General features: G+C 38.0%; 2 protein-coding genes and 2 pseudogenes across 2 annotated transcripts; 2 read left to right on the top strand and 2 right to left on the bottom strand.

Moving 5' to 3' along the window:
- The first annotated feature begins 39,652 nt into the window (after positions 1-39,652).
- Positions 39,653-43,769, top strand: LOC114091277 (YTH domain-containing family protein 1 pseudogene; annotated as a pseudogene).
- Positions 43,770-70,811: 27,042 nt separating this feature from the next.
- Positions 70,812-103,072, bottom strand: Gprasp3 (G protein-coupled receptor associated sorting protein family member 3). Its single transcript, XM_071606608.1, is given in 8 exon segments — positions 70,812-73,308; positions 73,310-74,521; positions 75,055-75,133; positions 75,936-76,030; positions 97,399-97,469; positions 97,754-97,872; positions 98,818-98,917; positions 102,988-103,072. Coding segments are annotated over 2 exon segments (1,623 nt in total). The 5' UTR covers positions 74,227-74,521; positions 75,055-75,133; positions 75,936-76,030; positions 97,399-97,469; positions 97,754-97,872; positions 98,818-98,917; positions 102,988-103,072; the 3' UTR covers positions 70,812-72,602.
- LOC114091268 (glyceraldehyde-3-phosphate dehydrogenase-like) lies at positions 76,081-80,618 on the top strand (annotated as a pseudogene).
- On the bottom strand, positions 99,974-102,989 carry Gprasp2 (G protein-coupled receptor associated sorting protein 2). Its single transcript, XM_027934460.2, has one exon. The coding sequence runs from the start codon at positions 102,810-102,812 to the stop codon at positions 100,284-100,286; it is 2,529 nt and encodes an 842-aa protein (XP_027790261.2). The 5' UTR covers positions 102,813-102,989; the 3' UTR covers positions 99,974-100,283.
- Positions 103,073-144,179: the final 41,107 nt, after the last annotated feature.

The following is a 144,179-nucleotide window of genomic DNA, read 5'->3' as shown; positions in this document are numbered from 1 at the left end:
GCAAACCTCAATAAATATAATTCATTGCAGGAAGCCACCCATGATTTACATGAGGGTCTTCTCAGTATGGAAGCCAGGAAGATTTAGGTTTGTTATTGTGAACTACCCGGGGCTCTCCTGCACAATTGATTGCCCAATGCATGCGACCTTTATCTCTGCTCTGCTAGGAAGATCCCTCATAGTAGTTCTGGAGATGGGCATAACCCCTTGGGAACTGGACAGCCCACCTTTAACCTATTTTGGTGAAGAACATTCTATGGAAGGCCTTTGATGTTTCCCGATATAAATAAACTTGGCATGGGCTCCATTTTGCCATAGTATAGAAGCTTGATCCATATGATCAGCTTGCCTGTCCTGCCCCCGCTTTTGAAATTACTATCTGTGTTTGTTGTCTTTTGTCTTTTTATTTCTCTTAGCTTTTATTTCTCAGCCAGGCCATTCCACCAAGGGGAACCCTATTTCCACTACATGCTTCAGGTCACAGGTGAGAATTCATTGCACAAATAGAATCAAGGACAAAAACTACATGATCATCTAGGGATAGTACTACCATTTGACCCATCTATCCCACTCCTCAGTATATATCCAAAAGATTTAAAATCATCATACTACAGTGATGCTGCCACATCAGTGTTTATAGAAGCACAATTCATAATAGCCAAACTATATAACCAACCTAGGTACCCTTCAACAGATGAATGGATAAAGAAAATGTGGTATATATACAAAATGGAGCATTACTCAGCCATTAGGAAAAATGAAATTGTGGTATTTGCTGGATGGATAGAACTAGAGACTATCAAGCTAAGTGAAATAAGCTAGTACCCAAAGTCAAAGGTCAAATGTTTTCTCTGCTACGTAGAAACTAATCCAAAATAAGTGGAAGATAAGAAAGAGAGAAAGAAAGGGAGAGGGAATTTCATCAAAAGAGGGAAGATCAGTAGAATAGACAAAGGAGACTGAGGAGGAGGAAGGAGGGATGGGAAAAGGGAAGAACAATGGAATGAATCTGAGCTGACTATTGTATGTACATACACAAACATAGCACAGTGAATCCCAACATCAAGTATATCCACAAGACACTAATTTAAAAAAAAAACTGTGAATTTGCAGAAAGATCAAGAGTAGAATGAGGGAAGCAAGGGGAGTGAGTAGGTGGGAGGGAGAAGTGCTGGGGACTGAATTAGAAAAAAATTATATCCCATTTTTTTATTATATCAAAATGCATCCTGGGCTGGGGATGTGGCTCAAGCGGTAGCGTGCTTGCCTGGCATGCATGCGGCCCGGGTTCGATCCTCAGCACCACATACAAACAAAGATGTTGTGTCTGCCGAAAACTAAAAAAAATAAATAAATATATTTTTTAAAAAATGCATCCTAATGTTATATTTAACTAAAAAGAATCAATACAATTATAAAATATAATAATTGTTATATAAAAATAAAGGAAATAGGAAGGGCTAGAGAAACATAATAAACAACATGATATTGATAAGATTAGCAATATCCAGGGTAACTTCCAATGGACAAAATGGCTAGTTTCTTAAGGAAATGTTATAGTTTAGATGTGAGTTGTCCACTGAAAGCTCATGTGTGAGATAATGCAAGATGGTTTAGAGGCAAGAAGATTGGATTATGAGCGCATTAACCTAATCAGTGTATTAATCCCCAATAGGGATTAACTGGGTGTTAACTATTAGCAGGTAAAGTATAGCTGGAGATTTGTCATTGGGACATGCCTTTGGGATATATATTTTGGCACAGAGAGTGGAGTGCGCTCTCTCTCTCTCTCTCTCTCTCTCTCTCTCTCTCTCTCTCTCTCTCTCCTTCCTAGTCATCATGCCCTGAGCCACTTTCTTCCATCACACACTTCCACCAGGACATTCTGCTTCACCTTGAGGCGCAAAAAATGGAGTCCGCCTTCTATCAATAAAGACCTCCAAAACTTTGAGCCTCCAAATAAAGTTTTCCTCCTCTAATTTTTTTGTCAGGTCTTTCAGTAACAGAGGTGAAAAATCTGACTAAAACAGCAAATACATAGGATTTTTTTTTAAGTTGGGGGGCCTTCTTTAGATTAAAATATCCCAAAACTTCAAATAGAGTTATATATTAAGTCAGAGAAATGACAATTAAATCCACAAGGAGATACCATCATATAGCCACCAGAATGATAATAAATATTGGCAAGGATGTAGAACAAGATCTCTTATACAATGCTAAAAACAAATTAGAAGAACTTCAAAAACTGTTGAACAATATCCACTGAGCTGGGCTAGGGTTATAGTTCATTGGTAGAATGCTTATGTGAGGCACTGGGTTTGATCCTCAGCACCATATAAAAATAAACACAATAAATAAAGATATTGTGTCCATCTTTAAAAAAATCTTTAAAAAAACATCTACTGAGCTGAACATACATACACCCTTTGACTCAGAAATGCCATGCTTTGTTACATTCCTATAGTAGTCAGTTTTTTAAAATATTTTTTGGATGTTGATGGACCTTTATTGTATTCATTTATTTATATATGGTGCTGAGAATTGATCCCAGTGCCTCTCACATGCCAGGCAAGTGCTCTACCACTGAGCCACAACTCCAGCCCCAACATCTTTTTCGTCCTCCTAAGTATACTGGTTGGTTGGTAGCATAGGCTCTGGAGAAAGACTAGGGACAGACCCTAGTTCTTACAAATTGTGTGACATTGAATAATTTTATTTCATCTTACAGTCATTCAAATGTCTCATCTGTAAAACCAGGATTATGCAGTACTTTCCATAGGAGATAAAACATTTTTTTTCTCGTGCTGGGGATTGAACCCAGGGACATTTGACCACTGAGCTATATCCCTAGCCCTTTTCATTTTTTTATTTTAAGACAGGGTCTCACTAGGTTGCTTAGGGCCTCACTAAATTGCTGAGTGTGGCCTCAAACTTGCAATTATCCTGTCTCGGCCTCCCAGGCCCCTGGGATTGTAGGTGTGTTCCACCGTGCCCAGCTCAAAATATTTTATAAAGATATTTTAAAAAATGTTTTGGTTGTAGGTGGACACAGTACCTTTATTTTATTTTTATGTGGTCTAAGGATGGAACCCAGTGCCTCACACATGCTAGACGAGCATTCTACCACTGAGCCACAACCCAGCCCACAAACATTTTTAAATGACTATTTCCTTGTGTTTAATTTTACAAGAATAAATAATTAGGAATCTCATTATTTTAAAAATTGTAAGGTGGAGACATTGACCTGGCTCTCTGTGACCTTTAGAGAATTAAAGAACTCTCTGTGTTTCAGTTGTCTCCTCTTTTCAAAAGGAAAAAAAAAAAAAAACACACAACAATCGTCCATACCTAAGGGGTTGTTGGTTTGAGAATGACTTGAGTTAATACAAGAAAACCTGTAAAACAGTGGTAGGTACACAGTAACTGCTTGCATGTTGAGATTTTGACAGTTTTGACAGTTTTACAGTTTGCATCTATCTTCAAAATAACCAATAGTCTTACAACTGAATTCTATTGAAAAACTGATATATCTTCAGAATTACAAAATTTTGGTACAACTACTGCTGGACGATGTAACCATTCTGAGAAGGTATCAAAACGACAAAAACAATACCACCATGTCTCCACATGGCTGAACAAAAAGTCCATGTCCTGGCCTTCTACAATAGTCCCTTATTGGTTGTCCCACATGCTCTCTTGTCTCTCTCCAGACCATTTTCCACACAGTGGCCAGAGTCACCTTCTAATACCAAATGTCAGATTATGTCACTACTAAACTCTATCCCTTTAACAAAACTCAGAATAAAATACAAACTTCTTACATTGCCCAAACCCTAGGGCTTCTGTTTGCCCTCTGCACTTCAACTCCCACAAGCCTACACATTGTCTGCCAGGCTCAAACCACTGGAGGTTTTACTCTGGTCCTTGATCAACTGGTACAGAAACATGCCACAGGGACTCTGTAGGGCCTCTCCGTTGTTGGATTCTTTTTGGATTCAGGATTCAGCTCAAATGCCACTTCCAAAGAAAGTGCTTCACTGATATACCATACATCATAATCCTTGTTCCCTGATTTTCTACTTTCTATGGTTATTCTCTTCAAACAACAAATCACCATATCAAACTTCTCTGTCTGATGATTTGTTTGTCTCCTCATTGCCAGTTTTTCCAAACTAAGATGACAGTTCTGGGGAGCCTGCATGCCTTGTTCTCTGTGCTATTTCTCCAGAGCATATACCATAGGGTTGTACATAAATCACTGAATAAATATTACTTAATTGAATGATGCTACCTATCTGAGGCAAAAGACATGACACAGATACTTAGAGCCAAGTAGCAGGAGAAACCGACAGTGAAATTGGATATCAGAGGATTCAAAAATTTAGACCTTGATGCTAATCTATAGAAGTGTTTTTGAAATTTGGATGAGTAGCAGAATGAAATGGAGAAATTACTAACAATGTAGATACCTCACATGCCACTCCCTGATTTTGATTCATCTTTCTTAGGGCAGACTCAGATATCTGCAAATTTAACCACCACCTCCTTGCAATTTTGAAGTAGTTCACAGATCATATTTGGAAAAATTCTGACCTCAACAGCTCTCACTGGAGTATTATTAATTTAACACTTACCATGTAGATTATGGGACCCCTGAAGGATCTTAATGTAATTACTCCAAAGTACATTGGTCCTTCCCTCCTACCTGACACCACGGTTCCCTTCCCATGTGATATCATATTCAAATTCCAGAGTATTAATTACTTATCATCAGAACTTGCTTTTGCTATCCTGTTGTATAGGGGAGGCTGGTGGAAGAGTAGTTTTTGTTTTGTTTTTTTACCGGTAGTGTCCCAACGATGGGACTCTGATATCTTTACTTGCTCTGGTAGCCTATCTAATAGAGTCCACATCTCATTTGTTTTTGTCTATGAGCTCCTGGTTATGGGGTACAGATAACATCCTTTTCCCTGATGTTACACTGGAGGGCACAGTAATGGAATAGAAAGCACATGCAGTAGAGAGAGAAGTAAGAGGATGGGAAATACGTGAAACATAGAGGCTAGGGTGATTGTGTCTTACCTATCCTTACCCAGCTAACTAGAAGCTGTATGATGAAAGTTTTCCTCTTCCAAGCTCCATACCACAACTCTCACACATACACACTCAATGGAAATGTAAGTTTTTACATGCTTGCTATTACTTGTCCAGATAATCTTTCTGTAATCATGCTATTATTAATGTTAGTAGTATGGAACTGACAGAATGAAGGAAGCAAACTAGGAATTGGAAATTTATATATGCTGAGGGGCCTACTATATGCCACACTGTTCATTATTATTTTCAGGCATTTTCTTTTCAAATACCCAAAGTGATGCTCTGAGGTAGACATCATTACTTCCTTTATACAGATGGGGAGATTCTCAGGCTCAGAGAACAAAGTACAAGCTCCAGGAATTCTAGGGAAGTATCCAGTTGACACTGAGGTCATTGTGAAGGGGCTTCCACTGTTTAATTTGAGGAAAATTTGAGGACCAAAATATAAAATGAGAATAATAGAAAATTATTAAAAATTTGATAAAAATGGAAATCTGAATCATACTCATACAAATGAATATTCTTGTAAATGCATTAATAAACAAGGGAGAAGAGAAGTGTTTCCCTAAAGCACTAACTAATGATTCTAGAAGAAATATCAAAATTGGAAAAGCAATACCTGATAACTCTCATAGTAATACATGATTCAGGAAAGAATCCTAACTGGAAGCTCTGTCTGCATCAAATCACACAGCTTTCACTGAATCACCATGGTAACCATACTGACCAAGGAAAGCTGGGAAAGCAAAAACAATCACCATTCTTATCTTGCTGTTAATATTTGCTAAGAACCAATTACAACTGACATAATACACAGTAATTAAGCACAAATATTATGGTTTAGATCTGGAATTTTTCCCCAAAGCTCAGGTGTTGAAGACTTGGTCCCCAATGCAGCAATGTCTAGAAGTGGGGCTTCTGGGAAGTGATTGGATCATGAGAATTGTAATCTCATCAGCAGATTAATCAATTTTACATGTTAATCCATGTTCCTCCTACTAGGAGGAAATGGAAGCTTGTAGGCAGGGAAAGCAGAATTGCAGGAAGTAGGTTACTAGAGGTCATGCCCTTGGGGACTATATCTTATCTCTGGCCTCTTCCTCCCCCCACTCATTGTTTCCTGGCTGTTAACAGCTGAGCATTTTCCACTACCACACACTTCTACCAGGATGTTCTGCCTCTCCTTAGGCCCAAAGCAATGGAATGAGTCCATCAAGGACTGAAACCTCTGGAACAGGGAGCCAAAATAAAATAAATCCTTTATCCTTTGAGTTGCTCTTCTAAGGCATTTTCATTACTGCAATGAAAAGTTAACACAGCAATTAACCCAAACTATAAACATTGTTGACAGCTTCAGTGACATACGTATACATACAAAGGTACATGCATACATATATACCCTCTCCCATTCTCTCTCTTACCACCAAAAATCCCAGAAATTCACTGAAATTTATTTACTGTAGTGCAGTGGTAAAGAAGTAAACACACATACATCAAGAAGTTCAATTCTACCACATATAAAGTTGAAAACTAACAAACTATGTTTTTGGGGGGGCAGGGGGTAACTGGGGATTGAACACAGGACACTTAACCACTTAGCTACATCCCCAGACCTTTTTTTTGCATTTTATTAAGAGACAGGGTCTCACTGAGTTGCTTAGGGCTGAGCTAAGTTGCTGAGGCTAGCTTTGAACTTTTGATCCTCCTGCCTCAGCCACCTGAGATGATGGAATTACAGGCATGCACCACAATGCCCAGCCCAAATTATGTCCTTTAGTTTGAGTTTTCAGGAACTTATCTGTAGAATTATCTCTGGGGCATTTTTCTTCTGAATTTCATACCATATATTGATAATGACTCCAAATAGATGATAAGAAAATACAGATAAATATGTACTAAGCATCAAACACTTTTTTTCATATGATAGCCTGTGCTTTCAAACAAAAAGCTTCCTCAGCAGTTATTGTAAAGCATTTGTTACTAACATCTTAGTGAGGATACAATAACTAGTAATGTGCTTTTAAAATAATATGATTTATAATAGCATCAAATGTATGAAATTATTTATGGATAATTATTTACCTGTACACTAAGCACCAAAAAACATTGATCAGAGAATTAAAGAAAGATACATCATGTTCATGGACCAGAAGAGTCAGAACTGTTAATGATAATTTCCCAATCTAATCTATAGTTTCAATGAAAACTTTACTAAACTTCTTTTAAAATTAGTTAACAGGCTGATTCTGAAATTCACATGGAATTTCAAAGGTCTTAGACTGTGAAAAACATGTTCAAAGAAGAACAAACACATAAGCTGGGTACGGTGGCACATGCCTGTAATCCCAGCAGCTTGGGAGGCTGAAGCAGGAAGATTGTGAGTTCAAAGCCAGCCTCAGCAACTTAGCGAGGCCCTAAGGAACTCAGGTAGCCCTGTCTCTAAATAAATACAAAAAAGGGCTGGGGAGGTGGCTCAGTGGTTAAGTGCCCCTGAGTTCAATCCCTAGTACCAGAGAGAGAGAGAGAGAGAGAGAGAGAGAATCTAATATATATATATCTAATATATATATCTAATATATATCTAATATATATATATATATATATATATATATATATATATATATATGGACAACTGATTTTCTGCAAAGTTATAAATGTAGTTCAGTAGGAAAAAGGATGACATTTTCAATAAATTGCACTGGAACAAGTGGAAATCTATATGCACAAATATAAACTTGTACATCCATTGTCCTCCAAATGACATAATTTCATTTTTCTGTGTGACTGAATAAAACTCCACTGTGTATATATAGCATATTTTCTTTATCCATTCATCTGTTTATGGACATTCAGGCTAATTCCATAACTTGGCTATTATGAATTGTGCTATGATAAACATGACAATGCACATATCACTTTGCATATGTTCCTGTCATTGGTATGGTCAATTGTTGCTCGGCTACCTCAGTCGCAGCAGGTAGAGACACAAAATCAACACACAGACTCTGGGAGCTGGTGAGAGAACTGGCAGAAGATAAACCTCAAGTTTTTGTCCAGGAGCTCAGTTTCTTTTTGGAATGCACACAACTGTTATAGGCTTGGAGTGGGGCGTGCCTGTCAATCATACATAAGCAAGACAATATCCATAAGCCAATCATTTTCTGCCTAACCTAACGTAACTGCACTGTGAGGAAACTCTAAATATCGCTGTCATGGCAGAAAATAATCTGGAAGGGTCTTTAGCCCTTACTGAGTCAGGGGTTTCATGCCCTGAAGCCCCTGACTCTCGGTTTCCTGGCCGGGCAGTTTGGCAATGCTAACCACAAGTGCTGAGGATGTGGTTTCACCCCATCCTGCAGGCGCTCCTGTCAGGCCTGAAGGAAGGTGGATATTTCAGGCACTTCCGAGCTGCTTGTAGCTGCTAGCTGAGACTGAAAGTTATTCCAACAATCACTAAAGCATAATGACTTTAATTCTTTGGGGCAGATACCAAGGAGTGGTATAGTTAGATCATATGGTAGATATATATATATATATATATATATATATATATATATATATATATATATATATATATATATATTAGTATTTTTTTGAGGAAACTACATACTGTTTTCCACATGACTGTACTAATTTACATTCCCAGAAACAGTGTATAAGATATAAGAGTTCCTTTTCTCTCACATCCTTGCCAGCATTTGTTGTTATTTGTGTTCTTGATTGCCATTCTAGTAGGAGTGAGATGGAATCTCAGTGTAGTTTCAATTTGCATTTCTCTTATAGCTAAATTTGTTGAACTTTTTTTGGGGGGAGAGGGGATAAAAGGCATTGAACCAAGGTAACTTAACCACTGAGCCACATTCCCAGCCCACTTTTTATGTTTTATTTTGAGATAGAGTCTTACTAAGTCCTTAGGACCTTGCTAAGTTTCTGAGGCTGGCTTTGAATTAGTGATCCTCCTGCTTCAACCTCCTGAGTCTCTGGAATTACAGGTGTGAACTTTATTTTTTTACTATAATTATTAGGTATTTGTACTTCTTTCAAGAATTGTCTGTTCATTTCATTTTCCCATTTATTAAATGAGAGAACATCATGTTAAGCAAAAGCAAAATAGATCAGACTCAGAAACACAAGTATTGTATATTTTCTCTCATATGTGGAAGCTAGAGGAAGTGATAAAAAGGGAGGTCATAAATGAAAAAGTGAGACTATTAGTAGAGAGGAAGGGGTCCATAAGAGGACAATAGGCAAGGTAATTGGAGACAAAATGGAAATGGATTTGATCTAAGTATATTATAAGCATGTATGAATATGCCACAATGAACCCATCATTGTGTATAATTAATACACATCAATAAAAGTAAATAAAATACATTCATCCATATCTTGCACCATACAGAAAAATCAACACAAAATGAATCTTTTATCTAAATATAAAGCCTAAATCCATAAAACTTCTGTAAGAAAGCATAGGAGAAAACCCTTGTGACCTTGGGTTAAGAAATCATTTCTTATATAGGACACCAAAAGCAATATCCAAAGTACAAATGAACAAATTTATAAATTAGACTGCCTCAAAATTTAAAAAAGTCTATTCATTCAATGGCACTGTTGTGAGAATAAAATGTTTGGTCAATGATTGGGAAAATATTTTAAAATAAAATCTATTTTCAAATAAAATCTGTCAGGTGCAGTGGCACTTGCCTGTAAGCCCAGCAACTCTGGAGGCTGAGGTAGGAGGATCGAAAGTTCAAGGCCAGCCTCAGCAACAACTTAGCAAGGCCCTAAGCAAGTTAGTAAGACTCTGTCTCAAAACAAAAGTAAATAAATTAATTAAAAGGGTTGGGGATGTGGATCTGTGGTTAAATGCCCCTGGATTCAAGTCTCAGATCAATAATAATATAAGTAGTAGTAGTAGTAGTAGTAGTAGTAGTAGTAGTAGTAGTATCTGGCAAAGAACATCTAGAATACAATATAGAAAACATGTTAATACAGTAAGAAACAAATAGGAACTCCAGTACATAATTGGGCTAACACTTTGAACAGAGTTTATCTAATTATATGGACACATACCAATTAATTATATGGAAAATATGTCAAATATCATTAGTCATTAGGGAAATGTAAATTAAAACTCCAATGAAATATCACTATACCCAATGAAAACAGCTAAAATTTTAAAAAATGGCCATAACTTGTATTCAAAAGGACTGTGAAGTATTACCAGTAGAAATTAAAAATGCTACAATCACTTTGGAAAACAGTTTATCAATTTTTTAAAATGTTAACCTCACATCTACCATTCAATTCAGCTAGTACACTCCTAATAGTTGCCATAGGGGAACAAAAACATATGTGTATGTAAAGCCTTTTACACAAACGTTTATACCATCTTTATCTAAAAGAACTCTAAGCCGTAACAATATAGAAAGGATAATAACCTGATTATCAAATAAGAATCTATATTACCTTATCACAATACCTTCTCACCAACTTTCAACACACATGTGACAGTGTTGATGGGAATCACTTACTTTTTTTTTCAATTCATTCAGGAAATTACATATAAATTTATCACAAATGCATGTTAAACATCGTGTTTCTTCCTCAAACCAACAATTCTGTGGGTGAGCATTCTTGCTCCCATTTTACAGAGGAGTAGCTGGGTCACAGAGGGCTGTTCCCTTTCTTATCCTCCCTCCCGCACCCCGCATTTATAAGGAAAGTAGGTCCAGGACACCCTGGAGCACGTTATCAAGCTGCTAGGGCCAGAAGGATCCCACATCTCTCTCCCTCTCCAGTCAGCAAAACACCAAGTGCCAGATCAAGAATGAGGTGATTGGGTTTGGTATCACTTCATTTCTCCACACCCTAGGGAGGTTCATCCCCCACCTCGGAGCACCACACCCTCCCCAGAGTCCATACACTTGGAGTAGGGACACTGCTCTCAAACCAGAGCAAGTTGGTCTCCAATAAAGTCATTATTGTCACCAAAAACGACATGAGGTTTCTATGGCAATGGTGTTGCATGGTATTTGCTTACACAGGAAATGCTTTCTACAGTCTTCTGTCCCTAATTTTTTTCCTTAAAGCAAAATACCTTCAACTTTCAGGCCACCTGAAAGCATACTAATCAGAGAAACTAGGTGGGTATGCAGACAACTGACAGTCCTCTGCCCAATTGTTAAAACAAAGCATATCGAGATTCCATCTCTTGGGTCCCCTTCTTCCTCTGAGAGAAGTCTTTTCTGCTGTCCTTTAATAAACTTCTATTTTCCACTCTGAAAAAAAAAAACAAAACAAAACAAAGCATATCCAAAGAGGAATACTAATCAGTAAACAGAATCAGAGAGATATTCCAGGGTCCTGGAGATGAATTATCCCTCTTCAGCGAAACATGTAAAACTTACACTAAGCTGTCTGCCGTCTGTGGCAAAAATCTGAGACTGTCCATAATTATGTGACTGAATGATCTAGTAACATCACAAAATATATTTAAAGGAATTTTTCAGAAGAAAGCCTATAATTAATGTTGTTTTCTAGGCAGAAACTTGGTTAATTGAAACAAATATTAGGATATCATGAGGAATTTTTATCCTCAGTTCCTCACAATTTCTTCCATGTGAGGGGCTATACATGACCAAAATAATTCTATCCTTTCTATATCCACTCCTCTATTGTGGGAATTGTTTGCTGATCGGTGAGTTAGAAATAGAAAGAGCACCCCATGTGGTGGTTCATTCCTGAATCCCAGCTCTCAGGCAAGAGGATCACAAGTTTGAGGCCAGCCTAAGCAACTCAGTGAATCTCAAAATAAAATAAAAAGGGATGGGGATGTAGCTCAGTGGTTCAATTCCCAAATTGGTGTGGGGTAAGGGGAGGAGAATGGGTCACATAATCAAGCCCAAGCCCTCTCCCTTTAAAATGCTTGATAGTAATCCATGCTCAGGGAGTCTATGTTTCACTTTGCCCCTCAAGGGTAGTTCTTACAATGGGTCCACAGCTCTTCCTCTTTTTTTTTTTTTTTTTAGTTTCAATGGCTCCCTTACTATTCCTACAGTCTGGTAAAAGGGTTGTGTTATTAAAGGGCCCCCAAACATATATCCCTTCTCTACATTTGAACCCTAAGCCAACTAAAAAACATGACAAAAGAATAAGAATACAATTCAATACTTTATAAAAGGAATAAATATTTAAGAAAGCAGCTTTGATCTGCAGGCAAGATGCTTCTTAATGAAGCTCAAAATTGGAGAGTCTTATCCAGCTATTGGTACTGGTTTGAGACAGTCAAAATGGTATACCCATCTGCTGTCTGCTGAAGGAATCCTACCTACTTGTTCTTAAGGAAAGATACTTCCAGACAAAGGCTATCTCTGTAACAGGAGAAAGTATTTCAGGAAAACTTCTATAACAAAGACTTCTCGAAGGGAAAAAATATCCATTGTTCTAATTGTATACTCACCTAGAAATGTTCTGAGGATATGAATTTTCACACAGCTCACAGAGTCATTTGTAGCAACAGCCTGAATTTCTTAAAATGTGTGACTGCAGTGGAGTGGAACTGGAATTAGGTGCTAAATTCCAAAAGTAGGTTGTAAATCATGTATCATGAAAATTTCCTTGAAAATTCCTTCAAGAAGTAATTGAGGAAATGTTCAGAAATTGATACTCACCTGTAAACCCACATGCAGACTATAGCCAAAATTGTAACAGTTTTCCAATGCTTTAAGGATAAAAGATTCCCTGTATTGTCTAATGTAACAAGCTCCAGGGGAAAAAAATTCAGAGTACAGGTTTGGGATTTCCATTTTTGCTTAATAAAACACTTTCAAGCAACAGTGATTTATTAACTCTCAGAATTCTTTACTGGGCTCAGGAGGATGTCTTTCTGCTTCATGTGGTTGTCTTCCTAGGCTGTCTGGTGATATCTTTCACATATACTTCCTTTTCATGTGATGTTGTCACCTCAGTAATATTGAGGATCCACTCAGCTAGGATATGCAAGAAGACTCTCACACATAGATAAAAACTGGTACATCCATTAAGTGGAAGCCTTGGTGGGATTGTTGATGTGAGTACCTTGGTTCTACCCCCATATGGCCTTCCATGTATAGTCTTATAAATAAAAAGCATCACTTAAATTTGAATTTCATATAATGAATTAATTTTTAGTATAAGGGCATGACATACAATATAATTTTGCTTATCTAAAATTCAAATCCAACTGAGCATCTTGTATTTCTACTTGCTGAATCAGGCAACCTTAAGGGATGAGCCTCTGAAAATGAAAGGTTAATAGCTAAGACACTTCTAGTGGCACAGGTCTGGGGAAATTAGGAAAATACTATGAAGTCTAGGTCCCTATCTCCCTCCCATCTGAGAATCATAAAATCTGATTAAAAATAAAGACCAAATTTGGTAATAAGAAAGATGGAAATAAAGACAGAAGCTGGTTGGTGGGATAAAGAAGAGGTACTCACATACACTGTTGTTTCTGAATGAACATACCTGATTCTGAGGCCCATATTATTTTAAAGTAATTACTTGAATAGCTTTTGAATCACAAGCCCTATTTCCCCCAACAAAGGATTATCAGGGTAGAATTTAGAAAAGGCCCATCAAGGTGATTCTTATGTGCATCCCCTAGATAAGGGGCCCTGACTGAGGAGGCAGCTCAAGCAAGTTGCCATGTGACTTCTCTTTTGCAGGGAGAAAAATAGCTACTCTTTATGGAGCCAGTTCTTTATAAGGAATCAACTACAGGTCCCTCATGTTAGTAGCTAGATTTAATGTAATGACAACACTGTTAGTGAAATATCAATATCCTCGCTTTATGGACGTGTTACTACAAAGTACATGCTTTTAACCACAGGCATAGATGGCAAAGAGGTTGCTTACCAAGCCTACTGCTAGAGCCAGGGAGAGAACTCAACAGCCTGGGTACCTTGAGTTGCCTCTGGCTGTTCTATAGCAAATATTCCAGGACATATACTGTGGAGATGGTTAATCTTTCCCCTGCCTATGTTTACCCTCCCTGTAGTAGGGAGCCACGACTGGTGCCCCCTTCTCCCTTGCCTCAGGGGAGGTTTAAAGCAGGGAGTGATGTAGAAATTGTCTGAATCCAGGGTTTCTTCTGTACTTTGAAAAAAATTAAACTTAAGAAAAGCATGGGGCTGCTTATACCTGGTAAGGAACAAATGGCCTCTGAGTACTCAGATTGGGGATAGGAAGGCGGATTTCTCAAAACAGAGATGAGGCACTTTCTACAAATCCTGGTATGTTTCACACTTTTCTGGGCATGCCAAATGCAGGTAGTGGACTTTCACACAAGATCTTGTCAGGATGAAACAGTACATAAAGTGTTTCATACCTCTTATATCCAGCTAGAATCTTGAATTAGCTTCTCCTTCTTCTCTTCCCCTGGCTAGTGCCTGCTTACCTCAGGTCTCAACTTAAACATCACTTCCTGTGATATATCTCCATAGATATACCATAATGGTTATTAGCACCAGTCCTCTAGTTACTCCACCAGCTTTACCATTTCCAGATACACTTTTTAAAAAATAATTTTTATACCTTTATTTTATTTATTGTTTTTATGTGTTTCCGAGGATCAAAACCAGTGCCTAGCACATGCTAGGCAAACACTCTACTGCTGAGCCACAACCCCCGCCACAGATACACTTTTTCATTTGAAAAGGGTAAATACAAATTCATAATTTCTCATGGTTGTATATTTTCACATTAGCTTGAAGACTTTTGGGCTTTCAAATATCTTGTCTAAGATTTGCCCTAAGATTCATCTCTTCTATTTTAAGGAGGATGCCTAGGGCACAGGTCAGATCAACAATGGAACTCCTGGGTCATTCCATAGAGAATTGGGAAATGTATTTCAGAGAAGCTGTTAAAGACAAGGGCTAAGGTTGTAGCTCAGTGGTAGAGTGCTTTCCTAGAAAATGTGAGGCACTGGGTTTGATCCTCATTGCCACATAAAAATAAATAAATCAAATAAAAGTATTGTATCTATATACAACTAAAAAAATTTAAAAACTAAAAACAATTGTGGAGTTATGTTTCTTCTTCTAAAAGATCTCATAAGACTAATGAAATTACTTTTTCTTCTTGACAGACATAGTATAGCATGATAAAGTCTATATGAAACTTCCAGAAGTAGAAAGCTATAACCAATTTTACTGAAGATTCTTTCAAATAGACTATTTCAAAGATATTTAGATGAAATTAAAAAAATAATTAAGGGAGCAAGGCAAAAATCTTCTTTAACTCTTACTTAGATAACATTTTTAATTATCTTTAACTGACTTATCTTTGGAACTACATAACTTTTATTTCCTTTGACATACTTTCATGGTCAAGAAGGTGTTTCTTGGTTCACAAACAAGAAAAGTGAATCTTACATCCCAGGTATAATGGTAAAGAACCTGTGTGACCTTTGACATTTTTTTCATCAAATATCAATAAGGACCTTGTGGGGGAGGAAAGTCTTGCCTCCTGAAAGAACAGGGGTCCAGGGAGTTTAAATGTCTCATACTGTTACACATCATGCTTCTAGTCATTGGAAGCTTGCAGACTGGAATTCATATCTTTCTGACCCAAAAGCCCTTACTCTACCCATTGTTTCAATTGGCTTTGCTTTGGTTATTGAGTATATTTTTATGGGCTTTATTTCTGAATATATTTTGGTTATTGAGTATATTTTTATGGGCTTTATTTCTGAATATTCAGTTCAAATAATGTGAAAAATACATTCACAGATGAAGTAATTAAGAAATAGAAACAACCAACTATTGCACAACTCACTAACAGTCCTTTCTGATTCTTAATAACTACTTAAAATCTAATTTCAATTTACTGAGAAAATTTGAGACAACACTTTGTTTTCTTTTCTATATTTTCAATCCATATCACCTATCTATTGCTTTTAACAAAAAGAGTTATGTATCATTTAATCATTGACAATGGATTAACTTTGCAAGAATACCATTGGCAAAACCTAGCAAAATCATTTGTTTCTCAAAAATATTTTTTATTAATGCTCAATAAATTAATTTTAAGTATTATAATTAAATCTATATTACAACATATTTGCTTATAGTTAATGTAAACTACAGAAATTGAGGCCAAAATAAAGATGCATTCTGGCATCTGATATTTTATTCCATTACCTTCAAGTACAGTAGCATCCATGCTTTCTTGCCCTTTACTAGGATGAGCAAAAACATGTAGGGCCTTTAGCTCTATAAATCGTCTGGTTGTTTTCATTGGTTCCATCTACACCTGGCTTTGCCTACTCCAGCAGTCTGGTGGCCCTGTTGAGAATACTCATGTCTCTCAGTTTGTCCTTGCTCTGCACCTAACCATTCTCCATCATGAGAAAAGCTGGCATTCACAGCTGAATATTGTTCAAAATAGACCATTTCAGAGAACACCAATGTCAAAGTCATTCTGTGACCATGATGAAGTAAAACAAAGAACAAGACAAGCACACAGACCACAAAAATAACCAAACACTTTTTTCTTGACTAATGTGACTAATGCTTTATTACTAATTGCAGCTTTAGCTTTGGTCTGTTCTTCTCTCCTAAATTTCATTAAGACACACACCCAATTATAGAATTATTCCCATTTAATTACAGCACCCAATCTTGACCAATACTCTACTTCCTTGATCCCTTTCCAGAATTGCCTGACACAAGTCCAGATCTTATAAGTCATTCATTCTATTGAAATGCCCCATTATTTTACATGGTGTCCATTCTTACTCACTTTGGCTACAGATGTGGTCTTTTAATTGGAGAATTCAGACAATGAAACAATACTCAATTGAATGGCCACCAATTCAAGGTGGCAATGCAAGGTTTCCAAGTCCCTGTCATTTTTTTATTTCTACAATATTGGGACTCCATGTGGATCAAAGGTCTGCAAGGAACAGAGTCTACCATAGATGCCTATACCAATGTGCAATTAGATTGTCTGTGGCATGGTATGGAGTACTAGGTGAGAATATTGATTATGTCAGAAGGAAACAAATGGCAGACAGAGACAGGAAGGTCTATCCAGAGCTGCTCTGTTCATTTCCCTGGGCCTTCGTATACTCTACTTAGGGTTAGAGTGGGAGGTAGCCTAGGACTGTGGAACTCCAAGGGCTTAATTACAAGAAGAGGCATTATTTCCCAAATGTCACTTCCCTTATTGTCCATCAGATACAAAGATATCAAATTTGTGGGCACCTCCAATGAAGTGTACTCATTAGAAGGGTCTTAGCTGAGGGTGGCTAGGAAATTCTTTGCCATGTTCCAGCAGAGCCCATAAACCTCTATGGGCAAGGAGCCCCAGAAGGATCTGAAAGAACTCCAGGGGGAGTGTTATTGATAATGCCATTTTCCAGCCTCATGTCTAACTGTGTGCCTTTCCTCAAAGTATCTCTGGTTCCTGTGTGTTAGTCTCCCCTCCCAACAATTTGCCTCAGAATTTAGCTCTGTACTTATCAGATATCCATAAACCTGGGATCCCTGCCTACAATTCCTGCCCTGGGCCCTAATAAATAACTTCTGCTTACCTTTATAAATAACTAGTGCTCTTCTTCCATTGAGCCTATTTGGCTACTCATGAGGCTTAAATGGTTTCATTCCCTTAATGATCACAGAATTCCCCCCATGTGCTGTCCCTTGGGATATCATTCTCCTATAACCTCTGAGTAGAAGCTAATGATTAGATGTAAACCATTCACTCCTCAGTGACCATATCCAAGCAAAGAAATTTTGAACCTAGATCATTCAAGGTTTGACTCCATCCCCTTCCCCCACCAAAATAAAATAAAAGTGGTGAAAACTGGTGTTCAGGTTCTTAGACTTTAACCTACATCAAAATAGCTGAAAATTGTGATGGTAGGAGGACTCAACTATAACCAAGCATATTCTAGGTCAGGGAAGGCTTTGATCTCACACTGACTTCTTAGAAGCTTCTGAAGCATCACAAAAAAAAATAATAATAATCCTTCAGTAAGACCCAGAGATCAATGTCCACAGAACCTGAAGTGCTCAGTCTATTATTTCAGAGCACTTTTGCCCCTCTGAGAGCCCCTGCTTTTCATTCTAGTCATACTGGACTCTCCATTCCCTCTGTTCCACCCACTCCATAACTGCTGCCTATGCTATCAGGTACAACTCTTCTTTCAAGAATCTCTGATGACTCCAATGAAGCCTTCATCCTCTCCTACGTTAATATAGCCCTACAAAGAGCTAGGTCAATAGAACTTTCACAAGGACATGATCCTGGCCTATTATTTACTGTGACCTCTCCACCCTGAACTACTTGTGGTGTGAAGAGGGATAGCTGCTCAGAGAACACCTGTGTGAAAGTGCACATCAAGGCATAAAGAGGAACTCACCCAGAGTTGCTCAGGCACTGGGTCTCAAAAAGAGCTCCTGAATCAGTCCAGTGTTCCTCCTATAGACCCACTCTCTTCTCATCTTCTGGAGTTCAGAAGGTCTTGAAGCTCCAGGTCACGTGTACATTTCCCTTACTCCAACTCCATTATACTGTACAGCAGAGATGGCATTCAATTTATTTTGGAGGGGGTATGAGGAATTGAACTCGGGGGCACTTGACCACTGAGCAACATCCCCAGCCCTATTTTGCATTTTATTTAGAGACAGGGTCTCACTGAGTTGCTTAGTGCCTCACTTTTGCTAAGGCTGGCTTTGAACTCATGATCCTCCTGCCTCAGCCTCCTGAGACAATGGGATTACAGGTGGGTGCCACTGAGCCTGGCTTGGATTTCTTATATAATATATATGAACATGTGTGGTTCCTTTCTACTTACATTCCTAAATACTCAATAAAATATACTGATGCTTCCAGTTAAAGAAGCATTTTCTCTATTGAGGATCACAGCAGTTAGGTCAGGAGGGAAGCATATATTGTCCTTGTAGATAATGGACCTAATATCATCCTGGGATCTTGACCAAGGTTTCTGCTTGAACTCTCACAAAGCTCACCTCAGACAGGGTCAGGATTTCCTTTTACACATCAGGAAGTTTAGAAGGGAGAACTAGTATCACATCCCTGAAAATCTGACTCCAGCACCTATGTCTGTGATGGTATCTCAAGGGAACTTTAAATTACATCATACCACCCCCCAAAAAGTCAAAGTGAATTAAAGACTTCAACTTAAAACCTGAAACTATAAAACTCCTGGAAAATCACAAAAGACAAGTTCCTTGCCACTGCCCAGCAGTGATTTTTTTTTAAATTTTGTTTTTGGAAATGAACCAGAAGCCCAGACAATAAAAACAAAATTAAAAGTAGGACTACACCAAACTAAAACACTTCTGAACAAAAAAGGCAACATTCTATAAAATGAAAGGGGGCCTTTGAAATGGGAGAAAATGTTTGCAAACTATATACCTGATAAAGATTTAATGTGTGTGTGTGTGTGTGTGTGTGTGTGTGTGTGTGTGTATGTGTATGGAACTACACCACACAAAAAATATAAAAGCCAAACATAGGTAAAAGACCTAAACAGACATTTTTTTCCAAAGAGGATATACAAGTGAACAACAGGTATATGAAAAAAAATGTTTAACATCAGGAAGCCCCAGGGAAGTGCAAATCCAAATCAAAATAAGATATTATCTCATACTTGTTAGGATGGCTATTATCAAAAGACAAAAGATAACCAACCTAGGTGCCCTTCAACAGCTGAATGGATAAAGAAAATGTGGCATATATACACAATGGAATATTACTCACCCATAAAGAAAAATGAGATTATGGCATGTACCAGTAAATGGATAGAACTGGAGACTATCATGCTAAGTGAAATAAGCCAATCTCAAAAAAAAACCCACAGGGGCTGGGGATGTGGCTCAAGCGGTAGCGCGCTCGCCTGGCATGCGTGCGGCCCGGGTTGGATCCTCAGCACCACATACAAAGATGTTGTGTCTGCCAAAAACTAAAAAATAAATATTAAAATTCTCTCTGTCTCCCCCCCTCTATCTCTCACTCTCTCTTTAAAAAAAAAAAAAAACCCACAGGCTGAATGTTCTCTCTGATATGCAAATGCTAACACACAATGGGGGGTGAGAACAGAAATTAATTGGATTAGACAAAGGATAATGAAGGGAAGAGAGGGGATCAGAATAAGAAATAGAGTAGAATGAATCGGACATAATTTTCCTATGTTCAAATATGAATACACCACAGTGAAACTCCACATCATGTACACCAGAGGAATGGGAAGTTATACTCCATGTGTATATAATATGTCAAAATATACTCTACTGTCATGTATATATAAAGAGAACAAGTTAAAAAAAGACAAAAGATAACAAGTGTTGGCAAGAATGTGGAGAAAATGAACCCTGATACACTGTTGATGAAAATGTATACTGGTACAGAAATTATACAAAATAATAGGAAGTTCTCTCAAAAAATTAAAAATAGAACTACCATATGAGTCAGGAATCCAATTCCTCTTCTGGGTATATACCCAAAGGATATGACATCATTATGTCATAGAGATATCTATTCACTCATGTTTATTACAGCGCTATTCACATAGCCAAGACAGGGAAATAATTTAAGTGTCTGTTGACAGAAGTAATTGTGGAATATGTGCAGTGGAATATTATTCATATTTAAAGAAGGAGATCTGCTGTTTGTGATAAGATGGAGGAACATGGAACACATCATGTTAAGTGAAATAAGTCAGACACAGAAACACAAATAATGCATGATTTCTCTTCCACATGGAATCTACAATAGTCATATGCAAAAACAGATTGTAGAGAAGATGTTGCCAGGAGTGGGGGAAGTGGGTAATGGTTAGATATTGTTCAAAGGGTACAAAATTACAATTATCCAAGAGGAATAAGTCTAAAGGTATAATGTATAGCATGATGACTATAGGTAATAAAGTAATGCAGGTTAGATATTTGGCCAGAGTAGAAATTTAATAATCTCACACACACCAAAAGTGGTATTTATGTGAGGAGATGAATATGTTACTTTGCTTCATTGTAGCAATCATTTCCCTCTCTGTGTATATATGTATGTGTTCATATATATGTGTATATACTCCTATATATATTTCATTTCATTTTATTAAAATATATTCCTAACTGGGTGCAGTGGCACATACCTATGATAACAGTGACACAGGAGGCTGATACAGGAGGATTGTAAGCTCAAAGCCAGTTTCAGTAACTTAGTGAGGCTCTAAACAACTTAAGGAGACCATGTCTCAAAATTAAAAATAAAAAGGGCTGGTGATGTGGCTCAGTGGTTAAGCATCTCTGGATTCCATCCCCAGTACTAAAACATAAATAAATGCATACTTACATAATATTCCCTTATTGTTTGAAATGTTATAATCAGGAAAATGCTTATCATAATCTAAATATTGAATTTGTACATGGAGTATCAAAGATATGTACATATATACTCCCTATTTTTTAAATACCTATAAAACACATTTCTCATGGGAGAAATAGATTAAAATTATTGCTTATGGCTAAGGTTGTATCTCAGTGGTAGAACACTTGCTTAGAATGCATGAGGTCCTAGGGCTGGGGATGTGGCTCAAGCGGTAGCGCGCTCGCCTGGCATGCATGCGGCCTGGGTTGGATCCTTAGCACCACATACAAACAAAGATGTTGTGTCCGCTGAAAACTAAAAAATAAATATTAAAATTCTCTCTCTCTCTCTCTCAAAAAAAAAAGATTAAAAAAAAAAGAATGCATGAGGTCCTAAGTTTGAACTCCTGCACCACAAAAAGAGCAATGATTGTTTAGACATACTTGATGTGTCTGTATAAGCCTATGTGCAGGTATGGATTTCTATGGCTGAAACATAATGAGACTCTTGGTTTCTAGATCTTAAATTCTACTACCCCATATATACACATTTAGTAGGTAAGGCTTCTCATCTCAGAGAAGTTGAGCCTATTGTCTTTTGGTTTAGAGATTCCAAAAAGTAATGGATACAGAAGGATTGCTGCCAATGAGGGAAAACTCCATCAATTTGTTTTGCTATCTCCCACCCACCATTCTTTCTTGAGTCCTTGCCTGAGATTACAGATAGCTAAAATTATGAATGGTTTTGCCCTTTTGTGCTTAACTATTAAAGCTTCTAATTTTTTAAATAAGAAAAGAGATGCTACTCTTTAGAATTCATGAAAAAGTATGGAGAGTATACAGCCAACCCTGCTTCAAACATTCCTGTGTATATTAAAAGATTAAAAAGAAGTTTCACTTAATGTTGACCCCATATATCTTGTTCATCAACCATCTCCTTTACTTACACTCTTCCCTTATCAGTGTTGGCAGACCTGTCCATACTGCAGAGATGGACTCTCCCAGAAAGCAGGCCATCAGGAATCCAAGACCCCACCCCTGTAATGGCTACCCACACTTTCTCCCCACACCCTCACTGTCTTTCCCTCTCCAGGACTCCATGGACATAGCTGCCCAGACCAATTTCCCTGAATCATGTTCTGAGCTCAGAGGCAGGCTGTTGCATAGCAACAGAGGCTCAGAGCCAAATATAACCCCTAGAAGGAAGAGTGGCCCCAGATAATGTTGGTGCTATGAGGAAAACAGATAAAGATCATATCTCCAAAACATTTTTAAAAGCAGCCCACATTTATTCCCACCAAGACTCCCCACCCCACCCCATGGTTCTAGCCTGTATGCCAAGCACTGGGTGCTCTGGACAAATTGCTCCATTGGTGGTTGACCCTTCCATTTTCCAAGCACCCCAGCACCCCATTAACATGAAGGAGTTCTACTTGCATGGGGCCTGTTTTCCACACACACAGGATACTGGTGAATTTTCAGGACCACCCTTGTAAAGGGCTTCTCTCTCTCTCAGGGAAATTGTCTCCAAAATGGCAAGAATCAGGTTTGCCTTTCTTCAATAGGCAGCTTGGAGTAGGACGTTCATGAGGAGAGTACAGAGCTAGGATTCAGCAGGCTAGGTTCTAGTTCCAGTTCATTGGAAGCATGTAAAGTCCTCTAAAATCCCAGGCCAGCATCACACTTAGGCAAAGTTGATGGTATTCATTTACCAGTGTGGAGCTCTTGCTTTAAGAGACACCTGCTGCCCCTTAAAGTAACTCTGAGCACCTGTGCCAATCAAAGGACCCTCATGACCTCCAGTGATTCAGCCATGTGAAGGTAACAATAATGCTGTCATTGCTCACAATATCAGGAACTAGTTTCCAAGGCACACAGACATAGGATTCCAGATGGATTCCATGAGGACAGAAAATGTGGCACTTTGGTCATCATATCTATGACTGATTAATATAATTTAGGGCCATGATTTTTATTTTTGTTGTATCAGGGATTAAACCCAGAGGCACTTAGCCACTGAGCTACACCCGCAGTCCTTTTTATTTTTTGAGACATGGTCTCATTAAGTTTCTTAGGGACTCACTAAGCTACTGAGGCTGACTTTGAACTTGTAATCCTCCTGCATCAGCCTCCTGAGTTGCTGGGATTATAGGCTGTACCACTTTGCCCGGAATTTTCACTCATTTTTCACATCATGTTCCTCTCCTCTCATGGCTTCTGCATAGGCTAACACTTTCCTAGAATTCCTCTCCATAACTAATTCCCAGAAGTTACACATCCTCAGAGCCACAGATGGAACATATCTTAGTCCACAGAAAATGATTCAAGGAGTGAAGTAGAGGTATCTCCAGGAGCCCACACTGGGGCTGCCAGATCCAGTTGGATTGTGTTTGTTAAGAATAAGGCATGGGCTGGGTGTGGTGGTGTATGCCTGTAATCCCAGTGGCTTGGGAGGCTGAGGCAGGAAGATGGTGACGTCAAAGCCAGCGTCAGCAATGGTGAGGCATTAAGCAACTCAGTGAGACCCTGTCAGTGGGACTCAGTGGTTAAGTGCCTCCAAATTCAATTCCCAGTACCAAAAAAGAAAGAAAATTTTAAAAAAGAATAAGGCATCATCCATCATTTTCCATCTCATCACTTGATTTATAAGATTTTGCATCTGGAACAAACAAAAAAATCAACAGACCAATTTCGTCTAATATGTTATTTTGTATGCTTTCAATTTTTCTTCTAATTAATGATAGAAGTAGTTTTCCATTTTGAGCTGTTAAAATGCTTGATATTATAGAGCAACAAGATCTGTGAATCTGTAAGATTAAGGACCATCTAAGCACAATGTTTCAATCGGGACAGTCTACAGAAAATAAACAAGCAGATTGTCAATAAAAGCAAAAGCTGGTAATATTCACTGCTGGTGTATGAGGCTGTGTGTGTTTGTGTGTGTGTGTGTGTGTGTGTGTGTGTGTGTGTGTGTGAGAGAGAGAGAGAGAGAGAGAGAGAGAGAGAGAGAGAGAGAGATAGATACTGGAGATTAAACTAAGGTGCCCAACCACCAAACTACATCCCCAACCCTTTCCTTTTTTTTTTTGTTTTAATTTTGAGACAGGGTCTCACTAAATTGCAGAGGCTGACCTCAAACTTGTGATCTTCTTGCTTCAGGCTCCCAATTAGCTGGGATTACAGGCATGTGCCACCACACTCAGCAAAACAGGCTTTTGTATATACTGTAAGTGCCAAACTTGCCTAATTTTTAGGCCCATTTTATTGGGACAAAATAACATGAATGACCTTCAATAAAGAAGTTCCATTTCTGGGGCTGGGGTTGTGGCTCAGTGGTAGAGGGCTTGCCTTGCATGCGTGGGGCACTGGGTTTGATCCTCAGCACCACATAAAAATAAATAAATAAATAAAATAAAGGTATTGTATCCATGTACAACTAAAAAAGATATTTTTTTTTTAAAAAAAGAAGTTCTATTTCTAACAACAAGTAAGTTTCGGCTCAGGGTTTAGAAAGGATCCCCATGTTGAATCTGACCTGCATTCAGGTAAGAGAACTCTCAATGAGAGGTAAGGTCAAGGATCCAAATGAGTTCCTGGTCTGTGGAGGAAAAGAAATTAATTTTTATGCAACAGTTTGTTTAGAGGGTCCAGCTCCACTTTTGTTACTTTAATGGCTTAATTAACTACCATAAAAACACTGTTAGTAAGATATTGCTATGGACTCTTGGTCAGCATGTGTCACTGCTCCTAGCCACAGAGCTGAATGGCAAAGTATTCGCTCACCCCAGCCCACCACCAGAGGCAAGGAGAAAGACTAGGCACCTTGATCTGCTGGTGGCAAGTCTGTTGCAACAGTATGTGTCAGGACACATGCTGTGATGGTTAATTTCTCCTTTTAAAATATTTCTTAAGTTGTCTATGGATTTTTATTTTTTATTTATTTATATGTGGTGCTGAGAATAGAACCCCATGCCTCACACATGCTAGGCAAGTGCTCTACCACTGAGCTACAACCCCAGGCCATGATGGTTAATTTCTGTTCTCCATGTTTATCCTCCCTGAAACAAGGAGTGAGGCTCGAGGTATACTTTCCCCTTCCTTTCTTTTGCCTCAAGGGAACTTTTTGGTAGGGGTGGAAGTGGAAACTGCCTAAAGCCAGTATTCTTCCATGTTTTAATACAACTTAAACATATCAAAATTATTGGGCTACCTGTACTTGGTAAGAAGGGTAGAGCCTCTGAGGACACAGAAAGGAGAAAAGGAAGGAAATTTCCCCAAGACAGGTATGAATTTGTGTGGTGTGTGTGTGTGTGTGTGTGTGTGTGTGTGTGTGTTGCTAGGAATTGAACCCATGACCTCATGCATGCTTTTTCACTCTACCACTGAATTAGTAAGTCTACAGGTCGTTCTAGGAGGAGGAATATTAGCACTGCTCTATGTCAATGTTTGGGGAGGATCCTAGATGGTCCTTCTAAGGTAGTCACCCAGCCATGAGCCAGAATTTCTTTTTCTAAACTTTTTTTTTTTTTAGTTTTAGATGTACAGAATATATTTATTTAATTTATTTTTATGTGGTGCTGAGAATCGAACCCAATGCCTCACACATGCTAGGCAAGTGCTCTACCACTGAGCCACAGGCACAGCCCAGAGACAGAATTTCTTGATTTGATTATGGATTGAGCAGGATCGAGCACCCTGAAGGAACTGAAATAGTTAGAGAAATGGTCAGCTCAATTCTAAGCAGTGTGAACACATGAATGATGGTGTCAGGGGCTTCCCCACACTGAATGTTGAGGTATAAATTCCTATAAGTGGGACTATCAAAGAGCATGATATCAAACACTTTTCTAACAAAATTTAAAATCTCTTCACCAATATGTCCCAATAAAATATGAGATAAGAGCACTTTGTTTTCATGAGTTAAACAATATTATGTAAGTTAAAATGAAAAGTTGGGCATGATGGCATGTGCCTATAATGCCAGTTGTTCAAGTGGCTGAGGCATGAAGGTCACAAGTTTGAGGCCAGACTGGGAAACATATTGAGAACTGGTATAAAAAAATTTAATAATTAATAATGATAATAATATGATAACAATGATGTAGTACTGGGGATTGAACTCGGGATGCTCTATCACTGAGATACACTCCCAGCCTGCCCCCTTTTATTTTCAGACAGGGTCTTGCTGAGTTGCCCAGGCTGGACAATAACTTGTGATACTCCTACCTCAGCCTTTGAGTTACTGAATTAAAGATGTGCACCACCACACGCAGCAATAATATTGTTAATATTTGCTAATATAATATACCTAGATTGGAATGACAGATTATTTTTAATTTATCTTATTTCCCTTAGTATAAATGGCATATTTCAAATGTACATTTCTAAATGTGAAGATAACAGTTCCATGAGATGCTTGATAATATGTCCTAAAACAATTTTAGTGTTTGAAAAGAAACTTAAATTAATGAATTTGGGTTTATGCTCCATCCTCTTCAAATAGAAAAAATGGAGCTAAAGGAACTCCATACATTTTTGGGGGAGGACAAATTGACAAACCTGTTTGTAGAGACATTTAACAACAACCTATCAAAGAAGAAAATGATATACCTATTACCTAGTGTACTCTTGGGTCTGGACTGCATACATTCCTTGGCATATGCGCAAGCATGTTTACAATGACATGCCTAAAAATATCAAAACAACCCTACATAACCTTATTAGGTATATCTTAGAAACACTATTTTTGGAGAATAAAAAGCCTCAAAATGGCACTTCCTTTATGGTCTCACTTATACATTTACAGCTAAAAGCATACAATAATGTATTTTGTATGACTCTCACAACTGTGTGAGAATTCTGTCATTATTCCCAATTTACAGATGACAAGATTAAATTCATTGATGTAAAATCAATCTTTTAGAGTTAGTAGTAAGGAACAGTAATAGGAATTCTAACTCTCACCCTTCCCACAAAACATGTAGAATTCTCCTTTATAGATGATGAGCTTCTAGGATTTAAAAACTTTTATTTTACGTTTCTACTATTGTGCCCACATATATACTCACTCAACATTTCTCTCACTGAAGAAGCTGATGGTGTAGATCAAACCCCAATTTAAGGTTCTGTAAGAGGTAATAAGTATAATATCAGGCTGAAGGGCTTGTGATTCTTACCTTATTTTCCTCTCTTTTCATTTGGAAGTTCAATGGAAACCTTATTTTCCAATATAATTTTTAAATATTTATTTTTAGTTGTAGTTGGACACAATACCTTTATTTTATTTATTTTTATGTGGTGCTGAGGATCGAACCCAGGGAGGGCCTCATGCTAAGTGACTGTTCTACTGCTGAGCCACAACCCAGGCCCTTCTAATATAATTTTAGAAGATCAAATAAGGGAACAAAAATGATGAGGGATTAAATAAATGGTTCAACAATCTTTTTTCTCTTGAAATGTTTCAGCAAAGTCATCCCACTACACAAAAATGACCCCAAACTTTCATTCATAACATAAGTTTAAGTATGTGTTCATTCCTACTGCTACATTTCTAGGTGGCCTGTATGGCACTTGCCCTGTTCAGTTTAGGTAACTGTCACCACTTCTCTGGAATGGAAGAGAAACTACATTCCATCTACTCTGTATAGGATTTCTCATTTGTCATTCACAACAGAAAGCACTGTGGTTCCCCTGTTACATACGACAAAAGGCAGGCTGACAGAGGTTGAAAAATTATTCCAGCATCACAGTAGAAATAAGGAGTAGAAATGAGATTCTAGTGTTTTACTCTCATGACATTATTTCATACATTCTCAACAGGGGCCACATTTCCTCCATGGACTAAAAATTTGTTCTTGAATGTAGAAGGTTGGTAGAAATTAGAATAATTTTTAACACTACAAAGGACTAAACTACATAAACTTTAACATTTTATCTGTGTTATTAAATTTTAATATTATAGGAATAAAGGAAGTGTGAGAAAGTAAATGTACAAAAGTCCTCTACAAGTGGTATAATGATGAAAGAAAAGTTGAAAAATATTGTACATACCCTGTGATCTCTTACATGGGTAATAGGTCACCCAAGCCTTGGAACTGGATATTTTGCATTCCCCCATGGATACTCACCCACTCAACAATCCTTATTGGTAATGGTGGTGGTTGAAATAAAATTCTCTCTCTTAGGCCAAGATACCTTCATATGGCAACCATGTAAAATGACTGGATTTTAAGGTGAAATGTAGGTGATTAGTAAGAAAATCAGACATTATCTCTGAGACATATGAACTAGAGGGTAGGAAATTAATGTTGCTAGAAATAATGTAATGAAGAAGTATTTTAATTTGCATTTCCTTTAGTCTTTACATTTATTCAAATAACATTGTCAAGTATATAGTTTATATCTGGATATAGGAATTTAAGAAAAGTTAGAAAATCTGGGAAATAACTTCTTTAAGGCCTGCATAGTAGTAGAAATTAGAATTTCCCCAAATTGTCCTATCCTGAAGTCACCAGGAATTGTATGCTCTGATTTCCCTGGGTGCTCAGAAGCAATGCTGCCCAGGGTATGGTTTAATTTATTTATATGAGGAGTCCCAAGATGGCCGCGAATAGAGTGCATCACACCCCGTGTACCGCGCCAATGCGCGGGTGAATAACGAATTAGAACGACAAAAAACTATCTTGTTAGGAACTTACAGCAAAATGGGGGTGCACTGAAACCTAGAGGAAGGATTTCCAGCACTGAGGTCCGGTAATTGAGTCTCATACACGAGCCAACTGTGCGAACGGAGATCCGGGCTGACTGATCCGCGCGGCCCGCCCTGCGGCTACAGACGGCGCGGAGCCGCCGAGAAGCGACCAGCGAGCAGGGAGATTCCTGCAGATTCTGTGGAATCCTGCCGCCTGAGCACTCACAGAGCCCCGGGCTGAGTTCGGGATTTCAGACGGGGAAGGAAGTGGGACAGCTCTATCCCCCACAACGGAAACTCCACCAGGGAAACCAGTGGCCACCATCTTGGAGAGCTGAAATAACCACCGCCACTCTCCGACAGATTGCAACAATAAAACAGGTGTGTGTTACTCAGCTCTTCTCCCATAAAGCGGGGAATTCGCATAAAATCTCTCCTAGGCTCTCTGGGGGAGGGATTATCAGAGCAAGCCTGCATAAAGACGCAGGGAGAACTAGAGACACCCGACCTTCAACTCCCCCTCCCATCAGCGGGGAAAATGAAACCTGTATTGCCAGCGCGGGGGGAGGGGCAAGAGGAAAAAATCAAAACAATAGAGTGCCGGGGTTCCCAATAGCCACCCTCCACGCCCAACAAACGGCAGGCCCAGAGTACAGTTTGAACTGCTGAGAGGCATCACTCAGGGGAAATCTGGTCTAGCAGGAGAAACCAGGACTAGCAGGAGAAATCAGGGGACTAGAGGCCAGGCCCTCGCGACTGGGCGGCTGGAGAACGCACGCCCGCCGGCGAAACTCCACCCGCTGCCCGCGCGACTGGGTGGCTGGAGTCCGCCCCCCGCCGGCGACCGACCACGCAACTGGGCAGCTAGAGATTGCCTGCCCACCAGCAACAGCCGGCCCATTGCCCCTGCGACTGGGTGGCTGGAGACTGCATGCCCACCTGCGACAGCCAGCCCATTGCCCCTGCGACTGAGCAGCTGGAAACCGCACGCCCGCTGGCGACCAATCACCCACCAGCTGCCCGCGCGACTGGGCAGCTGGGGACCGCCCGCCCGCCTGCGACAGCCGGCCCATTGCCCCTGCGACTGGGCAGCTAGAGATCGCCCGCCCACCAGCGACAGCCGGCCCATTGCCCCTGTGACTGAGCAGCTGGAAACCGCACGACTGCCGGCGACCAATTGCCCGCCGGCTGCCCGCGTGACTGGGCAGCTGGGGACCGCCCGCCCGCCTGCGACAGCCAGCCCATTGCCCCTGCGACTGGGTGGCTAGAGATCGCCTGCCCGCCGGTGACAGCCAGCCCGCTGCCCCGTGCAACTAGGCGGCTGAGGACCGCACGCCCACTGGCGACCGATCATCTGCCCGCTGCCTGCGCGACTGGGCGGCTGGAAACCGCCCGCCCGCTGGCGACCGACCCCGCGACTGGGCAGCTAGAGATCACCTGCCCGCCAGGGACGGCGCACCCCCTGTCCGCGCGACTGGGCGGCTGGAGATCGCCTGCCAGCCGGCGACCAATCGCCTGCTGGCTGCCCGCGCAACTGGGAGGCTGGAGTCCGCCCGCCCGCCGGCGTCCGGGAGCTGAAACCAACCAGAGACAGTCCAGTCCCACCCCTCCATTCGGACACCCCAGTAAGGAGCCTGGGGCCCGCCATAGCAGGGAGGTGACATCACTGGAGCTCGGCCGTTGGAACTCCTTCTCAGCGGAATCCACTTTAGCAAGCATAGTCTACCAACACAAAAGAGAGATAACATAGATATAAAAAACCAAAACAAATTTATAGAAGAGAGCAGAAACACAGCAATCAAATAGAACTGGAAAGTAGCGTGAACATCATGAAAAAACAAGGGAAAAAAGGAGTACAAACAATGCAGGACAACTTAAATCTACAGGAGGACCTAGAAGCATCGGAAACAGGGATAGGGAAAGAACTCAAGGCATACCTAACTCAGATGGAAAGGAATATTAGAGAAGACATGAGACAGCAAGTCCAAGCAATAAAAGTATATTTTGAAAATGAATTAAACAAACAAATTCAAATGGCAAAGAACGAGCTTTACCAGGAGATAGAGATCTTAAAAAAAAAATCAAACAGTAATCCTAGAAATGCAGGAAACTATAAACCAAATTAAAAACTCAAACGAGAATATTACAAATAGACTAGATCAAGTAGAAGTCAGAACATCAGATAATGAAGACAAAGTTTATCAACTTGAAAAGAATATAGTCAACACAGTAAAGATGCTTAAATCCCACGAGCAATCTATTCAAGAGATATGGGATGTCATAAAAAAACCAAATCTGAGAGTCATCGGGATAGAAGAAGGCACAGAGAATCAAACCAAAGGAATGGACAACCTATTAAATGAAATAATTCTAGAAAACTTCCCAGAGATGAAAGATGGAATGGATTGCCAAATCCTGGAAGCCTACAGGACCCCAAACATTCAAAACCGTAATAGACCAACTCCAAGACATATAATTATGAAGATAGCCAACATACAGAACAAGGAGAGAATATTAAAAGCTACGAGAGAAAGGAGGCAGATTACATTCAGGGGTAAACCAATTAGGTTAATGACTGATTTTTCATCACAGACTCTGAAAGCGAGAAGATCCTGGAACAATGTATTTCAAACGCTGAAAAATAATGGATTCCAACCAAGAATACTGTATCCAGCAAAATTAAGCTTCAGATTTGACAAGGAAATTAAAATCTTTCACGATAAACAAAAGCTAAAAGAATTCGCAGCCAGAAAACCAGCACTGCAAAGCATTTTGAGCAAAATACTACAAGAAGAGGAATTGAAAAATAGTGCCCAAAACTAATAGCAGGAGGTATCTCACTAAAGGGGGAGGAAAATAACCAAAAAGTAAAAACTAGCCAAACTAAAATAAATAAATAAATAAACATGACTGGAAGTACAAATCATATTTCAATTGTAACCTTAAATGTTAATGGCCTAAACTCACCAATCAAGAGACATAGGCTAGTAACCTGTATCAAAAAAAAAAAAAACAAATCCAACAATATGCTGCCTTCAGGAGACTCATATGCTAGGAAAAGACATACACAGGCTGAAGGTAAAAGGTTGGGAAAAATCATATCACTCACATGGCCCCGGAAGCAAGCAGGAGTGGCCATACTCATATCGAATAAAATCAACTTCAAACCTAAGTTAATCAAAAGGGATGAAGAAGGACACTATATACTGTTAAAAGGAACCATCCACCAACAAGACATAACAATTATCAATTTGTACGCACCAAACAATGGAGCTGCAACGTTCATAAAACAAACTCTCCTCAAGTTCAAGAGTCAAATAGACTACAACACAATAATTATGGGTGACTTCAACACACCGCTCTCACCATTAGACAGATCCTCTAGACAAAAGCTGAATAAAGAAACTATTGAACTCAATAGCACAATCAATAACCTAGACTTAACCGACATATATAGAATATATCAACCATCATCAAGTGGATACATGCTCTTCTCAGCAGCACATGGATCCTACTCAAAGATAGACCATATACAATGCCATAGGGCAACTCTTAGTAAATATAAAGGCGTGGAGATAATACCATGCACCATATCTGATCATAATGGAATGAAACTGGAAATCAATGATAAAAGAAGGAAGGAAAAATCCTACATCACATGGAAAATGAACAATATGTTACTGAATGATCAATGGGTTACAGAAGACATAAAGGAGGAGATAAAAAAATTCATAGAGAAAAATGACAATACAGACACAACATACCGGAATCTATGGGACACAATGAAAGCAGTTTTAAGAGGGAAATTCATTTCTTGGAGTTCTTTCCTCAAAAAAAGAAAAAACCAACAAATAAATGAACTCACACTACACCTCAAAAACCTAGAAAAGGAAGAGCAAAATAACAGCAAATATAGTAGAAGACAAGAAATAATTAAAATTAGAGCAGAAATCAACGAAATTGAAACAAAAAAAAACCATTGAAAAAACTAAAAGTTGGTTCTTTGAAAAAATAAATAAGATCGACAGGCCCTTAGCCATGCTAACGAAGAGAAGAAGAGAGAGAACTCAAATTACTAACATACGGGATGAAAAAGGCAATATCACAACAGACACTACAGAAATACAGAAGATAATTAGAAAGTATTTTGAAACCCTATATTCAAATAAAATAGAAGATAGTGAAGATATCGATAAATTTCTTAAGTCATACGATCTGCCCAGATTGAGTCAGGAAGACACACACAATTTAAACAGACTAATAACAAAGGAAGAAATTGAAGAAGCCATCAAAAGACTACCAACCAAAAAAAGCCCTGGACCTGATAGGTATACAGCGGAGTTTTACAAAACCTTCAAAGAAGAATTAATACCAATACTTTTCAAGCTATTTCAAGAAATAGAAAAAGAAGGAGCTCTTCCAAATTCATTCTATGAGGCCAACATCACCCTGATCCCGAAACCAGACAAAGACACTTCAAAGAAAGAAAACTACAGACCAATATCTCTAATGAACTTGGATAGAAAAATTCTCAATAAAATCCTGGCAAATCGAATACAAAAACATATCAAAAAAATTGTGCACCATGATCAAGTAGGATTCATCCCTGGGATGCAAGGCTGGTTCAATATATGGAAATCAATAAATACTATTCACCACATCAATAGACTTAAAGACAAGAACCATATGATCATCTCGATAGATGCAGAAAAAGCATTTGACAAAGTACAGCATCCCTTTATGTTCAAAACACTAGAAAAACTAGGGATAACAGGAACTTACCTCAACATTGTAAAAGCTATATATGCTAAACCTCAGGCTAGCATCATCCTAAATGGAGAAAAACTGAAGGCATTCCCTCTAAAATCTGGAACAAGACAGGGATACCCTCTATCACCACTTCTGTTCAACATAGTTCTCGAAACACTGGCCAGAGCAATTAGACAGACGAAAGAAATTAAAGGCATAAAAATAGGAAAAGAAGAACTTAAATTATCACTATTTGCAGTTGACATGATTCTATACCTAGCAGACCCAAAAGGGTCTACAAAGAAACTATTAGAGCTAATAAATGAATTCATCAAAGTGGCAGGATATAAAATCAACATGCATAAATCAAAGGCATTCCTGTATATCAGCGACAAATCTTCTGAAATGGAAATGAGGAAAACCACTCCATTCACAATATCCTCAAAGAAAATAAAATACTTGGGAATCAACCTAACAAAAGAGGTGAAAGATTTATACAATGAAAACTACAGAATCCTAAAGAGAGAGATAGAAGAAGATCTTAGAAGATGGAAAAATGTACCCTGTTCATGGATAGGCAGAACTAACATCATCAAAATGGCGATATTACCCAAAGTTGTTTACAGGGTCAATGCGATGCCAATTAAAATCCCAATGGCATTTCTTGTAGAAATAGATAAAGCAATCATGAAATTCATATAGAAAAACAAAAGACCCAGAATAGCAAAAGCAATTCTAAGCAGGAAGTGTGAATCTGGAGGTATAGCGATACCAGAGTTCAAACTGTACTACAAAGCAATAGTAACAAAAACAGCGTGGTACTGGTACCAAAACAGGCAGGTGGACCAATGGTACAGAATAGAGGACACAGAAACCAATCCACAAAATTACAACTTTCTTATATTTGATAAAGGGGCTAAAAGCATGCAATGGAGGAAGGATAGCATCTTCAACAAATGGTGCTGGGAAAATTGGAAATCCATATGCAACAAAATGAAACTGAATCCCTTTCTCTCACCATGCACAAAAATTAACTCAAAATGGATCAAGGAGCTAGATATCAAATCAGAGACACTGCGTCTGATAGAAGAAAAAGTTGGCTACGATCTACATACTGTGGGGTCGGGCTCCAAATTCCTTAATAGGACGCCCATAGCCCAAGAGTTAATAACAAGAATAAATAAATGGGACTTACTTAAACTAAAAAGTTTTTTCTCAGCAAGAGAAACAATAAGAGAGGTAAATAGAGAGCCTACATCCTGGGAACAAATTTTTACCCCTCACATTTCAGATAGAGCCCTAATATCCAGAGTATACAAAGAACTCAAAAAATTAGACAATAAGATAACAAATAACCCAATCAACAAATGGGCCAAGGACCTGAACAGACACTTCTCAGAGGAGGACATACAATCAATCAACAAGTACATGAAAAAATGCTCACCATCTCTAGCAGTCAGAGAAATGCAAATCAAAACCACCCTAAGATACCATCTCACTCCAGTAAGATTGGCAGCCATTATGAAGTCAAACAACAATAAGTGTTGGCAAGGATGTGGGGCAAAGGGTACACTTGTACACTGCTGGTGGGACTGCAAATTGGTAAGGCCAATTTGGAAAGCAGTATGGAGATACCTGGGAAAGCTGGGAATGGATCCACCGTTTGACCCAGCTATCGCCCTCCTTGGACTATTCCCTGAAGATCTTAAAAGAGCGTACTATAGGGATACTGCCACATCAATGATCATAGCGGCACAATTCACAATAGCTAGACTGTGGAACCAACCTAGATGCCCTTCAATAGATGAATGGATAAAAAAAAAATGTGGCATCTATACACAATGGAGTACTACGCAGCAATAAAAAATGACAAAATCATAGAATTTGTAGGGAAATGGATGGCATTAGAGCAGATTATGCTAAGTGAAGCTAGCCAATCCTTAAAAAACAAATGCCAAATGTCTTCTTTGATATAAAGACAGCAACTAAGAACAGAACAGGGAGGAAGAGCATGAGGAAAAGATTAACATTAAACAAAGATGAGTGTGGGGAGAGAAAGGGAGAGAGAAGGGAAAGCATATGGAAATGGTAGGAGACCCTCAATGTTACACAAAATTACATAGAAGAGGATGTGAAGGGAAAGGGGGGGGGAAACAAGGGAGAGAATTGAACAACAGCAGATGAGGTAGAGAGGGATGATGGGAGGGGAGGGGAGGGGGGATAGTAGGGGAAAGGAAAGGTAGCAGAATACAACAGTCACTAATATGCCATTATGTAAAAATGTGAGTGTGTAACCGATGTGATTCTGCAATTTGTATTTGGGGTAAAAATGGGAGTTCATAACCCAATTGACTCAAATGTATGAAAGATGATGTATCATGAGCTTTGTAATGTTTTGAACAACCAATAAAAAAATATAAAAAAATTTATATAATGAGATGTATTACTTTAAATTATAACATTGAAAATTTAAAAACACTGTATAAGGAAGTAAATCATTAGTTTGTCTGAGGAGGGCAGAATATATACTTGAAAATTATATAGGTCTAGTTATCCTGGTATATGAAACATTCCCAATAACCAATATGGATAATTAGTCTAATGATGCTGTGGTAGACAGGCTCTAATTATGACCCCAATGATCTTTGCCTCCTCATATTCTGTCATATAATCTGTCCCACTGCATAAAAACTCTGAGGGGAAAATAAGACAGTCAGCCCCACTCAAAAGGTGAAAATGTACTCCAAGGACCTTGATCCATAGCATGTTAGCTATTAATAACATGCTATTTGACTATGTATACAACCAGAGATATGAAAAAATAAGCTCTATACATGTAATAAGAATTGTAATGCATTCTGCTGTTATATATAAATTAAAAAATAAAAAAAGAACTTGATATTTGGGCTGGGGTTGTGGCTCAGTGGTAGAGTGCTCACCTAGCATGTGCAAGGCCCTGGGTTCAATCCTCAGCACTACATAAAAATAAATAAATAAAATAAAGATATTGTGTCCAACTACAACTAAAAAGTAAATATTAAAAAAAAAAGAACATGAGGCAGGCTGAGGTTGTGGCTCAGTGGTAGAGTGCTCGTCTAGCACGTGCAAGACCCTGGGTTCGATCCTCAGTACCACATACAATAAATAAAATAAAAGTATTGTGTCCAACTACATCTAAAAAAATAAATATTAAAAAAAAAGAACATGAGGGTCTGGGGAATGTGGCTCAGCAGTAGAGCATTTGACTCACACATGTGAGGCACTGAGTTCAATCCTCAGCACCACATAAAAATAAATAAACAAAATAAAGGTAAAAAATCCATGATATCTGCCTTTCTCTACCTTCTCACTTAATAACACTTAGTCTTATCAGCCTAAAACAAACAAACAAAGAAACAGGTGTATCAGCCAGGTGTGGCAGTGCATACCTGTAATCCCAACATCTTGGGAGGCTGAGGCAGGAGTATTGTGAATTCAAGGACAGCCTCAACAATTTAGCAAGGCCCTAAGCAGCTCAGAGAGATACTGTCCCTAAATAATATATAAACAGGGCTGTGGCTCAGTGGTTAAGAATCCCTGGGTTCAATTCCTGGTACAAAAAAAAAAAAACCTGGTACATCATTCAAGCCAGGATAGTCATGCCATGACTCTCCAGGAATGAATAACATAAAAGATAAAATTGTTGAGGAATCACCAAACAGCAGGATCCTTGTTACTTGCATGATTTGTGCCTTCTTCCTCCCCCAATCTATGTGTTCTCTTAACAGCTGCAGTAACTCATCTCTATCACAGGCAAATATGATTATACAGTATGCAGCATAATAGGAGATATGTAATATTTGGCTCCAGACTGACCTACTGACCAAATGACTGCCATTTCCACAAGGCTGAAGTGCTCACAAAGGAAAGGAAAAGCACCTTTTAAATGTACCTAAAGCTAATCAAAATTCTTAAACACTAGTCTGCCTCTACTGTCATTATACAGAAGTAAAAACTAGCTCTTTTCTTTGTTTGGTTAGCAAGCTTAACACTCTATGGTCAATGCTGTGTCTCCATTCTGCTCAAGAAGTCCTAATAAAGAGTTTCATTTCCATCACAGTTGTATCTTTTTGTGATTTTTCTGGTGAAGAACATGAAAAAGCCATTGAGATTATAACAGAATATGCTATTTGGCTATGAAGAAAAATCTAATACACATAAAGATATACAATCATTAAACTGGTAGGTTAAAACTAAGTCTGATAAAAATAAATATTTATATAGAGACAGAGAAGTTGCATATATTGAGGTTGATGATGTATATTCTCTAAAAATATAATACATATTTATTGGCTTCATGCACTGACAAAGTCAAGAATCAATGACCAACCCAGGAACAATAAGCAACTTACATATGAAGATTGAGTCTCCTATACTCATTTCTTACTTAAAAAAGGAAGAAGAAAGCAAGTCTATATGACTAAACCCAGGTCTGAGATTGGGATTTTACCAGATGAATCAGAATAAACAATCACACCAGATGGTATGCAAAAAAAGGACAGTCAAAGAAAACAATTTGAACAATAAATATTAGTGACTGTAATGGATTAAAACATTAAATATAGAAAAATCTCTATGTCATGATGACACTCTAAAAAGGAAAACAAAACACAAAAAATACCAACTTTTTGCTCACCTTTGGAAGCTTCTAGGGAAATATCTCATTATTTTGAAAAAGTGGAAATACTATAAAAGATGCAAGTATTCATCATACTATTCCTCTGTGTACTATAACTGTGAATCCTAATAATCAGTGGGGTAGTAGTTTCTGTTTTAGAAATCATCCAGCTAATAAATGAAGAAATTACAGAATTAGAACATGACCACTGTATAATTTTTAATGAAATGCGTATCTAGATATAAATCTTAAGAGACATTAAAAATCATGAGGTTAAAAAAAAAACTAATGGGAAATTTTATAATGGATGCATTACCTGAGCCCAGTGTTCAATTTTAAAGTCACAATAGCAGTGACAATCAACATGATAAGGTTCCTAGTTTATTATGCTATGGAGTGAATACTTGTTTTCCCCCAAATTCATATATTGAAATCATAATACCCAATATGAAAGTACGAGGAAATAGGGCCTTTGGGAGATCATTAGGTCATGAGGGTTGAACTCTCATGATGGGATTAGTTCACTTATAATTAGAGACACCAATGAGCTTGCTTCCTCTCTGCAAGTACACAAAAAGGAAAGGTCATATGAGGACATAATCAGGAAGAGGACCCTCACCAAGAACCAAACAATGCTGGAGCTAGCACTCTGAACTCAGATATCGAGCTTCTAGACCTGTGGGAAATAAAGGTTGTTTAACACATCCACTCTATGGTTATTTCTTACAGCAGTCTGAACTAACATATGGTGTGAGACTATAGGAGGTACCTAACACCATATCTGAGGTACATTTACCAAAAGAAATCTGAATTGGATAAAGACTCTAATTACCAATTTATAGGAAATATGAGAGATCAGAACAGTAATAAATAATACAATATACAATGAGCAAAATTGAGAATACAAATTACATAGGCCAAAGACCAAGTACAATAATCAAATTAGAAAGTAAAGAGGGGAAGAGGGAGAGAGATGACCTTCTTCATATTAAAGGAGAGCTAAAACTTCAGAGAAAGTTGAATTAACAAAAAAATACAACTATAATGAGATACTATTACACATAGAGAACAAGAGAATAAAAGATGGAAAATGCCAAGTATTGGTAAGGATGTAAAAAGGCCAGAACTCTCACACTGCTGTGGAGAATATAAATTAGAATAACCACTTTGAAAAACTGCTTGGCAGTGACTGCTGAGCTGAACATACATATATCCTATAACTTTGAAGTTCCACTCTTAGGTCTGAGGTAGATAGAGGCCCAAGAGAAATGGAAATAGTTATCCATCCAAATATATGTATAAGACATTCATAATACATAAGTCAAGAACTAAAACAATTCAAATACTCATAATAAATACACTTATTGTGAAATATATTAATTCAATGTAATACTATCACCAATAAGAATGAACAATCGACATCTATAGACAATAAGTGTAAATCTCACACATAGCATGTTAATTAACTGAAAGAAATTGGACAGAAAATTGAATCTCCCAACATAGTATTGTGCTGGATAAGAAAAGTCAACACCTTGGAGGCTGGGGTTGTGGGGTTCTATCCCCAGCACCACATAAAAATAAACACATAAAATAAAGATATTGTGTCCATCTACAACAAAAAAGAAAGAAAGAAAGAAAAAGTCAACACCTCATTTCCTCTTATTCAAAGGTACTCAATGTCCTCTCCTATTTATCTATATCCCAAGCTCATGAAAAGTGACTTACTACATATAAATATGTGGCAAATGCCTTATCTGATGGACAGACACATTAGTGAATGACAAGATATACCTTACCCTCAGTTCCAGATCTAACCCACATATTCTAGGTGATGTTGGGTAAGTCACCACACCTCATTTGACTCACCCATCAGTGGGGGTCTAATTAGCCACGCCTCCCAACCAATGAAGTCTAGAGCACAGAACAATGTGATTTCCATCTGGAAAAGCACTATGAGTTTCTAAAGGAAAAAATTCACCATGGAGGTTCAAGGAATTATCTTAAGAGTCCAGCTATCTAATGCATAGTAATTGTGGTGATTGTCAACATTTTTGCTTTGATAATTATTACATTTTTGTTTTTCTAAAATAAATTTCATTTGATACAATGTGGGGTGATTCTACAAGCATAGATTCCCCTAAAAGAACTATGGTCACAATGTAACATTAAACGTCATGGGCTGATAGAGTTCAATAAATGTCTGTTTCTTCTAAAGTATACTGGTGAGGAGTGTGGGCTCTGGAGGCAGACTAGGGACAAGCCCTAGTTACATCACTTGAAAACTCTTTGAATACATTTATGTCAGCATACTATCACTTATTGGCCTCATTGGTAAAACTGACATTAGATAGTACTTCTCACAGAAGAGAAAACAATTTTTAAATATTTCTTTGTGCTTTGGTTATTAAAAATATAGTGTTGGGGTTATAGCTCAGTGGTTGAGCATTTGCATTGCATGCATGAGGCACTGGTTTGATCCTCAGCAACACACAAAAAATAAATAAAATAAATATATTGTGTCCATTTACAACTAAAAAAATTTTTAAATATATAAATTTTCAGGAATAACATTTTAAAAATTCATGACATAGGAAAAAGAAAATTCTAAAGTCTTAAAACTGAATATTAACTATCAATTCATTTTATTGAATATTATTTCTAATTGACAGGGGGAAATTACACACATTAGTGGGATATTCTGTGATGCTTTTGTATATGTTAATATTAGTGAATGATAAGTTTTATTCCATGATCAGAAAGCTCCATTGCTTTGGGCCTCAGATAAGGCAAAACATCTTGGCGAAAGGGCATAGCAGAGGAAAGCTACTCATGTCATGGCTACCAGGAAGGAAATAGAGGGGGGTGGAGGGGAGAGGAAGGGAGGAAGGGAGGGAGAGAGAGAGAGAAGGAGAGGCCAGGAAAAGAAATATCCTTCCAGGGCATGTTCCCAGTGACCTACTTCTTCCAACTAGGCCCCATCTCCTAAAATTTCTACCACCTCCCCATAATGCCATCAAATTATTAATCAATCAGTGAATTAATCCATTGATAAGGTCAAAGCTATCATGATCCAATCACTTTCCAAAAGTTCCACCTTTAAATATTGCTGTACTGGGGAGCAAGCTTTCAACACATTAATCTTTGCGGGAGAGTTCATATCCAAACCATACCAGACAGTCATGCAGAATTCCAGGATACCTGGCATGCCTGTTATTGTAATTAACCCAAATTGCACTGATCCTTCTCTCCATTTGAGAATGAAGATTGCTTTCTTACATGGGATCACAATTAAAACCTAAAGCATGCCTGCTCATCAGGAGGTTGTAGGTGTTATTATCCTGTTTCATAGATAAGACTGGTGGAAAGTTAGTCACCTTCTTAGTGTCCCAGTGATGAGGTTATGATCATTTCATTCTTGCTCCAGTAGCCTATGAGACTCTACATCTCACTTGGTTCTTATCTATGAGTTATTGGTTCTGTGGTGTACAGTCCACACCTTCCTCAGATGTACACTTGAAAGACAAAGACTATTTTTGAAACCACCATACAAAAAAAATGGGGCTGGGGTGATGCCTTGCCTACTCCTACCCAGTTAACTTGAAGTTGTGCAATGACACTTTTCCTCAGCTCCATCTCCTTACCCTCTTATACCCAGCAGTGACACTGATGCTCACAAATATTGGAAATGTGGACTTATCCCTGCTTGCTGTTATATTCCCAAGTATTCTCTCTACATTTATGCTATTATGTTAATGTCAAATGTATTGCACGGACAGAATGAAGGAGGCAAAGATGGAATTGGGAACTAATATTTGTTGAGGGCCTACTAGATGCCACACATTATAGGTAGGTATTTTCAGACTTTTTCTCTTCAAGTCCTCAAAGTGATACTTTGAGGTTCAGATCATTACCTCCTTCCTACAGCTGGGCTTAGAGAGCAAAGTACATGCTCTAGGAGCTCTAGAAAGATGTCAAATTGACATTGAAGCCAATTTGAAGGGCCTTCCACTGACCAATGCTTGGATAATTTTAACATCAGTATATATTATAGTAATAACAGAGGCTAACCCTTTGTTAAAAATGTTGTTCTTTGGGTCATACCAATATAAATAATACATTGAGAAATATATTTATAAATAAATAAAACAGGCCATTTGGGTCAGCACTCCTTCAGTGTGGCCACTCACAGCTGCACACCCAGTGCCTACTGCTACAACTAGCTGTACCAGGTGGAATTGGGATGAAGCCCAGGGAAGGGCTTGAGAGGCCCAACTTCCACACTGTTCATAAAACAGGTGGACCAGTAGTGTGGACCCCCAGAGAACAAAAAGGCAAGATAATAAATTACAGAATGGTTCTTTGCATCACAAGGATATAGTTCATGACAAAAACTTTGAGCCCTACCTTTCTGGACAGTCCAATTGGGGTAACAGTTACCCCTTGATGTGCAGGGGACCCTCCAATTCCATACCTCATCACCTGTGGGCAGCTCCATAATGGAGACAATCATTCCATGCATGATGCTGTTTTTAGGAAGCCAGGGGGCCTGGGGAACAACATGTATCAACATAGGTTTAGTTTCTTCCCTCAAAACCCTATATTCTCAGCAGGAGGGGCAAGTAGTTCTCAGAGCAGCAGACTCAGAGCTCCACATACAGAAGCAGCTATACTTATCTGCCAAGCTCCCTGAGTGGCATGGTTGTTGATGGACAGACAGGTTTTCACAGTGACATACTTACCAAGGCACCTGGGATGAACAGCCTGGAATGGGGCACAAGGATGTCACCACTTCTGAAGTCAAGATGGTGGGCTCTTTATCAATGATGTGGCACTGACAGGAATCCTTTCTAGCAGCAGTGGGACAAATGTAAACATGCTAGTTTCAAAGCCAACCTCTTGGGCTGCCATTGCTGACAAGCCTGCAAAACCATAGCCTAAAATGAAAAAGAAAAAAAGTGGGCCTGTAGTAGGGGTTGTGATGCCTCCTCCACCTATAAAGAACCACATGGACACTGGCACCCAGGATAATAAAGGGCCTGTGCTGAAGGTCCCAGCTCCTGGCAGTCACCTGCCCCTAGTTTACCCTGCAGCCCCAGCAGGTGGTCCATATTCTCCCAGCTCAGGACTCCCCCATTGGCCCAGTCACAGCATCAGAGCCCTCAGCAGCCACCCAAACCTGCTGGATCACCCCTTATAACAAAAACACTGCATTTAAGTAGAACAGGGAGGCTAGAAGTAGTAGTAACACTCTTGAAATCACTCAGATTAATTTTGTCCCATGTATAGACTTCCACCCTGTCCTTGAGAAATAGAAGGCCCTCTACAGCTACAACCTTAAATAGTTTGAGTGAGCCCTTAAAAATGGGCATGTTCATCATAAAGAGTTATTCAGAGGACAACATCCATCACTGCATCAAGTACTGCAACTGGTGCCACACTGAACATGGCAACAAGCTCCTGAATAACACCTTCCCTGCTTTTCAGCATCAGTGAGACTAGGCATTTCTGTGAGGTGGCCAAGATGAAGTTTCCTGTGGACTATGGCACCACAGCTGTGGTCTGGTCTCAGGATAAGTGGAAGGTCACGTTTGACATGAAGTGGATTTTTGTCAAAAATGTGCCCAATAACCAGCTCCAGCACATCAGACTATGGAACAACAACAAACCAGTCACAAACTCCTGAGAGACAAAGGAGGTGCCTCTAGTAAAAGCAAAACAAATGCTGAGAATTATTTCTTCCTTCAAGCACACCATCTGAAGCCTTGAAGACTTTTCTCACTATGAGAAATGTCAGGAGGACGGAGAGGTGGTGCACAATGAATGGCAAAATCGAGACAAACAATAAGGACAAACTAGTCTCTTATGTTAACAGTTGACTTTGAAAGCAAAGTATATTTGGTGCTATCTTCATGCTATGTTCATGTTCACCTACTTTGCAGTTAATTTTTGCCAGATGGATCTGCATTCATTTGTATTTTTCCTTGTGTTATAATGTTACAGAATTCACTAACAGAGAAGTGTTTTGTCAGCTTATCAGTCAGAACTAATGCAAAATATAAATATCCTTAAAAACAACAAAAACCTAATATATCTCAAAGATTTTTTTTTGGAATTTTCTTATTTTATATCCAGTCATTTATTATTTCCAAGATGACTTAATAGTTTTTACCACTCTACTTCTTTGTAGCAAACACAAGAACCCATGGGTTGTTGTGTCATGTAAAGAATGCTGTTAAAATCTCACAGTGCTGAAATAAAATGTTAGTGATGATCCTCTTCAATTGATTTGCCATTTTTACTATTTGTGTTATCTGTGTAAAAATGCTTATCTGTCCATTTGGATTTTCTACTGGATAGAAAGATAAGTTTTAGTTTTTCTAACATGATGACCACCTTTGTATCCTTGGAAAAGCCATCCTTCACTATGTCTTGCCCACACTGGGTGGTCTGCTTCACCCCACTGCTACTGTCTAATCTCTTAGGGAGGATTATTTAGTGTTTTAGGTCTGTGTCAGTGTTCAGTTGTTCTCAGTTGTTGGCAGAACATTTTTCATTTTCCCCTTTAATTCAACTGAGAATCCTGATGTCATCTTAAGTTTTATACCAATAATATTGAGCTTTAAAGTAGGATTTGATAGTACAGACAGTGTGATGGGTGATGCCACCTACTAAATTTCACTGTGTATCTACTTTTTGTTTCTGTTGAATGGGTTAAAAAAAAAAGCAAAACACACACACACACTTTTTAGAAAACAAATTTGCTGTCATGTTTTGTGGAGTGAGGGGCCTATTGAAGAGATCACTGCCTGGAGTTAGATTTCAGCATGTAGGTGGTACTCAGGCCCATCACCCTCATACCCCAATTCTGCACATACCTACCACAGAGGATCCTCCCTGTCTTAGAGAGTAGATACCTTCTGAAGTTATTTAATGCAAAAGAACCTCTAAGTTAATGTATAACCTATATTATTTTGACTTGTATCTAGAATGTGTCACTTGCTCTGAATTTTTTTATACTGCCTGTATGGAGTTATGGACAGCATTAGATCACTGTCCGTTAGGAGAATACAAGCCTTAATATACATACCTGTTTATTATAAATAAACAAATTATAAATAAAAACTATACATTCAAGTGTCAACTAATAATTTTGGAAGGCAAAGGAGAATTCAAAAAGAGGCACTGGACAACTATTATGGCAATACATTATTCAGACAAGAAAAAAAATGGATGCTCAGTCTGCACCAGATCTCACTGCAATCATTGAGTCACTATGGTAACCATGCTAGTGAAGGAAAACTAGGAAATGGATCCAGTGTCCAGAGCACCGACTTGCTCTCGGGCTGGCTAAGCTGGTATCTGCAGGATAGGCACATGTGGAGAGACTTTAGTTCCAAGGCCCAAGGTGTGAACTTACTTGCTTACTATGGTGTATGAAGCACACTGAAGACACAGAGCTGGGGTCTATAATGTGGGCACTCACAGAGCAGCCTGTCTTGGGGTTAAGTGAATATGTGTGGTTGGAAAAGGTGGAAGTTATTGTTCTGAGGCAGCACAGAGGATTTTCTCTTATTTTTTTAAGTTTTATACATTTAGGGTTTGATTAGATCTATGAGATTAATTTTGAGTTACCTTTTCAATGTGGCATGATCACAGTTTACATTTATGCAATATCCAGTTGATATGCCACAATGTATAGGAAATACTTTTTTTCACTGAATTGTCTTTGGATCTTTGTTCAAAAACAATGAAAATTGAAGTTAAGAAAAAATTTCCATCTGCAATAGCTACCAAAATAAGTGAAATATGTAGGGAATAATTTAATCAAGAAGATGAAAGTTGTACACCAGAAAACATACATTTAAATATTATAAATAGAAATAGTTAAATAGATGAAAATAGAGATATATCCTATGTTTAAGAACTTAAATGAATCAATATTGTCACTCTACCTGAAGCAGTCTTATTTATAGATCCAATGTAATTCCTATAAAAATTCCAATTGTTTTATACTTGAACAAAAAATATATCTAAAATTCATATGGTATCAGAAAACACCCCAAATAAACAAATCAACCTTGAGCAAAAAGAAGAAATCTAGAGGCATCACACTACCTGATTTAAAAACCTACGGGCAAAGCTATAGCAATCAAAACAGCATAGTATCAGCAGTAAAACATACACATGGGCTGGGGATGTGGCTGAAGCGGTAATGTGCTCGCCTTGCATGCGTGGGACGCTGAGTTCGATCCTCAACACCACATAAAATAAAATAAAGATGTTGTATCCACCGAAAACTGAAAAATAAATATTAAAAATTCTCTCTCTCTCTTAAAAAAAAAAACATACACATAAACCAATGAAGTAGAATAAACATCCCAGAAATAAATCCACACATAAAGACAACTGATTTTCAAAAAAGGTGTCAAAAACATATAATAGGAAAAGGGCAGTCTCTTTGTTATCAAAAGCTTGGTCCTTGTCCCTATGCCAATCCAATGATGAGGACAGATTTGGAAAAAAAGGAAAAAGAAGTTTTATTGCTTTGCTAGCAAAGGAGAAACACAGGGGACCCCTGTTCTACAAGCTGTGATTCTGCACATCAGGGGAAACAGAGGGTTTTTTAAAAAAATATTTATTCTTAAGTTTTAGATTTACACTTATGTGGTGCTGAGGATCAAACCCAGTGCCTCTACTTCATCTCAAAATCCTAGAAAAAGAAGAGCAAAACAACAGCAAAAGAAGTAGAAGGCAAGAAATAATTAAAATCAGAGCTGAAATTAATGAAATCGAAACAAAAGAAACAATTGAAAAAATTGACAAAACTAAAAGTTGGTTCTTTGAAAAAATAAATAAAATCGACAGACCCTTAGCCAAGCTAACGAAGAGAAGAAAAGAGAGAACTCAAATTACTAGCATATGGGATGAAAAAGGCAATATCACAACAGACACTTCAGAAATACAGAAGATAATCAAAAATTATTTTGAATCCTTATACTCCAATAAATTAGAAGATAGTGAAGGCATCGATAAATTTCTTAAGTCATATGATCTGCCCAGATTGAGTCAGGAGGATATAGACAACCTAAATAGACCAATATCAACTGAGGAAATAGAAGAAACCATCAAAAGACTACCAACTAAGAAAAGCCCAGGACCGGATGGGTATACAGCAGAGTTTTACAAAACCTTTAAAGAGGAACTAATACCAATACTTTTCAAGCTACTTCAGGAAATAGAAAAAGAGGGAGAACTTCCAAATTCATTCTACGAGGCCAACATCACCCTGATTTCTAAACCAGACAAAGACACTTCAAAGAAAGAAAACTACAGACCAATATCTCTAATGAACCTAGATGCAAAAATCCTCAATAAAATTCTGGCGAATCGGATACAAAAACATATCAAAAAAATTGTGCACCATGATCAAGTAGGATTCATCCCTGGGATGCAAGGCTGGTTCAATATATGGAAATCAATAAATGTTATTCACCACATCAATAGACTTAAAAATAAGAACCATATGATCATCTCGATAGATGCGGAAAAAGCATTCGACAAAGTACAGCATCCCTTTATGTTCAAAACTCTAGAAAAACTAGGGATAACAGGAAAATACCTCAATATTGGAAAAGCAATCTATGCTAAGCCTCAGGCTAGCATCATTCTGAATGGAGAAAAATTGAAGGCATTCCCTCTAAAATCTGGAACAAGACAGGGATGCCCTCTATCACCACTTCTGTTCAACATAGTTCTCGAAACACTGGCCAGAGCAATTAGACAGACGAAAGAAATTAAAGGCATAAAAATAGGAAAAGAAGAACTTAAATTATCACTATTTGCAGTTGACATGATTCTATACCTAGCAGACCCAAAAGGGTCTACAAAGAAACTATTAGAGCTAATAAATGAATTCAGCAAAGTGGCAGGATATAAAATCAACATGCATAAATCAAAGGCATTCCTGTATATCAGCGACAAATCCTCTGAAATGGAAATGAGGACAACCACTCCATTCACAATATCCTCAAAAAAAATAAAATACTTGGGAATCAACCTAACAAAAGAGGTGAAAGACTTATACAATGAAAACTACAGAACCCTAAAGAGAGAAATAGAAGATCTTAGAAGATGGAAAAATATACCCTGTTCATGGATAGGCAGAACTAACATCATCAAAATGGCGATATTACCAAAAGTTCTCTATAGGTTTAATGCAATGCCAATCAAAATCCCAATGGCATTTCTTGTAGAAATAGAGAAAGCAATCATGAAATTCATATGGAAAAATAAAAGACCCAGAATAGCAAAAACAATGCTAAGCAGGAAGTGTGAATCAGGCAGTATAGCGATACCAGACTTCAAACTATACTACAGAGCAATAGTAACAAAAACAGCATGGTACTGGTACCAAAACAGGCAGGTGGACCAATGGTACAGAATAGAGGACACAGAAACCAATCCACAAAACTACAACTATCTTATATTTGATAAAGGGGCTAAAAGCATGAAATGGAAGAAGGATAGCATCTTCAACAAATGGTGCTGGGAAAATTGGAAATCCATATGCAACAAAATGAAACTGAATCCCTTTCTCTCACCATGCACAAAAGTTAATTCAAAATGGATCAAGGAGCTTGATATCAAATCAGAGACACGGCGTCTGACAGAAGAAAAAGTTGGCTACGATCTACATACTGTGGGGTCGGGCTCCAAATTCCTCAATAGGACACCCATAGCACAAAAGTTAATAACTAGAATCAACAAATGGGACTTACTCAAACTAAAAAGGTTTTTCTCAGCAAAAGAAACAATAAGAGAGGTAAATAGGGAGCCTACATCCTGGGAACAAATCTTTACTCCTCACACTTCAGATAGAGCCCTAATATCCAGAGTATACAAAGAACTCAAAAAATTAGACAATAAGATAACAAATAACCCAATCAACAAATGGGCCAAGGACCTGAACAGACACTTCTCAGAGGAGGACATACAATCAATCAACAAGTACATGAAAAAATGCTCACCATCTCTAGCAGTCAGAGAAATGCAAATCAAAACCACCCTAAGATACCATCTCACTCCAGTAAGATTGGCAGCCATTATGAAGTCAAACAACAACAACTGCTGGCGAGGATGTGGGGAAAAGGGTACACTTGTACATTGCTGGTGGGACTGCAAATTGGTGCAGCCAATTTGGAAAGCAGTATGGAGATTTCTTGGAAAGCTGGGAATGGAACCACCATTTGACCCAGCTATTCCCCTTCTCGGTCTATTCCCTAAAGACCTAAAAAGAGCATGCTACAGGGACACTGCTACATCGATGTTCATAGCAGCACAATTCACAATAGCAAGACTGTGGAACCAACCTAGATGCCCTTCAATAGACGAATAGATTAAAAAAATGTGGCATTTATACACAATGGAGTATTACTCTGCATTAAAAAATGACAAAATCATAGAATTTGCAGGGAAATGGATGGCATTAGAGCAGATTATGCTAAGTGAAACTAGCCAATCCCTAAAAAACAAATGCCAAATGTCTTCTTTGATATAAGGAGAGTAACTAAGAACAGAGTAGGGACGAAGAGCATGAGAAGAAGATTAACATTAAACAGGGATGAGAGGTGGGAGGGAAAGGGAGAGAGAAGGGAAATTGCATGGAAATGGAAGGAGACTCTCAGGGTTTTACAAAATTTCATACAAGAGGAAGTGAGGGGAAAGGGGAAAATAATACAAGGGGGAGAAATGAATGACAGTAGAGGGGGTAGAGAGAGAAGAGGGGAGGGGAGGGGAGGGGGGATAGTAGAGGATAGGAAAGGCAGCAGAATACAACAGACACTAGTATGGCAATATGTAAATCAATGGATGTGTAACTGATGTGATTCTGCAATTTGTATATGGGGTAAAAATGGGAGTTCATAACCCACTTGAATCAAAGTGTGAAATATGATATATCAAGAACTATGTAATGTTTTGAACAACCAACAATAAAAAAATTAAACAAAAAAACCAGTGCCTCCTGTATAGTAGGTGAGCACTCTACCACTGAGCCACAACCCCAGCCCCAAAACAGAGGGGTTTTAAAGAGGTAATTCAAAGGCTGCTTTCCAGAATGCCCTAAGGGAGTTGAAAGTTACTTGTTAATTTGGGTGACAGTCCTTTCTTAGATCCTCTGGGCCATCCCATAATTCTGAACTACTTTATTCCTGTGGTAGTTGTGTGCTCCAGGACAATTATAGATGGGGAAGAAAGGTAATACAGCCCCGCACCCCTGCCATATCCAGAAGGTTAGTTATGGAGAGAGAGAAAGAGAGAGAGAGAGAGAGAGAGAGAGAGAAGAGAAAAAAAATGTCGGGTTTTAAAACAAGTCTCAGTGGCAGAGCAGCAAGGGATATATTCAAAGCATGGAGTGGACTTCTATTAAATTTCACCACTGTCAACTTCTACATTCCATTTCTAGGGAAAAATGGGTGATGATATCTTCAAGCTGTTTCCTGCTGAGAGAGGGAAAAGTTGGGGAAAGTGACCAAAAGTCCTAGTTCTCTATCAAGTGGGGAATGGACAGTTAAGGGTATTTAGCATCACAGCAGTCCAGAAGCCTACAGTGGCAGTTGGCGGGTAACTGGACAAGACATACAAAGTGTAGGGATCCTGCTAGGACAACGATAAAAGACAGTAAAGCATTACATATTTGTAAACAATTAGCACAAAAGCAATTTATATTTCATCCAGTCTCTGAAAACCATGAAGACAGTAACTCATTAAAGCTCAAGGTGGGATACCACATGCCATTGATTTTTGAGTGGAGGCCATTTAAAGCTTTCAAAACATTAGTAGAGTAGTTAGAAACATATACAACATTTAGTTTTTATAATGGCACAGTGAGCTACAGTAAAGATATCTAATGTCATCTGATTTCTGTAAAATAGCTTCTCATTAGCATCAGCTCTATGCTTTATAGAGGGATTCCTTTAACTGTGTAATTTAGGCTTTTCTTGGTAAAGTTAGTTAGAGCTCTTCTGTGCCACATTGTATGTTTTAGACCAATCTAAGGGATAAATATCAGCACTAGAAACTCATACCAGGATCAAGTTTATCTATGTAGGAGGTTAGGAAGATTTGTGGTTTATAAGATCAGGCTCAAGTTGACTCAGGACAAACACATGACTCTAGATACTTTTGTGATATTTATGCATTCCCACATAAGAAACCTTCCTTTATAGCTTCCAGCTTTACTTACTTTTGGTAGGGCTGACACAAATATATATCTTAAGTTATATTAAAAAATTCACTATCTTTCCTCTTAAATGTCCATATATGATTGTGCTTTAATTAAACTCTCCTTCCAGGTGTTTAAAACCAAATTGATCAAAACTGACCTTGTTCTTACCTATTCTTAGGGCCAGCTGAGATTTCTCAGCACTCTTGGGTTTGTCTGAGGAGCCTCATGGCTGTTTTTGCCTTCATCTCCCAGTCATTCCATCTGCCAGGATGGGTCTGGGACTTGCTGACCATATGTGGGCTTCCCTTGGAAGCATAGGGGACTTTGCCCTCTAATGACCTTTTTTTGCACAATGTGCACTGGTTGGCTTCCTATTCTCTAAGGTTATCTCGATCCCTCTGACTGGGAGTTTGGGTGACTCACCAAAATTACAGGGCCCTTAGGGGGTTCCATTGTTCCCTGGGTTCTAGCTGACTTTAGAGGGCAAGGGCCAAAATGTTGGCTGCTTTTTCCTTGGCGCTTTTACTTACTTGACTTTTTAAAAATATTTTTTTAACTGTAGATGGACCCAATACCTTTATTTTATTTATTTATTTTTATGTGGTGCTGAGGATTAAATCCAGTGTGTCACACACACTAGGCAAGTGCTCTACCACGGAGCTACAACCCCAGATTACTTACTTGACTTTCATCTCTTTGGTTTTAAACATAGAACAAGCCAGTTTTGCCAGTCTTAAAGTGGAAGTAATGGGTTATAACTCAATTGTCCATAATTTTGCAGTTAGTCTTTTCATTTAATTGTGGTCAATATTGATACTAGAAGTCAGCATTATATCCTATATGTCCTGTAGGTGATGACTTATTGTCTTAAATTAACTTAGGTTGTTTGTTAAAAGTAGTACTTCTTCAAAACACTAAATGCAACAGTTATAAAGTTTTACAAGGAAAATACAAAATGAAAACTATTGTATGTTTGGTATATATTTAGCCTCTACAATGACCCATATATTTATCAACTCAATTACATAGAAGTTTCACTCTTTTAAAAAACTCTTTTATAAACCTAAATACCTTTTACAATCCCCGACTTAAGTTTTCTACTATATCCCCAGTTTATTTTGAGACCATAGTAATTTTTAAAAAAATTATCTTTTGAAAACAACTTTAATTATTTTTTAAAATATTTTTTCCTTAGTTGTTGCTAGATATTTACTTTATTTAATTTATACATGGTGCTGAGAATCGAACCCAGCGCCTCACACATGCAAGGCAAGTGCGCTACCACTGAACCACAGTCCCAGCCCTTTTTTTTAATGAACACAACTTAAATAAGTTAATTCTATCCTACTTTGGAGCCATTCTAACATTAAGAAGGACAAGAGAAAAACCTTAATCAGGTAAGGTTGGCCTCTTGGAAAATCTTAAAGTGCTTTATTTCTTTAGCTGATCTTTGCCTCTTTTTTAAAGTATCATTCTACAAAGTTCTCATATATTATTTTCTGACTCTATCTGAATATCAATTAACATAATACAACATTACATCTGAAACATGAATCAAACTGAAAGTCTGAGAGTTCTTAAACTTCCTTTTTGTGGAAAAAGTGGCAAAAGGTTTTCACAGTCTACATTGGGAACATTTGAACAAACCAGGCTCTCCTTATTTTTTTGGTGGGGGTACCAGGGATTGAACTCAGGGGCACTCAGCCACTGAGCCACATCCCAAGCCCCATTTTGTATTTTATTTAGAGACAGGGTCTCACTGAGTTGCTTAGCACCTCACCATTGCTGAGGCTGGCTAAGCCACTGGGACTACAGTCGTGTGCCACTGGCCAGGCTCTCCTTATATCTACCATCCCAAAATACATTTAATTTCCCATCCCAGTGTAAAGAGTAACATAAAACTTTATATATAACTCACCAATAACAGGTTATCTTTATCCACTTATAAAACATTAAATGACATAAATAAATACTAACCACATGTGTTATTTCTATATAAATCTGAAGGAGGCTATTGGAGAATACCAACTTGGCAAAATACTGTCTTAAACTTTATATTTTAAAAGGCTTATATACTTGAAGAACATGAATACATCTAATATAGAAAGAAGCCAGTAATGGTTAGCATCACAATTACACTGAATTCCTTATATTAACCAAGTTTAACTTAAAGTCAAATTTAGAATCCATAGTGCATGGTAACTACAATCACATATCTCCATAGGTTAGCAGTACCAGCAAAATCAAAGGATAGCCTTAAATCTCTTATGCATTTAGGAAACACTGTTAATGATCAGAAATAGACTTAGTCAAAGCCAGGTTTTAAATGACAGTATGGCCCTTTCATATCAGATAAATATATAAAAGAGCACTTATTGTTACCTTGCCTGTAAACCTGCATAAACTTTCATTTTATAAACTTTTATATGATATCCAGACAAGGTTCAGACAAACATAGTTCTCAGATATATACATATCTCTAGCCATATATACTTGGAGTGTCAACTATATTGTAATAACCTAAAATAACAGTTGTTTATGTAACCAGTTATGCAGTAATCATTTAAAAGACTTTAAAGCAGTTACAAACCTGAATTCCTTTAAGACTTACTTTCCCTGAGTAATAAAACCTAACAGACACAATATTTTAGACTTCAATTCATATCAGCACATTAAAATCTGACTTTAAAAAAAAACCCTTAAATGACTGTGCTAATTATAGCCAACTTAATTAAGTCATTAAAAATACCTTTTGAAATTTACCTTCCACTCTGCAACTTTCTTAGACATTCTACAACTTGTTTACATCCATTTTGTCCTCTCTTTCATTTTGGACTATAGCACAAGAATATTACTTTACCATACAAAATATTTCTCACCCAGAAACATTTCTTTTTCTTTCTAATTTTCTGTACTAAAATACATTTCCATGACTATAACTTTCTTATATCTCTTTTCTAGTTTCAGACCCTTTCTTAAATTCGCATTCTAAAACAATCTTTATGAATGGTATCTGTGTATTTAATTTACACAACAAATTTTGTCCCAAGAGAAGAATCAGAAAACCTGGTATATTCAAAAATTGTGCCTTAATCTTTTCTTTTTCCAAGTTGCATTCAAGGGGTTGGAGCACAGGGTATTGTTAAGCCTGACTTGTCTCTCTTATCATTATCACAATGCCATCAACTTAAAGTGAGTTCCTCACTGTCAGCTGTACCAAGAGTCTCTTCTAAGGTCTTTTTCTTACAGTAAGCATATTGATATTCAACAGGCCCTTTCCATTCTTTAGGCTCCCCTGAAGAGCCCTTTGCAGAGGCTGAGAAAAAATATGGGTTGGCTTTAGTTTCTGTTCCTCCCAGGCATTATATACCATAAAGGCACTATCAATTAGCTGTGAGGGGTTTATGTCAATTTTCCCCCTCTGTCCAGTGAAGCTTTTATTTCTTATGTCTAGAGCACTCTGTCCAATGAAGGTTACATTGACCATACCGAGACTGCTAGTGACCTCTCCCTGCAGAAACCAGTTGGGCCAAGATACAGGTACCTGCATATATGGGGACTCCAAGAGACCCTTGTACTTCAACTCTGTGGACAACAGGCAGGGCTCCACACAGAAGTGACCCCTGACAGGTGAAAGAGTTCAACAATTGTTCAGAGAACACAAGCTGGGACAGCATACACAGGAGACCTTGTCTTTCCTTGGCAGCTTTGGCCTGGGATTACAATCAGGGCCTGAAGGGCTTTTTTCCTAATACTGAGGCTAAACAGGTGGCTCTTCTTTATCCCTACCCAAGCATGACCCCTGCTGCTTGTGGTGCAACTTCAGTATAGCCCCAGCAGTCCAGGGCCTTTAGTTATTTTTAGTTGGAGCTTAGGACCCTGAAGTTGCCCAGCTATTTTCATAGCTGCTGCTTTTTTCCAGTGCTTGAGTAGTTGCAGTTTTTTCTCTCCTCTAGGTATTGCTTTCGAGCCATAGCTTTTTTTTTTTCCTTTCCATGTACAGTTGTTAATCCTGCCATTCTCCCCATGCATTTAGGTTGATGGGAAACTGTCAAAGCAAAAACTACTCAGTCCCAGCAATAGGTATGCCCTGGCCAAATGGGGCATCCTGTCAGACCTTAAAAGGGGAGATCATTCCTCTCCCCATGTCATAATATAACATTGCCACATCATTTGTGATTGGCAGCCTCCACTTCCTGAATAAGATAGGATAGTTAATGAATGGTCAGGCACTCAGAGTAATGTGCCCCTATTAAGGGTTTTTCCAAATGTAAAGGTAACTCCATGATATTATCTTTCAGAAGTATGCCAAACACTCCAGTCAACTCCTCTGTCCTGGAGCAGGGTGGGAAAATGAAGTAGGGTGGACCTAAATGAAGGTTACAGAAAAGTTCCTATACAAAGACTAAAGGGCACAGCCAATTAGAAGGTCACAGGCCAATAGCCCTGGTACCCTGCCGATACTTGTTCAACACAAATTCCAAACAGCAACCCCAACACTTTTCCAATAACTGTTTAGCATGGACTCTGAAGCCATACAAGTCCCCAGACTAGTACACCCAAGTGGAAAAACCCACTGCCAGGTCCCCTTTCACATTGTGGGAGCTCCATTTCCCTTCTTCTCACTCACAGAAATCCCACTTCTTTAACTCTTGCTCTCCATCTCTATCTGTGTATTTCACTCCTTGAACCCATGAGACAATAACCAGAAAGAAACTGGGGAGAATTGCAGCCCATAGAGACTCCGCCAACCAGCAGAAGTGGCAAACCAAGCCCTGTTCTCATATTCTGGATTCATTCAAATGGACAAAAAGGGGTCGAAAGGCAGCGCAGAGACCAAGTCCTCTTTGCCCATTTTTTATAGCCCAAGAGGATTTCCTGGGACTTATCCCCCTAACCTAGGGTTAATGTCCATGACCCAGTGCAGGATGATCTATGACTGCCTGAGGCCAGGCAGAGAAGCAGTGCCTTTTTGCACCATCATCTCAGGTTCTAGCTGTTCAGACTCTTTATGATCAACTGCATGAATGTCTGCACATACAGAATTTCTTTCACTTATTTTCCCCCTGACAGACCAACTCCAAGATTGTATAATATTCAGAATGCCATTCAAAGGCCTGATTGTTACAGTAAAACATCATCTTTTTTAAGACAGGTTCATACCTACGGGTGACTCTTTTAGCCAATATCTTTCCCAAGAGACTATGTGTAGCATCAACAAAGCTTTGCCTATGTCTTAAAGGGCCAGTAACAGATACATACAAAAACACATACAACCAGAGGGGATAACTAAAACTATGGCTGACAGATAGGAACCTTTAAAATAGACATATCTCTACCCCCACTTATGTCTCTTCAAGGAAGGACCAGATGTTCCCACAGAAGGGAACCAGATGTGTAGAATCAAGGGTTTTAGCATGCACACTGGAGGAGCTTACCAAATGCCAAGGTGTTGAAAATTTACTGCATTCAGTTTCCTTTTTCTCACAGTGCTCCGTATTTCTCATCAATTAACTTGTGGTTAGTTATTCCCAGGCAAACACACACACACACACACACACACACATATATAAATTTTACACTTGGCAGATCATTCTTTTCTCTTATCTTCTTAAGACAGCAACAAGGACACAGTTCAAAGAGTTCATAGTTTCTCACAGAACTCCTTGTTTTGCTAAGCACACAAAACTTAACTGTTTGTGTGCGTGAGCTCACAGAAGGGGGTTTGCTGGGAGTGCCAGACCTGCCCAATAAAATGGGAGTCCTTGTCCCCATGCCAATCCCAAGCACAATGACATATTTTGTTTTGTTTTTGTTTGTTTTTTGGTACCAGGTATTGAAAAAACTGAGCCATATCCCAAGCCCTTTTTATTTTTATTTTTTTATTTTGAGACAGTGTCTTGCGGAGTTGCTGAGCCTGGCTTTGAACTTGAGATCCTCCTGCCTCAGCCTTCCAAGTTGCTGAGATTGCAGGTATGCCCCCACATCCAGCATGAGGACACAATTTTGAAAAAAAGAAAAAAGTTTTGTTGCTTTGCTAGCAAAGGAGAAACACAGAAGACTCCCATCCCAGAGGCTGTGATTCTACCCATCAGAGTGAACAGAGGGATTTTAAAGAGGTGATTCAAAGGCTACATTCCAGGTGTGCCCTAAGGGAGTCAAAATTCACTTCTTAATTTGGGTAAGAGTCATTTGTTAGATCTTCTGGGGACATCCTCTAAGTCTGAATTACTTTGTTCTTGCGGTGGATGTATGCTCCAGGACGGATAACTCCTAGAGTGGGAAAGAAAGGTAATATAGTCCCCACCTCTACCAGCTTAGTGAGGGGGAGAGGGAGAAGAGAAAAAAAATGTATTTTAAAATAAGCCTCAGTGGCAGAGCAACAGGGATATATTCAAAAAATTAGGTGGACTGCTGTTATAGAAATATCAGCAGAGTTGTTAAAACCATACACAGTATTTAGTTTTTATAATGGCACAGGTGTCACCTTCAGCTGTAGTTGAGATATCTAATGCAATCTGATTTCTGTAAAACAGCTTTCTCATTAACATTACCTCTATGTTTTTGTAGAAGGAGCCCTTCAACTGTATCAGTTAGGGCTTTTAGGGGCCACAATGCATCTTTTAGACCAATCTGAGGGATAAATATCAGGGCTAGATAATCATACCAGTGAAAAACAGATCAAGTTTGTCTACATAGGAGGTTTGGAAGATATGTAGGTCTATGACATCAGGCTAAACTGACTCAGGATAAACTTGTAACTCTAGAGTCCTTTGCGTTATTTATCATTAGGCACTCCCACACGAGAACCCTTCCTTTATAGCATCCATGTAAATGTATTATCTGCACTCCTTTGTTCATTGCAATGTTATTCACTATAGCCAAGACATGGAATAAACATAAGTATCCATCAACAGACAAAAAAGAGGGGTGGGCTGTAGATCAGTGGTAGAGCACTTGCCTAGCATGTGTGAGGCACTAGGTTCGATCCTCAGCACCACTTAAAATTAAAATAAAGATGTTGTGTCCACCGAAAACTGAAAAATAAAATATTAAAAAATTCTCTCTCTCTTTCTCTCTTCTCTGTCTAAAATTAAATAAATAGATAAAGATATTGTGTCCATCTACAACTAAAAAAATAGATAAAAAACAAAAGTATGGCATGAATACACAATGGAATATTACTCAGCAATAAAACAAGATGAAATCTTGCCATTTGTGGCCACCTGCATGAAACTGGAGGATATTTTGTGAAGTAAGCCGGGCACAGAAAGGCAAATACCTCATGGTCTCATTTACTTGTGGAATCTAAAAAGGTGATCACATAAAAGAGTAAAATATATAACAGTAGAAAATAAGAAGGGTAGAAGGGAGAAAGGATAGAGAGGGGACAGAGAGTGAGTACCAAAATACAGTTCTAATGTTCTGTAGCACACAGTAGGGTAACTATAGTCTACAACAATTAATTATCATCTTAAATAAATAGAGGAGAAATAGTTGAAGGCCCCAACACATAGGAACAATCATATATGAAGAGATGGCTAATTAACACTGATATATAAAATTTGAATACTATAGCCCCAAAATAAGTATATTATATATTAGTTAAAAATAATAAGAAGCTGGGCACAGTGGCACATGACTGTAATCCCAGCAGGGGAGGCTGAGGCAGGAGGATCACAAGTTCAAAGCCAGCCTCAGCAAAAGTGAGGCACTAAGCAACCAGTGAGACCCTGTCTCTAAATAAAATACAAAGAAAAGGGCTGGGGATGTGGCTCAGTGGTCGAGTGCCCCGAGCTCAATCCCTGGTACTCAAAAGCAAACAAACAAAAATAAAAATAATAAGAAAAGAAAATGTGGTACATATAGACAATGGAATACTATTCAGCCTAAAAGAGGGAAATTCTATCATTTGCCACAACTGGGATGAACTCAAAGGACAATATGTTATAAGAAATAAGTTAGACACAGCAAAACAAATACTGCATGATCTCTTATATATGGAATCTAAATAAATTGAACTCATAAAAGTAGAGAGTAGAATAATTATCAGTTTCTGAGGGGCACTTGGGAAATGTTAGTCAAAGTATATAAAATTTCAATTATTTGGAATAAATTCTGGAAATCTATTGTACATCAAACTGACTACAGTTAACAATATATTATATATATTTAAAAATTAAGACAGTAGATTTTTGTTTTCTTACCACAAAAATTACATGTAAATCATATTATTATCTTGATTTAGTCATTCCACGATGTATACATGTATCAATATAGCATCTGACATATTAAAGTAACACTTTATAAATTCTGGTTTCATAAAATATTTTGTCAAAAATGAATGATTATTGGGCTGGGGATGTGGCTCAAGTGGTAGTGCGCTCGCCTGGCATGCGTGCGGCCCGGGTTCGATCCTCAGCACCACATACAAAGATGTTGTGTCCGCCAAAAACTAAAAAAAATAAATATTAAAAAAATTCTCCTTCTCTCTCTCTCTCTCTAAAAAAAAATGAATGATGATAACCATGGAAGAGTACATATTACAACCTTAAATTATTAGGAAGACCTTCTAATCAATTGCATCTTTCAAATATCCATCTGATATTTGATGATGTTGAAGGAAATCAGCATTATTTATGTAATCAGAAAAAGCATGTAAATTTATCAAAAAGATATGTTAAACATCAAGCTCCTTCCTCAAATTGGAAAATGCATTGCCTTCAAAGACAGCATCTCTGAGATGAGCCACAACCCCTAATTCCAGTATACAGTTGCCAATAGAATGAATTACATCTGTTTTTAAGTGATGAGATCTGAGCACCTTCTCTACTTAAGGCTATTTTGTGAATTCCACAGGTGCAATTTTACAATATGATTTAGTTCAGATACATGAACTTACTGGTGCCAGGCATTTCCACCACGAAAGGAAACACTGGAGGTCCAGAGCATTGCTACCTTTAAATTTGGACTAGAGGCTTCAACAGCCATTGTGGTCCAGATCCTTAGAACCCACCTTCTTCACACACCTGATATAAGTTCAGTCACCCAATCAAGAGCTGCCCAGGAAGAAAACTAAGTCAGCAATAACTGTTATTGGAGGAACTATGTGCCTGTCAACATGCTAGGCACTGGCAGTGATCAATGACACTGATACAATTTAATAGAAATCATAACAACCGGGAGGTACAATGGGATTCTCACCAGAGGCTTTTTCTATTCCTTTCCTCATCTATCCCTTAACAATAATTTTGAAAATACGAAGTGGCCTATATTCACACATGTATTTGTGATCCCATAATAACCACAGGGCTATGAGTTTGCACGTGGGTGGGCATGTAGGTGAGCATTCTTGCTTCCGTTTTTTCAGAGAGGCAGGGCTCAGAGAGGGCTGTTCCCTGTCTTATCTTCCTGCGCCCCGCCTTACAAGGAAATTAGGTCCAGGACACCCTGCAGCAGGACATCCCTCTGCATGTGGTCAGTAACCTCCCCCATCTCTCTCCCTCTCCAGTCAAAGGAGCACCAAGTCCCAGACCGCAAACGAGGCAACTTGGGTCTGGGATCCCTTAGTCTTCCCACACCCCAGACAGGCTCGGCTCCCACCGCGGGCGGGGCACCCACACTCTCCGCTGAGTCCAATGTCGGTTTCCTTTCGCTGTTGTCACAGTCGCCTTAATGACATCAGGTTCCTATGGCAACCATGATGCCACACAGGAAATGCCTTCTTGGCCTTTTGTGTCCTTGCTCCTTTTTTTAGTGCTGGGGATCTAACCCAGAGCACTTCGCCTGCTAAGCAGGCACTCCAATACTGAGCTACATTCCCAATCCTGTCTTCTTGCATTTGACTGAGAGAAAACATCTTCGCCATTCAGGTCACAACTTGAGAAAGCATATTAATTGTAGAAATTAGGCTGGGACTTAGGCAATATTTGGAATTCCACTCCTTAAGGTAAAAGAAATGGAAGTTCTTGTCAGGAATTCTGTTTGCTCCGAAAGTGACCTTAAAGTCAGGCACGGTGGCATGGTGTATGCCTGTAATCCTAGGCAGCTGGTAGGCTGAGGCAGGAGGATCACAAGATGGATAGTAGCCATAGAACTTGAGGGGACCCTATCTCAAAATATAATATTGGAGCTGGGGCTCAGTGGCAGAGCACTTGCCTAGCATGTGTGAGACACTGCGTTAAATCCTTAGCACCACATAAAAATAAAATAAAGGCATGCTGTCCATACACTAATATATATATATATATATATATATATATATATATATATATATATATATATAAAATATTAAAAAGAGGTTGGATGTAGCTCAGTACTACAGTCCTTGCCTAGCATGAGCAAGACCCTGGGTTCAATCCCCAGCACTGCAAATAAATAAATAAATAAATAAAGTGACCTTATGATAGTCATATCAGTGCACAAAGAAACAGTGAGGTATTCTAGAGTTCTTGCAGATGAGAGAGTTCTCTGAGAATGATCATATAAAACTCATGCTCCACACAAAGCAGCTAGTCAACTGTGGCTGAAAACTGTCACATAATTATGTAACAATTATCTGGGAATACAAAAATATTAAGGAATCTAATTTCAGGAAAGCCTATCTAGGATAATATAATCAAGGGTAGTAAAAAATCTATTCAGTTCAACCATATAATGGTATATCTTGAGGAAATTCTTATTCTTTATTCCTGTTTACTTCCAAAGGAAGGGAAATTCATGGAAAAAAAACAACATATAGCCTCTCTACACACTCACGGCCTCTGTATCTTAAGAATGACTTACCTGATTGGAGAGTTTGAGAGGAGAAATGTGTGTCTTAGTCCAAGTCTTCTCCCTTATTACCAAAGCTGGCTTTCAGAACACTTGTTCTGCTCTGCTTTCGGGGTAGGTCTTATAATAGCTCAAAGCTGTACTCCCCTTTATGTGTCTAATTGGCTCTCCAATTTTTCCTATAATCTTACTTCCCAATATTTGGATCTTTAATGGGCCCCCAAAATATGTTCCCACTCCTAGTTTGAGCTTTAAACAAACTAAGAAATATGACCAAAGAATAACAGGAGCAATACATTGACTTTATTTCTTATAAGAGCAATATTGTAGAATATTGATTTAGATTTTCTGGAAAACTGACTTCCTGAATGAACTTGATTGTGCCCTGGAATAATTTTAGAGTTTGATAATAAAACCTGATCATGGAGTTTGAATTTACGTTGCATCCTGTTTAAGCTGAAATTACGCAGTTATGAAAACTCCACACATTGCCAAGAGAGGACCCATCAGAACAACTTATTTGTAGACACACTTGGAAACATTATAAGAGAGTAAAGCAAGAGCTTCTTAGCAGCTGCTTTGTTAGATCTGCACTCAGAGTCTTGGGCATGTGTGTAATCGTTATAAAACACCATAACTAAATTGTGAAATTACCCAAAAGCCAACTTATTAGACAGAACTCAGAAACAGTATTTTCAGTTGAAAACATTTCAGTAATTGATAATTTATTACTTATAAGACAGTTAGATTTTCTCCCATTCTGAAGAATCTCTGTTTACATTCTTTGTTTCCTTTGCTGTGAAGGAGCTTTTCAGTTTGATACTATCCTATTTATTGATTCTTGATTTTAACTTCTTGCATGTTAGGAGTCTTATTGAAAGTACTCTCATCATTGTTGGTGGGACTACAAATTTGTATAACCACTATGGAAAGCAGTATGGAGATTCCTTAGAAAACTTGAATTGGAACCACCATTTAACCCAGTTATCCCACTCTCCAGTCTATACCCAAAGGACTTATAATCAGCATACAGCAGTAATGCCACCACATCAGTGTTTATAGCAGCTTAACTCACAATAGCCAAGCTATGGAAACAATCTTGGGTCCTTCAATGGATGAATGGATAAAGAAAATGTGGTATATATAAACAATGGAATATTACTCAGCCTTAAGGAAGAATGAAATTATGGAATTTGCTGGTGAATGGATGGAACTGGAAAATATCATGCTAAGTGAAATAAGCCAATTTCGAAAAACCAAAGGCCAAATGTTCCCTCTGATATGTGGTTGCTAACCCAAATCAAGGGAGGGTAGGGAGGGGAAGAAGAGAATTCCATTGGATTAGACAAAGGGAATTGAAGGGAAAGGAAAGGAGAGGGGAATAGGAAGGTCAGTAGAATTAATCACATAACTTTCCTAGCCTCATATTTTAAATACACGACCAGAGTAATTCCACATCATGTACAACCACAAAAATACGATTCTAATTAGAATGTAATACTCTTTGTATGTACAATTTGCCAAAAGACATTCTACTATCATGTATAAATAAAAAGAAGAAATAGAAAAGAAGATATAATTATAGCAATATTTATGTCCCAAATATCAATACACCTAATTACATAAAACAAATACTGTCGCATTGCTCGCAACTTAAACACTCAGGGTCACTCCATGGGAACTGGGCTGCGTGAAATAACCACACAAGAGACAGAAATACCTTTTTCTTTGGGGGTCCTGTGACGGCTCCTCTGACCTTAAGGGTCTGCAGAGAGAGAGAGAGAGAGAGAGAGAGAGAGAGAGAGCGCGAGAGCGCACTGACCCTTTTTACTTAGAAGAAGCCATTCAAATTAGTCAAGGGGTCAGGTTTCAGGGGGGTTGAGTCTAGCTTCATGATGTCTTCTGTCAGCAAGTTGACTGACATCTAGGAAGGCCACACGCAAGGGCAGAGTAAGAGAAGGAGACACACAAAGGGCGTTTCCATGGAACATTCTATCCCAAACAGGGCAAGGGGTAATATCACAAAGGAACAGGTAAGTGTAGCTCGACCCATGGGGCTGCAGGAAAGCACGCCTATGCAAGAAGACACATTTGGTTGCATTATTTCTATCCTCAAGATAGGGGCTACAGTCTTCAGCAAGAGAAGACGTAGCCAGATCATAGGCTGGGGTGGGGTGGGAGATGACCAACAGTGCCTCAACTGATTAGGAAAGGAAAACGCTGGTCACATGACATGATGGCCTCCCACAAAATACTTCTAGACATTAAGTCTCAGATATACCTCAATACAATAATCCTGAGTATTTCAACACTCCCCTCTCACCAGTAGATCATCATCCAAACATAAAATCAACAAAGACCCTTCTGAAATAAAAATAATATAAATCAAATGGACCTAAGTGACATCTGTAGATCATTTTATCAAATAACAGCTGAATTCCCTTTTGTCTTAGCAGCTCATGGAACCTACTGCAAAATATATCATAGTTAAGTCACAAAACAAGTCTTAGCAAATTTTAAAAAATGCTATCATTCCTTGCATATTATCAGATCATAACAAAATTAAATTAGAAACCAATAGCAAGAAAAATGATAGAAACCACATAAACGTATGGGGATTGAACAATTCACTTTCTTAGAGGGGGTGCACTCGACCTCTGAGCCATATCCTCAGCCACATTTTGTATTTTATTTAGAGACAAGGTCTTACTGATTTGCGGCTTTGAACTCATAATCCTCCTACATTACCGTCCCTAGCTGCTCAGATTACAGGTGTGCACCACCTCGCCCAGTATGAATAATTTAGTTTTAAAAAAAATATTTCTTTTTTAGTTGTCAATGGACTTTATTTATTTACATGTGGTGCTGAGAATCAAACCCAGTGCCTCAAACATGCCAGGCAAATGCTCTACCACTGAGCCACACCCCCAGCCCAACAATTCACTTTTGAATGAGGAATGGATTGTAGAAGAAAAGAGGGAAGAAATTTAAAAAAAAAAAAAAACTCACAGAATCAATCAACAATAGTGATACAGCATACCAAAATCTCTGGGACACTATGAAGGTGGTTCTAAGAGCAAAGTTTATAGCATTAAGTTATACCTATGTTAAAAAAAATATCCCCCAATTTAAGGTTATATCTCATTCTAGAAAAGCAGGAACAAATTTATTCCAAAATCAGCAAAAGATCCACCAACAATTTATATTTGTTCCTTCCTCCCCACATTCTCACCAACATTTGCTGTTACTATTCTTAATGATTTCCATTCTAACTGGAGTGATATGAAATCTCTGTGTAGTTTTGATTTTCATTTCCATTATTGCTAATGATGTTTAATGTTTTTTCATATCTTTGTTGGCCATTTGCATTTCTTCTTTTGAGAAACGTGTGTTTCATTTGCCCATTTCTTGATTCAGTTATTTCATTTTTGGTGCCAAGTTTTTAAAAATATGCTGAATATTAATCCCCTGCTGGAAGAGTAGTGGACAAAGATTTTCTCCCATTCTGTAGGCTCCTCCCCCCATTCCCGCTTTTGGTACTGGAGATTGAAGCCAGGGGCACTTAACCAGTGAGCCACATCCCCAGCACTTTTTAAATTTTTTAAAATTTGTTTTAATTAGCTATACATGACAGTAGAATGCATTTATGCATTTTGATGTGTCATACATAGATGGGATATAATTTCTCATTTTTCTGAGTGTACATGTTGTAGAATCATATTGGTCATGTAGTCACATATATACATACAGTAATAATGTCTGTTTTGTTCAACTATCTTTCCTATCCCCACATCCTCTCCCATCCCCTCCCTTCACTTCCCTCTACCTAATCTAAGGTAATGCTATTCTCCTATAGTGCCTCCAATCTTATTGTGAATTAACTCCACATATTAGAGAAAACATTTGACCTTTGGTTTTTTGGGATCCGCTTTTTTTTGCTTAGCATGATATTCTCCAACTCCATCCATTTACTGGCAAATGCCATAATTTCATTCTTCTTTAAAGCTGAGTAATATTTCAATGAATATAAATACCACATTTTCTTTATCCATTCATCTATTGAAGGAAACTAGTTTGGTTCCATAGTTTAGCTATTGTGAATTGAACTGCTACAAACATTGATGTGGCTGCATTACTATAGTATGCTGATTTTAAGTCCTTTGGGTATAAACTGAGGAGTTGGATAGCTAGGTCAAATGGTGGTTCCATTCCAAGTTTTCTGAGGACTCTCCATACTGCTTTCCATAGTGGTTGTACCAATTTTCAGTCCCACCAGCAATGTATAAGTGTACCTTTTCCCCACATCCTTGCCAATATTTATTGTTGCCCCAGACCTTTTTCTATTTTATTTAAGAGACAGAGACTCACTCAGTTGCTGAGGCTGGCTTTGAACTCGAAATCCTCCTGCCTCAGCCTATTGAGCCACTGGGATTACAAGCGTGTGCCACCATGCCCAGCTGTAGGCTCTCTTTTCATGGTTTTGTTTTCTTTGCTGTGCAGAAGCTTTTTAATTTGATGTCATCCCATATATTTTCAGCATTGTGAAAATCAGTGTGGCTTCTTCGAAGAACTAGGAATAGAATGATCTTATGACCCAGATATTTTACTCCTCAGTATTTCTCCAAAAGAACTGAAATCAGCATACTATAGTGATATATATGCATTCCAATGTTGATAGTGGTGCAATTGAGAATATTCAAGTTATGAAATAAGTCTAGTTGTCCATCAACAGGCAAATGGATACAGAAAATGTACGTACACACAATAGAGTTTTATTCAGGCATACAGAAGAATGAAAGTGTGTCATTTGCTGGTAAACTGAATTAGAGAACATCATGCTCAATGATATAAGCCAGACACAGGTAAGGATAGAATGTTTTCCCCTCATATGTGGAAACTAGAGAGAAAAAAGAAATGAAAATGGGGGGATCTCATATAAGTAGAAAGTATATCAGTAGAGGAGAGGTAGAGGATTAAGGGGGAGGGAGGGAAGGAGAAGTACTGGAGAATAAAATTGACCAAATTATTGTATATGTATTAATATACCAGAATGAATCCTACTTCTATGTATAATGTACCAATAAAAATACATGTAAATAAATAAATAAATAAATAAAAGGAATTCCAGAGGAACAGAGAGTGGAAAATGGGGAGGGAAAGAAGAAATACTAGGGGATTAGTTGGAGTAAATTATGTTATGTGTATATATGAATTTGTCACAATGATCCCCCACTTTTATGTATAATTATAATACACTAACAAAAAAACTGGTAGAAGACATGAACCAAAATTAATTAAATAGAATAGAAAAATAACATAAATGATCAATGTTACAAGGAGTTGGTTCTTTGAAAAGATAAACAAGATTGGGAAAACTGAGTCTTGATGAAGACACCAAGACAACTCAAGTGAAGAAAGACAACTCTTGTCAGAAAATGGTAATGAAAAAACTGGATATTGCAATGACACACAAAAAAGAATTCTGACCTATCACTTATACCACATATAAAACTTAACTCATAATGTATTACACATCCCTGGCCTTGAAACCTAGAGAAACAATAAAAATTTTAGAATAAAGGGTAAAGTATTTGTGACCTTGTTTAGGCAGAGATGTCTTATAGATAACACTAAAGCCTAGCTGGTGAAAGAATTGCTATTAATCACAAATTTTAAAACTCTGCTCTTCAAGACATCTTTAAAAGAATAGAAATTCCACAGATTGGGAGAAAATATTTATAAAACATATACCTGATAATGCACTTATATCCACTTCATATTTAAAAAAAAGTCATGGGGGCTGGAGATACAGCTCAGTTGGTAGAGTGCTTGTCTTGCATGCACAAGGACCTGGGTTAAATCCCCAGCACCAAAATAAATAAATAAATAAATCAACAACCGGATCTTTGAAAAACAGAAGTTTGCAGTTAGAAAGGCAATCATCAGAATACAAATAGTAATAAATGCTGGTGAGGATATGTGGGAAAATGTACACTTATACATTGTCGGTAGGACTGCAAATCAATACAAACACTTTGGAAAGCACTATGAAGATTTCTCAAAAGACTAGGAATGAAACCACCATATGACCCAGTGATTTCACTCCTAAGTATTTATAGAAAAGTACTAAAATCAGTATACTACAGCAATTCATGCATAACAATGTTATAGCACCACAATTCACAACATCCAAGTTATGAAACAAGTCTAGGTGTCCCTCAATTAATGATTAGATAAAGAAAACGTGGTATATATACACAATGGGGTTTTACTCAGCCTTAAAAAATGCAATTATTTCATTTTCTGGTAAATGGATGGAACTGGAGAGTATCTTGCTGAGTGACATAATCCATACTCAGAAAGTCAAGGGTCAAATGTTTTCTCATGTGCAGAAGCTAGAGAGTAATAAGGAATTTATAAAGGAGTAAGATCTCATGAAAATAGAAAAGAGAATAGTAGAGAAAAGAAAGGAGAACAAGGGGAAAGAGTCAAGGGATGAGAACGGGGAGGAACTGCAGAATGAAATCAACCAAAGGATATTAGGTATATATATGAATATATCATGATGAATTCCACTCTTATGAATAACTATAATGCAGCAATTAAGAATAAATTTTAAAATTGGGAAAGATTTACACATATTTCATTGAAGATATATGGATGGTAAATATGCATATGGAAAGATATTCAAGCTGGCTGACACCTATAATTCCAGCTACTTTGGGAGGCTGAGGAAAGAGAATCCCAAGTTGAAGGCCAGTCTGGGCAACTTAGCAAGACCCTTTCTTAAAATAAAAATTTAAAAAGGTAAATGGTATAGCATTTACCCAGCCTGTATAAGGACCTGGGTTCAATCCCCAGTATCTCTCTCTCTCTCTCTCTCTCTCTCTCTCTCTCTCTCTCACACACACACACACACACACACACACACACACCATTCAACATCTTCAGTCATCAGAGAAATGCTAATTACAACTACTATGATATGAATAACATTAAAAAGACTGACCATACCAACTACTAGCAATGATGTAGAGGAATCATAACTCTATACACTGCTGTGGGAATGTAAAATTGTACAATCACAATTCTTACATACCACTATGGAGTTGTAAAATTACATTATCAGGGTTGGAGCTGGGGCTGAGCGATAGAGCATTTGCCTAGCACAATGCTCAGCACCACATAAAAATAAATAGGGCTGGGTTGTGGCTCAGGGGTAGAGTGCTTGCCTAGTTTGCATGAGGCACTGGGTTTGATCCTTAGCACCACAAAAAAATATATATATTGTGTCCACCTTAAACTAAAAAATAAATATTTACAAAATAAATAAAATGATACTGTCCAACTACAAAAAAATACTTTTTAAAAAATTGCATAATCACTTTGAAAAATGTAAATATTACACATGTAACTACCATATGATCCAGCCATTCCACTCACTCCTAAGTATTTATTAAAACATATGTGCATAGAAACACAAGTACATTAATTATCACAGCAACTTTATTTGTAATAACCAAAATCTGAGCCCAAATGTCAACAGTTGAATGGACAAAAAAAAAAAAACTGAAAAAAGCCATAGACTACTACTTATAAAAAAAAAAATTAATGAACTACTGAGATAGATGACATGAATGAAACTCATACAATTATGCTAAGTGAAAGAAGCCAGGCTCCCCCCTTCCAAAAGAGAATGTGCTGTATAATTCTACTTGTATATGATTACAGAAAATGATTCTATTTTGTTAGAAAGCAGATCAGTAGTTGCCTGGGGACAGAGGGACACAGGGTCGGAGAGATTACAAAAAGGCACAAAGAAGCTTTTGGATATTTTCACTATTTTGATTGTTGTTATGGTATACACACACACACACACACACAAACATATATGTGTGTGTATATATATATACATATATATGAACATATATATGAATATGTAATTATCTGAAATTGTACACTTGAAATATGCAGTGTAATGTATGTCAACTATATCTCAATAAAGCTATTAAACAAAAAGCATGTGGTAGATCTGCATAGATCTGTATAATACTGAACTGGAAAAATAACTGTTAAGATAAAAGGGTGAGTTGCTGAATACTATTTTTGCAAAATAATAAATTTGTGCATATTGTATGTTAATATACAATAAAATATCATAAAACTACATCAACTGTTAACAGGAAAAATATTACATGATTCAAAAATATTCTGTAGAATCATATTTATTGACACAAAAAATACATTCACAATATACAGTTAGTTGTGAGGATACAAGTTACAAATAATATTTAAAGTGTGGTCTTGAGTTTCTTAACTGCCCCCAAATCTCAAATCACTGGATGGTTTCATTGCATAATAACTTTCTCTACAACTTAGACCAGGGTCTGTAATCATTACCATGAGTCTTAAAGAATTCAACCATAGCCTGAAATCTTGAGATACTTTCAAGACCATGTGGACTTCCAGGAATCACTGTCTTGTATGTTGAGACAGTAGTGCCACTCTTGCTTTCCTATTTTGTATTATTGAAGCTGCAGCTCTGGATGTAAATTTCTCCAATTAATTTTATTCTCAGTTTCAGCTAGTACAAATGCAGAAAATGCACTTGCCAACTAGTAAAAGATACAGCATTTAGCCTTTCATATGACACATAGGAGAATAAACCATAAATGCTAAAAAGTTAAGGTATGATTTTGCAAAGAGAAAGAAAGCAACTACCTTTTCAAATGCAGAGTGCGAAATATTCAGAATGATTTCTCTCTTTTTGAAAAGAGGACACATTAATAGAAAAAGACAGGGTATATAAGAACTTTCAATTTCTGACAACTCCACACCCACATCTTATTCATTCAACACCTACTATTTCCCAGATGCTGCTGGGTAAAAAATATATATTCATCTCAGACCTTCCTCTTAACCTCCAGCCAGGTATAGCCAAATGCCTAGTGATAAGTGCATTTGTCTACCCATAGAAGTGACATAATCCACTGCAAAATTAAACAATTACAACCAGTCTCTGAGCTTTGAAAGCCACCACCTAAAAAAGTGAAGGACTGTAAGGTCGTGTGGAAAGATGGGGTCTGGTGTAGGAAGAGCAATGCCACCTGCCTGCTGTGGGAATCTAGGAAATGTTCTCATTCATTGGAGGGTATCCAGAATAATAAGCTTTAATTATAACATAAATATCTAGTTCATGGGATCACTGCAAAAGGAGGGAAAATTTTTGTAAAATATAGTGTCAATACAGTGTCTGACACAGTAGGCACTCAATAAGTATTTTCTCCCCACTCATACCTCCCTTTTCTTCTGTGAGATGTATCTGACATAAATGAAATAGCCTAATGATTTAAGAGTTATAAATGTAGTAGCAAAATAAAAAAAATGAACAAACATTACATTTTATCTGGAATGCAGGGCCATTTCTATATTATAGAATGAGTGTCTGATATAGCTGGAATAGGGGAAAAATAGACATTTCTCTTAAACAGTTGTAAGAACACCTGCCTCCTTTATATATTGAGAAGTCATATTTGGCAATGAGCATATGTGGGTGTGTGTGGGTGTGTGGGTGTGTGTGTGTACACACACACACACACACACACACACATATATATGCTATAAGTATTACTGGTTACCTTTTTGTGTATATATGCCATATTACTGTAACTAGATAATAATATTCTTTTTTGCCATTTCAAGCTACAAATGGACCTAAGAAAATACCAATGATCAAGCTAGCTTATGTATAATGAACTGATTCACTATCTTATTAAGTAAAACGTTAAAAATCTGCCAGTCTAGACAAGATAGACATCAACAAACATTTGACCTCTAGATTTAATATTCATTTGATACACCAAAACACTAGCTCTGAGCTAGAGCCTATCACAGGTATCATTATGTTAAAGAAGCAATGTATATTTTGTGCACACTCTAACAACCAAAACATTATGCAAGGTTCTTTGGGAATGTACAGCCTGTCAGAATTTGAAGATTGTTCAGTGACTGTTCTCTTCTTTTTGGCTCATTTTACATTGCTTGAATAATCCCCTTAACGTCACGGAAAATGGCCGTAAGTGTATTATAACTCATATGATCAACAACTACAATTGAGCCCTTTCTGATATGCTCCTTTATGTTAATAAATATGGCCACAGCACTAACGAGGTTGGCTTTTGCCTCATTCTGGTTAAAAATGAGTTTTAATGCTGCCAATGCCTTCATATTGATCATGTCTCTGGCTGCAGTTGGATTTTCAGACATATTTAAAAGTACTTTCAAGACAAGGTTTCTAGTTTTACGATTTCCCTGGGATAGCAAATGGAAAAGCTCTGAAAAGTAATTGGCAACAATGTAGTGATGAATAGTATCAGTAGTCAGTTGCCCTAGTATCTTTAATCCAGATTGCTGTCCAGGTGAGTCCAAGGGGAAAGACATGGTTTCCTTACACATATGTTTCACATGTAATTCCAACTTGCGTTGTCTTTCATCCCCAGAAGGAGGATTCAGAGTAATCACAGTCTTTTTTCTCATTTCTGTGGAAGGAAAACTGAGCAAGCTTTCAATAAGTGTCACTACGCCCACTTCATTAATGAATTCTTGGGCAAATGGATGAACATTATGGATACCCATTGCAATCTGTGCTATTTTATGAATGAGAGGATCAGTAGTTGACTTAAGTATGCCAATAAGCTTTTCAAATTCCTCAGAATCCATGTAACATTCCATTTTGCAAGCAAGCAAATGGCTTAATCCCATTTACCTCTCTGATCTTGATTTGGCGTCTGATTTCATCTATCGTCTGAATGCAAGGGTCAGAACCAAATGGGTACTCAGGGATAGGCTGTAAGTTTGAGCGAGCACTCCTAGAAGGGCAGGCTGCTGCAGCTGAAGAATGAGCAGCTTCCTCAGATGAGGCCAGGACAATATATGAAGAAGGCTTTGGCTCAGATGGGACCTGGGATCTAAAACCTAACACTGCTGGAGTTACAGCAGGGGCTTTGGGCCAGATAGTTACCTCAGACCAGTCCTTTGGCCTATTTTTCTCATTAATTTCATCTACAGGCTGAGGCCTAACTATCCGGCTTACAGGCTTAGGATTAGGGTCAAAACTAGCATCATCTCCTTCCCAAAACCAGCTCCCAATAACATTCTCTTCTTCTTCCTCCTCATCCCCTGACCTATTCTTGCTGCTAACCCCAGGTGTAGGCTCCAATTCAGGACGAACTTGGCCACCAACATGAGCTTTATTTTCATCTTTAGCACTGGTACGATTACTAGCTTCATCTCCCTTCCAAAACCAAGAATTGATACTGGCTTCTTGCCCAGCCCAGAACCAGGTATCAACACTGGCATTATCTTTACATGTGGAGCTGGTAGCCTCATGCTCAGCCTTGGGACTGATATTTGCCATGGCTTTCACTGGAGCCTTAGGCTCTGACAGGGCTCCTTCCTTATTCTCAGCAACAACCCTGTTTTTAGATATTGCTTTTGTCTCTGCAACTGCATCTGTTTTAGGCCGTGCCTTGGCTTTTGCTTTGGTTACAGGTTTGGCTGTGCCAGTAGCTTCCCTCTCTGCTCCACCTTTAGCCTGTACATTTGTTCTTTTTTCAGTTTTGGCCTGGGCTTTAGCCTTATTCTTTGTCCCAGGCATGCTTGAATACCAGTTATACAGTCTTGTCCAGTCCTAGCCTTCGTTCTCAGTGTGTCCCAGGTCAGTGTCTCTACACTCTTTTTTATTGGGTCAGAGATGAACTTGGTAGCAAGAGTCAATTGTCAGTTTAGCAGTCACACAGTCCCCTTTCTAAGCACACAACCTCTGTCGATGATACAGATAGAGTAGAGGAATACATGGGCTGGGGGAGGATGATGGTTGCTGAATGCAGACCTGTTGAATGTGAAGATCTTCTACCAATTTGAGACCACCACAGCCACAACTGGAGAGAAATCTGAGGTGAAGAAAAAATGGGCTTTGAGTCTCCTGCGACTTTGCCTCTCTATACATAGTTACATAGAAAAACACGATAGTAGAGATGATTGTATGGCAGAAGTGGATTAGTAAAAAACTCTGCTACCTGGGCATGATGGCTCACACCTGTAATCCCAGTGACTCAGAAGCTGAGGCAGGAGGATCGCAAGTTTGAGGCCAGCCTCAGCAGTCAAGCATGACCCCAAGCAACTTAGTGAGACCATGTCACAAAATAAAAAATGAAAAGTGCTGAGGCTATAGCTCAGTGTTAAAGTACTAAAAAAAACAAGAAAACTCTGTTAACTCATTTTATTCCTTGTACATCCCACTAATGCCCAAAACATCCTGCCCAAGTACTAACATTCTTTTTTTTTCCACTGTATTAAACACAACAATAGTGGTAGATAAGCTTGCTGAATGTAGAATTGGATAAGGAGTGTCCAATCCCTTTGGTGCCATAGTGATACATACTAATAAACACTATAGGTCCATACAGACAGGTTTCACACCAACCTGCACTGTTCTGATGCAATGTTGTCCTTCTTCCTTGCTTTCAGTATTGATAGGAGCAACAGTTGACCCTTAAACAGACCTATGGACAAAAATACACGTGGTATTGCAATTGTGAGTATTTGCTAGACTGACTGCACTTTGGTATCTTAATACGTAGAGATTTTTACATATCACTTCTGCCCCACCCTGGTTTTCCTCATGGCTTCCCTCCCCATTTCCTGTTCCAATATCAACCAATTACCTACCTATAGGTATAACCTTGGCTTATCCTGCCCACATTATCTGTACACAAATGTGAGGGCCAAGTTGTTGGGAAAGTTGGAAGACAATGTCTCCAAGACATGATCTGGTCTCAACCACTTGCCAAAAGCCACCCCTAACCCCAATCAACAGGGGTATTCATGCACTCACACCTAACCTGGATCCAAATGAATACTTTTCCTTTTTTCTTAATTACCTTCCAAGTGAACAGCTACCTACAGATCCCTACAGGAATCTAGAAAGAAAAGACCTACAGATAGAAGAAAAAAAAACCCAAAAACAGAAGAGACTGAGATGGTACAATACACTTGATGGGGTTATAACATGCTTTTGCATATTCAAGGCTATGTCAAATGTCTCCCACTAGTCTGCTCCCCCCAGAGATTCCCAAGCCAAACCCCTCCAGACCTGTAGTATATCTGATTATATTTCCTTTCAACTCTGGAGTCAGTCATTTTCCCACAAAGGATACACCTCTTTCCCTGAACAAAAATATGAAGTACAGGAATAGGTAGTGGAACTTAGACAACTGTTTAGAAAGCAGGCAGGGAAACTAATGTGCATTATTATTATTTCAATGCCATCTTTGCATGCTGCCAATCCCCATACATAGATCCTACCTCATTTATGCCAGCCTGGTCACAAAGGAGGGGTCCTCATGAAATGCTATCCTTGGCACCAAAGAAGAGTCCCCTGGTTACAGAAGAGTCAGTACCTATAAAAAGAAGCAGACATTCAGTAAACAATCAAGACAATATGTTAACAATGGTAGAAAAACATGTTAGATTTCCAGAATCCAAGTTTGAACACCTCCTTTTTGACCACGAGGAACAAAGTAAATGAAGTCTAGCATTCTCACCATTTCTCAGAAACATCACAAAACCTTCTGTTGAACTATTTCTGTATTAAAAAAAAAATGAGAGGGAATGTGAGGCTGTGATGGGTGATGTTTGGGTTTCCAGAAAAAGAAACCAAAGAAGCAGACTGACTTCAAATGTTCTAAATATATCATTCAGAGAGACTTCCCATTTACTCTGACCTGCTATTCTCACACATCAAAATATTATTTATAGTGCACCGGGATTTTAAGAAAAATAGATTTTGTATGCCAAAATAAACACCACACCATTAATTTACATGGCCTGTTGCTACGAAATTCTACCATCTTGACCATTTGGTTGTACTAAATTGGGCATGGGAATCTAAATATAGAATGGAATAAGACAGTGTTGTACTAAAGGCTGATGAACATTTCATTTCAATTTCCTCTTAACTCTCACTGCTCCCATTTCCTAGAACACACCAGACCTACCTCACACAATGAGAGACTTTCACATCAACCAGGTGCCTGTGGGAAGCGACAGCACCCAGGACTCAGGACTCAGGGTCCAACAGGCCCCTTTCTGGAACCCGCTGTTGTGACAAAGGCGACCAACCTCCCGCTAAGCCAACTGGGCTGGACAGAGCTTGGACAACAGCCCCTACTCCTGTTCCCGCCCACTTTGGCCTCCAGGGCGCCCCCCAGGCCCCCGCCCCAGCTCCCAAGCCATTTCTCCCTCACAGGCTTCCCCCAGGGCTCTCACCGGACACAGACAAAGTCAAGACGGGAAGGAAGTCTGAGAAGCAGCTGCTGCAGTTGGCCTCTGGAAGCTCTTCTGGAGGCTCTCTGGACACCCCGCCCCCTGCCCCGACCCAGGCGGGTCACCGCCGCTTCCTCACCAGGGATCCCCAGGCTCCACACACCCCTCTCAGGGACCGGCTCCCGCCAACTCGCTGTCTCCTCGCCGGGCTGCCAGAGTCTGGAGTGGGCAAGCTATCACTCCTGCGTGCCGCACTTGCCTTCACAGGCTCAGGGCCCAGGACATCGGGATTCCTCTCTTCTCCTTTTCGGTCCTGTCCTCTGGCAGCTCCACACTGGGACTCCCACCGCTTTCCGTGCTAGCAGAATTGCCAAGAGGCGTCCCGCCCCCACGCCTCTGCACCAAACCGGGCAGGGGCTGCGCAGGATGCGGCAAGAACTGCTCGCCTCGAGGGTGTCGGGAAGGGGGGCGGAGGGATATGGCGCGAATGGGCTCGACGCCCCCTCCCAGGCCCACCGTAGTTCCGACCAAGAGGTGGGCGGGGCCAGCGCGAGCCCGGGTCTGAGGGGCGGCTTAGCACCAGCAGCCTCAGTAAGACCCCGCACACCCTAGCGTGCAGACCACCACCCAGTCTCCCGCGCACCTACTCCTGGTGGGACTGGCGAGAGGGCGGGCGGCTGGGGGCTGTGGGGAATGGTATCAGGAGGTCGGTAAGCGCCGCGCCGGCGGGAGCTGCGGATGAATACAAAACCTTCCCGCTGTGCCTGCCCCCTCCTTCCACTCCCTTTCCTTCCGAGAGGGTCAGGGGAGTGGGTGTCAGGACTGCAGACTGCGGGGCTGGAAGGGACGGACAGGTGACTTCACTACAGACTGACTAGGGGCCTCTGGGATGGCTCTTCCTCCATGTTTTTCCTTTACAGCTTCCTGGAGCCATGGAAGGGAGGAAAGTAACTCCTGTTGCTTAGGAAACTGAGGTGGGGCTGCCTTTAAAGGCCTTACCTCTGCGCCCTTTTCAAAGGAAGATTGACCTAGACCCTTTGCCCTAAGTGACCTATTACTGCTCTGCGCCAACAGTTACTCTTCTGCCACACTGGTAGTATCTCACTTCAAATGGGAATTCACTTGGCCATTAGGTCATCCCACAGCTGTCCAAGTCAAGGCCTGCTCCGCCAGGACTCCCTGGTAGCCATACACTCCTCACCCTGGTGCCCCACTCCTGGATCCCTGTACATTGCTCTGTTAGAGAAAGAGACCAGTACCCATGTACATTCGCAAGACAGATTTCAGCTCCTTTCCTCAACTTCCCCTTTCTCTCAGCCCTGCTTCCTGTTTAATAAATGCATGTGCATTTTTCCTCCTGATTATATACAATTTTGACACTCTCCAAAGGTGGAGTGTTTGAATTAAGAGTATATATTCCATGAAAGATGGGCTCCCTTTTCAGTATTTTTCACCACTCTATCCTCAGCTTCTAAGTAGACAGTGGTAAGGAGTTAAGGTGCCATTGAGTCATGAAAATTCCATAGTACTCTTTATTGTTTTCAGCTCTATGTTAATATTCTATAGCTATGTCTTTATCTGTGATGCCTGTTAAACCCAGCACTTGGCCCAGAGTCAGTCACCCAGGAGATTCTGCCTACATAGCTTTTCAGTGCAGAAAGGGAGCAAGAGGCAAGTACAGAGATTGTGAGTCAATTCCTGAAGCACACACATTTTAGAAATACTAAGAATACCTCCATTTTAAATTATTAGACACAAAAAGGCAGCAAAAATTAATGATTCTTTTATTTGTTAATTTGTATTCCCTTTGGGAGTCCCTCAATCTGACACACCTGTATATGTGATTTTCAAGGTACTGATTTTGTAAGCTGAGCATCCATTCCTTAACCAAAATGCTTGGGAGCAGAAATGTTTAAAGGTTGTGCATCTTTAATCCCAAAATCTGAAGTGCTCCAAAATCAGAAACTTAAGTTTGAAGTATCTCAAGCTTAGTATTTGGAGTATGGGAGAATTCAGATTGAATATGCACAACCTCAAAGTCTGTCTGAAATACTTCCGGTCCCAAGCATTTTGGATAAGGGATAAGGCATAAAGGATATTCAATCTGTATGTACAAGGACATTCACTAGAAGTATTTCTTATAACAATAATTGTAAATAATCTATATGTCCATCAATAGGGAAAGTAAACTTGTTTGGTACACTTATTTGATAAAGTTCTATTCTACTTTATTGTGATATCAGAAAGAGTGAAGCAGCTCTCTATATGCCAAAATGGAAATAATTCCAGATCCAATGTTAAGTGAAAATGGAAGTTGTAAAGTAATACATATGATTCCTTTTATGGTAATCATGTTTTGTTTAAAAAAAAAGATATACACATACATTACATATGTGTGCATATGTATGTGTGGAATGTGTCTATACCAAATTGCTAAGTGATTATCTCTGGGGAGGCCCTGTTTCACAATCAGCCACATCTCATGCAGTGCCAGTTGTGTTCCTGAGACACAGTGGTGAGGGTTGAATGAATTTGACCATATTGGGTACCTGGTCACCAGGTATATATATTTAATTCTATTAAAGTGGATATTGTTGTCATCAATGACACATTCATTGACTTCAACTACATTGTCTATGTGTTCTGGCATTATTCCATCCATGGAAAGTTCAATGTCACAATCAAGTCTAGGAATGTGAAGCTTGTAATCAATGGGAGGTCCATCTCCATCTTCCAAGAGCAAGCTCCTGCCAACATCAAAGGGGTGGTGCTGGTGCTGAATATGCCATGGAGTGCACTATGGTGTCTTCACTACTATGGAAAAGGCCAGGGCTCATTTGAAGGGTGGTGCTAAAATGGCAATCATCTCTGCCTCTTCTTATGCCCCCATGTTTGTGATGTGTGTGAACTCCCTCAAGATCATCAGCAATGCCTCCCACATCACCAACTGCTTAGCTCCCCTGGCCAAAGACACCCATGACAACTTTAGCATTCTGGAAGGACTAATACCCAGAGTCCATGCTATCACTGCCACTCAGACAGTGGACTGCCTCACCAGGAAACTGGCATGATGGCTGTGGGGCTGCCCAGGACATCATCCCTGCATCCACTAACACTGCCAATGCCGTGAGCAACATTATTTCTGAACTGAATAGGAAGCTCACTGGCATAGCCTTCATTGTGCCCACCCCCAATATGTCATTCATGAATCTGACTTACCACCTGGAGAAAGCTGCCAAATATGACATCAAGAAGGTAGTGAATGCCAGGCATGGTGGCACATGCTTGTAATCCCAGAAGCTTGGGTGGCTGAGGCAGTAGGACCACATGTTCAAAGCCAGCCTCAACAACTTAGTGAGGCCCTAAGCAACTTAGTGAGACCCTGCCTCTAAATAAAATATAAAAAGGGATGGGGATGTGGTTCAGTGGTTAAGCGTCCCTGGTTTCAATCCCTGGTACCAAACATAAATAAATAAATAATACGAGTTGGTGAAGCTGGCATCAGAGGGCCCCCTCAAGGGCATCCTGAGTTACACTAAGGATCAGGTTCTCTCATATGACTTAAACAGTGATATCCACTCTTCCACCTTCAATCCTGGGGCTGGTATTGCCCTCAACAATCACTTTGTCAAGTTCATTTTCTGGTATTATGGTGAATTTGGATACAGCAACAGAGTGAGAGACTTTATGGTTTATGTGGCATCCAAAGAGTTAGGCCCCTGATCCACCCACCCCAGGAAGAACACGAGAGAAAAAGAGAGACCCTCAGCTGCTGGGGAGACCCTGCCACAAAACTCAATCCCTCATCACACTAAGAATCTCACCCCCCTCCCAGTATCCATCCCAGACTCCTGAAGAAGCAGATGGCCTTAGGGAACCCTACTGTCACTTTCTCAGCAATAAAGTCCACAGCACCCCAAGAGGGGGGGAGGGGGAGGGAGGGGGAGAGAGAGAGAGAGAGAACTTTAAAGTGAATTCTGTTGTATTATTCAAATTCTATAGGGCTAGGAGGTGTAATTCACTTATAAGAACAGAGAAAAATTATATACTTAAAACACACTTGTAAATGAGATTCTCATCTGCTTTTTTTTTAGAGAGTGAGAGAGAGAATTTTTTTAATATCTATTTTTTAGTTTTCGGTGGACACAACGTCTTTGTTTGTATGTGGTGCTGAGGATCAAACCCAGGCCGCACGCATGCCAGGCGAGCCACATCCCCAGCCATCTCATGTGATTTTGATGAATGCATTAGTAGCATAGTGGTTTTAGAACAAGAGAGTGAAAATTCCCTCTTCCTGGTTTGGTTAAACTGTACCTGAGTATTACATGTGAGGATGGTTGTTAACACACTGAGATGAACAATGATGAGGGCACTAGCAAGCATGTCTTCATTTATTTCTACTCCAGTGCTCTACTTTTCTTTATTTAGATGTAAGTTTCTAATCAATATTATTGTTTCTTCTCCCTGAAGAATTTCTTTTTGTGTATGTGTGGGGAGAGTTTACTGGGGACTGAACCCAGGGATGCTTAAAGACTGAGCACATCCTCAGCCCTTTATTTTTTATACTGAGACAGGGTCTCACTAAGTTGCGTAGGTCCTCAATAAGTTGCGGAGGCTGGCTTTGAACTTGTAATGCTCCTGGCTCAGCCTCTGAGGTGCTGCCTGATAAATTTCTTAACCTTATTTGTGGAGCAGGTCTTCTGGCAATGAATATCCTCCATTCTTATTTGTCTGAGAAATTATTTTTTCTTTGTGTTTGAAGGACAATTCCAGTGGTCATAGAAATGTAGGGTTTAAAAAAAATCTAGGTGTAGATGGACACAATACCTTTATTTTATTCATTTATTTTTATGTGGTGCTGAGGATTGAACCCAGTGCCTCACCTGTGCTAGGCAAGTGCTCTACCACTGAGCCACAACCCCAACCCAAAGGTTGATGCTTTTCATTTTAAATATTTCACTGCATTTTCTTATTTTATTAGAGCTTTGTAGTTATACATAGTAGTTGGGTTCATCCTCACAAAAACAAACATACATGGAATTTGGTATGTTTGTTCAAATCCTCCCTTCTCCCACCCTATTTCCTCTCGTACTCTCTCCCCTCCCCTGTCCTCCTACCTCTACTCTACTAATTCTTTTCACTCATCTATTTATTTATATTTAATTGGTTCTTTTTTACTTATACATAAAGGTGAAATTCCCTATTGTATATTTATATATTTACATGATTTTTTTAATTTAATTTTTTATTTGTTGTTTTTAGATATACATTACAATAGGGTATATTCTGACATACACTCTGCCTCTCAATCTCTTTCTTCTATACTACTGATTTCCCTATATCTTTATGATATCCTATCTTTCCCTCCTCCTTTCCTTTATTTTACCCTTAACTTCCACACATGAGAGAAATCATTTGACCTTTGAGTTTGTCTTATTTCACTTAGCATGATATTCTCCATTTCCATTTGTTTACTGGCAAATGCCAAAATTTCATTTTTTCTTTATGGCTGAGTAGAACTCTACTGCGTATACATACCACAATTTTCAATCCATTCATCTATTGATGGGCACCTGAATTGATTTCATAATTTAGCTATTGCAAATTGTGCTGCAATTATAAACATTGAGGTGGCTATATCACTATAGTATGCTGATTTTCAATCTTTTGGGAAAATACCAAGGAGTGAGATACCTGGGTTGTGTGGTGGTTCCATCCCTAGTTTTTTTTTTTTTTTTTTTTTTTAATATCCTTGCTGTGTTTGGCATACAGCTTTATTACTCCAAATCTTCTTAGGAACAACTTTTGCCATCCCTAGTTTTTTTGAGGAATCTCCATACTGCTTTCTAGAGTGGTTGTACTTGTCTGCAATCCCACCAAAAATGTACAAGTGTACTTTTTTCCCACAACCTCACCAGCATTTATTATTGTTTGTATTCTTTCTTTAAATATTTATTTTTTAGCTTTAGATGGACACAGTATCTTTATTTTATATGGTGCTGAGGATCAATCCCACTGCCTCATGCATACTAGGTGAACACTCTATCACTGAGCCACAACCCCAGCCCTGTTTGTATTCTTGATCATTGCCATTCTGACTGGAGCAAAAGGAAATCTTAATGTAGTTTTCATTTGCATTTTCATGATTGCTAGAGATGTTGAACATTTTTTTATATATTTGGCCATTTGTGTTTCTTCCTTTGCTAAGTTTCTGTTTGTTTCTTTTGCCCATTTATTAATTGGGTTATCTGTTGTGTTGGTGTTGTTTTTTGAATTCTTTATATATTCTGGATATCAATCCCCTGTTGGAGTAGTAGCTGTCCAAGATATTCTCCCATTATTTAGGCTATCTCTTGATGTTCTTAATCATTTCCTTCACTGTGCAAAATGATTTTAGTTTGATGGCATCTCACTTATTGATTCTTGGTTTTATTTCTTGTGCTTTGGGGGTCTTGTTAAAGAAGTCAGTGCCAGCACAAATATAATAGTGTTGACCTTATATTTTCTTATAGCAGTTGCAAGGTTTCTGGTCTAATCCCTAATCTTTGATCCATTTTGATTTGAGTCTCATGCAGGTGAGAGATAAGGACCTAGTTTCATTTTTCTACATAAAGCTATCCAATATTCCCAGCACAATTTGTTTAAAAGGCTGTCTTTTCTCCAAAATATATTTTGGCAACTTTATCAAGTACCAAAGGGCTGAAGGTATATGGATTTTTCTCTATGTCTTCTATTATGTTCCATTGGTTTTCATGTCCATTTTCATGCTAATAACATACTGTTTTGGTTACTATAGCTCTGTAGTATAATTTCAGATCAGGTATTGTAATGCCTCATGCTTCACTTTTCATGCTCAGTATTGCTTTGGGTCTCTTATTGTTCCAAATTAATTTCAGAATTTTTTTCTAACTCTGTGAGGAATGTCATTGGTATTTTGATGGGGATTGCATTGAATCTGTACATTGTTCTTGGTACTATGGCCATTTTGATAAATAATTCTGCCTATCCAAGAACATAGGAGGTCTTTCCATTTTTTAAGGTTTTCTTCAATTTCCTTCTTCAGTGTTCCATAGTTTTCATTGTAGAACTCTTGTACCACCTTGGTTAGATTGATTCCCAAATATTTAATTTTTTGAGGTTATTGTGAATGGAATGGTTTTCCTGATTTCTTCCTTGGCTGAATCAGTCTTGAAATGTAGGAAAGCTATTGATTTGTGGGTGTTGACCTTATATTCTGCTACTTTACTGAACTCATTTATAAGCTCTCGAAGTGTTCTAGTGCAGTTTTTTGGGTCTTCTAGATATAGGATCATGTCATTGGCAAACAGAGATAGTTTGATTTTTTCTTTTCCTACCTGTATCACATTCATTTCCTTCTCTTGCCTGATTACTCTGTCTAATATTTCAAGAACTATATTAAATAGGAGTGGTGAGGGTGGATAGCTTTGTCTTGTTCCTAATTTTAGAGGAAATGTTTTTTAGTTTTTCTCCATTTATTGTGATTTTGGCTTTGGGTTTGTCATAAATAGTGTTTATGATGTTGAGGTAAGTTCCTTCCATCCCTAGCTTCTCCAGCATTTTTAACATGAATGGGTGTTGGATGTTATCAGAGGTCTTTTCTGCATCTAGTGAGTTGAGTGTATGGTTATTGTGCTTAATTCTGTTTAAGTGGTGAATTACATTTATTGATTCATATATGTTGAATCAACCTTGCTTCCCTGGAATAGAATCCACTTGATCATGGTTTATTATCTTTTCAGTGTGTTTTCCAATGTGGTTTGCTAATATCTAATTAAGAATTTTTTCTTCTATGTTCATCAGAAATATTGGTCTGTAGTTTTCTTTCCTTGACGTATCTTGTCTGGTTTTGGTATTGGGGCTCTACTTTCTCCTTGCTGACATGGTTTCTGACAAGTCCCCTGTAGATTTTGTCCTTATTCCTCTATATGTAAGGGGTTTTCTTGTTTTGTTTTGGTATCAGGGATTGAACCCAAAGGTACTTAACCATTGAGCCACATCCCCAGCCCTTTTTAAAAATTTTGTTTTGAGGCCAGGGTTGTGGCTCAGAGGTAGAGCACTCGCCTAGCACATGCGAGGCCCTGGGTTCAATCCTCAGTACCACATAAAAATAAATAATATAAAGGTTGTGTGTCCAATTACAACTAAAAAATAAATATTAAAAAAATTTGTTTTGAAATAGGGTCTCACTAAGTTGCTGAGGCTGGCATTGAACTTGTGATCTTCCTGCCTTAGCCACCAGAGTTGTGCTGGGATTACAGGTGTGCAACACCATGCCTGGCTACAGGTAAGTTTTTGTTTGTTGCAATATTTTCTTTTTGTTTCTCTGCAGTTTGCATATTATATGCCTAGGTCTTGACTTTTTAAATATCCTGATTGGTATTTTATGTAATTCCTGGATCTGTGGTGTCTCATTATTTTGGAAATTTCTCAGCTGTTATTACTTTAAATATTTCTTCTGTTCGAAATTCATTATTTTCTTTCTGTGTATTCCAACTATGGATATGTTATACCTTTTTAAATTGTCCTCCATTTCTTCAAAGTTTTATTCTGTTTTTTTTTCTTATTTTTTCTTTTTGAATTTCAATGTGGGAGTTGCTGTTGCTCTATCTTCAAGCTCACCATTCTTTCCTCACTTTGTCCAGTCTATTGTTGACACCATAAGGTTATCATTCATTTCTGTTAGTGTTTTTGATTTTTAGCATTTAATTTTGCTTCTGTATTTCTGCTTACTTTACATTGCTCATCTTTTTCCTTGCATGTTGTCTGTTTTATCTATTATAGCTGTTAATGAATTAAACATAGTTATTTTAAAATCCCTCTCTGATAATCAAATATCTGCATTACATCTGAGTCTGGTTCTGATGCATGTTTTGTATATTCAGACTATTTTGTTTCTTATCTCTTAACATAACTTGTAGTTTTGTGTTGAAAGCTGAGTATTATGTATTGGATAATGAGAACTGAGGTAAATAGATCTGTGGTGGAAAGTTTTATGTTAAGCTGGTTAGGAGTTTGGCTATGCTTAGTGTTTATGGTAGCTACAGGTGGCAGAGACATCAAATTCCTCTAGTGTCCTTGTTTCTGTCTCCCCTCTTAAATTTGGACCTCCCTAAAATTTCCTTTGAGAGCCTGCATCTTGCAGTTCTTTTAGCTGTTAGCCATTATGATTAACTAAAGACTTGTTAGCATGATGGTAAAGTGTGAAGGAGAGGAAGTATTTTATAGTAATTTGATTAAATTCAAGGCTTTTGTGGGGCCTTTGTCTTGACACTATGACTTTCACAAGATATTTTTTTAGATTCTTTCTCTCCCTTTCATAAGACTGGAAGCATTTAAGGGGCTGGTGTAGGAGGAATGCCTTTCTTCCACTGGGATAAGGCTCTCTCCATTGCAGAGTAGGCTTTTGTTTTGATAAATGTACTAGGTATATTTCACAAGCATACAATTTCCTTCTCATGGCCAGTGCCATTAGGGGATCTTTCTGGGATCTTCACTGCAAGAATATGGTAAATTTTCTGGAGGTAAATCCCATAAAACTGTGGAGATCCCTCCAAGACTACAGGTCTCTAGAAGTTTATCATTCTCATAGTATTCCACATTCAGTCTGAAGCAATTTGTCAAAATTACCATTCAAGTGTTTTTACCTGAATAGTAAGAAATGAAATCTCCAGCAGTTTTTGTCCTATGTAAAGAGAGTTTGTGTTCTCTGAATTAACCTTTTCTTCAAAATTTGGTGTAGCCATTTTACTGCATGACTTTAGTTCTTTGGTGGGTCTAAGAAAAACAGTTCATTCTCAGATTAATAAGATTTTTTCCTCTGGTTGTTATGCACAGGAACAATGACTTCCAAGATTGTCACATGTCAGAGAGAACACTGGAATTTGGCTGTGGACTTCACAAGGGTAGCTAAAGACCAGTGAATATAGCTGTTGTCTTCTTTTCAGTTGGATGTTGGATGTAGGAATAAAATTGCCCTTGAAAACCCAACTGCTCCCCAAATATTAGCTCTTTTCTCTCCCAGGTGCAGGAAATTTGTGTAGCTCCCTGAACCTGTCATCCTAGTCCCAAAATTCTTAACTCAGAATGCAAGTTAGAATTTAGACCTAAATCAAAATTCCTGGTGGTGAGGTCTAAGAAACCTTGACTTAATTCAGGGAGAAAAAAGTAATCTCTATCACCACCACCACCAGGAAGCAGTGCATAATACTACTACAATTTACACTTTACATTAGTTGCCTATGATTGTTAGGTGCTTGCTTAGATTTGAATGAACAGTTTCTGAGCTCTGGAAGTACTTTGTAAAGGGAAGTAGCATAATATATTAGGGAGTACCCAGACTTCAGAGTCAGGAAGTACAAAGTTTGAATATAGACTTTGCCACAGGCTTTTGCTTAGTAATTTTTGTAACTTTGGTAAAGAATACTAATGTCTTTATAACTCAGTTCTTTCATCCTTAAAAGAGACTGGTGATACTAAATACTACTTCAAAGGATTCTTATGCACACTGAGGAAAAAAAGTATCTGATATACTGTACCACTTTAAAAGAACTAGTATTTCTAGATTCTTTTTGAGGGGGCAGGGCACAGGGACTGAACTCAGGGGCACTCGACCACTGAGCCATATCCCCTTCTCTATTTTGTATTTTATTTAGAGACAGGATCTCACTGAGTTGCTTAGCTTTTTACTGTTGCTGAGGCTGGCTTTGAACTCAAGATCCTCCTGCCTCAACCTCCCAAGCCACTGGGATTACAGTTGTGCATCACCATGCCCAGCTATTTCTAGATCCTTTAAAAATTCTGGTCTATTCATATCGTGGGATAGCTTGAGAAAGCAGGAAAAAAGGAATGAAAACTCCATGGTGATTTATAAGGGTTTAAACAGCTAAGACATTGTCACTGTGGTCTTTGTTGTTATAACCTCAATGTTTTGTATACTGTTTTGCTTATCATAACCCCTTACTAAATGAACATCGTTTTTGCTTAAATATACCTCCCCACTTCTTGTAGCCATGTGCCAAAGAGGCTAATCCCAGTTCCAAGGGTAAGCCTCTTTGTTCTAGGAACAATCTATCCCTGGGTTACTGTCTGGTTCATCGTGGGGAAGTGATCTAACTCTGATAAATGAGACATTTGGGGAGGATTACAGAAGTATTTCTGAGGAAAGTCTTCTAATCCATAAGAAAAGAACATTAGAAAAGACTCTTTCCTCTTCTTCCTTAGGAAGTTGCTTGAGTCTTGGAATTGTTGCAATCATCCAGTCATCCTACCAGCTTTAGCTTTAACATTGTAAATGGCAGAAGAAAGAGATGGAAAAAAATCCAATTTCTTAGATGAATTAAATAACCATTAAGGCTACCCTATTTCAGTATTTCCAATTGACATTTCCTTATTAAGTTAGTTTTACTTGACTTTCTAGTTATGTGAAAATGGAACAATCCTGAGTGACACATATGTTCGGGTGCAAAATAGCTCTTAAATGAGTAATAGTTGTAGATTTCTGCATGTCAGTGAGTATATACCTCTACAGTGGCAAAACTTGCATTTAGACATAAAAGGAAAACTGTAGATTCTGAACATCATACCTAATGATTTTTAGAAGTCTGTCAACTGTGTTTTCTGCTCCATATTGAAAAGGAAAGCTTCGGGTAGAGCCCAAACTCTTATGATCTGGAGGGTCCAGAAGTACATTAAATGCTTGAGCTCATAGACATGCATAGACTTAATTCTGAGAATCATTGTGTGAAAGTATACCCTTATAGAAACATCAAAAATATAAAGGTATCAGAAACTATATGCTGCAGCTCAGGGGACTGTACTAAGGTTGAAAAAGATAAATTCTTAGTGTCAATAGTTAGCATGTTTGATTAATTTTCTCCAGGTTCACTAAGCAACACTGATAATAGAAAGAGGTAGATACTTGATATTTTTTGAAAGTTGGTGTTTTGTAAGGACAGCGGAGCCAGGTGCCAGAGAATGAGGTAGGAACATACTAAAAAAAAAATTGTACTGAGCTGAGCATGGTGATGCACACTTATAATCCCAGTGGCTTGGGAGGCTGAGGCAGGAGGATTACCAAGTTCAAAGGCAGCCTCAGCAACTTGGTTAAACCCTGTTTCAAAATAAAAAATAAAATGATCTTGGGATATTGCTCAATGGTTAAGCACCCCTGGGTTCAACTGCCAGTACCAAAACAAACAAACAAACAAACAAAACACACACACACACACACACACACACAAACCAGCATTCTATAATGGGACATTAGGTTGTGAAGGGAGGAAAATATGGAGTGGCTAATACACAGTGAAATGGGAAAAAGGAATAGGAGGTCTAAAGATATTCAGGGTTAAGTTTTTTTTTTTTTTTTTCAAAATGATGAACAAAGTACTTTGCTACAACTTGTAAGGAAAAGAAAATCTGATTAATATAATAGTGACAATGATAATTAAAGGTTTTCATGATAACTAGCATTACAGGAGTATAGACATAGTACAGTGATAATGTACAAGAGCTCCAGATTCAAACCTCAAATGATTGCTACCCAACTCAGTAAGCATGGCCAAGTTAACCAGTCTTCTTCATATATAGAATGGTAACAACAGCATCAACCCCCATAAGTTTGTTTTGAGGATTAAATAAATTAACACATTTATAACCCTTAGAAGAGTGCCTGATACATTGAAAGTACCCAATAAGAATGGAAAAGAAAAGTATAGACTTATATACCTGATGGACACTGATGCAAAACTCCTGAACAACATATTGCCAAACTGAATTCAACAACATATTATAAAGATAATTAACTATGATCAAGTGGGATTCATCCAAGGCACACAAGAATGGTTCAACCTGTAATTCAATAAACATAATATATCACTGAAACCTATAAAAACACTGATGAAGGAATTTAAGAGGACCCAAATAAATGGAAAGATAGCCTCTGTTCATGTAATGGAAGAATTAATATAGGTAAAATCTTCATACTTCCCAAAACAAAAAAAAAATCCTAAAATTGATATGGAACCCTAAACAACTCCAAATAGCCAAAGCCACCTTGAGCTTCAAAATACACTACACAGCTATAGTAACCAAAACAGCATGACACTGGCATAAAACCAGACACACAGGCCAATGGAATAGAGTACAGAGCCTAGAAAGAAGCCCATGCATCTATAGTCAACTGACTTTCAACAAAAGTGCCAAGAACATACGTTGGTGAAAGGACAGTGTTTTCAATAAATGTTTCAGGGAAAATTGGACATTTGCATATAGAAAAATGAAACTACACCCCTATCTCTCACCATATACAAAAGTCAACTCAAAATAGAGTAAGAATCTAAATGTAATATATGAAAATACTAGAACAAAATGATTTTAAGACATCAAAAGCAAAGGAAAGAAAGCAAAAATAGACCAATAGGAATATATCAAAACAAAAAGCTTCTATGTGACAAAGGAAACAGAGTGAAGATATACCCTACAGAATGGGAGAAAATATTTGCAAACTATACATCTGAGAATGAGTTAATATGCAAAATATAAAAGGGATACAAAAACTCACTAGCAAGAAAATAAATGACCTAATTTTAAAATGGTCAAAAGACCTGAATGAACATTTCTAAAAAGAAGACTAAAAATGGCCAGAAGGTATATGAAAAATGCCCAGTATCGCTAATCTTCAGGAAACTGAAATAAAAACCAAAGTAAAATATCACCTTACTCCAGTCAGAATGGCTATTAACAAATGACAAAAAAAAATAATGCTGACAAAAATATGTAGAAGAAAGGAACCCTCGCAAACTGTTGGTGGGAATGTAAATTAGTACAAGCATTATGGAAAACCATATGGTGTTTCTTCAAAAAGTTAAAAACATCAGTACCATATGATACAGCAAACCCACTACTGAGCATACATCCAAAGGAAATGAAATCAGTATGTTGAAGAGATAAATGCACTACTATATTTATTGTAGCATTATTACCGAGATAAGGAATCAATGTAAGAATCCATCAATAGAATAACATATAAAGAAATTGTCCAAAATGTATACAGTAGAATACCATTCACTTATAAAAAGAAGGATATCCTATAATTTGTAACAACCTGAATGATCCTGATGGGCATTATGGTAGTAGTGATAAAAGCCAGGCACAGAGGCTGGGCTTGTAGCTCAGTGATGGAGCACTTTCCTAGTGCATGTGAAGCACTGGGTTCGATCCTCAGCACCACATAAAAATAAATAAATAAAGGTATTGTGTCCATATACAACTAAAAAAAAAATTTTTTTAAAAAGCCAGACACAGGGGCTGGGGATGTGGCTCAAGTGGTAGCGCGCTCGCATGGTATGCGTGCGGCCCGGGTTTGATCCTCAGCACCACATACAAACAAAGATGTTGTGTCCGCCGATAACTAAAAATAAAAAATATTTTAAAAATTAAAAAAAGAACATTAATAAATGGTTTTTTAAAAAATAAAATAAAAAGCCAGACACAGGTGTGGCGCAGTGGTGCATGCCTACTATCCCAGTGGCTCAGGAGGCTGAGGTAGGAAGATTGTGAGTTCAAAGCCAGCCTCAGCAACTTAGTGAGGCCCTAAGCAACTCAGGTAGACCCTGTCTCTAAATAAAATACAAAAAAGGGCTGAGGATGTGGCTCAGTGGTTAAGTGCCCCTGAGTCCAATCCCTGGCACAAAAATAAATAAATAAATAAATTTTTAAAAACCAGGCATAGAAAAAGAGCTATTAATGCTTTCGTCCTTATGTGAAATCTAAAAAAGTTGATCTTATAGAAGTTGTGAGAGTAGAATGGTGGTTACCAGAAGTTAGGGTAACTAGCAGGGAAAGAGAGAGATATTGGTCAAAGGACACATAATTATAATTAGGAGAAATAAATTCAAGAGATCTTGTGTATAGCTGGGTAAATGTTGGTATATTGTACTCTTGTAAAATACAAAATGGAGTAAATGTTAAGTTCTTACCAAAAAATGATAACTAAGTGAAGTAATTCATTTGTTCACTAGCTAGATTCAACCATTATGTAATGTATATATACTTATATATGTTGTACATTATAAATACATATAATTTATATATTATTTTAAAAAGAAAATGATAACCGAGATAGATAAAAAAAAATCTTTAAATATATCACACTGTTGAGCTAGGCATGGTGATGCACACCTGTAATCCCAGCAGCTCAGGAGGCTGAGGCAGGAGGATTACAAGTTCAAGGTCAGTGTCAGCAATTTGGTGAGACCCTTAGCAACTTGGTAAGACCCTGTCCCTAATAAAACATAAAAAGGGCTGGGGACATGGCTCAGTGGTTAAATGCCTCTGGGTTCAATTTGCAAGCCCCCTCCCCCCCACATCACACTGTTTAATAAAAAAGAAAGGACCCAGTAATCTTAATATTGTTATATGAAGTAGTGAAAAGTTTAGGATTTGTAGTCAATCAGACTATTTTGAATCACAATTCCAGAGTCTGAGCTCTTTTCCTATGCTACCTGTCTTCCAACACTAGTTCTGTATTATTTATAAAAACATTTCAATACATGGTATAAAAAAAATAAGTGCTAAATTAAGGGACTGGGATGTAGCTCCACGATCGAATGCTTGCCTGTCATGTGTGAGGCCTTGGGTGCAATCCTCAGCATCAAAAAATAATTAAGTAAATGAATAAAAAGGAAGAAAGGAAGGAAGAAGTGCTAATATAAGGGCAAATAAAATAATGAGTAAGTACATAGGATGGAGGAATTAATTCCTACCAAGGGGCAAGGGACAAGAATGAGGATATCAGAACTCAAAACAGGCCATGGCATTTGAGCTGAACCTAAAAGGATAAATGTTATCAATGGGCATAAAAGAATTCTAAGAATATTATGGATTGTTGGGGACAGCATGGGGAAAGGCACAAAAATAGTGAAATACACAGTATAGTTGGGAAACAGACTATGGGTTGAATGTGGGCAAAGTGAAGCAGGACCTAGATATTAAGGTGAGGGATTTGAGAGTGAATGGCTCTTTAAATGTTTTATCACATTATACTTCTGCCTTGAGTTGGAAAACTGTTTTGGAAGATGGAGAAGAAAGGCAGAACTGTACAGAAGGACAAAGGATCTTGAAAACCTTAATAGGGAATCTGGAGGTATTTTATAGATGAGATCCCATTGAAGATTGCTCTTTTGAAGTTGATGGCAGGGTCAAGAATTGGTGGGTAATAACATTCCATGTATATAAGAAGACACCTTTCTTTTATTCATGACTGGAAAGATGACAAATCCTCTCTAATGGTATCCTCAGGCAGCAACATTTTAGGTCAGGCAACATCTGAACTGACCCTGATATATTTGTTACATGAAATAACACAGTATTTATCCAAAAAGGGGGAAAAACAGAAGGCTATGCAAATGTTGAAATTTTTATTCCAACCATACTCCAGGAAAAATGTGATGGATAATTCTTGCCCCGCTACAAGTCTTACCCAAGGAGTTATCAGAACAGAGACAATTATCTGCATGTGCGCACACACAAACTCACCTGGTCTTTTAATTGAGAAAGAAAAATTCAACAGGTATGAACTGGTTACATACCTGTTCCTAGGTATACACAGGCCAGGCCACAATTGAACTTCCCTGAATATAAATATAGTACCACAACAGGATTTCCACAGTAAGGAATTGCTGGTAAAACTAGATAGGTATATAGATATATAGGTATAACTAGATAGGTAGGTAGGTTGGTAGGTAGATAGACTTTCAAAATCTAAGTTTTAAGTATATGACACAAAAACATACACTGCTTATTCACATATAGGACATTGGTAGGCTCTGCCTCCTTCATTTTAACTTGATATAGGATATATAAGATCAGAGGCAGGTTTTACATTTATTAATTCAGGAGTGGCTGCTAAAACTATGGTCAATGACACCATTGATTTGACACAACTACTCAGATATCATCATACCATACAGCTTTAAGGGCATAGTCAACAGAAATATTTCCCACATTTAAATCAGACTCCAACAACAATTATCAATTCCCATACTTGTGGAGAGCCATTCTCACACGTGACTGGGCGACTCCCGGTTTGGGTCTGAGGCGCTCTGACTAATCTGTGTCGGAGCTTTCCCGGCCCTCTCCTGATGAGAGAACCCGTCCATGTGGGGGTGTGACTGACCACTGACCCCGGGGGCCAATCACTGACCCTGAGCTTGGAGTGTGGCCCCCCTCAACCTTCATTGGATGGAATTCTCCCCTGAATTTCTTGTTCCCCAATAAAAGGCTACTCCCTGGCGTGCTCACTCTCTCTCTCCTGCTAGCCCTGAGTAATCCTTGCTGCCCTACGGGTGGTTCGAGGTTGGAGCCAGAGAGGGGAGCCATCTCGGACCTGGTCATAGAAAAAGGTAACTGAGTCTGTGTGTTTTATTTCCATCTCGCTAGCTAACTTTTATGCCAAGAACCTCATTAATGAAACCAGTGCGCTGGTCGCATGGTGGACATACTTCTGACAGACAAGGTACAATTAGGGATGACCACATCTTCAAATTTCATAATTCACTAGAACAATTCACAGAACTCACTAAAAATGTTATACTTGTGTTTAGAGTTTTATTATAAAGGATACATGTAGGGCAAAGTGTGCAAAGGCCCTCACTATAGCTCCCATGCTCTATGTGGAGTAAAGAAACATCACCTTCCCTGGGTAATGGTATGTTTACCAAACAGGAAGCTCCACTTAGCCTTGAAATTCAGTTTTATTGGGATTCATTACACAAGCACAATTGACTAAATCATTTGCCATTTGATTGAACTAATACTCTTCCCAACTATTCTCCATGGAGGTTTTGCTGGTCCAAATTTCCAACCCTTCAATTACAAGGGTGACCAGCTCACAATCTGAAACTATCTATAAGCCCACCATAATTCATTTCATTAGCATAGCAATGACACTCCTATCACTCAGAAATGTTTTAGGCTATGGAAACATTAATTACCATGATTTTATCATTACACATTGTTTTTCATTATTATCACCAAAATATCTGACAATAATACTTCTGAGGAAGGAAAGTTTATCTGGGGGGCTAATGGTGTAAGAGTTCTCAGTTTATGGTCAGTTAACTTCACTGCTCTGAGTCTAAGGTGAGACAGAACACAATAGGGAAGGATATGGTAGAGGAAAGATGCTCAACTCATGGCAGCCAAAAAGCAGAAAGAAGTAAAAGCAAGGAGCCAGGACAAAATATAGTACCCTAAGGCATGTTCCAGTGACCTACTTCCTCCAGCCACACTTACCCATCTACAGTGATGGGTGGGTTGGGAAACAGACTATGGCTTGAATGTGGGCAAAGTGAAGCAGGACCTAGATATTAAGGTGAGGGATTTGAGAGTGAATGGCTCTTTAAACATTTTAAGCGTTTTATCACATTCTAGTTTTGCCTTGAGTTGGAAAACTCTTTTTGGAAGATGGAGAAGAAAGGCAGAACTACACCTAGTAGTCCATTCAAATTATTAATCCATAAGATAGATTAATACACTGATGAGGTCACAGTTCCAATCACTGCCCAAAAGTCCCACCTCTGAACCTTGCTATATTGGGCATCATGCTTTCAACACATGAACTTTTAGGGGGACAATTCAGATCCAAACAATAACAAATATGCAGAATTATTACATCTAAATTAAAAAATAAAAGTAACAAAGGAGGCAGGAATATTTGTACCCAGTTATGGGCATAGTTCCCCAAACCCTTGTAATTTCCTTATTGGTAGATATATGCAATAGAACCATCTTTTATTATCATAATTTGTCTTAGTTCCCTAGTTTCTGACACAAGAACTTCTAAGGCCTCAGGACTCCTGGAATCTCTGGTGAGGTAGATTAGTATACTGATGAGATAACTGTGACTGGACCCCCTAGGTAACTACAGGATAGGGCTTGCCACCAGAAAACCCAAAACATGATTAGAGGGTTGGAATGTTCAGTTTCATACTCTCACCTCCAGGGACGGGAGAGAGACTGGAAACAAGAGTTAATCACCAACAGTCAATGATTTAATCAATCATGTCAATATAATGTGACTTATATAAGAACCTTAAGTGATGGATTTTCAAGCTTCCAGGTTGGTGACTACATTCATGTGCTAGAAAAGTGGTGCACCTCAGCTTCATAGGGACAGCAGCCTTACGCTTGGGACCTTCCATACCTTGTACCACCTCATCTGGCTTTTCACTTATATCATTTATATTTTTATAATGAACTATAATAGTAGGTCAAGTGTTGTTTCTCTGATTTCTGTAGACTTTGTAGCAAATTATCAGTCCTAAGGATGACTGTGGGAACTCCTAATTAGTACCCAAGTCAGGCAGAATTGTGAATAACCTGAGAAGATTCACTATTTGTGTTTTCTAAAGTTGAGGCTAATCTTGTGGGGCTGAGCCCTTAACCAGTGGGGTCTCCCATAACCCTGGGTAGTTAGTTATTAAGTTGTAGGGTACCTAATTAGTATCCTCAGGGAACTGGAAAACTACATAGTGTGAAGAACCCACACATTTTATATCAGAAATGTTATGAGCAGAGGAATAGTTTTATTTCATTTGGTACCCAGTGGATGCATTGAGGTGGGGGAGATAGAAAGAGGACAAGGAAGTATTAAGTGACAGCTACCTAGGATGGATCCAAAGAAACAAGTCCTAAGAAATAGGCAGAGAGCAAAACAGTGAGGAGGGAACTTATAATGTTATCAATGAAACTGTTTCTGTAGGTAGTCCCAGAAAGATCATCCTCTCAGGCCCAGGACAGGACAATAGGAACAGGGAGCCTTGCATAGATCAGCAACTTTGTGTTCCTAAATGGGAGAGAGCTGCTACATGAGACAGAGACCCAGGAATCCTCTTGGAAGTTGAGAAGTTTGGAATATTCCGATGGGATATCAGATGTGAAGAGCCCATAGCAGCTAGGTTCCTTCCTCTTAAGCCTTGTTTCCTCTCCCTTTCCATAGATCCACACATCTTGAAGTTCATTCCTTCCTTGCAACCCAAGTCAGCTGGAACCCTGAAGCAAAAGGAAGATGTGCTCCCCTCTCTTCCCACCACCCCTCTCCCAGTGTTAAGTTGATCTCAGCTATCTCCATGGCCTGAATACTGTCACTAAGGAAATAGACAGACAGCAGGAGTACTGACATGATGAAAGAAGGAATAGTGGTAGCATAGCCTACAGTTCTCATTCCTAGCACTGCCTTTCCTGATCCAGAGCTACAGGTGTTCACAAATTGTCACTTCACTGTTTTCCCTATCTGGGCTCCTGAATCCAACTCTGTCCATATACTCACCTGTTCCATCCACACACAGAAACACAGTAGAGAGCCTGGGAATGGGGGAGTTCAGAAGGCAGGAGGGAGTGGGAGAGTCCAAGGTATTTCAAGTACCAGCCCTAGTCTCAGCCACTACCTCCCAAGGATGCCATTCCCTGGTCTTGCACCCACCTCCTCCAATAGCAACTGCTGCTTCTCTGCACGGATGCTTCCTGCAGGATGACTCCCCATTTCTTGAGCTCCTGGACAAAAGACAGATCCAACTGAGATGTTTGTGATTGGCTGAGGGATTGTTTCCTCTACCGACAAATGATGTAATTCTGATCACCTGAGAAATTTAAGCTACTGACACATGCAGAGACACCTCCTCACCCATTTTCTACCCACCTAAATACCCCAACACTCATCCAATCTGTCTCATTTGCCAGGTGTGTATCATTCCTGTTCTTTCTCCATGCAAATAAACACAACTCTGTCTGCCCATGCAACATTCTGGCCACCACAACCCACTGTCTGCCTCACTTGCCAAAGCAGCCAGGTTGACTGCAGCAGCTCTGCAGCTTTGATGGCAGAATCTTTATGCTTCTGGGGTTGAGCTATTTGCTAGAAGAACCTGAAGCTCCTGACCTTGGGGAAGACAGAGAACTGGAAGAAAGGCTGGATTAGAAAACCAAGTTTTGAGTCCTAGGCCTGGACCTTGCTCTCTAGGAGCACTCAGCCAGGGAGAAATGTTCCATAAGGATTTGGGAGGTGAACTGATTTTTGGTATTTTATATAATTGGAAGTATTAAAACAGAGACATACATGAACTGACAAAAGATCTGTTGAAAAAAATTCATAAGCAAAACAAACATTCAACCTCTAATTTCCACCACAAAGATAATCATGTTAATATTTGCAGTTTGCAAATAGAAGCTAAATTGCTACTCTGCCCTACTTCTATTCACCTTTGTATGATAGTCAGGTATAGAAAATTTTGTTGGACTGTCAGGAAAATTATACAATATTTGGATAAAGTCAACATAGATTACTGGATATTGTTTCAGTGCAGTGCTGGGTTTCACTTTCTATTGATTGAACTATTTTTCAACTTCATAGAGGTTAATGTTAAATTGTAGATATTTTGTTCAATAGATATATAAATTATTTGTCCAGTGGTACAGATAACATTAAATGTTACAATTTATTGCCCTGTAAGATATTAACCAGTTTTATACTTAACTCAGCAATCTTATCTTATTCTAATATTTATTAATTTCCTATGAAAGAAATGTATTTTGCTTATATCTTTATATTGTGTACATTATATACACACACATCTCCTTTAACCATTTTCTTGATCTTGGCAGTTGTTCGTTGTGTTGAAAAAATTTTTAATTTATATGAGTCATAATTTTCTTTTTGAAAATTGACAGCATCAGACAAATAAGAAGTAATATTTTTCCATATCTAAAAATAATAAAACATTTGATATTTTCCACAAGTTTTGATTTCCTCTCTAAACCACTTTTATCTCTGATGCCTGTAATTATTCTGCCTGAATGTATGGTCTTTTTTATTGTGGCATAATACACATAACATAAAACTTACCCATTTTAACCATTTTAAAGTGTACAAGTCAGTGAAATTAAGTATATTCTCAATGTTGTTCAATCATCATCACTGTCTAGTTCCAGAACTTTGTTGTCACCTAAAAAGGAAATGTTACGATTGTTTGAATGTAATAATCATGTGCAAAAGTTGTTATCTTTGTACCCTCAAGAGACTAATATAAACTTATCAACTGTGATTTTTCTTTAAAACATTTCATATAAAAAGCTAGTTTTTCTGAAACCACATCCATTTACTTTTCTGTTATTTTACCTCTAAAAATGACTTATTCATTTATATAACTCAATTCTTGCATGCCCACCTGTAACTTGAGGCACTAGATATAAGCATATTGATTTTTTAAATTTCCTCAATGCCTGTCTCTGAGAATTTTTCCATTATATATTTTATTCCAGACTGTGGAACATATGAAATTGCTTAATAAGTCATATTGAAGTTGCATAGAAATTGTATTTATATACATTTAAAAACTAGATCTAATTTTCCATAGATAACACCACATTGTTATCTAGTTTACTGAAGATAAAATTACCAATGTCATTTAATATCAATAAATCAATCCACACATAACTATTTTAATGGCTGCATGGTATTTCCTTAACTCTCTCCTTGGACTAGGATCATAAATGATAATCCTATACCTGAGCCCATTTAGTTGCATCTTTCTTTCACTCTTTATGTGACATTGAACTAATACCTGTCCTTTGAATTATAAAATGCAGATTTGGTTTACTCAGGTCCCCCAAACTGACTTTATCCCATCTTTTCAACTGTATTACTCACTGAACTCCTTCACTTAATTCAGGCATATTGGGTACACTCATGCTATTTGAATGTTTTCCAATCACACTTTTCTTCACACCATCATGGCCCACTTTCTAAGAATGATTTGTCTCATCCTATCCTTTATTGACTAATTTTACTGGGTCCCTCGTCTCTGAAGCATTCTTCCAGTAACATGGCCCACAACAATCTCTCCTTTCTTAAGATCCAAGAATGGGAATTTCTAATGAGCACATTTATTATACTATTAATTACCAATGCTTGTAAGTGTGAACAATGTAGCTAAACCTGGTTTTCAGAGTGAAGAAGGGTCACTTATGCCAATTTTAACATAGAACTTTATTGAAAACACAGACTCAAGTAGAGAACCACATGTTTAAACAACGAATAGCAGGGAAGCTTATACTCGGATGACTTAGCTCATCAGAAGCTCAACACGAAAAAATATCACAATCTGGACAGCAAGACAAATATCAACAAATGTGTTTTCAGTTCTAATATTCATTTTGGCATCCAAAAGTTAATCCAGCTCAAAACAAGAGTTTGACAAGTTAACATAGGCATTAAAATTGTTACAACATAAAGCCAGACTGTGAACACCAAAGCACTATTCAGGGTTCTTTGGGAACATAAGGCTGATCAGCGGCAGGTGGTTAACCATACTAACTGTGTTGTCCCACCTCAGGATCATTTTGATTGTCTATTTGGACTTGTAGATCCTTAGCTAACTCCTCAAATTCATGGAATGCAGACATAAGCGGATCAAGACTGAAATCATCATCAATCAAGGACAATGCTCCACTTTTTATAATATTACTGATGTTTTGAAACATTTTAATAACAATCTGAATGTTATCATTTGTCTCTTCTATATTAAAGAGACCCACAAATATTGACAGAGCTTTGGCACTGAATAGCTTTTTTGCCACCATAGGATTTTCAGACAAATTCAGTAGCATTTTCAGAACATGAAACTTTGTTCTTGCATTGCCCGTGGTTAACAAGGAGAGAAACCCGGACATATAATTGGCAATCAGTGTGTGATAGTCAGTAGTCATAGTGAGATGTCTAAGCATCCTTATCCCAGTCATCTGTTCAAGGGAATCCACACCATGAGCAAGCGTTTCTTCACACACCTGACATATGAATGTCTCAATCATGTTTAGATTCGGATAAGGTGGAGCCATGTGAATCATGTTTTCTAGGAAACTTGTCCTCACTCGAGAGGAGGGATAATTCAGCAAGGTTTCAATAAGTGCGACAACACCCGAATCCCGAATGAAATCACGGGTAAATTGAGAAGCACTTCTCATACCCATTGCAATTTTAGATATTTCATGAATAAAAGGATCTCGAATTTTATCCATTAATAAAAGGAGTTCTTCAAACTCTCCAGAACCAATTTTAAGCTCACACTGTATACAGCTACAGGACCAATTCTCAGGCTCTGCACTCTCCCTGGCCCTAAGATGCTCTCGAATTTCCCTCACAGACCGGTATGAGGGATCATACTGAAATGGGAACTCAGGTTCAGCCCGATCAGATTGAAGCAAAGATTCCTGCTCTTCCCCTTCTGGGCCAAGTTCCACATTCTTGGACTTTGCCTCATTCATTTCAGAAGACCCTTCAGGAATTCTAAAGGGACTTGTGGATGGGAAGCCAACCCCATGACAAGGACCAGGTTTAAATTCAACAGTGACTTCTTCCCAAGTTTGAGGCCTGGATGATGCATTAAGCTCATCCTCAGCAGGATCTCTGTACCTGCAATTGGCCTTGTATACAGGACTGGGATTTAGGTCAAAGCAGGCCTCATCTCTATCCCAGAACCACGACCCAAATATGGCCTCTTCTTCAGACTCAGGCCTGGTCTCTTCTCTGGCCACAGCCCCCAAACTGGACTTTTCCTCAGCCCAGAACAATGATCCACCAATGGCTCCCTCCTCAGCCCCTGGCTCAGATTCACAGATTGCCGAAGCTCCAGCCTCCAAACTGGCCTCTTTTTCTGCCCAGAACCAGGAACCAATAATGACATCTTCCTCAAACCTGGGCTCTTGTTTGGCCCTATCAATGTTTTTAGCATCTTTCTGGGCCCTGGATTTCAAGATGTTATTAGGTTCTTCCTTGTCTCTGCGCCTGAATCTATTATTGGCCTCTTCTCCAGGCAAAAACCAGGACTCTTTATAGAATTCATCTTCAGACTCAGATTCAAAATAATCCTCTCTCTTTGTCCTGAGCTTGGACCTGACATTTGCCTCTTCCCTAACTCTAGGCCGGAACAAGTTATTGGTATTTTCTCCAGCCCAAAAGCAGAACGGGTTACCAGACTCATCCTCAGACCCAGACCAGGAATCAATATAGGGTTCTTGCTTGGATGTAGACTTGGACCTGGGGTTAGTCTGATGTTTAGCTCTGTGCCTGGACCTGGTATTGGCCTCTTCTCTGGGCCATGATCTGATACTGGCTTCTTCTCCAGCCCAGAAAGAAGACACGGTAGAGGTCTCATCTGCTGACCAAAATCCAGACTCATTAGAGGCTTCTTCTCTAGCTCTGGGCCTGGGGTAGCACCAAGACCCCATACTAGTCTCCTCCCCTGGTCCAAACCAGGGCTGGATTCCTGCCTGGCCCTGGTTGCCAGGAAAGGTTTCAGCATCCAAACTGACCAGTTCTCTATCTACAGGCAGGCCCTTAGATTTAGTAACTGATCCAGAATCAGTACTGACCAATGGCCAGGTGACAGCATTAGTCTGGGATGCTCCCTCTGCCTGTGACATTGCCTCAGTACCAAACTCAGTCTGGGCCCATGCCTGGGCATCATCCTTAGGCCTTGCCCCAGAGACTGTTTTGGCCTCACTTTTAGGACGTGCACCACCTACTGCCCTGGCATCAGTTTTGGGCCGTGCCCCGGCCATTGCCTGGGTCTCAGTCTTGGGCCTAGCCCCAGCCATTGTCTGTGCCTCAGTTTTGAGTCTTGCCCCAGCCACTTTCTGGACCTCAGTTTTGGGCCTTGCCCCAGGTGCAGACTTGGTTTCAGTTTTAGGCCTTGCTCCAGTTGTTACCTGGGCCTGGGCCCTAACCTTGGGTCTCACCACCAGAGGGACTTCATTCTCTCGCTCAGTCCCACTAACAACTTCTTCCCCAGCCTTCTTTTCAGACTTGGCCTGGGCACCAGTCTCAATCTCTGCCCCAGTCATGGTAACACTTACAGAGACGGCTCAATTAATGACCTTTACCACTGTCCCAAATTTGACAACAGATCTGTCACAGATTTTTATCTTCACACACTGATCTTTTGATGATCCAGGAAATAAAGTTGGAAATAAGAATTATAGAGTCAATTGCCAATCCAGCAGTCAATCAGGCTCCTACCCAAGCACAGTCTCAGTCAATAATATAGATACAGTGGAGAGGAGGCACAACCAAGCTGGGGGAGGATGGATGGTTCCTGGGTGGGTGCGGACCTGTTGAGGGTGGTGGTCAGCAGCAACTCCAGCACCACCAGAGCTGCCACTGGAGGTGGATCTAGGGAGAGAGAACGAAATGGGGGATTGAGTCTCATCCAACTGTGTCACCTCATGCAGAGACTTACACAGAGAGACTAGTGTTGAATACTAAATGGGACAGCTCAGGTATAAGAAAATGTTTCTCTTGCCTGCTGCAAAATAAGTATGGGTGAGATGGGAAAGTGTGTTATCCATAGAGAGGCAGAAGAGCCTCTCACCAGATCCTAATCACTCCTGGACCCCACCAGTAGTGGCTGGTCTCCACTACCCCACCCAAAAGTGAACCCACGCCCATACCAACCTCCACTGATGTGGTGCAATTTCCCTCTCCTTTCTTTGCTCAAATGGTGTTATGCCCCACAGCCGACTGCAGGGGGTCCTACAGACAAACATACAGGAGAGAATGGAGTCTGAGTGCTCAACAGATAGACACACACCCTGGCCCAAAACAAATAGCTCTCTTTCAGTTTAAGGGTCCTATCTGTCTAAAGTTCCCTGTCTCCTGGTCCCAGCTCTTGGATCATCCATCAGGGCCCAACCTACACCTACCTCAACATTCCTAATATCTCTGGCCAGAAGAAACAAAGGATGCTGTGGCAGTGTGCAAGTCTAGCAGAGAGAAGTAAACACAGTCCTGCACCCACTTGGAGCAAAGCCCAAAGCCACCTGCCATGCTCTTCCTCAGTAGCTGCCTCCCACCCCACCCTCTCACCAACCTCCAGAGATTTGAGCCAGTCTCCTCCTCCTCCTCTTTTCCTTTCTTGCAGAATTGAACAGCCTTAAAGCAGGCCTATGAACAAACAGATGAAAAGTTAGGAGAGTCAGGAAAAAAAAAACAAAAAACAAAGGGCAGCAGCTGAGCTTGGTGGACAGACCAACACCAAGGATAGGAGTCTCCAAATTAACTGTCTTTCCACATTTAGGGTCCTGCTGGTAGAATACTCTTGTTTTATTTAGGCCCTGTTGCAGGGCTCCAGAGGTAACACCACCTTCTCTTGACGTCATCCTCTTCCCAATACTCCCTTCTCCAATTCTGAGGACTCACCACTAGGTGCGCCATTTCCCCTTGCCCTGCGCAGCATAAAATGGGGGAAGGGCACCGCACATTCTAGAAAGCAGGTGATGGAGTAAGTGCTACTTACGACTCCCTCACCCCCCCCCAGTACTCCCACCCAGGCAAAGTCCATCTTTTCAGGACCCCGATTTGGGAGAGGGAGGGAGAAGGTAGGGGAAGTGCCTGGACACCTGTTAGGAGATGACGAGGTGCTACTAAATGCCTGGCCAGGTCTGGTCACAGTCGCCCCACTCCCATTCAGGTGTCCACTCAGTGCCCAGTGCCCACCCCCCATCCGCACACACCTCCAGAAATCCAGGCCATTTTCCTGCTCCTCTTTTTCCTCAAGCCTCGCCTCTACAGATGCGCACTCTGGCCTGTCAGAACACACCAGACCTACCGCACACACGGGAGATTTTGACATCAAGCAGGAGCCTGTGGGAAGGGACAGCACCCGGGATGCGGGGTCCAACAAGCCCCTTTCCGGAATCGGCTGGAATGGCAAAGGCGACCCACCTCCCGCTACGCCAGCTGGGCTTGACAGAGCTTGGACACCAGTCCCTGTTTTTATTCCCACCCACTGCGGCCTCCCGGGAGCCCCTCACTTGCGCGCCGCCATTTCTCCCTCACAGCCTCCCCCCAGGGCACAAACACCAAGGAGGGCAGCGCGGGCGCAGGGAACGTAGCTGGGAAGCAGCTGCTGCAGTTGGCCTCCGGAGGCTCTGCTGGAGGCTCTCTGGGCACCCCGCCCCCTGCCCCGACCCGGGCGGGTCACCGCCGCTTCCTCACCAGTGGTCCCCCGGCTCCACACACCCCTCTCAGGGACCAGCTCCCGCCAGCTCGCTGTCTCCTCGCAGGGATGCCAACGTCTGGGCGGGGGGAGGGCAAGCTGTCAGCCGGCCACAGTGGAAGACCACCCCACGCCCCCTGCGCACCCCACTTGCCTTCACAGGCTTAGAGCCCAGGACGTTGGGATTCCCCTCCTCTCCTCTCCCGTTCTGTCCTCTGGCAGCTTCTCACTGGGACTCCCACCGCTTTCCGTGCTAGCAGAATTGCTAAGAGGCGTCCCGCCCCCACGCCTCTGCACCAAACCGGGCAGGGGCTGCGCAGGATGCGGCAAGAACTGCTCGCCTCGAGGGTGTCGGGAAGGGGGGCGGAGGGATATGGTGCGAATGGGCTCGACGCCCCCTCCCAGGCCCACCGTAGTTCCGACCAAGAGGTGGGCGGGGCCAGCGCGAGCCCGGGTCTGAGGGGCGGCTTAGCACCAGCAGCCTCAGTAAGACCCCGCACACCCTAGCGTGCAGACCACCACCCAGTCTCCCGCGCACCTACTCCTGGTGGGACTGGCGGGAGGGCGGGCGGCTGGGGGCTGCGGTATCTGGAGGTCGGGAAGCGCTGCGCGGGCGGGAGCAGCGGATGGATACCAAAACTCTCTTTGGTGTGCCTGCACCCCAGACTGCGCAGTGCCTGCCCCCCTCCTTCCAGTCCCCCTCCTTCCTAGACGCTAATGGGAGGGGGTGTCACGACTGCAGACTGCGGTTTGGGGGGGACGGACATGTGACTTCATTACAGACCGACTAGGGGCCTTAGGGATGGCTCTTCCATGTTTTTCCTTTACAGCTTTAGGAGCCATGACGGGGAGAAAAGCACTCTTGTTGCTTATGGAACTGAGGTGGGGGCTTCCTTTAAAGGCCTTACCACTCCCCTTCCAAAGGAAGATTGACCTAGACCCTTAGCCCTAAGAGACGTACTGCTGCTCTGCACCAACAATTACTCTTTCTGCCACACTAGTAGTAATAGCTCACTCCATATGGGAATTCACTTGGCCATTGGGTCGTCCCCACAGCTGTCCAAGGCAGGTCTCCCAGGGAACCACACACTCCTATCCCTGGTGCCCCAGCACAAAGTTTCAGGCACCAGGTAGAACCTGTCTTGGATCCTTGCACACTGTTCTGTTTTCTTTTCTTACCAGTCACGTCCAAGCCTTTGTGATATTTGGCATTGTGGAAATTTGGTGGTGATTTGAACCAGCTTGGCCATAACCATCTCTTTCTTAGGGGAAGGAGCCAATGTGCTCCCACTTCCTTAAGACATATACTACGCTGTTTCTGAATGCTCTCATTTTACCCCCACATCCTTCCTGTATTCCGGACCCTGTCTTTTCCCTGCTTGCTGCATGGGACAAACACAGCAATGGGGTTAAGCATACACGTGGTGCTGTTTCTGCTGTCCACGTTAAAATCGATTGAAATGCCTCTTTTTCGTGTTTGACAGAATAATGGCCCCGGAAGGATGCCTGCACCTTATTCTCCACAATATGTAAACATATTATATTACCTGGGGAAGGAGAATTAAGTTCGGTAACTGGTTGAATTTATAAAATATGCTGGATTATCCTGGCAAAAGTAGTCCAATGGCTTTTTACATGGGGCAGGGGGAGGCAGAAGGGTCAGTGTCCAAGGCAAGTAGCATGAGAAAGACTAGACGGGACACTGTTGGCTTGCAACATGGAAGGCAGCCAGGAGCCTAGGAATGCAGGCTCTCTCCAGAAGCTGGAAAAGACGAAGAAGCAGATTCTTCTCTGGAAACTGCAGAAGGAAATCAGCTCTGCCTACAGCTTGGTTTTATTGTAATGAGACTTTATTTGTATTTTCAAACATCAAGACTGTAGGATAATAAATCTGTGTTATTTGAAGTCACCACAATTGTAATAGAGTTGCCCCTCTATATGTATGGTTTCTTCATCTGTGGATTCAACCTAACCCAAATGGAAAATGTTTGAAAAAAGTGCACCTGTACTGAACCCATAGTGACATTTTTCTTCTTGTCATCATACCCCAAAGAAGATAGTTTAACACATTTACATAACATTTGCATTGTATTAGGTATTCTAAATAATCTAGATGAAATTTAAATTATACAGGAGGTTGTGCATAAATTATAGGCAAATATTATGTCATTTTTTAAAATAAGGGATTTTAGCATCTGTAGAATTTTCTATCTGTAGTGGTTCTAGAACCAAACTCCTGAGGACACCAAAGTAGGACTGTCGTTTGTTATAGTAGCAGTTGGAACTAAGTACTTTCATCATCAGGAAAGGATATGTCACCTTTTTTTTAATGTATTTCTGTCTCTGGGTCAATGTATTTTCGGATTATGTTTCATCACCATCACCATCCATTCCACCAATCCTCTTCTCTCCTTTTCTTGAAAGAGTTGTATAATGACCCTTGAAGTTTATCTTGTGGAATGCCCATTTTTTTTTTGAAAACTACTCATATTTCCATAGATGAAAAAGGAATCCTATTTTCAACATGAATCTATATACTTCCATGTCAGCTTTTGTTTTCAGACGTTTAGCTCTTCAATAGATAATATGAAGAAAATATCTGAGAAGTACTGTATACCATATCTGGAGATGAATGAATGTGCCTACCAAAGGAAGGCAACTTTAAATGTGCTGTTTACATGTTCTTAATTGAATTTTTTTCTTTCTTCCACATTACAGTCTCTACCTATGTGTTACACATAAAGCAGCTTAGATAATTAAATGTCAGCTTTATAAAGTCAGAGAACAAATCAAATATTGAAACAGGATGCTGACTTTTGTCTGTCCAATTGCTAAGCACTATTTCTTCCCCCTGAAACAGATTCCAGACTAACAGATTGCACCAGCCAGTTTCACTCCCCAGTGCCTGTACTAGCACCTGCATAACCCTGACTTGCCCCTGAAATCTAATTTTTCAGAAACAAATAGCCCATAAGCATTAAGCTGTGGCACAAAGACAGCTATACTGACTCATCATACCTAACACTCTGGCCCCAACCTTACTCTGCCTCCCACATGTTTGTGAACTTCAACACCAGCATATCCATTGCCCATGTGGCTTGCGTAATCTGGTCCCTTTCAACCACCATGGATGTGGACCTGCTTTTACTATTTAGCTTAACTTGAATTTCTAGTGTTGTTTTAATTTTTCATTAATGACATATGATGTTGAACATCTATTAAATATGCTCATTTGTCATTTGTATATCTTTTTTGGACAGGTATCTGTTCAGATCATTTGCCCATTTTTATTTTTTTTAAATTAGAGCTTTATAAATATACATGGTAATTGGTTCAACCCGACAAACTCATACATGCATGGACATTTATTAAAATTCACAATCCCACTATTTACCTATTTTTACATTTTTTTTAATTGTTGTATTTTAAGAGTTTTTTGTATGTTTAGATACCAGTCTTTTATCAGATGTCTGTTTCCTAGCTATTTTCTTGGTCTCTGGTGTTTCACTCTTTGTTAACAGAGTATTTTGCAGAAGAGATTCATCTTTAATGAAGCCCAACTTACTGATTTTTTTCTTTCATCTGTCTTACTTTTGGTGTTATATATAAAACAGTCTTCTAAAGTTAACTAGGTATTATTCTGTGTTTTATTCTTGAGTTTCATTGTTTTGCCTTTAACATTTAGGTCTATTACACATTTTGAGTTAATATATGTAAAAGGATAAAGGTCCATGTCTAAATTCTTTTCTGTTTTTGCATTGGATCGGCACCATTCATTAAAAATAATATCCTTGGGGCTAAGGTTGTAGCTCAGTGGTAAGAGCACTAGCTAGCACCTGTGAAGCACTGGGTTCAATCCTCAGTACCACATAAAAATAAATAAATAAAATTAAAATTATTGTGTGTCTACAACTAAAAAAAAACTAAAAACCAATATCCTTTCTCCATCAAATTTTGTTCACTTTTGGTCAAAGATCAGTTGGCAATATTTTTTGTGGGTCTATTTCTGGGTTCTTTCTCTGTTGCACTGAATATCTACACTTCACCAATACCAAACTCTCTTAATCCCTATGGCTTTATGGAAAGTTTTGAAGTTGTATATTGTCAGTCCTCTGATTGTTTTTCTTTAATATTATGTTGGCCATTATGGATCTTTTGCTTCTCCATGAAAATTTTATAATCAATTTGTCAGTATTCACAAAATAACACGCAGGAACTTTGACTGGAAGCTGGGCATGGTGTTGAACACCTATAATTCCACAGACTTGGGAGACTGAGGGAGGAGGATTGCATGTTTGACGCTAGCCTTGGCAATTTAACGAGAGACTTTCAAAATTTAAAAATAATAAAAAATGGACTGAGAATGTAATTTAGTTCTTAAGTGCTCTGGGTTCATTCCCCAGTATCCACCCTGCCTCTCACCTACCCAAAAGTTTGAAAGAACTGATTTCTTTACAATACAGTGTTACTATCCAAGAACATGAAATATCTATTCCTTTATTTAGTCGATTCCTTACATCATTTTTTAGTTTTCCTCAAATAGAACTTGTAGACATTTTATTAGATTTATACCTAAGTATTTCAACTTTTGGTGCCAATATAATTAGGTAGTATATTTTAACTTTCAAATTCTATTTTTCTCATTGCTGATATATAAGAAAAAGACCAATTTTGCATCTTAACCTATACTGTGATATTGCTATATTTATTCATTATAAATTTTTTTGGTATTGATTCTCTGAGATTTTTTATTTTAATGATCAAAATCAGGAAATTTATTATTTATACAAATGATACAATGTGTTATTGATATGTCACTATTATCTAGCTTATAAATTACATTACTGTTAACTGCCCCCCCATCCTTTATAGTAATTTTTTTCATGGTTCAGGGTCAAAATCAGGTATACATGTTGGATTTAGTGTTTGTTTCTGTTTAATTTGTAAAAAATTATCCGCCTTTCTTGGCTGATTTACTCACTCCCCATTCTAATATATTGTATCCTACACTCACAATCAAGAAAAAAAGTCTTTGTTTTCTTCAAAGGCTTTACAGTTTAATGGTTTATCAGATTTCTCACATTTTTTAATTTATAGTATAAGGGAGGAGTCAAGGTTCATTTTATTCCATATGTATGTCCTGTAATCCAAATTCTAAGCATCATGTGTTGAAAAGACTTTGCTCATTGGTTCCTCTGCAGAAAAATCTAATGATTTTTTTTTAACGTGTGGGCTGGTTTATTGATCTATTTGTTGACACTCATGCCTGTATCAAACATTCTTGATTACCGTAGCTTCTTGGTAACTATTGGATTCATGTAAATATATCCTCTGTCACTGGTCTTCTTTTTCAATATTGACTTAGGAATCTCTCTTTTCCTAGTTTTCTTTCTTTCCTTCCTTCTTTCCCTGCTCCTTCCCCTTCTTTCTTTCTTGTGCTGGGGAATAAACCCAAATCCTGAAGCATCCTAGGCAAGCATGCTACCACTAAGCTATACCCCAAGCCTTTCCATAGCTTTTTCCCCTTATCATGAATGATTGTCAAAATATGTCAAAAATTTGAAACTATTAAAATGATCATATAAGTTTTCTTCATTCTGTTAATATAATGAATTGCCTTTCAAGTATTAAGCAAACTTTGTAATCCAGAGATAAAGACCATTGTTCATGATCTTTTTAATTTTTCTTTATATATTTTAGATTCACATGTTTAATAGTTATTTGATGGCTATAGTGGCCATGGGTGCCATTCTGCACAACATAAATACAGAACATGTTTATTATCATAGAAAGCTCTATTGAATAGCACATCCCTCCAGCAATCCATTTTTAAAACACAAATTGACCATATTACTACCACACATGTAAAACCCTTCATGAGTCATCTATAGGTATAAGAATACATGCATTCTTGTCTTGGTTCAGTATGCTTCTTAATCTCATTTTCTTAGTATGTTTCCTTATCCTCTTATTTTATCATGTGAACTTAGGGCTTTGTGCACATTATTCATGCTATCATTGAGCTACATTTCCAGCCCTGCAGTGTTTTGAATACTCATGGTTTTACTGTGCTTTTTCATGTTACTCCTTTCTAGAAATGCTATACCACTTCTCTCCACAACTCACTTGCAGTACTTTGTTCTAGTACTTTCTGGTTTTCATTCAGTCTTCTTTTCCCTTTTCCATTGGGAAAAAGTCTTCCATGAGGACTTTTAGCAAAAATCTTCATCATCAAAAAATGCACACACTAGTTTTCTAAACAGAGCTTATTTAGCAAGTGTAGTTTGACAATAGAGTGTTCCTGAGTTTTAGGCACAAACACATAAAAGTCTTCAGTGAACTACACTTCTGGATCTAGGAAAGGTGATTCAAGAACAATGCCAAACCCTAGAATTTGTATCTCCTCAGTAGAGTTGTGCTCAGCTGTTTGGAGATTATACTGTTGAGAGACACCTGTCATCTTCTGCATTTATAACCAGTGGGCTTCAGTTTCACAGTGAGAGGTTCAACAATCTGTGGAGGTCTTTTATCTTTTTCTTATAGGACACAGCAGCTCACTGGGAGCAAATGAAGGAAATTTGGGGGAGATTTTTCTATATAGATGATAATGTGATTGGGAACAGATGGTTTTCTTTATTCCTTCTCAGTTTGCATACCTTTTACTTAATTTACTTTTCTCAATCAACTAGGATATCCAGTTTGACACTGAAGGAACATCCTTGCATTATTCCTAATCTAAGCAGGGAAGCATCTAGTTTCTCACCCTTATGCTGTTGGCTGTAAGATTTTTGGAGATTTTTAAAATTTAATTTAAAGAGTTACCTCTGTCAGGGCTGGGGTTGGGGCTCAGTGGTAGAGCACTTGCCTAGCACATGCAAGGCTCTGGGTTCTATCCTCAGCACCACATAAAAATACATAAATAAAAATAAAGGTATTGTATTCAACTACAACTGAAGAATAAATATTTTTTAAAAAGAGTTACCTCTGTCTCAGCTTGGGCTGCTATAACAAAATAGTATAGCTAAGTGGCTGTTAGTCTTGGGTATGAAGTGTCCTCCAAAAGCTCCTGTGTGACAAAGCAAAAATGTTCAGAGGGAAAATGATTAGATTGTGAAAGGTGTAACCTAATTAGTGAATTAATCTCCTGATATGAATTCACTGGGTAGTAACTATAGTCAGGTAGGGTGTGACTAGAGGAAGTAGATCAAGGGGCCATGTCTTTGGGGTTTATATTTTGACCCTGGTGAGTGGAGCTCTCTGTTTCCTGGTTGCCATGTCCTGAGCTGCCTTCCTCTCTCATATCCTTCTGTCATGATATTCTGTCTCATTTTGGGCCCAGAGATATGGAGTTGGGAAACCATGGACTGAACTTCTGAAACTGTAAGCCAAAATAAACTTTTCCTGCTCTTATATTGTTCTTATCAGGACTTTTGGTCCAAGTGATGCAAAACTGATTAAAACAGTGGTTTAAAGAACAGACATTTATTTGCCACAGTTCTGGAGGCTGAAAAGTCCACGTTCAAGATGCTAGCAGATTTCGTTGCTGGTGAGGTCCTGCTTCATGGTTTATATAGAAGCCCCTCTCACTGTGCTCTTAGGAAGCCTTTCTTCAGTATGTGCATGTAGGAAGAGGGAGAGAGATCAATCTCACTAGTATTTCTTCTTATAAAGGCATTGGTTTCATCATGGAGGGTTCCACCCACATCACATAATTTGAAACTGTTTTCTTTTGAAAGGCCCCACTTCTAAATATCATCACATTGGGGCTTAGGGTTTCAATATGTGAATTTTTGGTGGGCTATTCACATTTAGACAGTAACACTCTATATTTTCTGAGAGGTTTTATTTATTTATTTTTTCTAAATTATGAATGGGTGGTGAATTTTGCCAAACTTTTTTTTCTGCTTTATTGATTGTATCATATCATTTTTCTTCTTTAATATTTTGATGTGATGGATTATATTGATTGATTGTTAAGTGTTAAACCAGTCTTGCATATCTGGAATGAATTCTACTAGGTTGTGCTGTATGATGATTTTTATAAATTGATTTGATTGGCTAAAAACAAGCTGTTAAATTTTACATCTGTCTGTGTAAGGAATGTTGGTCTGTAGTATTCCTACTTGCCTGGTTTTAGTATTACATAATGCTGGTATCATATGATTTCTTGGGAAGTATTGACTTGGTTTCCATTTTATGTGAGAGATTGTATGGAATTTGTATAGCTTTTTCCTTAAATATCTGGAAAAATTTACCAGTGAACACATCTGTGCCTGCTGCTTTCCCTTTTGGGGCTGGTGGTAAACATGGATTCAATTTCTTTTAATTCAATTTCATTAATAGTTTTAGTGAAATAATTATGTAGATTTTGTTTTTCCTTGTGTGACTTTTGGTAGGTTGGGTCTTTCAAGGGATATTTCCATTTGACTTAATTTATCATAGTTGAGGACAAGATTGTTAATAATATTCTTCCATTATCTTTTAATTGTTCATAGGAAAGTAACAATGGCCCATGTTTCATTTCTGATATTAATAATTTATGTCTTTTCTTTTTCCTTAGACTATCTGGTTAGAGGCTTAAATTTTTTTTATCTTTACAAATAATCAGCTTTTCTTTTCATTGAGTTTCTCTATTGATCTCTTGTTTTTAATGTCATTAACTTCTGCCTTACTATTTTTAAAAATATTTTTCCCTTAGTTGTTGATAGATCTTTTATTTATTTATACATGGTGCTGAGAATCGAACCCAGTGCCTCACACATACAAGGCAAGTGCGCTACCACTGAGCCACAGTCCCAGCCCTCTGCCTTAATTTTTTAAAATTTCTTTTCTTCTGTTTACTTTTGATTTAAATTCCTCTTTGTCTAGTTTTTGAAGTAGAATGTTGGATTACTGGTTTTCGATAACCTTTTTTATCTAATATATTCATTAAATGCTACGTATTTCTTTTTAAGCACTGTTTTGCTGCATCTGACAAATTTAATACATTGTATTTTAATATTTTCAGAATATTTAAAAATCTGTCCTGAGAAAAGTACTTTATGTTAGAGTATTTCTAATTTCTCCTTCCCATCCCTTAAAACACCGCTAACATTTATTTCACTTATTTATAATCATCACATATATTTTGATAATATTATTTTGGATAAATTTTTATGTGTTAAATCAATTAAGAATAAAAATACAAGATTCTGTTTTACCTTCATTTATTCCTTCACTAACATTCTTCCTTTCTTTCTTTCTTTTTTGCTCTCTGAAGAATGTTATTAAACATCTCCTGTAGGGCAGGTCTTCTGGGGACAAATTCTCTCAAATTTCACTTATCTGAGAATATATATATTTCTTCTTCACTTTGGGAGAATAATTTAATTGGGTAAAGAATTCTGTGGTGGTGCTATTTTCTTCATTGCTTTAAATATTTCACTCTACTTTATTCTTGTTTCATAGTTTCCAAAGATGATTTGAAAGTAATTCTTATCCCTCCTCCTATGTAGGCAATGCAGTTGTTTTCTGTCTTTCAATTTTTCTGTCTTTGAATTTTGCAATCTGAATATAATATACCTAGGTGCAGATTTTCTGGTTTTATTCCTGCTTCACATTCTCTGCATTTCCTAGATCTGTAGTGCAGTTGTGTAATTAATTTTGGAAAATACTCAGCCAATTATTACTTTAAATATTTCCTCTGTTATGTTCTTTCTGGTATTCCTAATATGTGTATGTTACATTTTTTGGAATTTCCCCCTAGTTGCATTTTCCACCTTGTTTTACTAATGTGTAATCTGTTTTGGAACTTTCTATTGATTTTTTGGTAAAACTTCCTGATTTTATATGCAGCACATCCAATCTATTGAGGAACCCACCAAAGGCATTCTTCATTGCAGTGGTTTTTTTTTTTTTTTTTTTTTTTTTTTTTTTTTTTTTGTTAACTTCTTAGCATTTCCTTTTGATTCTTTTATTGAGTTTCCCATCTCTGCTTATATCACTACTCTGCTCTTGTATATTTTCAACCATTTCCATTAGGACCCTTAGTATGTTAATCATAGTTGTTTTAAATTCCCAGTCAGATAATTCCAAAATTTCTATTACATATGAATCTACTTCTGACCCTTGCTCTACCTCTTGATACTGTTTTAATGTCTCTTGGTTTGCCATTTTTTTTTTTTTGTTATTGCTGTTGAAAAACTACCATGATGAACTAAGTAAAAGAAACTGAGGTAAACAGGCCTTCAGTCTTAATAGTAGTTAGGATGTGTTTATTTTATGCTGTACAAAATTTTCTTCTGATGTCTTTGTCTATGCTTCTGTCTTTGGGTTTCCCCAGACTTCTCTAAAATAAAGTTTGATACTGTAGTTCTTTCAGATATTGTATCCTGAAGTTTAGAGGTTGCTAGAACTGGATATTTTCCTCAGGTCTGTGACCTCACAAGTATTTCTTACCTCCCCTGCACCACCCCCCAGCTAATCAGGAATGCTAGATGGGATTGGAATTGAAGAAATGTCATTCCCAAGTGGAATAAGATTTTGGTAGTCTTTTTCTGAAGAGCAGGCAGATGGGCTGGGGATGTGGCTCAAGTGGTAGCGCGCTCGCCTGGCATGCGTGCGGCCCGGGTTCGATCCTCAGCACCACATACAAAACAAACATGTTGTATCGCCGATAACTAAAAAATAAATATTAAAATTCTCTCTCTCTCTCCCCTCTCTCACTCTCTCTTAAAAAAAAAAAAAGGGCAGGCAGATGTTATGAACGATGCTCTGGGTGTACTTGAAAATGTTTACAGTTCTCGCTCTGTCAGATCCACAAGGATTTCTTGGCTCTTCCTCTCGCCAGCACCCATGCAGACGAGATGAACTGGGTTTAAAAGAGCTGGCCGCAACAATAGGTTAAGAAAGTGGCAAAAAAGTAGTTTTTAAACTGAGGATAAGAATGGCTCTACAACCTTAAGGGTCAGCTTCCACGCTGGAAAGAGCGCGTGCACCCAGAATTTCTTTATTTTTATAGGGGGACTAACAAAGGAGTTTCCATAGAATGTTCTTCACCAAATAAGGTAGAGGATAAGGTTTTAAGGGTGGAGTCTTGATTCCTTGATGTATTGTGGTCAGCAGATTGACTGACATCTTGGCAAGTCACACCCATCTCAGTTGCTTTGTGGGATCTTAGGCAGAGCTTGAGGGGGAGGTGCACCTACATCATGTGATCTCTCCCTGACAGGGGGCCCTCAATGCAAGGCCTATCTCCTCATATGACTATGATATGCAATAGCTCTCACACACCATCCATGGACAGCTGGTGACATCTTCACTATGAGAACTGAGTTGGTTTCCTAAAAGTCAAAAGTCCTTGTAAGATTATGACCTTCAAAATTTCTCTCCTGCTGTTCCATACTCAGCCTTAAGTGATTCATCAAAATTTAGGGCTTCAGTAGACTCTGTTCCAGACAAGCAGATGTGAACTTTGACTCTGAATTTAACCATTTCTCCAGATTTTATGCTAGTGGTTTGTCCTATGACCTTAGTTCTCTGATGGGTCCAAGAAAAGTTATTCATTTTTGGTTTATTTAGCTTTTACTTATTGTTAGTTTGAGAATGTTCACTTCCATGCTCTTTCTATATTACAGCTAAAACTACACTTTCTGACTTTTTAAAGCTATACTACTTGATATGTCTTGACAACTATTTTTTCTCAAGACTCTGAAGACTCCATTAAGTATTCTATTTCAATGTTCAGGTACGTGAATTGATAACTGGATAAGTGTTAGTTGCTGTGTCACTGTAAAGAAAGTGACAGAAGAGGTAATTTTTATTTTTACAACTGAGAGTTACTTAATACAGATTATTTGACAATATAAACACCCATTCCACTTTTAGTTTTCCCTAAGGAATTAGCTAAGAATGTGAAAATCAATTTAACTATAAGGATAGTAACTCTCTGCTATAGTTTCATCTAGGGGTTGATTTTAGAGAAGAAAACACCACAGAGATTATGCATTCAGAGTAAATAGAAATGAATAAACTGAGAGACATGATCCAGCAGCAGCATATACAAATACCCACACAACCCACAGATTTTCAAGGTCTGTTTTCAATATCCTGGAATGCACCCCAGGCAAAAGAGGACAAAAACTCTACTTAGGTGTCACAAATAAAAATGCATAAGTGAAATGTACCAATTAAAACTAGAAATTTCCTACATGGATGTTCTTTGCAGGGTAGTTTATGATAGGAAAAAATAGATATTACCTAAATATATGAGTATAGGGACTTTGTTAATTCATGACAAGCTAATGAGATGGAATAAATATGTTAATTAGCTGAATTTAGATATTCCACAATGTATACATATATCAAAACATAATATTGTACACTGTAAATATATACATTTTTAGTAAATTTAAAAAGAGATGTGGGGCTAGGGTTGTGGTTTAGTGGTGGGAGAGCACTTGCCTAGCATATGTGAGGCCCTGGGTTCGATTCTCAGCAACACATATAAATAAATGAATAAAATAAAGGTCCATAACATCTAAAACAATTTTTTTAAAAAAGGAGTGTAACATTTAAAATTTAAAGTGTTAATTTCAGAAAAATATTTTCAGCATTGGGAATTAGCCAACTAAGACTATTGTCAATGTGATGTGTAAAAATGCAATATTATTATTTTAATATGCTGTACAATTTTGAATGAACTTACAAGTCAATATATGCTACACTGCAATGCAGTTTAAAAAAAGGTCCCCAAAATCTCAGTAACTTAAAATAACAAAAATATATTTCTTGCCTGTACTACAAGACCAACACATGTCCATTGAGGGCTTTGCTCACTATAACTAAAATGATAGAACAGTTGCCATCTGGAACATTGCTGGTTAACATGTAAAAGAAAAGACAGATCATGAGAAATCTTAGTGTCTGTTAAATATTTCCTCCAAGAACAGACAAAATCTTTCTGCTACATTTCATTGACTGAAACAAGTTACATGGATGTGGCTGTGTTCAAAAGGTGTGTGGAAGTGCAAGTCTACATGTCTGGAAATTGGGCAGCAGAAAGTCTTGGTAAATAACACTAATAACTAACAAAAGTCCCACATTTTTTCACTGAGTTCTGCAAACCTGTGTCATTTCCTGTAAACTATTTACTAACTCAGCTTTCCAGTGAGTTATTTATACCTTTGATTTAAACTATTTGTAAATTCAGAAAAATAGCCCATCAACTACCTTGTTATAAGAGTGTTTCCAGTATTTGCCATTTTTTACTTGTTTATCATATTTTAAAACACCTTTCTTAAAATATGATTCACCATTTTGAACTGTACAATTAAGTGGCTTGTTTTATATTCACAGAGTTGTGCATTCAACACTTAAATCAATTTTGGAATTTTTTCATTACCCTAAAATACTCCACATTCCTTAGCTGTCAACTACACTGCCCCCACTTCCAAACCAGAGGCAAAAAGTAATGTATTTTCTGTCTGTATGAATTGACCTTTTATTGATATTTCATATATGTGGAAACATACACTTAAAGTTGTTGTGACTTTTTTTCTTATTTGGTCTTAGGTCTCTTTCTGGAGGCGGGCTATAAATTCTTTCTCTGCCCTGACAAGGCTCAGGTAGTTATGGATGTTTATACTGTGCCTTTTATGGGATAATTCTTTATTCTAGCATAACACATAATGTGATCATATATCTCTCTCACAAGAAACTATTTACACTAGCAGATGCCCTATGGCTTCTGTCTGACGTGTATATAGTTTATTCTTATCAAGATAACCACTTTTAAGGTCAGTCTTGACCAGTAGGAGAGTTACATTTGGGTACATTGGTCAGGTGAGATACAAAGAAGGTGGCACAACAAAAAACATGAAACAAAATAAGCATTTTCTAATTAGATCCATAAAAGAGAGGTGCCTAAGAGGGTCACTGGGAAGTACAGAGACAACAGGATGCTCAACCAGAGTGGGAAGTGTGAAACAGATGAAATTACGGGCTGTCATTATTGAGCTCAGGGGCACAACCCAAATAGGTTTCCCTTGGAGAATTCAACTGGTGAGTTTAAATTAAGTAAGCATGAATTTAAGGAAGTCATGCTTTGATTAAAGGTAATCACTGTGGCATATCTTCAAAGTCCTTGTGGTTATGAAAGTCAGTGGGCAAGTCGAGAAGGTTATGTCTGTTTGTCTCAGAGGGTGGTGATTACCAGAATGCAGTTATGTAAGAATGATATCTGGGTCAAATATATTGAAGAAATGAACTAAGAGTACTTGGTGATGAAAACCCTGCTTCTGGTATGAGAAAGTTGACATATATATTTTTTTTTTTTTGGTACCGGGGGAACTTGACCACTGAGCCACATCCCTGGCCCTATTTTGTATTTCATTTAGACACAGGGTCTCACTGAGTTGCTTAGCACCTCACCATTGCTGAGGCTGGCTTTGAACTCGCCATTCTCCTGCCTATGCCTCCTGAGTGGCTGGGATTACAGGTGTGTGTCACAGTACCCGGCTGACCCTACATCTAAAATTGAAGCTAGGGCAAGATAAAATTATAGAAAATTACTACAGTGGTCCTTTATGACTTTCTTCTTTCACTTAACACAATATTTTCAATGTTAATCCATGTTGTAGCATTTATCAGTACTTCATTGCTTTTAATTCTGGAAAATTTGTCTACTGTATTAATATTACACATTTTACTCATCCATTTATCAATTGATGGACATTTGGATTGCTTTTCCCTATTATCTATTATGAATAATGCCCTCTGTGAATATGTGTGTACAACATTTTGTGTAGACATCATATGTCTTAATTTCTCTTGAAATGCCTAAGAGTGTAATTGCTGGGACATATGGTCACCCTTTGAAGAACTGACACTGTTTTCCAAAACAGCAGCACCATTTAACATTCCCACCAGCAGTATATAAGGATTCCAATATTTCCATATCCTTGCCAACATTTTTTTTATTATGTGCCTTCATATTGTAGATAGCCCAGTAGGTGTGAAGAGGTGTCTAATTGTGGGTTTGATTTGCATTTCCTAGCTTATTATGTCAAGCATTTTTTCATGTCCTTATGCACATTTTAAAAATTTTCTTTGGAGGAGTATCTAGTCATATCAAATCAATTTACTATTGGGTTGTCTTTTTATTACTGAGTTATCCTTTTAAGTTGAAACAGTTTTTATACATTTTAATTCCTAAATATATGATTTGCAATTTTTTTCCATTCTCTAAGTTGACTTTTCACTTACTCGTATCCTTTGAAGCATGGAAGTTTTTAATTTTGAAGATATCCAATTTGCCTGTTCTTCCCTTTGTTTCTTGTGCTTTGGTGTCCAAGATTAGAAGATTTGTACCTGTGTATCCTTATAAGAGTTTTATATATTAGCTCCTACATTTAGGTCCTGATCAATTCCATTTTTTTTTTTTTGTAAAAACTGAGGAATAAGTTTTACCAAAAAAGTATAATGGGAGACATATGCTTTCGTATGACAGAGAAATTTTTGCTGCTTATTCCTTACAGATCAAACCCAGGGCGTTGCTCATGCTAGGCAAGCACTCTATCACTGAGCTACATCCCAGCCCTTTTTAAAATTTTATTTTGAGACAGGATCTAAGTTGCCCAGACTGGCCTCAAACTTGTAATCATCCTGCCTTGGCCTCCTGAGTAGTTGGGATTACAGATATGTGCCACCATGCCCGACCTGGAGTTAATTTTTATATATGGTATGAGATAGGAAGTCAAATTAATTCTTTTTCCAGGGCAGGGGTACTGGGGATTGAATTCAGGTGCACTCAACTACTAAGCCACATCCCCAGCCCCATTTTGTATTTTATTTAGAGACGGGTCTCACTGAATTGCTTAGTGTATTGCTTTTTTTGCTGAGGCTGGCTTGAATTCACAATCTTCCTGCCTTAGCCTCCAGAGCCGCTGGGATTACAGGCATGTGCCACCGCACCTGGCAAATTATTTTTTTGCATGTGCCTAACCAATTGTGCCAACACTATTTTTTGGAAAGACAATTCTTACCCCACTGCATGGCTCTCATCACCTTACCAATATTCAATATATGTACGTATTTACTTCTGGACCCTCAACTCTATTACATTCATATTTATGTCTCCCCTAAATCAGTACCATAGAGTATGAATTACAGTGAAACTGGATAATATGATTATTCCAATTGGACTTTTTATTTTGGATATTGTGGATCTCTTGCATTTCCATGTAATTTTTTTTACCTTTATTTTATTTATTTATTTTTATGTGGTGCTGAGGATTGAACCCAGCACCTTGCATGTGCTAGGCGAGGCTCTATCACTGAGCCACAACCCCAGCCCCTTCCATGTAAATTTTAAGAGTACCTTGCAAATTTCTACAAAAAGGCAGCAGGAATTTGGTAAGAATTGTGTATTAGATCTATAGATGAAAATAATTTTGCTGGTATTGATATCTTAATATGAACTCTTCCAATCCATGAACACAGGGTATCTTTCCATTAATTTAAATGTTCTTAAATATCTTTCAACAAAGTTTTGTAGTTTTTGGTGTACAAATATTACACTTCCTAGGTAAAACTTATTCCTCAGTTTTTAGAACTCTTTTAGTTGCTATTGTAGTTGCTTTAAATATTTCATTATTGATTTGACCATTACCACTAGAGAAATAAAACTGACTTTTGTATATTAATATTTTATAAAACTTTACTAGCTTTTTATTAATTTTAATAGCTTTTAGTGGCTATCTTAGGATTTTTATAAATAAGATTAATTCACCTGCAGATGTTTATGGCATTATAAATCATATCAACTTTAAATGTCCCATTGATTTCTATCTAACCAAAAATAACATTTTCTCTCTTCAAGAATATAAATAAAAATGAATATCTAATATATTCTCTTAGTACTTTTGATTCAAATGTGTATTTACATGAACCAAATGAAATGTATTGTGGTGAAATATATGTTAGAGTATTTTTTCTTCAAACAGGTCACCACTTGACCAATGCCATTTTAAAAATTGTAGTGAGGGCTGGGGATGTGGCTCAAGCGGTAGTGCGCTTGCCTGGCATGCGCAGGGCATTGGGTTTGATACTCAGCACCACATAAAAAAAAAAAAGATGTTGTGTCCACCGAAAACTAAAAAATAAATGTTAAAAAAATTGTGGTGATATTGTACATCAACATAATGTGTATTATTTTAACTGTTTGTAAATGTAAAATTCAATAAATTTGAAAACATCACAGTGCTGTAGAACCATCACGACTATTTATATTCAAAACTTTTTAATCATTCTGAACAAAAACTCCATAACCATTAAAAAATAACTTCTTTATACCTCATCTCCCAGCCCCTGGGTGACCACTGTTCTACTTTATGTCTCTATAAATTCACTTACTCTAGGACCTCATATAAGTGGAATTATATTGTTCTTCTGTATCTGCCTAATTTCACTAAGCATAATGTCCTCAAGATCAATTCATGTTGTAGCATAAATCAAATTTTCATTCAACTTATGGCTAAATAATTCCACTGTACTGTCCTTTAATAAAGCTTCTACTTTCCACTCTAAACTTGCCTCGACATGCTTCTCTGGTGTTATCCTTCATCATTGGGGACTCGTCACCGGTAAACAGCAGTAACACTTGTGATCCTCTTTGCCTCTGCCTCCCCAATCATGAGGGATTGCCAGTGTGTGCCACTGCACCCAGCTGTTTTCTTGCTTTTGAGTTGTTTGAATTACTTACATATTTTGGATATTAACTTCTATCATACATATGGTTTGCAAATATTTTCTCCCCACTCTGTAGCTTGTCTCTTCATTTTGTTGTTTTCTTTGCAGTGAGGAAGCTTTTTAATTGATGAAATCCCATTTGCCTATTTTTGCTTTTGTTCCCTGTGCTTTTGTAGACAATACAAAATAATTGTTAACATTAATGTAATGGATATTTTTCCATGTTTTCTTCTAGTAGTTTTAGTTTCAGGTTTTATGTTAAAATTATTTTATCATTTTCCTAAATACTGTTTTGGCTATTTGGAGTCTTCTGTTGTTCCTTAAAATTTTTGGACTTTTTTATATTTATTAAAAATGATACAGGAGGAGATCCAAGATGGTGAACTAGAGGGAGGCTGCATTCCTTGTCGCTCCTTGACTGGGGGATTCAAGCAGAGGAGATACTGTTTCTCTGTGAGGCAGCCATCACTGCCCACCGATTCCCTGCTGTTTACCCCCCATTTCCTCCAGTGTGATCCCCAGCTGCTTCCTCTGCCAGCATATTGCCTAACTTTCAAGAGCAGATTATTGCTGACCAGTGCCTATTGTCCACCATTTGCCCAGTTGCCCACTTGTTGCCTGACCATTGCCCACTGCCTGACATCCACCTGCTGATCACCAACCATTAACCTGCACACCTCCCACAGACTGCCTGCTGTTTGCTGCTGCCTGGAAATCCATTGTATCCACAGGTTTGGTTACATGCAGCCACCACCATCTTGGAACACTGGCCAGGGCCTGAAAGTTCGCCACTGCCACTGCTGCCATCTCGGGGGCATGGCTGCCTCAGTCTGAAGACACTGGCCAGGGCCTGAAGATATATTTTTGGGGTACCTGCAGGTCTGGTTGCACCTAAGGTTTTTCTGCTAGTTGTGCTAATAGCTGCCATATGGCTGCCTCTTTGTAGGGTCGCTCCTTTGTGTGAGCAAATTCCTGTTAGTCTCTCTGAAAGTTGAAACAGCATTGAGATCTTGGGACTGTAGCAAGGCAGAGCCTGGGGAAGCTGAAGCCCAGGTCCATCAGATTGTAGCTGGGTTTGTGTAGGCTAGTCTGGGCCTAGTAGGAAGCCTGTGGAAAGAGACTAGGGGCAGTTCCAGGGTAGAGGGTGGAGCACAGATTGGAGAAACTGGAGAAAACCAGGCTCTTTCCAGCTCAGTGTGTTCTGAAGTGCACGGGGATGGAAGGAGCTGGCTACAGCAGGTGGGAAGACTGAAAAAGGGTGTGAGAGCTTCTTGCTCTCGGCTCACCCACCCAACTGGTCCTGCATCCACCAGACTGGAGTTACCATCAAACTTAAAACAACCTCACCTATCAGTGGAGAAGGGAAGCTGAGAACATTTTTGAAAGCCAACTGAAGCAATCATTCAATTTTCCGTTGAGACTTTCCTTTTTTAAATTTTTGCCCTCTCTCTCATATCTCTACCATTTTTGAATCCAAATATTTTTCATGCATCCATTTATTGAGGAATGGGATGTCTGAATACTATATTGCAGTTCTGTTGTGTATTCCTATATTTTTACTTTTTCTAAAAAAAAAATCTGTATATATTTTTTCTCTCACCTGTCTCCCTGAATTCTCTTTCTCACTTCTCTCATACTAACAGCCTCTATTAATCCCTCCCTTGTCTTACTATAAATTTTTACACCTATCTGCTCTACTTCTCACTCATAAATATCACATCTTACCCTACTTCTTTTCCATCATTGTCTGTCATTTGAAATTGTAAATCCTTTGAGCAAATTTACTGCTTATATTGTAGACAATAATTGAACACATCATTTCTGTTTATTGTGACAGAACCATAGACACATTAATAGGAGCTATTTGGTTTACAGTTGTGTATTGTTTGCACTGGGTGCTGTTAATATTGGTCTCCCCCTTAAAGGTACGGTACTGGAAGCCTTTAGCAACACTATCAGACTACAGGATACAAACTGTACTGCCTCAGACCTATACCACTAGATGGGAAGACACACAAACAACATGAAAAAAACAAGGGAACAAAGTCCCTAAAACAAACTTTGATGTTCCAACAATAGAATCCATAGAAACCACAGTAGAAGCAATGTCAGAGTAGGAGTTTAGAAGGTACACAGTTCTACTGATCTTCAAAATAAAGGATGTATTGGAGAGAAAATACAGGAATGAAACAGCACTTCAATAAAGAGGCAGAGATTATAAAAACGAATCAAGCAGAAATCATCAAAATGAAGGAAACAATGAATCAAATTAAAATTCAATGAAAAGTATCACCAACAGACTAGACCACTTAGAAGAAAGAACTTCAGACAATGAAAACCAAATATATACTCTTGAAAATAAAATTGATGAGGGGCTGGGATTGTGGCTCAGTGGAAGAGCCCTTTCCTAGGATGGGTGAGGCCCTGGGTTCGATCCTCAGCACCACATAACAACAACAACAACAACAAAATAATTAATAAAATAAAATAAATGTTAAATGATTTTTTTAAAAAAGAAAATAAAATTGACCAAACAGGGAAGATGGTAAGAACCTATGAACAGAACTTCTGAGAAATATGGGATAACATGTAAACACCAAATTTATGATTTATCAGACTACATGAAGGCATGGAAATACAAACCAAAAGAATGCACAATGTTTTCAATGAAATAGTATCAGAAAATTTCCCAAATCTAAAGAATGAAATGGGAAACAAATACAAAAGACTTACTTGCTGTAAAAAATTAGAGCAGACCCACACCAAAACATGTTATAATGAGAATGACTAATATAAAGAATAAGGATAGAATTTTAAAGGCTGCAAAGAAAACCAATTTGTATTTCGGCTGATTTCGCAACCAAGACCCTCAACGCCAGGTGCTGGAATGACATATATCAAACTCTGAAAGAAAATGGATGCCAACTGAGAATTTTAATATTCAGCAAAATAGGCTTCAGATTATAAGATGAAATAAAAACCATCCATGATAAACAAAAGTTAAAAGAATTCAAAACCTGCACTATAGAACATTCTTTGTAAACTATTCCATGAGGAAGAAATGAAAAAAATAATGAAAACCAGCAAGGGGAGGTACTACACAAAAGAGAAGATCAGTCAAGGAGAAACTAAATCAAGTTAAAAACCGAAAATAAACCAAAATGACCAGGAATACAAATCATACCACAATAATAACCCTGAATGTTAATGGCCTAGGATTATCAATCAAAAAACATACACTGGAAGATTGGATTTAAAAAGACCCAACAAAATGTTGTCTTCAAGAGACTCACATTCTAGGAAAAGACATCCACAGAATGAAGGTGAAAGGTTGGGAAAAAAACATCACTTACATGGACTGTGTAAACAAGCAGGGGTTTCCATCTTCATATCACATAAACTGGACTTCAAGCTACCTTAGTCAGAAGAGATAAAGAAGGACATTTCATACTGCTTAAGGGAATCAACAAGACCTAACAATCATAAATATATATGTCCCAAACAATAGAGCATCTACATATATCAAATAAACCTTTCTCAATTTTAAATATCAAACAGACCACAACACAACAATACTGGGTGACTTTAATACATCTCTCTCATCACTGGATAGATCTTCCAAACAAAAATTGAACAAAGAAACTACAGAACTAAATAATAGAATCAACGATTTAGACTTAATAGACATATATAGAGTATTTTATCCATCATAAAGCAAATACACTTTCTTCTTAGTAGCACATGGATTCTTCTCCAAAACAGACCATATGTTATGCCACAAAACAACTCTCAGCAAATACAAAAAAACATAGAAATACTATCCTGCATTCTATCAGATCATAATGTAGTAAATCAATGATAAAATAAAAAATAGAAGCTACTCCAACACCTGGAGACTAATTAGCATGCTATTAAATGATGAATAGATAGCAGAAGAAATCAGGGAGGAAATAATAAAATACTTAGAGGGAAATAAGAACACTGATACAATATATCAAAATCTCTGGGACACTATGAAGGGAGTGCTAAGAGGAAAGTTCATTGTATTGAACTCATACATTAAAAGACTAAAAAGTCAACAAATAAATGACCTAACATTACATCTCAAAGCCCTAGAAAAAGAAGAGAACAAATCAACACCAAAAGCAGTAGAAGGCAGGAAATAATTAAAATCAGAGATGAAATTGAAACAGTTGAAAAATTTGACAAAATAAAAAATGGGTTCTTTAGAATAAATAAAATTGATAAACCCTTAGCTACCCTAATAAAGAGAAAGAGAAAACTCAAATTACTAAAATTTGTGATGAAAAAGGAAATATCACAATGGACACTAATATAATACAGAAGATAATTAGAAACATTTTGAAAATTTATACTCAAATAAAATAGAAATCTCGAAGACATCGACAAATTTCTAGAGACATATCATCTACCCAAACTAAATCAGGAGGACATACACAATTTAAACAGATCAATTTCAAGCAATGAAATAGAAGACACCATTAAAAGCCTACCAACCAAGAACAGACCAGGACCAGATGGATTCTTAGCTGAGTTCTGCAAGATCATCAAAGAAAAACTAACACCAATACACCTCAAATTATTCCATGAAATAGAAAAGGGAACCCTTTCAAATTCATTCTATGAGGCTAGTATCACCCTGATAAGAAAACCAGGCAAAGACACTTCAAGGAAGGAAAACTTCAGACCAATATCCCTGATGAACATAGATGCAAAAATTCTCAATTAAATTCTGGCAAATTACATAAAAAAAACATATTAAAAAAGATAGTGCACCACAATCAGGTGGGGTTCATTCCAGGGCTACAAGGTTGGTTCAACATACAGAAATCAATAAATGTAATGCATCACTTCAATAGTCTTAAATACAGAATCATATGTTTATCTTAATAGATGCAGAAAAAGCATTTAACAAAATACAGCACCTTTCCGTGTTCAAAACACCAGAAAAACTAGGGATAGTAGGAACATACCTCAACATTTTAAAAGCTATCTATGCTAAGCCCAAAGCCAACATAATTCTAAATGGAGAAAAATTGAAAGCATTCCCTCTTAAAATTGGAACAATACAGGGATGCCCTCTCACCACTCCTATTCAACATCATCCTTGAAACTCTAGCCAGAGCAATTAGATAGATGAAAGAAATTAAAAGGGATACAAATAGGAAAAGAAGAACTCAAACTATCAATATTTGCTGACAAAATGATTATATATTTAGAAGATCCAAAGAATTCCATCAGAAAACTTCAAGAACTAATAAATGAATTTGGCAAAGGAGCAGGATACAAAATCAATACCCATAAAATCAAATGCATTTCTATACATCAGTGATGAATCCATTGCAAAGACAATTAGGAAAACTATCCCATTAAAAATAGCCTCAGAAAGAATAAAATACTTAGAAATCAATATATAGAGTGAAAACTACAGAACACTAAAGAAAGAAGTTGAAAAAGAACTTAGAAGATGGAAAATCTTCCTTCCATGCTCTTGGATAGGCAGAATTATTATTGTCAAAATGGCCATACTACCAAAACTGTTATACAGATTGTATGCAATTCCTATTAAAATCCCAATGACATACTTCATAGAACTAGAAAAAGTAATCATGAAATTTATTTGGAAAAATGAGACACCCAGAATAGCCAAAGCAATCCTTGGCAAGAAGACTGAAGCAGGAGGTATCACAATACCAGACCTTAAACTATACTACAGAGCAATAGTAACAAAAACAGCATGGTATTGGCACCAAAATAGACATGTAGACCAACGGTACAAAATAGAAGACACAGAGACAAACCCAGACAAATACGTTTATCTCATACTAGACAAAGGCACCAAAAACATACATTGGAGAAAAGACAGCCTATTCAACAAATGGTGCTGGGAAAACTGGAAATTCATATGTAGCAAAATGAAATTAAACTCCTCTCACCCTGCACAAAAATTAACTCAAAGCGGGCTGGGGCTGTGGCTCAGTGGTACAGTGCTTGTCTACCATGCATGAGTCACTGGGTTTGATCCTCAGCACCACATAAAAATAAAATAAAGGTATTGTGTTCACATACAAATAAAATAAATAAATACTTAAAATTAAAATACTTAAAAAATCAACTCAAAATGGATCAAAGACACGGGCACTGGAACCAAGACTCTGCACCTTACAGAAGAAAAAGTAGCTCTAAATCTTCATCTTATCAGCTTAGGACCTGACTTCCTTAACAAAACTCCTAAAGAACAAAAACTAAAATTAAGAATCAATAAATGGGATGGAATCAAACTAAAAAACTTCTTCTCAACAAAGGAAACAATTAATTATGTGAAGAGAAAGCCTACAGAATGGGAGAAAATCTTTATCACACCCAGCTCAGACAGAGCACTAATCTCCAGGATATATAAAGTACTCAAAAAACTTAACACCAAAAGGAACAAACAACCCAGTCAATAAATGGGCTAAGGAACTGACCAGATACTTCACAGAAAAAGAAATATAATCAATCAAAAAACATGAATAAATGTTCATCATCTCTAGCAATTAGAGAAAGTAAATCAAAACTACTCTGAGATTTTATCTTGCTGCAGTCAGATAGCAATTATCAACAATACAAGCAATAATAAGTGTTGGTGAGGATGTGGCAAAAAAGGTGCACTCATATATTCCTGGTGGAACTGCAAATTGGTACAACCACTCTGGAAAGCATTACAGAGCTTCCTCAGAAAACTTGGAATGGAACTACCATATAACCCAGCTATCCCACTCCTAGGTTAATACCCAAAAAACTTAAAATCAGCATACTACAGTGACACAGCCACATCAATGTTTATAGCAGCTCAATTCATAATAGCTAAGCTAGGGAACCAACCTAGCTGCCCTTCAACAGATGAATGGATAAAGAAAATGTGGTGTATATATACACAGTGGAATATTACTCAATCTTAAAGAAGAATGAAATTATGGCATCGTAGGTAAATGGATGGAGTTGAAGAATATCATACTAAGTGAAATAAGCCAATCCCCCAAAACCAAAGGCCAAATGTTTTCTCTGATAAGCAGATGGGTGGGGGGTTGGGAAGAATAAAGGAACTTTGGATTGTTCAGAGAGGAGTGAAGGCAGGGGTGGAGTTGTGTGGATGGGAAGGATGGTCGAATGATATAGACATTATTACCCTATATGCATGTGATTACACTACTGGTGTGATTATGAACCATGCACAGACAGAGGAATGAGAAATTGTGCTCCACTTCTGTACAATGTGTCAAAATGCATTCTACTGTCATGTATAACTAATTAGAACAAATTTTATAATTAAAATTAAAAATATATATAAAAGAAAAAAAATTACACAGGGGCCAGGTGTGGCAGCACATACTGTAATCCCAGTGGCTCAGGAGGCTGAGGCAAGAGGATTGTGAGTTCAAAGCCAGCCTCAGTAAGGGTGAGAGGCTAGGCAACTCAGTGAGACCCTGTCTCTAAATAAATAAAATACACACAAAAAAAGGCTAGGGATGTGGCTCAGTGGTTGAGTGCCCCTGAGTTCAATCCCCAGTACCCCCCCAAAAATGTTACAGGGCACTGGGGCTATAGTTCAATGGTGGAGTGCTTACCTAGCACATGTGAGGCGTTGGGTTTGATCCTCAGCACCACATAAAAAATAAATAAAGTTACTGTGTCCATCTACAACTAAAAAGCAACAACAAAATTATATTGGAATATTGAATCTGTGGATCTCTTCACATAATATGGACATTTATAATATTAATTATTCTAATCCACAAACATGGAATATCTATTTATTTGTGCATTATTTATTTTTTGTCAGTGTTTCATAGTTTTCACTGTATATACCTTTCACTGTATATACCTTTCATGTCTTTGGTTACATTTATTCCTCAGTATCTTATTATTATATTTGTAGCTATCTCAAATGAGAATTTTTGCTTGCCTTTTTTCAGATTGTGTAGATTGTTATTGTATAGAAATTCTACCAATTTTTGTACGCTGTATGTTGGTTTTATATTCTGCAATCATGCAGAATTCATCTACTAGTTCTAATATTCTTTTGGTGAATATTTAGGTTTTACTATATTACATATATGATTAGGGACCAGACAAAATTTCATTATTTTCTTTCCTACTTGGATGTCCTTTATTAGTTTTCTTGCCTAAATGTTCTAGCTAGGACTTCTAGTACTCTTATTGCATACAATTAATAAGAGTGGACATCCTGGTCTTGTTCCTGATCCTAGAAGAAAAAGCTTTCAATTTTTCTCCATTGGGTATGTTGAAGACTTGTCATATATGACCTTTAGTGTGCTGAGGGATATACTTCCTTTAGCTAGTTTGTTAAAAATTTTAATCATAAAAGGATGTTGAATTTTTTTCATGTGTTTTTTCGGTATCTAATGAGATAAATACATAATTTTATCCTTCATTGTGTGAATGTGGTATGTCATTTATTGATCAAAGTGAGATAAAACTCATTGATCTTGGTGAATAATCCTCTAAATGTGCTGTTGAATTTGGTGTTTTAGTGTTTTGTTGAGGATTACTGCATTTGTGATCATAAGGGCTTTTGGTCTCTTTATTTTTGTGTCCTTGCATGACTTTAGTATCAGGGTAAAGCTGGCTTTATAAGAGTTTGAAATTGTTCCCTCCTTTTACCTTTTTAGAAGTGTTTGGGAAGAATCGGTGTTATTTTTTTCTTACATGTTTGGTAGAATTCACTAGTGAAGGCATCATGTCCTGGGCTTTTCTTGGATGGAAATGCATTTTATAAAATTCAATCTTTTAAATCTTTTAAAATAAACAAATATCTGGGCACAGTGGTGCATGCAATTCCTTTTTTCTTCCTTGTTTATACTAATATGGCATAATTCATTGAATTTCATCTGTTAAAATATACCTGATTTCTAGGAATAAACTCCAATTGTAAGTGGTCTATAATGCTTTTAATATGCTAGTATTTTGCTTAGAATTTGTTTATTATTATTTTTGTTATATATTTTTGGGTACCAGGAATTGAACCCAGTGGGTGCTTAACCACTGAACCACATGCACAGCCCCCCACCTTTATTGAGACAGGGCCTTGCTAAGCTGCTTAGGGCTTAAGTTGCTGAGGCTGACTTTGAACTTGTGATCCTCCTGCCTTAGCCTCCCAAGCCACTGGGATTACAGACATGCACCACTGTGCCCAGATATTTGTTTATTTTAAAAGACTTTATTCTTTGGTGCTGATCATAATCTGAATAGATACAATCCTAAGTACCATAATCCTGAGCGTTTAAATTTCTAAGGAGCAAAATTCCTAATGTCTAAAATTCCACAAATCACAGTCCTAAAAGATTAAAATCCTGACTTTTGAAATCCTGAAAGCCCAAATTCCCCAAACCACAAAAGACTCTTTAAGACACAGAAAACTGAATTTTGAGGGGCTGGGATTGTGGCTCAGTAGTATAGAGCACTTGCATTGCATGTATGAGGGTCTGGGTTAGATTCTCAGTACCACATATAAATAAATAAATAAAATAAAGGTCCATTAACAACTAAAAAATATTTTTAAAAACCCCTGAATTTTGAAAAAGGGATTAGTGTGTTTTGGGTTGTTTGCAGATATTTACATCATATTAGGCATAATGAATACCTAGAAACCTATTAAGCATGATTTGGGGTGTGCCTGTGAGGGTGTTAGAGAAGAATAGTATGTGGATCTGAGTGGATCTGATGGGGAAGATCCATCTTCAGTGTTGGTAGGCATCTTTCAATCAGGCTGGGGGTCAAGAGAGAACAAATGCAAACTGGTCTCTCTCAGAGCTGAGACAATTTCCCTTAGCTGATGTGGACATGAGAAGTCTAGGCTCATACTAGACATGGTGGCATAGGTCTATCATTTTAGCAAATCAGGAGGCTCAGGCAAGAGGAACACAAGATCAAGCCCAGCAATGGCAATATGAAGAGACCCTGTGTTAAAATAAAATAAAATAAAATAAAGGGTTAGGGATATAGCTTGTAGGTGGAGTACCTCTGGGTTCAATAATCAATACCCCAACATCCCTACACACACAAAAAAAATCACTCCAGGCTTGCTGGCCTTTGGAGTTCAGGACTTACACCAATGGTTTCTTGGATCCTCAGGCTTTTGGCTTAATACTGAGAGTTATACCATCAGTTTTCCTGGTTATAAGACCTTTGGATTTGGACTAAATAAGGCACACTACTGGTGTCCCAGGGTCTCTATCTTGTATATAACCTGTTGTGAGAGTTCTCAGCTATCATAATTACATCAGCCAATCTCCCTAATAAGTTCTTTCTCATATAGTTCTATACATATCCCATTGGTTCTGTTTCTCTGGAGAACCCTGGGACAGATTTGGTATTGGGGAACCTTACTATTCCTACAGTACTCCTATTTTGGGGGATCCTGGAGATTGAACTCGGGGAGCTTAACCGTTGAGCAATATCCCCAGCCCCCTCCTTCTTTATTTTTGAGACAGGGCCTCACAGAGTTGCTGAGGCTGGCTTTGAATTTGTGATCCTCCTGCCTCAGCCTACTGAACTGCTGGGATTATAGGCATGCACCTTGCCCTACCACAGTTTTTACAACACAATGAATGTCATCTGTGAAATTTTCCCCTCAAAAAATAAAAAGACTGAAAAATTAAGTGCACAAGGCTACTTAATGTTCAAAGATCAAAGTTGAAAAGCTATTTTTGGTGCTGACAAAACAAAATCACAATTTCAATGGATGAGCAATAACCAGACTTTTAACTGGATGGCATATACTTAAAAAATTTGTAGACTATAACCATTCTCTAACTACAAGTGCAGCAAGAGTTTTGAGGATCATACAAGTAAAAATAGCCAGGCACAGTGACACATGTTTGTTATCCCAGTGACTCAGAAAGCTGAGACAGGAACATTTCCAGTTTGAGGCCAGCCTGTATAATTTAGTGAGACCATAAGCACCTAAGCAAGATCCTGTCTCAAAATAAAAACAAAGAGGGCTGGGGATGTGGATCAGTGGTTAAACGCCCCTGGGTTCAATCCCCAGTACCAAAATAAATAAAATAAATAAATAAAATAAAATAAATCAGCAAAAAAAGAAAGAAAGAGAGGACTCCCTTGACAAGCTATTCAATTATGTGTGGTTTCTGCTCCTTTACACATAACATCATGCTTGCTTTTGAAAAATACCCTTCTTCAGAGAATAAAAATAATTCTACAAGCTCTCTGAACCAAAGACACTTGCTAATATAGAAGTTTCTTCAGTGTTATAAAACATATAAAAGACTTAGTTGTTCTTGGCTAGAGATTTGACATCAAAAAGGACAGACTTCATATATTTATTGCTAAATATAACATAAAAAACTAACAAATGCTTCACTTTGGTTAATGGATGGAACTTTGAACTGTCCCCATTGCTTTTTTTTTAATCAAATACATATCATTCATGTCTTTGTTGGATCCAAAAATTTAAAAAAGACTCATCAACTTAACAATTCATTTATGAATTACTTGACTTGAAAAAAAAAATGCTTATCTAAAGATCTGGTGAACTTTCCAGAATAAAATTATTTCAATTGAATCCCCCCAAAATGATGACAGATTTGGAACCACAGCTGATCAATGTTTCTAAACATAAATGTCAAGGTGTTACCAATAAAGTTTGTTTGTTCCATTCAGCATAATATACTTGGCAGGAAATCCAGATAAGTGGATTGGCTATGTAATATGGCAATGATTAAAACTGCAGTATAAAACTGCATCATTAATCTGCATTGGAATTTCTTTCATCTGATGAAATTTCAGGAGCTTTTAATGAATTAAAACTGCATTTTCCTGAGGAAGCCAGTGACATTACTAACAGTTTGAAAATAATTATGTGTATGGTAGGACAGAAAAAGACATGCAATGGTGTTATGTTCTAGCATCATTATTGTTTCTGCCATATTTGTTGTCTGTATGTGAATGCACATGGAATCGATTTCCATGTACTCAAAACTACATAGAAGCATGGCACAGAAGATGGGAAATTTTAATAGAGAATATTCATGTTGTTATATGTCAAATCATAGAAGAATTTCAAAACAAATAACATCACATAGAAAACAAATGTGAATATATTCTCTGAGGAGAATCAAGCTCTAATGTTTTTTTTTTTAAAGCATCTATATAATGATTGTGAAATTTGGCCAGTTCTTATGGATTACTTGCAACTGACCATAATTTATTCCTACTTTTTTATCATATGCTGAATTTTCAGATTCTTATCATTTTAAGTTACTCTCACTGTTTAAAATTGTCAGCATTATATTTTACAATTCTATATGCTTGGCTGGGATTGTAGTGCAGTGGTACAGCATTTACCTAAGTACTGTGAGGCATTGGGTTCGATCCTTAGCACCACATAAAAATAAATAAATAAAATAAATATTTTGTGTCCGTCTACAACTAAAAATGTTTTAAAAAATAAATAAAGGTACTGTGTCCATCTACAACTAAAATGTATTTTAAAAAGAATGCTCTATGCTATGCTATTCTTTATGCTCTTTTTTCCCATAATTTCTATCACTTGAGGGATAAATTGTTTAAAACCTTTTAGAGATTCCTAATTTGTTTTATGCATTCTTTGTAAATCTGACTCCACAAAAGTACAGACTGCAGCCAAAGTAATCTCTCTTTTAAGTTTCCAGGAAAGGTAAGCCTGTTTCTCCCTCTTGGGCCTCAGGGGATTGGTTTTTGCAGCTGCAGAGCTTTTAAAAAAATATTTTTAATTATAGATGGACACAATAACTTTATTTTATTTATTTATTTTTATGTCGTACTGAGGATAAAACCCAGTGCCTCACGCTCTACCACTGAGTCACAACCACAGCCAAGTCACAACCCCTGCAGATTTTTTGCCCACATCTTTTTAAAAAAATTTTTTAATTGTAGATGGACACAATATATTTATTTATTTATTTTTATGTGGTGCTGAAGATCAAACCCAGTGCCTCACGCGTGCGAGGCAAGCACTCTACCACTGAGCTACAGTTTCAACCCTTTGCCCTAGCTTAATTGTGTTATTTTCTTACTGTTGAGTTTTAAGAGTTGCTTGGGCATAACAGTACTTGATCACGTGTTTTTTTAAAAAAATATTTTCACCAGTATTTGTCTTGTTTTCTCATTCTGTTCGTACTATATTTTGTAAAACAGTAGCTTTTAATTTTAAGGAAATTCTGCTTATCAATTATTTCTTTCATGGATCATGATTCGTGACAGACCTGTAAGTCATGGCCATATCCAAGGCCATCTAGGTTTTCTTCTATATTATCTTCTAGGAGTTTTGTAATTCTGTGATTATATCTGTAATCTATTTTTAGTTTATTTTTGTTAAGGGTAGGTGTACGTTGGTGTCCAGTTATTCTAGCACCATTTTTTTCAAAAGATTATCTTTGCTGTAATGTTTTGCTTTTGCTCCTCTGTCAAAGACTGGTTGACTATATTTATGTGGGTATGTGTCCAGGCTCTCTATGTTGTAGTAGTTATGGGCATATTCTTTCAGCAATGCCCCAATGTATTAATTACTCTAGCTCTATGATAAGCCTTAAATCTGGTAGTATCAGTTTGTTCTTCTCCAATACTGTTTGCTATTGCTGAGGATTTTTATATTAATATTCATGAGGGATATTGATCTGTAATTTTATTTTCATGTCATATATTCACTTGGCTTTGGAATTGGGGTAATACTGGCCTCGTGGAATGAACTCGGGCATGTTTTCTCCTTCACTATTTTTGGGATAGTTTCAGGAGAATCAGTGTCAATTATTTTGAAATATTTGATAGAATTCTCAATTGAAACTATCTGGGCCTGGGCTTTTGTTTTTTGGCAGGGTTTTGGCTAGTGGTTCCACCTTCTTACTAGTTATTGGTCTGTTCAGATGTTCTATTTCATTTTGATTCAGTCTGGGCAGTTTGTGTGTTTCTAGGAATTTATCCATTTCTCCAAAGCCATCCATTTCCAGGTGCATATCCAATTCCTTGTTATAACACTTTTCTGCTCTTTGTAGCATCAACTAACTGTAATACGGCTCTTCCATTTTCTATTTTAGCTATTTTAATCTTTGTTCTTTATATATTAATCTAGGGAAAAACTTATCAAATTTGTTGATGTTTTCTAAGAATCAACTCTTGAATTTCATTTTTTCCTTCTATTGTTTTCTCGAGTTTATCTCTAGTATAACCTTTATAATGTCCTTCATTTTGCTATTTTGGGGTTTAATTTATTCATCTTTTCCCAGTTTCTCCAGAGAAAAAGTTTTAGGTTGTCAATTTGACATCTTTCTTTTTTGATTTGCATATTTACAGTTCTAAACTTCCCTCTGATTAGCACTTTTGGTACATTTTATAAGATTTGATATAATTTGTTTTCATTTTTATCAAGTATTTTCTGACTACCCCTGGTACTATAATTCTTCAGTTATTTAATAATGTGTTATTAAATTTCAATATGTCTGAAAATTTTTCACTTTCCTTCTTCTGTCATGAATGCTTTTATTTTTTCAGTTTCCTTCTAGGCATTTTCTAGTTTCAATGCAGTGTGGTAAAAAATGTATTTTATATAACTTCAATCTTCTTGAATTTGTTAATTTATTTTATCCATAGCATTAGGTGAATCCCAGAGAATATTCCATGTGCATGTGAGAAGTATGTGTTTCATTCTACTGCTGAGGTGAATGTTCCATATATGTCTATTTATAGTGTTGCACACTTCTTCTATTCCCTTATTGATCTTCTGTTTGGTTGCTCACAAGTGATTGAAAGTGGGATACTGAAGACGTTTACTATAATTGTATAACTGTTTCTCCTTTCATTTCTTTAAATTTTTGTAAGATATAGTTAGGAGCTCTTTGGTGTGTATTTAAATTTTTATATACTTGGTGAATTGACCCTTTTTTCATTATATAATTACCTTTTTGTTTCTTATAACAGTTCTTAACTTACAATATATTTTATCTGATGTTAGTAGGGACAGCCCTGTTATCTTTTAGTTAATATATGCATGAGATATTTTTACCATTCTTTCACTTTTAGCCTATCTGTAATTTTGGTCTAAAGTGATTATCTTGTAGAAAGTGTCTTACTGAATTCTACATTTTTATTCATTCAGCCAATTCTATATCTTTTGATTGGAAGTTTAATACAATGACATTTATGAATGCTTTTAGATTTTCCCTCCTTTTCTCTTATTGCTATTCTTTGTGTTTTCCTGGAATGTGGTGTGGATTCCTTCTCATTTCCTTTTATGTACAGATGTGTTCTTTGTGGTTACATTGTAATTACATACATACCTTAAACTTGTAACATTTTAAACTGTTAACAACTTCCTTTCAACCACTGTATTATTGTATTATATACAAAAATTCTACTTCCTTATAGCTTCATCTTCCCTACTTTATCTATGTCACAAACTACATCTTGACATACTGTATATTCATTAACAAAGTTCTATATTTTTGAATTTTTATGTTATTTAAACTCTAGTACCAAAATTGCAATAATACAGATTAGTATATTTGTCCATGTATTTACCTTTACTGGATAACTTTTTATTTTTTATGGCTTTATTGAATCTATCATTCTTTCATTTCAACTTGAAAAATTCTCATTAGCACTACTTATAATAGAGGATCCAGTGGTAATGAACTCAGATTTATCTGGGCAAAGCAAATTTCTTTTCATTTTCAAAGGGCAATTTTGTTAGATACAGTATTCTTGGTTGAGAATGTTTTGTTTCCAGCACTTTGAATATATCATTCCACCTCTTTCTGACATACAAAGTTTATGCTGAGAAATCCACCAATACTCTTATAACAGCTCCCTTGTATGTGGCAAGCCACTTTTCTCTTTTGGCTTTTAAGATTCTCTTCTTTTCTTTGATTTTATAATTTTATTATGTCTCACTGTGGTTCTCTTTAAATTTATACTAGTTGATGTTTTTAAACTTATTGAATTTGTACATAAATTTCTTTCCTCAGATTTGGGAAACTTTCAGCTATTATGTCATCAAATAAGCACTCTGTCCCTTTCTTTCTCTCTCCTCTAAGATATCCATAATGCATATATCAGTTTACTTGATAGTGTTCCATAAGTCCCTAATGATTCTCTCTTTATCTTTCATTTCCTATTTTGTTTGCCTCTCTGACATATCAAATGACTGTCTAAAAGTTTGCAGATTCCTCCTTCTGCCTGCTCAAACCACCTATTGAATTACTGTAGTGAATTCTTCAGTTTAAGTATTGTATTTATCAGCTCCAGAATTTGTTTGGTTATTTTTTATATATAATCTATTTCCTTGCTGATATTGTCATTTTGTTCATGCCTTATTTTTCTTATTTAGTTTACTTGTCTGTGTTCTCTTGTAGCTCATTAAATATCTTTACGACAGTGCATATATCTATTTTTTTAACGGTTGGTTACTTAAGTTTTATTTTGTACATTTGATTGGGCTATGTTTCCATTCACCACATGCCTTGTAATATTTTTCTTGGAGTTCGGCATTTATTTGAAAAGCAATCACGACTCCCAGTCTTAGAGTTCTGGCTTTGTGAAGGGAAGACCTTCACCACTATCTGATTAGATGCTCTAGGTCCTCCCAAACCTTTTCTGATCTTTTGCTCCCCCTAGTGTCTCCCTGCAAAACTGCAACTATAGCATGCCTTTTTTCAGCAGCTTCTTAATTTTGCTTTCTGTCTTATCAGTGCTTCAAGTCAGGTGAGAGAAAAAACAGTCTCTCAGACATCTCCTGAACAAGACAGAATAGTGGACATACTGTACACTCTTGTTTTCAAAAGCAGAGTGTCTCATGGTAGGGTTCTTCTTAATTGTGTCATGGTATGCTGTGTAGGGAGAGGTTCACAGAAAGGCATACAAAAGAGCATGGTTTTTCATATTCTTTTTGCTGAAATTCTTTCTTGTTTTTTTGAATTGGTCTGGTTACTCTTTCTTATTAATTATTCTCTAGAGTTTAGCAGAACTATTATTGATAAGTCAGTCTGTGATAGGAGGAGGTCCTTGAGCTTCCTTGTCTGCTATCTTGCTGCATTACTCCATTTCTAAAACTTTTTATCTTTAGTTAGTTGTATTTTCTGTTATTATTGCAACTTATTTTATCTATACATTCTATGCTCTAAAACATACATTAATAGTTGCCTTTTACGCATGTTATTTAGACCTTGTAAAAAATTAAAAATGGAATTACAATATAAAATTTCAATAGTTATTACCCATGTATTTACTTTTATTAGAGATCTTTATTTCCTCACACAGCTTGAAATTACTCTGTAGTTTATTTTCAATTTAATCTACATGATTTCTTTTATCATTTCTTGCATGGCATTTAATATGCATTTTTTAATATTTATTTTTTAGTTTAGTTTGACACAATACCTTTATCTATTGTTATATGGTACTGAGGATCAAACCCAGGGCCTCGCACTTGCTAGGTGAGTGCTCTACCACTGAACCACAACCCCAGACCCCTTGCATGGCATTTAAAGTGAAAATAAACATCTTCAGTTTTTGCTCATTTGGGATTGTCATAATTTCTCCCCAGATTTTGAAAAAATGGTTTTGCTGGGCATAGAATTCGCAGTTGCCAGTTTTTTCTTTCATCATTTTGATTTTTTAAGCCCAATGCATTCTGGCCTCCACATTTCTGTTAAGAAATTGGCTGATAATCTTGAAGATCCACTGTATGAGTCACTTCTCTCTGCTTTTAAGATTTTCTATTTGTCTTTCAATAATTTGAGTATCACAGATCTTAATATTTGTCACTTTGGATTTCATTGAGTTTCCTACATTTTTACATTCATGTTTTATCAAATGTGGGAAGTTTTAGCCATTTTTATTTAAATAATCTTTTGGATCTTTTTCTTTTTCTTCTTCTGTGATGGTTAATCTGGGTTGTCAGCTTGATTGTATTAAGAGATTCCTAAAAGTAAGAGGATTCTGAGTGTACAGATGAAGATGTTTCCAGGAATTATTGGCATGTGGGAAAGCAAACTGAGGGGGAGACCCACTGAAGGGTGATCTGCACAGTCCAATAGGTTGGGGGCCTGAATGGAACAAAAAGGTAGAAGAAGGAGGAATTCAATACAGATGCAAGCTTTATTCTTCTTGAGCAGGTGTTTGGATTGCTGCTTTGATTGCCTTAGGACACTGGACTCAAATTCCTTCACTCTTCCAAAATGGACTCTGACTAGCAATTCTCCATGGAGTTTCCAGGCCTTCAGTCTTGAACTGGGACTGCATCACTGGTCCTCCATCTTCTGAATCTCCAGTCTCTTGGGCTGAGCAACTACAGCTTCCTCCAGCTCTCCAGCATGCCAATGACCATTGTGGCATTATACATCTTTTAATCCTGTAAATCAATCTAATAAATTCCCCTTTTTATAATCATATGTATACGTGTATATGTATGTATAAATATTATATATATATATATATATATATATATATATATATATATATATATCTCCATCCTGTTGGTTCTGTTATTCTAAAGAACCCTGATTAATATACCTTCTAAGGTTTCCAAAAGTTGTTCTGTTGATCTGTTTGATGGTGTTACACAGGTTTTTTTAGGCTCTGTTCACTATTCTTCATTTTTCCCCTTTCTGTTCTTCAGACTCAATATTTTCAGTAGGTCTTCATTTCTCTGAATCTTCTGCTTGATCAAATATGCTTTTGGACCTCTCTACTGTATTTTTCACTTATCATATCTTTCATCTCTGTTTTTATTGTTGTGACCATTTTGTAAGTACAACATTTTTCTGTCTTAATATGTGTATTCCTTTAGCTTTATGAACATATTTAAGAACATTTTTTTAACATCTTTGTCTATTAAGTTTGACATCTGTGCTTCCTCAGGAATGTTTTCTGTCAATTTTTTTTTTTTAATGGGATATACTTTTCTGTTTCTTTGTATGTCTTTTGATTGTTGAAAGTGAACATCTGAATCTTATAGTGTGAAAACTCTGGAAATCACATTATATTTCTCTTTCTCTAAAACTTTGCCATTTTTCTTGTTATTATAGCATGTCTCTGTACCAGAAACTGGCATTAGATGAAAGGTCTTTTAAAGTCTTCTAGGGTCTTTTTTGAGCCTTATTCTTATTCTACACATGCACAATGCTTTTCTAAATTACCTACCTTGTGTATGTACTTGTTTTTGAATGTCAAAAAATATGTGACAGCATTGAATTCCTTAAAAGTTTCTAAAGTTGCTGGGGATTGAACAAGGGTTATCAGCTTCAGAGCCTACACCTCTGTGATCAGAAGCAACTATTACCACCCCTGGTATTTGGAGGACAATGTCCTTGACTTCCACCCTGACTCAAGCAAGTCATGCTGGAAACACAGGTTGCTATTCCCACACTGCCATGGGTTTATGGGTGGGGGATGAGTAGCTCCTACTACACCGAGGGCTGAAATTGACTGATAACAACCACAATTTATAAGCCAGGATTTCCTTTAGAAGCTGAGAGTTTAAATAAACCCACAGATCCAAAACAGTCACTGTAGTTTATAGCAGTCTAAGTGGACAGATGTATTCCTGACACTTCCTATTGTACCATATTCCCCTGATATCACTTGCCAAATGACATTTTTGAACATCCCATCTTCTGTCACAGAGTTATTATTCCATCATTATCATTTATTCAGTCTATCTTGGTCTGCTTTTGTATTGCATTCTATGTTTATCAAGTTTGATAGGAATTGCATTAAATCTATATAGAACATTTGGTGGTATGGCCATTTTGACAATATTAATTTTGCCTTCTCTTGAGCAGTATGTAGTGTCTTTCTTTATCCTTTTTGATTGACTTTAGCTTGAAGTCTACTTTATATGATATGAGGATGGAAACCACTACTTGCTTCCACTGTTCATGTTAGTGGTATGATTTTTCCCAACCCTTCACCTTTAGTCTGTGGTTGTCTTTTCCTATGAGATGAGTCTCTTAGAGGCAGCATATTATTGGGTCTTTTTTATCCAATGTGCTAGTCTATGTCTTTTCATTGGTGATTTTAGGCCATTAACATTCAGGGTTCTTATTGAGACATGATTTGTATTCCCAGCCATTTTTGTTATTTGACATGACTTGGTTTCTCCTCTGATTAGATTTTCCTTTAGTGTAATACCTCCCTCTGCTGATGTTCATCATTGTTTTTCGTTTCCACTTCTTGGAATATTTTGCTGAGGATGTTCTCTACTGCTGGCTTTCTAGTTGTAAATTCTTTTAACTTTTGTTTAATCATGGAAGACTTTTATTTTGTCATCAAATCTAAGCTTAGTTTTGCTGGACATAAGATTCTTGCCATTGTCTTTCAGAGCTTGGTATATGTTGTTCCACAATTTCTTGGTTTTGAGGGTCTGGGTTGAAAAATCTGCTGAGATACGAATTGGTCTCCCCCTATATGTGATCTGATTCCTCTCTTTTGCAGCTTTTAAGATTCTATCCTTATTCTGTATGCTAGGCATTTTCATTATAATGTGCCTTGGTGTAGATCTGTTGTAATTTTGTACATTTGGTGTTCTGTAAGCCTCTTGTATTTGGTTTTCCAATTTGTTCTTCATGCTTCGGAAATTTTCTGATATTATCTAATTGAAGAGGTTGTGCATTCCTTTGGTTTAAAACTCTGTGCCTTCCTCTATCCCAATAACTTTTATATTTGGTCTTTTGACCAAATTCTTGGATGTTCTGTTCATGGTTTCTTACTTTCTTCACTGTGTGATCAACGTTATTTTCCAGATTGTATACTTTGTCTTCATTATCTGATGTTCTTTCTTCCAAGAGATCTAGTCTGTTGGTTATGCTTTCTATTGAGTTTTTATTTGGTTTATTGTATCCTTCATTTCAAGGATTTTTTACTGTTTTTTTTTTTTTTCAGTCTCTATCTCTTTCTTGAAGTAATCTTTTGCTACCTGTATTTGTTCTCTTAGCTATTTGTTGGATTGTTCAATTTTTGCCTATAGTTGCTCATTTATGTCATTCTTTAATTCACAGATCATTTTAATTATGAACCTCTGAACTCTTTCTCTGACATTTCATCAACTTCACTGTCCATGGGTTCTGTTATTATAGTATCCTGGTTGGTTTGGGGCACTTTCTTCCCTTGTTTTTTCATGTTGTCTATGTGTCTTTCTTTCTTGCAGTGCAGATCTGAGATATTACAGTTTCTACCCTATATTTCTATAGTACTTGTACAGATTGTCTGTACCTCACCTTGGTATTGGACTTCCAGACCCTGCTGGTGTCCTTCGATGTATGCTACTGCAACTGAAGGTGTAGTACTTGGGAATCAATCTAACAAAAGAGGTGAAAGTATTCTACAATGAAAACCACAGAGCACTAAAGAAAGAAATCAAAAAGACCTTAGAAAATGGAAACACCTCCCATGTTCTTCGATATGCAAAATTAAT

The sequence above is a fragment of the Marmota flaviventris genome, chromosome X (genome assembly GCF_047511675.1).
Source record: "Marmota flaviventris isolate mMarFla1 chromosome X, mMarFla1.hap1, whole genome shotgun sequence".
NCBI lineage: Eukaryota > Metazoa > Chordata > Mammalia > Rodentia > Sciuridae > Marmota > Marmota flaviventris.
Note: the sequence above shows the minus strand (reverse complement) of the source record. Positions and strands in the feature narration are given on the sequence as shown.

Coding starts and splice junctions, on each gene's coding strand:
- Gprasp2 (XM_027934460.2), bottom strand. CDS start 102,812: ATGACTGGGGCAGAGATTGAGACTGGTGCCCAGGCCAAGTCTGAAAAG.